Consider the following 144,179-nt stretch of genomic DNA (forward strand, 5'->3'; position numbering starts at 1 on the left):
TGTTCATAGAACTTTGTGAAAACAACAAAGGAAATTAATATAGTGGTGTTGAGAAGGGAGACACTCTAGGACAGAAGAAAATATGTTTAACTGGAGGACTTCCCAGTCCTGGGACTCTTAAACCTAATGCAAGAAGAAGGTATTACTGTAGCAGAGTGAGAATACAATTACCAACCAAGAGGCAGAGGGGACGTGCCCTGGGCTCTGACTGAGGAGTTGAGTTAGGTCAGGTATGAGAAAAAGTTTCACAGGACCTTGATGCTGATGACTTTAGTGCAGACAACAAGAAAAAGTTCTTTGGTTGCTTAATGTTTCTAACGCTTAGTCTAGGTGTTATTATCTTTGAGAGTTAAAAAAAAAAAAAGATAAAATATCTTACCAAAGTCCACAAGTATCTAGCCTAGTACATGAATGAAATAATATTTATAATATAATATAAGATATAAAAGGTATTAAATAGTATCATAACTAAAGTGGAAGTTTTATTTTGCACAGTGTAAGCAGCCTAAGTTATCTTATAAATATACATACATTGTGCAATGGAGAACCTTCTGTTGACTGAAATTATAAATATTTGCAGTCTGTTTCCCAAAGTTTCAATATGAATTAAGTAGTTTTCAGTTCTTTATCTTGGAAAAAATGTTTATCAAACAAGAATTCTATTTCCAGAGTCATTCCCTTTAGATGAGGAAAGAAAAAAGTAACTTTCTCCTCATAAAGACAGAACTATAGAGAGTTGCCATCCCAGAGAGATCTTTGCTAACATCTCTATTTTGGCTTCCACATCCTCCAATAAAGTTACAGATCCTACATATAGGCTAGGGCCTACAGTACTGTATACATGTGTTCATGTCTGCATAAGTTAGGGGCAATTCTTTCCTTAAAGTAAAAGTGCTTGATAGTCTTTTGTGACTAGACTTAGATTTAAGAAGCTTGGTAAGCTAGTAAAATGATATAAAGAAGACACCACAATTTCTTCAATTGAGTTATTTATTATGTAGCCCCAGATACCATATAGATATATATATATATATATATATATATATATATTTATCAGAGAGAAATAGAATGATACTGAGATGTAGACTAGAGCACTGCTCTGCTCTGGTTTATGGTAAACCTAATACTTGCAATTTCTGGCACAAAAATCTTTTGCTCAACCACTATGTTCTCTCCCCCTGTGCTCATTTCCCGTTCTTTCATAAGCTTTCTCCAGTTTCCAAGTGCTCTAATAATCATCTTGTCATTGCTTCCCATACTAGTTTTGAGCACAAAAAGTTAGAGGTCCTGCTCCATTAGTTGGAGCAAGAGACACCCTTATAACTCAGACTTCAACTCCTGAGAGTCTTTTTCTAGTCTCAGGAAAATATCTTCGCAAGTTTCATGCCTGACAGCCCAGCAGTGGGATAAATAAGACACAGAGTAGTGATTCCAAGCTTCCAGGAAGGAAAGGCACATTACAGAATCTCCTGGAGGACATCTATTCTCCTGCTTTTTGGTCTCCATCACCACCATAAGCCAGAGCTGAACAGTGATGTGGAAAAAGTAATTGTTTGATATCTACTATTATTATTATTATTATTAGAAATAAGGGGTCTATAAGTAAAGGAAAGTTCAAGAGAACTATAGGTGTTTATAGGAACTGACAATGGGGAAGCAGGTCACAGTTGGTTCCACTGCTCTGAGGCTGGCAATAAGTTGACATGTAGGCAAAGTACCCCAGGTCATACAGTGTGGCTGGTTTTCCATAGAGGGGCCTGTAGTTCTCATTCAGTCAAACTTCTCTGCTGGGAGACTGAATATGTTTCCGAAAGATTCCAGCCAAACAGCACAACTGGATTCAGGAATTTTTCTTTTTTTTTTTTCTTTTTTTTCTTTTTTTATTTATAAAAAAGAAACATTGACAAAACCATAGGATAAGAGGGGTACAATTTCACACAATTGCCACCACCAGACCTCCATATTCTTTTTTTGTTTAATTTATTGTTTATTTAAGAAAGGAGCCATTGGGGGATTCCAGAAGATGCTGGAATGAGAAGCTGCTAGTGGCTTGAGCTCCGACAACATCTACTGGAAATGGTAGAATTTTTTGCCTTTAGAAGGTCAGTCAATAAGGAGTCCTAGCGGTGACACCAAGGAGGTGACTATAACTCAGTTTGGGTTAGAAAATAGAGCAAAAAGAAAGGGAAAAAAATTTTTTTAATTATTATTCCCAAACCCCCCCCCCATAACCAGTCCCTGGGGGCCAGAGATCTGCTCCTAGCAGGCTCCTCTGCTGAACTTCATCCTTTACCAAGATTCCTGTCCCACCAGGGGGTGTCATTCATTCTAATTCTATTCCTTTCTGAAACCCTTGGCCTTTTTTCTTTCTAAGTGGCCAATTCCAGCTACAAATATTCCAAAATATTCCACCAAGCAGAGCCTTACTCTGCTTACAGGGAAAGACTGCCAGAGGTTTTTTTTTTTTTTTTTCCTTTATTTTCTCAACAATCAGCTGCCTTTGCTCAGGGGGCCTAAGGCAATCTGGAGCCATCCAAGCTGAAGACAGGACAGGTTTTTTACTCTGTTCTATTTTATTATCAATACAAGATAAACGTGTATCCCTTTCCCCCTCTCCTTCAGGTTGACCAGAATTAACTCTTAGTGTATTTTCCATTGATAGGGGACTAGGTGTCTTATCCACTGTTAAAGTAACTTGTTTCAACTCTTCCTACCTCCCCTACCCACTCTCTCCTTCACCCCCCACCTAGCTAATTAAATAATATAAAATTAATTAATTAATTAATTAAAACTCTTTCCTTTCACTACTCTTTTATTACTGTTCTTTTTCTTATCTTTTTCTTGTCTCTCTCTCTCTTTTTTTTTTCTTCTTCTCATTTTTGTCATCCTTTCTTCCTTCCCACTTCAGCTTTCTGAATTCACTGATACACATTTGGGAATTATTTTGAGGAAGAAATCTGACTCACAGTGGACTCTCACTGCGTGTATCTCTGCTCTACTTCCCTTTCTCCTCTAGATATCCCTAGAATATAGTATATTAGCATAACTGTCTATTCCTACTATTCTTGTCTATTCCTGAGGTGTTTTTTTTTCTTTTTTTTTTTTGTTTATTTGTTTTACTTTCTTAAGAATCAGCTTCCTCTGCTCAGGAGGCTTAAGGCAATCTGGGGCAGGTTTTAAACCGTGATCCATTTTATGATTAATATTATATAAAGGTGTATCTCGTGGTCCAGGAGGTGGCGTAGTGGCCTAAGGAACTAGACTCTCAAGCATGAGGTCCTGATTCAATCCCCAGCAGCACATGTACCAGAGTGATGGCTGGTTCTTTCTCTTCTCCTATCTTTCTCATGAATAAATAAATGAATAATTTTTTTAAAAAAGTGTATCACTTCCCCCCCCTCCTTTAAGTTGACCAGAATTAACTCTTAGGGTATCTTTCATTGCTAGGGGACTGAGCATCATATCCATTGCAAGAGGAACTTGTTTTACTACTCCTACCTCCTCTACCCACTCTCTCTTTCTCCCTCCTCCTAGCTAATTAAAAAAATAAAATAAAATAAAAAATAAATTAATCATTTAAAAAACTTTCCTTTTACTGCTCTTTTATTACACTCTTTTTCTTATCTTTTTTATTTTCTCTCTATTGTTTCTCTTTTTTTTTATCTTGTCTTCCTTTCTTCCTTCCTTCTTCTTTGGCTTTCTGAATTCACTGATATTCATTTGTGAATTATTTTGGGGAAGAAATCTGAGTCAGAAATCTGACTCTCTATGTGTATATCTCTGTTCTACTTCCCTTTCGCCTCTTGCTACCCCTAGAATATACAGTGGATAGTAGATTTGCATAATTGTCTACTCTTGCTATCCCTTCTTTTCTTTCTCTTTCTTCTTCACTTGGACTTGGTTGCTATTTTTTCAGGGACTGGAGACATTGTCTGGCTAACTGGTAGTGATTAAACTGCTTCAATGCTTGCCTCAGTTGCTATTGTAATTTCTGAGGTTGGTGATTGCATTTGTCATAAAGGTATTTAGAGCAGTGTTGCTTGCACTCAAAACACAACAACTGAGGAACAACAGAACATAAAAATAAGAAATACATAAATTAAAATAATGGGTAAATCAAGAACAAATAAAACTGCTACTTACTACAATGAATGAAGACAAGAACCCAGAAGAAACTATAAATCAACCAGAAGTAACCATAGATAAGAAAAGTATGCAAGAAATAATAAATTTATTAATCACAGAAATGAAAACAACATTGGAGGAAAGGAATGGCAGTATGAGGGAAACAACAGTTGAGACCCACAAGGAAAATACTGATTATCTTGAGGCAATTAGAGAATTGAAAGCTGAAATAGCTGAACTGAGGAAAGAAGCTGAGGGAAGGGAAAGCAGACTAACAGAAGCAGAAAACAGAATTACTCAGACAGAGGATGAGTTAGAGAAAACTAAGAAAGAGGTGAAAGAGCTCAAAAAGTGATTTAGAGACACTGAAAACAACAACAGAGACATATGGGATGATCTCAAAAGAAGTAACATTTGTATAATTGGCCTGCCAGAGGAAGAAAGAGAGGAAGGGGAAGGAAACATTCTAGAGGAAATTAGAGAAGAAAACTTCCCAGACATGATCAACAGAAAGGACTTCAAGATTCAAGAGGCCCAGAGAGTTCCAAACAGAATCAACCCAGACCTGAAGACACCAAGACACATCATAGTCACAATGAGAAGAAGTAAGGATAAAGAAAGGATCCTAAAGGCTGCAAGAGAGAAATAAAAAGTCACATACAAGGGAAAACCCATAAGATTATCTGCAGACATCTCCACTCAAACTCTAAAAGCCAGAATAGAATGGCAAGATATCTATCAAGCCCTGAATGAAAAAGGGTTTCAACCAAGGATAATATATCCTGCTAGACTTTCATTCAAACTAGATAGTGGGATCAAAATCTTCTTAGACAAACAACAGTTAAAGGAGGAAACCATCACCAAACTGGCCCTGAAAGAGGTTCTAAAAGACCTCTTATAAACAAGAACATCCCTTTAATACTTGCCATATGTCAGAGCAAATAAAAATTCATTGAACAATGGCACTACAATACATGAAATCCATAATATCAATAAATGTCAATGGCTTAAACTCACCCATCAAAAGGCACAGAGTGGGGGGATGGATCAGAAAACACATCCCAACCATATGCTGCTTGCAAGAATCTCATCTGACACAACAAGATTAACACAGACTTAAAGTGAAAGGATGGAAAACTATCATACAAGCTAATGGACCACAACAAAAGGCAGAAACATCAATTCTCATCTCAGACACAATAGATTTTAAATTAAATAAAGTAATAAAAGATATGCAAGGACATTACATAATTATTAGAGGATCAATCAGCCAAGAAGATTTAACAATTTTTAACATCTTTGCACCCAATGAGGGACCATATAATACATCAAGCACCTACTGAAAGAATTCCAAATATATACCAATAGTAATACAATAATAGTGGGAGACTGTAATGCCCCACTCTCACACTTAGATCAACAAAACACAGAATCAACAAAGATACAAGAGAATTAAATGAAGATTGACAGACTAGACCTCTTGGACATTTTCAGAGTCCTTCACCCCCAAAAACTGGAATACACATTCTTTTCAAATCCACATAACACAAGGATAGACCACATGTTAGGACATAAAGACAGCATCAATAAATTCAAGAGCATCGAAATCATCCCAAGTATCTTCTCAGACCACAGTGGAGTAAAACTAACATTTAACAACAAATAGAAAAGTATTAAAAATCACAGAATTTGGAAACAAATCAACATACTCCTTAAGACCCACTGGATCAGAGAGTCACTCAAGCAGGAAATTCAAGTGTTCCTGGAAACAAATGAAAATGAAGACACAACCTATCAAAAATTTGGGACACAGCTAAAGCAGTACTGAGAGGGAAACTTATAGCCATACAATCACATATTAAACAACAAGGAAAAGCTCAAATGAATGACCTTACTGCACACCTCAAGGACTTAGAGGAAGAGGAACAAAGTAACCCTAAAGCAACCAGAAGGACAGAAATCACTAAAATTAGACCAGAAATAAGCAACATCGAAAATAAGAGAACCAGACAAAAGATCAATGAAGCCAAATGCTGGTTCTTTGAAAGATTAAACAAAATTGACAAACCCCTAGCCAGATTCACCAAACAAAAAAGAGAGAAGACTCAAATTAGTAAAATTGTAAACGATGGAGGAGATATCACAACTGACACCACAGAAATCCAGAGAATCATGCGAAATTTCTGTGAAGAACTATGAGCCGCCAAGATAAAGAATCTGGAAGAAATGGAACAATTCCTAGAAACATATGCCCTTCCAAAACTGAACCAAGGAGAACTACAAAACCTAAATGCACCAATCACAGACAAAGAAATTGAAACCGTTATTAAGAATCTCCCCAACAACAAAAGTCCAAGACCAGATGGCTTCACAAATGAATTCTACAAAACTTTCAGGAAACATTACCCATACTTCTTAAGCTTTTCCATAAGATTGAAGAACAGGAATACTCCCTTCCACCTTCTATGAAGCCAAAATCACCCTGATACCAAAACCAGATAGGGACACAACAAAAAAGGAAAACTACAGACCAATATCTCTGATAAACATAGATGCCAAAATATTAAACAAGATCTTGGCCAACCGGATACAGCAGCACATCAAAAAGATTGTTCATCACGACCAAATGGGATTCATCCCAGGAATGCAAGGCTGGTTCAACATCCGTAAGTCAATCAATGTCATTCACCACATCAATAAAAGTAAAGCCAAAAACCACATGATTATCTCAGTAGATGCAGAGAAAGCCTTTGACAAAATCCAAAACCCATTCATGCTCAAAACTCCACAAAAAATGGGAGTAAATAGGAAATTCCTCAAGATAATGGAATCCATATATAGCAAACCTACAGCCAGCATCATACTCAATGGACAGAAGCTGAAAGCATTCCCCCTCAGATCAGGGATTAGACAGGGTTGCCCACTGTCACTATTACTCTTCAACATAGTATTGGAAGTTCTTGCCATAGCAATCAGGCAAGAGAAAGAAATCAAAGGAATACAGATTGGAAGGGAAGAAGTCAAGCTCTCACTATTTGCAGATGATATGATACTATACATAGAAAAACCTAAAGAATACAGCAGAAAACTACTGGAAGTTATTAGGCAATATAGCAAGGTGTCAGGCTAGAAAATCAATGTACAAAAATCAGTGGCATTTCTTTATGCAAACACTAAATCTGAAGAAGAAGACATCCAGAAATCACTCCTATTTACTGTTTCAGCAAAATGAATAAAATACATAGGAATAAAGTTGACCAAAGAAGTGAAAGACTTGTATACTGCAAACTATGAGTTGCTACTCAAGGAAATTGAAACTGATACCAAGAAATGGAAAAACATCCCATGCTCATGGATTGGAAGAATAAATATCATCAAAATGAATATGCTCCCCAGAGCCATATACAAATTCAATGTAATACCCATCAAAGTTCTACCAAGCTTCTTTAAGAGAATAGAACAAACACTACATTATTAATCTGGAACCTGAAAACACCTTGAATTGCCAAAACCATCTTGAGGAAAAGAAACAGAAATGGAGGAGTCACACTCCCAGATCTCAAACTATATTATAAAGCAAACATCATCAAAACAGCATGGTACTGGAACAAAAGTAGGCACACAGACCGGTGGAACAGAATTGAAAGCCCAGAAATAAATCCCCACACATATGGACATCTAATCTTTGATAAGGGGGCCCAAAACATTAAATGGAAGAAGGAGGCTCTCTTCAATAAATGGTGCTGGGAAAACTGGGTTGTAACATGCAGAAGACTGAAATTGAACCACTTTACCTCACCAGAAACAAAAATCAACTCCAAATGGATCAAAGACCTGGATATTAGACCAGACACAATCAAATACTTAGAGAAAACATTGGTAAAACACTTTCCCACCTACACTTCAAGGACATCTTTCATGAAATAAACCCAATTGCAAGAAAGACTAAAGCAGAAACAAACCAATGGGACTACATCAAATTGAAAAGCTTCTGCACATCCAAAGAAATAAACAAAGAGACCCCTCACAGAATGGGAGAAGATCTTCACATGCCAAACATCAGACACACATACACCACCAATATATATAAAGAACACAGCAAACGTAGCACCAAAAAAGTAAATGACCCCATCCAAACATGGGCAGAGGATATAAACAGAACATTCACTCCAGAGGAGATCCAAAAGGCTAACAAACATATGAAAAACTGCTCTAGGTCACTGATTGTCAGAGAAATGCAAATTAAGATAACACTAAGATATCACCTCACTCCTGTAAGAATGGCATACATCAAAAAGGACAGCAGCAACAAATGCTGGAGAGGCTGTGGGGACAGAGGAACCCTTTTGCATTGCTGGTGGGAATGTAAATTGGTCCAGCCTCTGTGGAGAGCAGTCTGGAGAACTCTCACAAGGCTAGACATGGACCTTCCATATGACCCAGTAATTCCTTTCCTGGGGTTATACCCCAAGGACTCCATAACAACCAACCAAAAAGAGGTGTGTACTCCTATGTTCATAGCAGCACAATTCATAATAAATAAAACCTGGTAGCAGCCCAGGTGCCCAACACCAGATGAGTAGCTGAGAAAGCTGTGGTATATATACACAATGGAATACTATACAGCTATCAAGAACAATGAACCCACCTTCTCTCACCCATTTTGGACAGAGCTAGAAGGAATTATGTTAAATGAGCTAAGTCAGAAAGATAAAGATGAGTATGGAATGATCCCACTCATCAACAGAAGTTGAGTAAGAAGATCTGAAAGGGAAACTAAAAGCAGGATCTGACTAAATTGAAAGTAGGGTACCAAAGTAAAAACTCAGTGGTGAGGGGTAGACATGCAGCTTCCCGGGCCGGTGGGTGGTGGGGGTGGGTGGGTGGGATGGGACACAGTTTTCTGGTGGTGGGAATGGTGTTTATGTACACTACTAGTAAAGTGTAGAAATCACTAATTAATTAATATGAGAGGGGAAAATTAATTGTATGTCTCGAAGTTTTTAAGACACAGATTGAGTCTTTTTAATATATAGGCTGTGTATTTGATATGCAGACTCTCTCAAAAATCTAGACCAAGTAGATCAGAAGCAACCGGTAGCACAGCTATATACAGGATACTGTGTACTATACAGCAAACCCTAACAAAAGGACTTTTCAGAGTTAACCCAATTACCAAATAATGTGATGATAACATTAACTATCCATTGTCTTTTTGAACCCTAAGACAGCAGGAACCTCACATCTCCACTAGAGAGCCTATATTTCCCCCAATCCTGGAACCTTAGGATAGGGCCCACTTTCCCACATGCCTCTCCCAATCCATATCAAATATTATTGCATCTGCTGATTGCAACCTAATCAACACAATGATTGCCACCTCAACATGCTTCAGCTCAGACTGTGTCCAGAGACTTCACGTGTGGAATGACAACCCTTCAGCTTCATTACTCGGGTGAGACCTTTCCTTTCATAGTATTCTCTAATTCCATCCCAGGTGGATCACTTTCTAACGAAGTCCCAAAACTTAGATATAGACCAGGTTCTGTGAGAGAGAGCATATGTTCACACGTATCCATAAACTAGTGCAAAATATATACCTGAAAGCAGAAGTACACTAGAGTTTGCAGTGAGTACCCCCTAACGCTTCCTCTCCACTCTTCCAAGCTTTGGGTCCATGATTGCTCAACAATTTGTTTGGCTACGTATGTTAACTCTCTTTTCAGTCACCAGGTTCCAGATGCCATCAGGATGCCGGCCAGGCTTCCCTGGACTGAAGATCCCACCAATGTGTCCTGGAGCTCCGCTTCCCCAAAGACCCACCCTACTAGGGAAAGAGAGAGGCAGACTGGGAGTATGGACTGACCAGTCAATGCCCATGTTCAGCGGGGAAACAATTACAGAAGCCAGACCTCCCACCTTCTGCAACCCACAATGACCCTGGGTCCATGATCCCAGAGGGATAGAGAATGGGAAAGCTATCAGGGGAGGGGGTGGGATATGGAGATTGGGTGGTTGGAATTGTGTAGACTTGTACCCCTCCTACCATATGGTTTTGTTAATTTGTCCTTTCTTAAATAAAAAATAAATTTTTTAAAAAAAGAAAGGAGACTCATTGGTCCATACTCCCAGTCTGTCTCTCTCTTTCCCTAGTAGGGTGGATCTCTGGGGAAGCAGAACTCCAGGACACATTGGTGAGGAATTTTTCAAGATGTACCTTTCTCTTCAACAATTAAGAATGCCCTAAGTGTCTTGATAGAAAAGGTCATCAAGAAAAAGCCCAGTAAACAATAGCATGTAAATTTAAGTTCTTCATTCCTAATTGATAAGATAAAAAGGTTAAGTTTCCTAGTATAATGAGGAAGATCCCCTAAAGTGAGTTTAAATGAAAATATCTTTCATGAAATATGTCCTCCACCCAACCTCTTAGATTCTTCTCTTAATTACATGTATGTGGAGATTCTACAGGGATGTGGATTCTGAAGTCAATGGGGTTAAATGGAAAACATTATCTAAAAATCACAGTAGTCATTGGATGGAGATTTATTTATTTTTTTATTAATTTACAAAATTACATGTCAACAGAAATACAATTCTGCACTGTTTCCACCACCAGAGTTGTGAATCCTGATCCCTCCATTGTAGTCCATTGTAGTTCTCCCAAGATGGCAGACATGGGTTAACCATCATCTCTACATCTATCTGTCTACATCTGTACATAATTGCCCCTTTTTAACTCCCCTCTAAGCCACACATAACCCCACTTCATCCAAATATCTTTCCCCTTTTCGTCCTCTTTCTCTGGGACCTGATGGAGCTCAAATTCAGAGCCCTCTTATCCTCTTACTCCTATCACTTCTCCCCCACTGGTTGTATGGATCAGAGTTGTTTCTGGGGTGCAAAAGGTAGGATTTCTGGCTTCTGTAATTGCTTCTCTGCTAGGCATGAGCATTGGCAGATCAATCCATACCTCCAACCTGTCTCTATCTTTCCCTAGTGGGGTAGAGCTCTGGAGAGGTGAGGCTCCAGGACATATAGGTAAAAATCATCTGCCAAAAGAAGTCAGGATGGAATTATGGTAGTGTCTGTAAATTGGTGTCTGGAAGGTGACAGGACATAAAGTCAGATAAAAATGGTTAATGAGCAGGAACCAAAAAGTAGGAATGAAGCAGATGAGATTAGGGATTTTAGGGTGGAAGAAAGTTCAGAAGTCCATTTACTCATGTTTCTAGGGGCCTATGGCTATGATAGTGTTTGCTTGAGTTTGACAGCATGAAGTTGGATAAAAATACTGTCTGAGAAAACAGTGTCAGAGGAAAAAAAAAAAAAAGGTCTAAAGAGTTGTATTAAAGCAGAGAGTGGTTCCCATTTGAGTCCCTATTGGTCTGAGCTAGCAGTCCATGGTCACAGCTGGGAACAGTGCAGACTGCACTCATTTCAGGACCAGTCTTCCTCAAGCCTCCTTTTGGAGAGTTGGGGCAATCCCTAAGGTAGCTGCTCTATGGTGAGAGAAAGGTCCTGAGAGGGCCCACAAGAGGGCTTGTGATGATGTTCCTGATGGAAGTGACCAGTGGTAGTGCACAGAATGATCCATTAGAAGTCTAGGCCCTGGATAGAGATTTTTACTGTCAAGAAAAACAACTTACAAGAAGCGAATCTGATCAGCAAAGTACTGATAGAACAGAGAAGGTACAGGATCCTGGTTTTATGCCAAATAGGATTAAGGTGATTAAAAGTCTATAAGTATTTAGGAGTTTTGTGTGAAAATTGATGCATATTTCTGATTTTAAAATATACAATGGACATACATATTTATATAATCTCAAGTACATAAAGTGATAAAGAACCATTATTAGGGGTATGTCCTTAAGTGGAGTAATAAGGGAGGGAAATTAACTGTCAGTCAAGGTGATTTGTAATCTCCAGTGACTAGTTCTGTTTAATCAGAAACTTGGTGTTCTTATAAGCACAAATAAAATTATAATACTCTGTCTCAACTAGATTTGAAAGACATAACAATATAGCTGATCATATGAAAGGGTCATCTTATTGTTCAAAGAGTGGAAAGTTATTGATACTTAGAAATACTTAAGGAAAAATTAAAGTTGAGTATATCATTTGACACTAGGTTTCCTACAAACTAAAACACCCTGGAAAACATGAAGGCTTAGATAAGAATAGATAGATAGATAGATAGATCCCTTGGATGTCCTAGATGTTCATATTTGTAAAATAATCGTTCTCTTTAATGGTCAATAATCTGATAATCAACATGATTGGAATAACAGATTCTAGTCTTTCTAGATGACCACAAAAGGCATCTGGAAATTTCCAGGAAAGTTTACATGTGTCACAAGTCAAACTGGTTGTGCCAGGTGCCACCCCAACCAGACTTCTGGCTCTAGTGTGTGTAACTCCTCCCTTCTGCAGATCACGTCTTGTTATTTTATAAGAATAATTAATTACAAGAATCTTTACTTACCAAAACTGTTTTACCTATTTACATTACAAAACAATGGTTAAGTTTACAAACTTTGAGATCAAAATTTGAATCCTGTGTCAAGCACATGTTTGTTGTTTAAGTTGAACTCAGTCTCTTCATTGGACTGGAGCTGGTATATTGCACCAAAGCAAAAGACTCTGAGGTGAGGGAGAGGGTTCAGATCCTGGAACATGATGGCAAAAGAGGACCTGGTGGTGAATTGTTATGTGAAGAACTGAGAAATATTATGCATGTAAAAACTACTGTATTTTAATGTTGACTATAAACCATTAATCACCTAATAAAGAAGTTAAAGAATTAATAAAATAAAATTTTAAAAAGGGTTATACTTAGCAAGACTATAGAGAGGGTTCAATCTAGTAAAACATGGCTGGAGCAAACAGTGAACTTTCTGAATGGCAGCTCTAAATTATCAATCTTTACAAAGGAGACTTACAAAAAGGCATAGAAATCTTCATTATGACATAGGTTCATTCCTTGTACCAACACTCAGGAATACTAAAAGCAGAAATATTAAATTATACTAGAAAAGTCAATATTATAGCCCCTCTAGCTCTCTCTCTCCCTACCTCTTTCTTTTTTTCTTAACTACACACTTTTTTTTCTTTCTTTCTTTCTTTTTTAATGATGGGAGAGGGGATTGAACCTGAGACTTCAGAGCCTCAGCCATGAGAGCCTATTTGCATAACCATTATGCTATCTCCCCTGCCTTTTTTCCCCTTCTTTTCTTCTTTCTTTCTTTCCTTCCTTTCTTCTTTCCTTCCTCCCTTTCTCTTTCTCTTTCTTTTCTTTTTTTTTTTTTTACCAGAGAACTGCTAAACCCCAACTTCTGGTGGTGCTGAGATTGAGCCAGGGGCCTTCTGTACCTTAGGCATTAAAAGGCTTCTGCATAACATGCTATCTCCCCGGCTAGTTTTGCAATATCCTCACATTTCAATATACATGTTTCCAGGCATCAAGCTGGGACTTTCTACCAAACCCACAGTAACAGGAATTGTCACATTCAATCAATCAAAATAATGCACAAATTAAAAAAACTTCCAAGAAACCAACACAGTCCTATGGTCTGATCCCTCAAGTACTTGACTAATACACACTAACCATGCTCAAATACATATGTAAGCAAGTAAATACACACAGATGCACACTGTAATCTCCAGTTAGGTGTGGAGTTCTTTGCTGCCAGTTAGCTTCATTTTCAGTGGCTAGAGTTTGCACCCCACATCCTGATAAATTTCTTCTGTTAAGTCTTAAATTTTCACATGGAATACAGAGACATGGTGTGGGTTAGTAAACTTTTTTGTCTGCTTTTTTGCTTGTTTTTTCCCTCATTATAACCAAAAAAAGCTCCCTAGGGCTTAGGGATAATGAGTCAGTAATACAGATTTCTTCAGTTGCCAGTAGAACATTTGTTTGGCTGAAGGAGAACAGAATATTCCATCTGCCCCCAAAGAAGACATTTTGGCATACTGATTATTTCAAATTTAAAGATTGCTAAGGGGGCTGGGTGGTGGTATACTCACCTGAGTGCACAAGTTACCATATGCAAGAACTGTGGTTCAAGTCTCTGGTCTTGCAGTGTTGGGTAGTATGTCAACTCCCCCTGGCTTCTGCTTAACCAAGCACCAGTATGCCTGTATAGGGATTGGTTTGATCCCACTCAAAGTGGTCTATTTACATGGTTTGATCCCATTCAAAGCGGTCTATTTACATAAATCACTTTTACATTTACATAAAGCACCACACTCCCTCCAGGGCATTAGTGGTTCAGTGATAGAATTCTTGCCTGCTCCGCCCCGTCTCCTTGTCACACCCTGATTTTCACCAGTCGCTTTTCTCTCCACCCTCTCTACATCACATCCTGTTTACACCCTGTGTAACCTGTTTACTTTGGAAAGTATGTAAGGACAACATTGTTCGTTTTAGTTAGTTGGTAGTTGTGTTAGTTTAGCTTAGCTTGGTATAGATTGCTCTGCATCCTGCATGAATAAAGAGATACTGCGTACAACCCAGCCGTGAGTCCCGGGTCGTCTGTTACCCGCCCGTGAAGCCAGCCAGGTGAAAACAACACTGCAGAGGGGGAGCTTCGTAAATGGTGGAGCAGTGCTGCCAGTGTTTCTCTTTCTCTTTCCCCTTCCCTCTCAATCTCTCTGTCTCTATACTATAAATAAATAAACAACAAACAAAGTATTTTTTAAAATCTACCAGTACTGTGGATTTTTTAGATTACAAAAAGGGTACTTGACCATGAAATTTTCTTGCCAATGCAAGATTCCCTAGGGTCCCTCTTCTGTCTCCCTTAAAACAAGTGATAAATCTCCCTTGTGAAAAGTACCCATGCTCTGTCAGGAGGGTAGAAAGCACCTGTATTATCAGAGGTAGGGTCACTGGGGTTGAAAAAGTTATGTAAATAAATTGTTACTGGGGCCAGGCGGTGGTGCACATGGTTGAGCATACATGTTACAGTGTGCAAGGACCTGGTTTCAAGTGCCTGGTCCCCAACTGCTGGGGGAAATTTACACAAGTGGTGAAACAGGGCTGCAGGAGTCTCTCTGTCTCTCTCCCTCTCTATCTCCCCTTTCCCTCTCGATTTCTGGCTGTCTCTATCCAATAAATAAAGGTAATAAAAAATAAAAATTTTTAAAAATGTAACTTATTCACTTGAAGTCCAATCCCTTCTGTCTTCTCACTCTTCACAAAAGCAGTGTTTCCTCTTATCTTGGTTATAACAGTTTCCTGCTTTGGTTACTTTGAGTTTCGTATTTTAAGAGAATGTCATACATACAAAAGTAAATGTTTTTTTCTCCTGTTCATCTGTGTACATCAGTTTAGTCCTTAGAAAAATCAAAGCACTTAGGACCATATGGAGGCACACTTGGTTAAGAGCATACATTACAGTGCACAAGGACCTGCGTTCAAGCCCCTGGTCCCCATCTGTAGGGGGAAAGCTTCACAAGTGGTGAAGGAGTCCTTCAAGTTTCTCTCTGTCTCTCTTGCTCTCTATCCCCTTTCCTTCTAAATTTCTCTATGTTCTATCAAGTAAATAAATAGTTTTTAAAAAATTAAAGCACCTAGATTGGAAGAGGGATTTTTTCCCCCCAACCCAACAGACATCATTTCAAAATCTAAGCCTTCTATGTTCTGGAGTAAAAAAATAATAAAGGAATTTGAATAGAAATATGCATAGTTTCCTCAATAGTCATGGCTATTTTTCTTTAAAAGTTCCTCTAGGTTTCTCTCCTCTACTCTCCCTGGCCAACTAGGAATAGCAAAAGACCGCAACAAGGGACAGCAACAAGGCAGAATTAAATGACTTCGGGAACCCACCAAATCACCAGTGAGTGCAAATACATGGGGCTCATGGACAGAGAGGAGCCTAGGGAGAGATTAAGTGGCTGGTAATACTCTGACATTTTACCAGTTGAGACACCAACTCCAGTCGGTTTTACCAACAAAAAGACTGCCGAAGGGAGAAGGGGACTCCCCTAAGACTCACCAACAGCAACTGTGAGTCTCCATTGTTACTGTCATCAGAGGCTGGAGCAGCAGTGCTGTGGCCATGTGCTGACACTGGGAAAACAGAGAACTGACCAGGAAACTCAGGAGATGATCTACACCTTGATGGCTTAGCAGTGGCACTGTGTAGTGGAAGCCTTTCCATGTTGTTCCCCTGAGGAGAACACAGTGAATAGTTGCCTCAGAACCTAGACTATAAACAGGACTTGTTTAGAAACTCTCAGGGCCCAGCAGTGCTGGCCGGCTTGGCAAAGAAGCTGAATTGAGCCCAGAGCTTTGGATCCTTGGGTGTGAGAGTCTCTTTGCATAACCACTGTATTATCTCTCCCTCACCCTGCTTTACCTCTTGGTCAGGAGTGATGGATTGAGCTAAAAAGCCTACTTATATTATAAAGCCCTCAGGCTCCCATAGCCTGTAGGGAAGAAAAAGAACAAAAGAGGCTTTTAAAGCCACAGTGCTCCATCTCAGGGATTAAAATAATATTGAAACAACTGTCAATTTACACAACTGTGAACCGTTTAAGTACCTTAATAGACACAAGTCAATCCAGGCAAGAGTGGTCAGTAATTTGAAAAGTACTGAGAGAGGGACCTCACAACATACTATATAGAATGGTTAAACCAACAAGAAGAAATATTGGAAAATAGAATATATGAGGCTGAAGACAGAATTACCAAGATCGAGAATGAATTAGAGACAACTAAAAGATAAGTAAGAGATCTCAAAAAGAGATCAAGAGACACTGAAAACAACAACAGAGACCTATGGGATGACTTTCAAAAATAATATACATATTATTGATTTACCAGAGGAAGAAAGAGAGGGAAGGGAAGAAAGCATTCACAGGACATAATAGCTGAGAACTTCTCTAGTCTAGACAACATCTTAAAGACAAAGACATAAAGGTTCAAGAAGCCCAAAGGGACCCAAACAGAGTTAACCCAGACTTAAAGACACCAAGACACATATTTAAAATGGAAAGGAATAAGGATCAAGAAAGGATCCTGAAGGCTAGAAGAGGAAAACAAAGAGTCACCTACAGAGGAAAACCCATAAGATTAGCAGCAGACTTCTCCACACAAACACTACAGGCCAGAAGACAATGGCAAGATATCTCTCAAGTGCTCAATGAGAAAGGCTTTCAACCAAGACTACTGTATCCTGCTAGACTGTCATTTAGACTAGATGGAGGCATAAAAACCTTCTCAGACAAACAACAGCTGAAAGAATCAACTATCACCAAGCCTGCTCTGAAAGAAGTTCTGAAAGGTCTTCTATAAACAGTCAGACCACCATAAATATGCCATATATCAGAACATGCTAAAAAATCTACAATAATGGCTTTAAAAGATATTCAATGATCAGAAAACACAGCCCAACAATATGCTGTCTATAGAAAACCCATGTAACTCAACAAGACAAACACAGACTCAACATGAAAGGATGGAAAACTATCACAAAAGCCAATGGCCCACAAAAAATGGCAGGACAGCTATTCTCATATCTGACATGATAGACATTAAAATAAATAAATTTTAAAAAAGATAGGATGGACATTACTTAATGCTCACAGGTCAGTCAATCAAGAGGACTTAACAATTATTAACATCTATGCACCCAATGAGAAGCCATCTAAATACATATAACATCACTGAAAGAGCTACAGCAATATATTAACAGCAACACAGTCATAGTAGGGGACTTCAACACCCCACTCTCTCAACTTGACACATCATCCAGGCAGAAAAGCAATAAAGACATGAGGGAGCTAAATGAGGAGACTGATAAACTAGAACTATTGGACATTTTTAGAGTCATTCATCCCAATAAACTGTAATACACATTTTACTCAAGTCCACATGGGTCATTCTCAAGGACAGACCATATGTTAGGCCACAAAGACAGCATCAACAAATTCAACAGCACTGAAATCATCCCAAGCATCTTCTCACACCGCAGTGGAATTAAATTAACACTTAACAGTCCACAAAAGTTTAGTAATAGTCCCAAAATGTGGAAGCTCAACAGTATACTACTTAACAATTACTGGGTCAAACAGGAAATAAAGGAAGAAATCAAAATGTTTCAAGAGTTCAATGACAATGAAGACACAAGCTATCAAAATATTTGGGACACAGCTAAGGTAGTACTGAGAGGGAAGTTCATAGCCATACAAGCACACATTAGGAAACAAGACAAAGCACAAACAAACAGCCTGATTGCACATCTTAAAGACCTAGAAGAAGAACAAAGGAACCCTAAAGCAATCATAGTGACAAAAATAACTAAAGTTAGAGAAGAAATAAACAACACTGAAAATAAGAAAACCATAAAAAAGATCGATGAGAATAAATGTTGGTTCTTTGAAAGAGTGAACAAAATCAACAAATATTTAGCTAGATGCAGAAAACAAAAAAGGGAGAAGACCCAAATAAATCGGATCATAAATGAAAGAGGAGATATCACAACAGACACTGTAGAAATTCAACATATTGTGGTCGAGGAGGTGGCACAGTGATAAGGCTTTGGACTCTCAAGCATGAGGTCCTGAGTTCAATCCCCAGCAACACATGTGCCAGAGTGATGTCTGGTTCTTTCTCTCTCCTCCAACCTTCTCATGAATAAATTGTGGTGATGCTATATGCCCTGACACAGTGCTGACATCAGCTTTGGCAACAGAAAGCTGACAGAGTATGCAGTGATCTGCACAGGCGCATGGTGGTCTGTAGATGAATCCAGACTGTGCTGGTGTGCAAAGCATTTTGGATAGGCTGAATAGACTTAAAAGGACAGCAGCCAGAACTCTCGCCCCTCTTTGGCTGCAGCTTCTTCTCCTGGTCAGATGCCTCTCAGCGGAGGTGCTCCAGGCATCCATCCGCCATGTCTCCTCCTGAGAACTGAACACATGTGACTCTGCTAGCCAGTAAACTTTTAGACCCCTCTCCAGCCATAAGCAACCTTTACCAGAGATTATAATTGTTTATATTATGGGACTAAACTTTGATAATCATATTCAGACTTTATAGACCTAGCATAAGTTTACTCCATGATGATAATTGCTTATTTTGCCTTTTACCTGTTTCACCCCAATAAACTGTGTACTGATTATACCAGTACCCAGCTCCCACAGTGAATCCCTTCACACACCTCAGCAGCAGCCCCAACCACCAAACCTCTTTTTAAGTTAATTTACAATAATAAATAAATAAAATCTTTTTTTAAAAAAAGAAATAAACATATAATGTGTGGCTTCTATGAACAACTATATGCCACCAAGCTAGAGAACCTGGAAGAAATGGATGATTCCCTAGATACTTACAAACTTCCAAAATTAAGTAAAGAGGAACTAGATAACATGAACAGGCCCATCACAGCTAATGAACTTGAAACAGTTATCAAAAACCTTCTGAAAAATAAAAGTCCTGGACCAGATGGTTTTACAAATGAATTCTACAAAACCTTCAAATAAGAACTAATTCCTCTACTTTTAAAAGTCTTCCAGAAGATTGAAGACACAGAAATACTCCCTTCCAGCTTCTATAAAGCCAACATTACTCTGATACCAAAAGCAGACAGGGACACAACCAAAAAAAGAAAACTACAGACCAATATCTCTGATGAACATAGACGCTAAAATATTGAACAAAATTCTAGCCAACTGGATACAGCAGTATATTAAAAAGACTGTTCATCATGACCAAGTTAGATTTATCCCAGGCATGCAAGGTTAATTTAATATACATAAATCAATCAATGTGATCCACCACATCAATAAAAGCAAGACCAAAGACCACACGGTCATATCAGTAGATGAAGAGAAAGCCTTTGACAAAATACAACATCCCTAAAATGATCAAAACACTACAAAAAATGGGAATAGATGGAAAATTCCTGAGGATAGTGGAGTCTATATATAGAAAAACTTCAGCCAACATCATACTCAATGGTGAAAAACTGGAAGCATTTCCCCTCAAGTCAGGTACTAGACAAGGCTGTCCACTATTACCATTACTACTCAACATAGTGTTGGAAGTTCTTGCCATACCAATCAGACAGGAGCAAGGAATTAAAGGGATACAGATTGAAGAGAAGAAGTCAAACTCTCCTTACTTGCAGATGACATGATAGTATACATAGAAAAACCCAAGGAATCCAGCAAGAAGCTTTTGGAAATCATCAGGCAATACAGTAAGGTGTCAGGCTACAAAATTAACATACAAAATTCAATGGCATTCCTCTATGCAATCACTAAGTTAGAAGAAGTTGAAATCCAGAAATCAATTTCTTTTACTATAGCAACAAAAACAATAAAATATCTAGGAATAAGTCTAACCAAACAAGTGAAATACTTGTATACTGAAAATTATGAGTCACTACTCAAGGAAATTGAAAAAGACACAAAGAAGTGGAAAGATATTCCATGTTCATGGGTTGGAAGAATTAACATAATCAAAATGAATATACTGCCCAGAGCCATATACAAATTTAATGCTATCCCCATCAAGATTCCCACTACATTTTTAGGAGAATAGAACAAATGCTACAAATGTTTATCTGGAACCAGAAAAGACCTAGAAATGCCAAAACAATCTTGGGAAGAAAGAACAACTGGATGCATCGCACTTCCAGATCTCAAATTGTATTATAGGGCCATTGTCATCAAAACTGCTCTGTACTCGAACAGGAATAGACACAATGACCAGTGGAATAGAATTGAGATCCCTGAAGTAAGCCCTCACACCTATGGACATCTAATCTTTGACAGAGGTACACAGACTATTAAATGGGGAAATCAGAGTCTCTTAAAAAAAAATGGTATTGGATATAATGGGTTGAACATGCAGAAGAATGAAACTGAACCACTATATTTCACCAAATACAAAAGTAAATTCTAAGTGCATCAAAGACTTGAATGCTAAAAAAAAAAAAAAAAAAAAAAAAGGGACTCCCTACTCAGCGGTCATTACCTTATTTCACTCTTGCTAATAAGACAAGTAAAGTGTAGCTGGAGAATTGCCTGACCACTGAATTTAGCAAGAAGGGGACTTTGTAAGATACTATTTCGCTTTACTAATGTCATCTCTCTCTTTGTCATGTGAACTTCAAGCCTATCAACTCCTTATTACCCTCACATTTATATTCAACAAGTAATTTAGAATGTCATTTTGCTGCATCTTATCTTTTTTAAAAAAAATAATATCAGGGTCAGGTGGTGATTCACCTGGTTTAATACACACACACTACAGTACACAGGGATGCAGGTTCAAGCCCCTGGTTCCTACCTGCAGAGGGAAAGCTTCACAACTGGTGACAAAGTGCCACAGGTGTATCTGTCTCTCTCCCTATCATCCCCTTCCCTCTCAGTTTCTGGCTGTCTCTATCCAATAAATAAGGATAATAAAAAATCTTTTAAAAATTATTATATCCAGGGTCAAGTACATCTGTTTGTACTCATTCCAATGCACAAGGAACAGGATTCAAGCTCCCAGCCCCCACCTGCAGGGGAAAGCTTCACTAGCCTTATAGCAGTACTGCAAGTGTTTCTTTTTCTCTCTCTCTCACTCCCTCTCCCCCTCAATTTCTCTCTGTCCTACATAATAAGTAAATAAATAAACTTACATATTAAAATCATATTCAGTGTTCACAATACTATAACTTAATTTAGGACTTGAATTCAGGATAACAGAGTAAAGTCCCAAACTGTTTCTTATGTTTCTAGTCACCTCACAAGTAACCCATGCTGAGCAACCATCTTACAGCAAAGTATTTTCACTAGGAATTCCCCAGGCTCTGTGGCCCACATGAGAAAGATGCTAAGAGACTTGTTTTACTTATTTCCTCACTCCAAACAATAAACACATTTTCATGATACAGAACATACATCTCATGTGCTTGTGAATTGCAAATATTTACTTAAACTCCACAGAATCTGAAGAGCCAGTCATAAAGTGTCAATTTCTCTCTATTTTCTCTCCCCATCCCCCTGATTTATTTGTCTTATCTCTTAAGACTGAAAACTATGATGGTTGTCACTGAGACATAGAGGACACTGAATTTTGGAGGTGGGTATACTGTGGAACTCTACCCTTGTAGTAGTCTTTAATCCTGTAAATCATTATCAAATCACTGATACAAATTCGGGGGGGGGAGTTCATTGGCATAAACTGCAAGTATCTATATCTTACACTTGTGGGAATGGTTTTCTAATTATGGATCTAATTCTCATGTGTCTAAGGGAACCTTCCAAGCTTGGGTAAAATAAAAATTTCAATCTTAGTAACAGGGAAACTCATCTTCTTGGAAAAGGATATGATTCTTTAGAGGTGCCCTCAAGGTACAATTTTTATTAGTTATTTCTGAAAAAATATTGGAAAACTAGTTTTCAGCAATCAGTCTGAGTTTCTGGGAAAGAAGTGATAATTCTACGTTTCTCCCCTCAAATACATGCAAGAATCAATAATTGAAAATACAGTGATTTGCAAAGTTACAAAATAATAGAGTTACAATTCTACACTATTCCCAACACCAGAGTTCTGTGTTCCCATTTCCTCCACTGAAAACTGCAATGAATCTCCCAAGGTCACAGATATTTCTATAACTATCTGCTATCTATCAATCTATATATTTTCCCATATTTCCTATGGTCCTGCCTTCTCTTCCATTTCAAGTCATACCTACACCTATTACTCATGACAAGTGTCTTTCTATTTATTTTCTCTTCTCTCTCTAGGTCCTGATAGACAGCACACAATTTTATAACATTTTACAATACAATTGTAATACTGCTTATAGTCAGTATAGAGATTATTGATCTTGCTAGTACTAAACCAATCATGAATTACATGTTGAATATTTTAAGTTGACATTCTTGATTTTCCTACTAAAAAAAGTTTATTGGGGCCAGGCAGTGGTGCACCTGGTTGAGTGCACGCATTGCAGTGTGAAAGGTTGCAGGTTCAAGTCCCCAGTCCTTACCTGCAGGGGAAAGTTTCACAAGCAGTGGAGCAGGGCTGCAGGTTTCTCTTCCTCTCTCTCTCTCTCTCCCTCCTTCACCCTTTCTCTCTGTCTCCCACTCCTCTCTCAATTCCTCTCTGTCTCTATCCAATAATAAATTAATAAAAGCATTAAAAAAGTAAAAATAAAAATAAAAGTAGTTTGTCTATTTCATAACAGAGAAGAGGCAGAGAAGTACTAGAGACATAACCCAGGACCCTAAGTATACATATCAGATACTCTTTCCAGTGATCATCTCCCCTGAGTTAATTCATTCACTCTTGACCTAAGTATAAATGTAGGAGAATGAAAAATATGCCAAATATTGATCAACTGGGGCAAGAGACTGATAATTTTCATTTAAATAAAAGGTTATACATCTACTGGAATAGTTAAAATGAAAACCAAAACAAACAAAAAACCTTACACTACAAAAAACTGGACTGGATAAGACCATGAACAACTGTAACTTTCATTAACTGCTGGTTGGAATGTAGTTTATTATTTTAAAAATAGTTTGGTATTAATATTCTACCTTATGAAGTTAAATATATATATATATATACATAACATATATATATACATATATATGATATAACAAGTAGAAAGACCTATAAAAACAGCCACTATAAAGTACTTTCAAATAGTTTCTATTTAGACCTAGATATTTTCCTCACTCCCTGTTTCACTTCCCTCAATCACTCTAAGGCTAACAATGTCAGATAAAGTAAGGACTACAAAAGCTGGATAAGGGCAAGAGATCTGCATACTTAAACGATGGTTCTTTTGGTCACTAATAGGTCACCCCATCATTTGGGGCCCTAGTCCAAGAATCCTGGGATTCCCACATAGACATGATGGTCCTAGATCTCTAACAGATCCCTCTCTCCACCATCAGTGGTCATCTCCATCAGGAACCGCACAGTGGACCCTTTTGTGGGCCTCTACATGACCTTGCTCTCAAAATGGAACAACAATGGTAGGGACTGCCCCACTCTCAGAAGGGAGACTGGGTCAACATACTCTGCCACGCAAGGAAGACGAGTTCTGAAATGAGTACAGCCTAAAATGATCCTAGCTATCACCATGGATGTGAATTCAGACCTACAGGTATACAGAGTTCACAAAAGCTCCTGTGCTGAATATGGATGGGGCCCAGATCAGATCACTGAGGCTTATAGTTGATAGTATTTATGGACTTTCCCCATATTTGGGAGCTACTCTCTTCCCTGATCCAGCTTTCCAGTCTTATTTCCAACTGACTCCATCTCCTCAGACAATACCTTTAGCCTACCTGCATGTTAGCTGTTGGGCTCATACAAAAATTAGTAAAGTCATGAACCCATTGGAATATACCTAAAATAGACTTCCTAGCTTTTTCCAAAATGGACCCCCCAAATCTCATCTGCTATATTCTTTCCTTTAGGTTAATGACTAGTCAAAAATTTGTTCTATTTTATATTTAATTCTTTTCAGCCACCAAGTTGCAGTTGCTACCATGATACCAACCTGTCTTCCCTGGGAAGATGACCTCACTAATGTGTCCTGAAACCCCACCTCTCCAGAGTCCTGAATCACCAGGGAAAGATGGAAACAGACTCGGGGCAGGAATCAACCTGCTAATGCCCATGTACAGCAGAGAAACAATTACAGAAGCCAGAACTCCCACCTTCTGCACTCCAAAATGATCCTGGGTCCATATTCTCAGATGGATGAAGAATAGGAAAGCTTCCAATAGAAGATGGAATGCAGAACTCTGGTGGTGGGAACTGTATGAAATTGTACCCTCTTATTCTTTTTTTAAGGTTAAATCAAAAGAGTGATTTATTCTTTTTTTGGGGGGTATAAAAATGGCAGGTTTATTAGGTACACAAAAAACACATAGGAAATACAGCAAGAGAGTCTTGTCAATCACTATTAAATCAAATATATATATATATTTTGAAAAGAAAAGATAGAAAGTAGATATAATGGTAGGAAAGAAGGGGAAAGGAAGGAAGGAAGAAAGAAAGGAAAGAGCAAGGAAGGATGGTAGGAAGAAGAAAAGCAAATAGAGGGAAATTATGAAAAGAAATAGTTGAAGAAAAAGAGAACTAATTATTTAATCTGAATATTTAAAAATATTTTTTATTTATTATTGCATAGAGACAGAGAGAAATTGAGAGGGGTGGGGGAGATATGGAGAGAGACAGAGAAACACCTGCAGCCCTGCATCACCACTTGTGAAGCTTTCCCCCTGTAGATGGGGACCAGGGGTTTGAGCCTAGGACCTTGTGTACTATAATGTGTACATTTAACCAGGTGTGCCACTTCCTGGCCCCAGTCTGTATATTTTTTTAGATTCTCATATACACAAATTGTGGAGTCTATAGTCCATCTTAGAGCCCCAACTTATTAAACACTTAATTTTGATTGTTGGGGTTGCGTCACAGGAGAGAGAAGCAGTAGGAAGCTTTTGTTTTTGGACTCTGTGAACCAGATTTTTTTAGGTCCCGCCATGTTGCATTATGAGTCGCAGAGGGCGTCTTACTTCTGGCAAAAGTGGCAGGGGGAGGGGCAGCAGAAGCAGCAGCATTGTGGTCCACATGGCCTAACTTGCGGTACTCACACCCAAATCTGGGACGCTCCTGTGTAAATAAAAAATTGTATTGCCACGCCGCCATGAGTTCCTGGTCTCTCTCTCTTTCTCATCCACGTCCCAACCCACAGAAGGGCTGGCATGCATAGCACGAGGTGGCCATTTTGCTAGCTCCATGTGGCATAAACCCGCTGTGCTCACACCCGACTCTGGGACCCCCACATCAATAAAGAATTGTATTACCATACCTCCACAAGTCTCTAGATCCTCTCTCCCGCCCACAATGCTAGCCCAGCATGCCCCAGTCTGAATATTTTTTTAAATTCTCATATACAAAAATTTTGGAGTCTAAAGTCTATATTAGAGGCCCAATTTATTATACACTTAATTTTAATGTCTTTTACATATAGTCTGGAACAAAGTTAACATTTATAACTTGAATTTGGTAGAGGGTCACATTGCTGGCTGATAAATTAAAATATAAAGCAAAAGAACAAAACACACAGTATCATTATTAATTGATCAATAGTCTGAAATAAATTAAGATTTGTTAACCTTTATATGGTATGGGAAAGAAAGAAAGAAGAAAGAAGGAAGAAAGAAAGAAGGAAAATAAATTTGTGGCTTTTTCTATTCAAATTACTTTAACTAGGAGTCAAAACTGATCATTCAACCTTCAATTTGTTTTTACAGAAAATCAAAGTAAACAGTGTGCTCTGATATTCAGACACTCTAATAAATTCTTTTATGTCTAGATACTAATGTAGCAACTAATTAGAAATGCATGAAAAGATATATCCTAAAATGTCAATCACACTACTTGTCTGGTTAAAAAAAAAAAAGCTAGAAACAAAGAAGCAATCTATGCATTCCTATAAAGAAAATGAACAACTACACAATGAATCATTTATAGGATTATGAGTCCAACTTTTAAAAATTATGTTTAAGAAAAGTGTTAATGAAAATCTATTAAAATCTAATGTCAGCCAAAATAAGACAGAATTCAAAGTTGCACAGCCAGAACATTTTAGCTATGTAAATTTCTAAAATAAGACCTGGAATGGTAATATTTCTTCTCAGTTGCTTGACTTCACTTATCATTAGAATAAAGCAAACCAAAACCACAATGAGAGCCCAACTCACATCTATGAAAATAACCTGGATCAATAAAACAGGAAATGACACATGCTGGCAAGTATGCAGAGTAACAGGAACTCTGTTACAGTGTTGGGATACATTGGATCAACCTTCCCGTGGTGCATCTCGTGAGTACCCATTCATTGGGGAAACTGACAATCCTTCCTAGCCGACTGAATCCACATGGATCCCAGTCACTTTCAAAGCCAGCAACAAGCAGCTCCTGCCAGCTTTCAAGCTGTTGGTCCTGCTCTTCGAGTCCTCCAACTTAATGTTGAGGGGCTGTCCTTTGCCAAACGCATTCTTCTCTGTTACAGTGTTGGTAGGAATGCAAACTGACACAACTCCTATAAAAATTAGTGTAAACTGGGCCCAGTGGTAGCACATCGGGTTAAGCACAAATGGTGAAAAACACAAAGACCAAAAGAAGGATCCTGGTTCAAGTCCCCACCTCCCCACCTGCAAGAGGGATCCCCTTAAGTGCAGTAAAGCAGGTGTGCAGGTGTCCATCTTTCTCTCCCCACTCTGTCTTCCCTTCCACTCTTGATTTCTCTCTGTCCTATCCAACAACAACGAGGACAACAATAACAAGGGCAACAAAATGGGGGAAATGCCCTCCAGAAGCAGTGGATTCGTGTGGGACTATGTGAAAGCTTGGTAGAGCTTAGGAAAGCTCCCCCCATCCTTGGATTGAGGTCTGGAAAGACACCCCACTTGTTAGCCTCTCTCCTTATAGAGATGAGCCAAGAGGGAAAAGTCTCCCAGACTCAATTTCTCCTTGTTAGTCTATCATACACCCCTAACACCAGACAGAGAAACCCCCAAATCTTATTTCCTTGCACTCTTTGTTGTCCTTAATTTAAATCAAGTCTTGTTTTTCTTTCTCTATCTCACCTTACTGGTTTAACCCCTATGCTTCTCTCAAATGCCTTTGGATAATTAAAATGCCTGCATCCGGAAACTAATTGTTTTTACCTTTATATATCACATCAATTCTTGTCATACCAGCCACCTACCATAGGGGCAAGCTGACCTTTAAGAAACCTGTAATTTATGATGTATTTGAAAAATGTTCTTTGTTTAACTCTCTATATACACCCAAACCCACCTTCAAATAAATGAGTGTTTGTACCAAAATATTCCCTGATGCCTCTTTTCTGAATCTCTGGGCCCCTTAGAGCCAGAGAGGGAGGGTTGGTGACTTATCTCCTGGCTGGATCCACTCCATGGGAGTGCCAGCAGATTCGTAGTGCAGGCATGGAACCCCAACAATAACCATGGATGTGAAAAAAAAAAGTATAGAGAGTCCTCAGACAAGTAAAAATGGGAATATTAAGATCCAACAGTACCATTCCTACACATATATTCAAAGGGCATGATTAATTCAAAGGGACATATACACCCCTACAGTCACAGTTACATTATTTAAAATGTAACTTCCACAAGAAGTGGAAGCAGCCTAACTTCCCAGGCTCAGATAATTGGATAAAGAAGTTATTCAGTGGACATATATCCAATGGAATACTACCCTTCTACTTAAAAAAAAAGGATGATGTGGCATACTTTGGAACCAAATAGATAGAAATGGAATAATTATGCTTAGTAAAGTAAGTTAAGTTAGGAGGATAAAAGACAACTACTGAAATACATAATACATGAAATTGAAAAAAAAAAAAAAAGAGGTAGCCAAATGCTAAGACTTTGTGAGAACTATGATGATTATGGGTGAGCTTTGGTCGTGGATGTGGTATGAAGCTATGCCCCTGTATTCTTATAATCTTTGTAAACTATTATTACATCATGAATAAAAATATTAAATAAAAAATGAAGAGAAATAATTAAAAATTCTAATAGAAGTCTATAAGTTTTAACATGTTTATTCTTTCTGTGTTCCTTTACACTTCCCTGTACACATGAGGATTTCTATATGAGAAAGTTCAGATAAAAACACTTAGGGCCTGGCAATTACATACCTGTTGTACACACACATTACCATATACAAGGACCAGGATTCAAGGTCCCAGTCCACACCTGCAGGAGGGAAAGAGTGGTGAGGCAGTGTTGCAGGTCTCTCTCTATCTCATCTATCGCCCTTCCTTTCAATTTCTTTCTGTCTCCATCCAAAAAAAAAAAGGCAACCAGGAGTGGTGAATTTGTAGTGCAGGTACCATGCCCCAGTTATACCCCTAGTAGCAATTAAAAACAAACAAAAATACTTCTAAAAATTAATGAAGGTAGACCAGTAATCAGCTGACTTAGAAACACAACCCTAGTTTGAGCCCAGTCTCCACTGCACAAGAGGAAGCTTTTGTGCTGTTATCTCCCTCTCTATTAATGTAGTTAACAAAAGAAGATAGACACCAAAGGTCACAGACTGTACAATTCCACTTTTATTACCTATTTATTGTGATTACTTTTTAGATAGAGACAGGCAAATGCTAGAAGAAGAAGATAGAGACAGAGAGAGGATAAAAGACACCATAGCATCAAAGCTTCTTCCAACGAAGTGGGAGCTGGACTTAAATCTGCGTGGCACACATGGCAAAGAAGAGAACAATCCAAGTGTGCTATTTTTCCAGCCCCAATTCTACTTTTATAAAATATACACATACAGGAAAAATCCACCTCTGTGTTAAAAGTCAGAACAAAGTTTCCTCCTAGTCCAGAAGGTAAAGAGATTAGAGTAGCATAAAAGGAATATAGGGCTGCTGGTAATAATTTCTGAGTACTGGTGGCTTAAATAACATCACTTCATAAAATAATGCCTAACAACTATTATCTCAATAGTGAATCTAATTTACCTACTACACTAAGCAACCTAGTTGTTTGGTTTTTTTTTTTTAAGTCAGACATAAATACTAACTAGTCCTGCAGATAACTCACAGATAATACTAAAGACCTCCTAAGCAAGAAAGTTTAAAGAGAATATTCATACGTAGAGAAGAGTAATGCTGTGAGTGTGACTTAGCTATGTCTTTCTAGTGATGACAAAATGATTGCTTTTTCCTTCTTGCAAAAAAAAAAAAAAAGGTAAGTATATCTTCTATAATTCTCCTTGTGAGTGGGTGAAATGCTACAGGAGGATGAATAAAGGAAAAAAGAGAGGATGGTGAGACTCATAAAGTTAAGGGTTCTTGAAAAAGGATCCCATAAAACAAGATGTATCAGCACTTTTATGGAGAGGTAGGCAATGAAAGCTATAGTATAGAAAGCAACTACAGTGTTACAAAATAAAAATTATTTTTAACTGATGGACATTTTAAACAGAAAAAGTTGTTATAATGAGTTATTTTTAAAAAGAAAGGTGGAAAGTAGGAACTTCTTTGTTTTTACCATCAAGAAAGTTTCATTATCCTCCTGAAAAGTCCCTAAGATATAAACCTTTGCTTCCTCAATCTTGAAACAGTGACTCACCTACTTATTATAACTCACAACTTTCATCTTCCCAGGACCGACTCAGACACCTTTGATATGGCAACCCAGGTTATTTGACAACTTTTAAATATCCGCTTTCTTTCAGGCTCAGAGCCATGAGTATTTTTTCTGTGATAACAGGAAGCATAAAGAGGGGAAATGACCCAAGGTCCAAAGTCAAAGAGTCCAGCCTTCAGGACAAGCCAGTCAAGTCACCTACCCTGAGCTTTAGGCAAGTCTGTTGTTTCATTTGTACCGCCTACCATTTCTAGGCCACACTTGTGTCACCTGCAGTTGACTTTAAAACCTCATGGTCCTACCAAAGAGGCACACACAGAAGATTAGGAACCTGATGCTTAATAGGTAACTGTCAGTATTAAGTGTAGTGGTGATATGTTGATTGAAGATTTGACCAGTGAAGACAAAGCTTCCCCAAAAGTTCAAAACAGTCCTTCACAAGATGCTCAGAAAAGGCAACCCTAAGATGTGCCATTTTGGCGTATAGATTATTTGAAACTGAGATAAACTCCCTCAACTATGCAGGTTCATATTAAACCTCCTTAATAATGTTGAATAATGAAAATTAGGAGTGTGTGTGTGCATGTGTGTGTGTAGGGGAGGATTTATTACCAGAAATAACCTTTATTTTCCTCCTACTCTTTATCTCTTTCTCTCAATAATTTCCTGTAACCACTCAGAGTAGACTTTTTTTTTCACCAAATTTATGTAAAAAGACTCTTTTATATTAATTTTATATATATCAATTTTTCTCTTTTCTTTTAAATGGAATACTTTGGACTAAAACAAAACCTACACTGAATAGTTTCATTAAAAACTACAACTGTAGCTTTAAAAACTCCCTACCTACTCTTATCTGCTGACACATAAACACACACATACCACAGAGTTGGAAAAAAAAATCTTTTGAAGTGATAATGAAGTAATGATTAGAATGTAACACCTTCTAAAAAGGAAACTCTTAGAGTTACTTAAACTTTTTAATTAAAAACTTCTCCAATTTCTTTTTTAACAGGGAAAAAAAAGCTCACTTTTTACAAACCACAGATGATTAGTTCTGCAATTTTATTTATTTTCTTAAAAGTAAGTACAGTGAAAAAGAAAGTGATTTTAAGGAACTGGTTCACGTGACTGTAGAGGCAGGGAAGTGTAAGGTCTGCAGTGCAGGTTAGCATGCTGCAGACCCAGGCAGAAGTCTATGTTCCAATTCAAGGTTGTTCAGTGGCAGATTTCCTCCTTGGAGGGGATGGCAGTTATTGTTCTTTTAAGCCTTTCAAGTGAGTGAGTAAGTCCTCACTGATGGGACCCTACTGCCTGCTTGCGTTCACCTGCCAGACTTCATCCTCACAGTGAGTTTCCCTGAGTCCTGTTGCCCCTTCCTGCATGTTTAGCATTCCAAATCTAAATCAGGGTTCAGAGTCATCTCAGCGGTTATTAGTTTTAAAATTATTATTGATTTTTCATTCATTCTTCTTGTTTTAACACTGTTTTACAATCATAAAATTATGGAGGTGTAATTTCAAACCCAACCTGGTATGTGTATGTCATCATATCCTCCACCAAAGAGATCTACCCCTCCCCACCCCCACTTCTATTTCTCTTTCTTCCACTCCTACCCATCCTCCCACTTCTCTCCCTCCCCTCATCACCCCCCACCCCACCACCACAACCAGTGCAGTTTTCATGAGGTTAAAGAGAAAGTTTGGCTAACTTTTTTTTTTTTTTTAGATTTCTGGTCTTAATAAATGAGAGGATGTGCTCAGCAATGCTTGCTTAAAGGTTGCTAAACATTCATGACAATTAGCAAGTACTCAGTATTCAGTGACAACACTTCAATTGTTTATTCAGTGCATTTTGAAGTGATGTGGCAATCCAGCACCTGCATGCAGTCTAAGCTCAAGCTTCATTAAATAACTAAAGTTAATGTCAGAAATGTCAAAATGGAGTGGGCTTGTATATGAAGAGTAATGAGACTGTGTGTCAGAAGAAAGAGGATGATGACCAGAAACATGAAATTACTAGCCACAATTTCTCAAGCATTTTTTCTTTGCTTAGTGAGGGGATCATGATTATCACCCATATTTTTTAGATGGGGAAAGGAGGCATACAAGTTATCATGATTTGCTCATGGGCACAGAGCTGGTAAGTGACAGGGCTGGGATTTGACCCCAGGAATTCTGGCTTTCCTATACAATTTTTCTAAAAGATTACTTAATAATGAGAAAGAGAGAGAGAGAAAAGAAGAAGAAGAAGAAGAAGAACAACAACAACAACAACAACTAAGGCATCACTTTGTCACATGTTCTAATGGGTTAGAATGCAAGTCTCATGCTTAAGAGTACAAGAGGTTACTGTTCAATTTCTTGAGTCACATTACATGCATTGTAGTCTCTATCAACAGGACTAGACATATACACTATTAGAAAAAGAATCCTCTGGGGGCCAGGTAGTAGTACAGTGGATTAGGCACACATGGGACAAGTGGAATGACCAGAGTAAGGATACCAGTTTGAGCCCCAGCTCCCCACCATTAGGGGGTTACTTCACAAGTGGTGAAGCAGGTCACCAGATGTCTATATTTCTCTCCACCTCTCTGTCTTTATCTCCTCTCTCAATTTCTCTCTGTCCTATCCAGCAACAACAATAGCAATAATAACAATAAAAACAACAACAAAGGCAAGAAAAATAGGAAAAATGGCATCCAGGAGCAGTGGATTCCTAGTGCAAGCACTGAGCCCGAGATAACCCTGGAGATTATAACCCTCTCTCTTTGGGACTTTTCTGGGAACACATTAAGTCATTTTGCTTCTTTGAACACCATGTGTTCTCTGGAATTGCACCACAAATCTTTCTCTTTTGACATAGTTCTTCAAACATACATGCTAGTATCTCCAGTGAAGTCATGACAATACTTTCCCCCTCTTTATACATAACAACTAGTGCTGAGGACTTCTGGAGGCAGAGTAGCAGCAGTCGAATCTCTCTCCTCTCCCTGGTCAACTAAACATAACATAACAAAGAAAATCACCTAAGAACACAACAAGACAAGACTCATATTACTTTGGGAACCCACTAAGTCACAGGTGGCAAATACACGTGGCTTGTGGACAGAGAGGGGACTAAAGAGAGATTTCTAGGGTTGAAAGCTCATATCTACTCAAGACCAGCTGATAACAGTCCAGCAGTTTGCCAGTTGAGGCACCACCTTTGGTCTGAGTTTTATATATAAAAAAAAATAAACTGCAGACTGGAGGAGAGGACCCCCTAAGGCTCACCAAATGCAACTGTGAGTCTCCATTGCTACTGTCCCTTGGATGCTGGAGCAGCAGCAGGGAGGCCCCATGGTGATGTAGGGGGCAGAGGGAGAACTGATCTGGCAACTCAGGAGATGATACACACTACTAGTCATCTGGAAGTGGGGCTGTATAGTGGCTGCCTTTCCATATTGTTCTCCTAATGAATTCAGAGACACATTGAATAATTGCTTCAGAACCCACAGAGTACAAACAGAATTTTTTTTTTTGTAGAAACTGACAGGACCAAGGACTGCTGCCCATCTTGGCTCTGGATGCTGTCAGAGAAGCCAAATTAGGCCTGGGACTTTGGATACTTGGGGCATGGGAATCTCTTTGCGTAATGACTATGCTATCTCTCCCCTATTCTGTTTTATCTCTAGGTTAGGAATGAGTAATTAAGCTAAGAAAATCTACTTACAGTTAAAAAGCCCACAGGCTCTCATAGCCTACAGGGAAGATAAAGAACAAAAGAGGATTTAACAACCACCATGCTTCACCTCAAAGATTGAGACACTGAAACAACTTTTAATTTCCATAACTATGAACTCTTTAAGTACCTTACTTATACATAAGTCAACCCAGGCATGTGTGATTAGTGAGAGATTAGTACTGAGAGAGGGACCTCATAACACATCATATACAATTTAAACCAAGAAGAAACATTGGGGAAATAAACCAGGACAAAAGCCCAGATAAAATCCTTGCAAAGGTAGAAGCATATAAGAATGAGGAAAAGATCTAAACACTAATTGAGGCATTAGTCAATTAGTGACTAACAGGTATAAGGGAAGAGTTCAAAAGAAATATCATCAGAAATGGGAAAACAACAAATGAAACTCTGAAAGAAAACACTAATGATCTCAAGGTAGAGAGCTGAAAGCTGAAATAGCTGAGCTAAGAGCACAATTAACTGAACAAGGTAATACAATATTGGAACAGGGTAACAAAATAGCTGAACTACATAAAACAACAGAGAAGAGAGGGAATAGAATAAATGAGGCAGAAAACAGAACTAGTAAGATTGAGGATGAATTAGAGAAAACTAAAAAAGAAGTAAGAGATCTCAAAAATAAGATATATGAAAACAACAACAGAGACATATGAATGACTTCAGAGGAAGTAATATGCATATTATTGGCTTGCCAGAATGTCAGGCTAGTGACACAAGAGAGTGAGATGACCCAGGAACCAAGCTTGTGGCAGTGTGGAAATTCAAATCTTTATTCATCCAAGTACCCTAGAGTTGGGCAGTAGCACACCTGTTTAAGCCACATGGCACCAACCACAATGGTCAGCACCTACATGCCAGTCCACGTGCACACTCCAGCCCAGAAACCAGAATAGGCAAATTGGAAGTGGAAGTGGCTTGACAATACCATACATGGTTAGGAAAGGGGCAGAAAAGGAAAAAGGGGGCTGGGAAAGGTAGGGACTTCCTTAGCAACTGTTGATAGGGGTTTAACTGGTAGGATTAATAATACCCTACAGTCTGGAGGGTAGGAAAAGAATATGTTAAATGAGTAGAATGGGTGGGGGAATAGGGAGGAGGTCTTAAGTCATTTGTTAGACAAAGCAGGAGATTGATATGTAGACAATAAAAGTGCAGGCCATAGTATCAAGGAATGAAGGGTGGAGCAGGGGGTGCTGGCTTAATGTTTTAAGAAATGCCAGGCTCCTGGAGGCAGAAAAATGCAGGGTTTCTGGAGACAGAGAGGGACTGACAGAGAGGAAAAAACTGAGTCTGTGCCTCTTCCAAGCTTTACCTCACAAGAGGGAGTCTTATAGGAAGATTCATTTCCTCAGTTCCCCATTTTTCAATGGAAAAAGCCTCACCATGCTCAACCTGTTTCTCACAGTATACCCAGCACCAGAAGAAGAAAGAGAAGGAGGGTAAGAAAGCATTCTACAGGACATAACAGCCACTGTGCTCCATTACAGGGATTAAATAATATCAAAACAACTGTCAATTTCCACAAATGTGAACACTTTAAGAACCTAACTTAGAAACAAATCAATCCACGCAAGATTGATCAGTAATTTGAAAAGTACTGAGAGAAGGACCTCATAACAAAAAATGGTTAAAACAACAAGCAGAAATATTGGTGAAATGAACCAGGACAAGAGTCCAGCTAAAAGCCCCTCAAAAGGTGAAGCACAAAAATAATGTCAACATCCAAACACTAGTTAAGGAAATAATTACAGGAGTGAGTAAAGAGTTTGAAAGAATTATCATCAGAAATGCAGAATCAACAAATGAGACCCTGGAAAAAAACACTAATTTTCTCAAGGTTATTAGAGAGCTGAAAGCTGAAATAGCTGAGCTAAGAACACAAGTAGCTGAACAAGCTAAAACAGTATCAGAATACGGTAACAAAATAGATGAGCTCCAGAAAACAGTAGAGGGGAGAGACAATAGAATAAATGAGGCTGAAGACAGAATTACCAAGATCGAGGATAAATTAGACAACCAAAAAAGAAGTAAGGAAGTAAGAGATCTCAAAAAGAGATCAAGAGACACTGAAAACAACAACAGAGACCTACCTATGGGATGACTATATATATATAATTGATTTACCAGAGGAAGAAAGAGAAGGAGGGGAAGAAAGCATTCTTCAGGACATAATAGCTGAGAACATCTCTAATTTAGACAACATCAAAGACATAAAGATTCAAGAAGCCCAGAGGGTCCCAAACAGAATTAACCCGGACTTAAAGACACCAAGACACATATTTAAAATGGAAAGGAATAAGGATCAAGAAAGGATCCTGAAGGCTAGAAGAGGAAAACAAAGAGTCACCTACAGAGGAAAACCCATAAGATTAGCAGCAGACTTCTCCACACAAACACTACAGGCCAGAAGACAATGGCAAGCTATCTATTGCGTGCTCAATGAGAAAGGCTTTCAACCAAGACTACTGTATTCTGCTAGACTGTCATTCAGACTACATGTAGGCATCAAAACCTTCTCAGACAAGCAATAGTTGAAAGAATCAACTATCACCAAGCCTTCCGTGAAAGAAGTTCTGGAGGGTCTCCTATAAACAGTCAGACCACCATAAATATGCCATATATCAGAACATGCTAAAAAATCTACAATAATGGCTTTAAAAGATATTCAGTGTTTGATATCCATAAATGTCAATGGCCTGAATTCACCTATTAACAGGAACAGAGTAAGGATCAGAAAACACAGCCCAACAATATGCTGTCTACAAGAAACTCAACTAACTCAACAAGACAAACACAGACTCAACATGAAAGGATGGAAAACTATCATAAAAGCTATTGGTCCACAAAAAATGGCAGGACAGCTATTCTCATATCTGACATGATAGACATTAAAATAAATAAATTTTAAAAAAGATAGGATGGACATTACTTAATGCTCACAGGTCAGTCAATCAAGAGGACTTAACAATTATTAACATCTATGCACCCAATGAGAAGCCATCTAAATACATATAACATCACTGAAAGAGCTACAGCAATATATTAACAGCAACACAGTCATAGTAGGGGACTTCAACACCCCACTCTCTCAACTTGACACATCATCCAGGCAGAAAAGCAATAAAGACATGAGGGAGCTAAATGAGGAGACTGATAAACTAGAACTATTGGACATTTTTAGAGTCATTCATCCCAATAAACTGTAATACACATTTTACTCAAGTCCACATGGGTCATTCTCAAGGACAGACCATATGTTAGGCCACAAAGACAGCATCAACAAATTCAACAGCACTGAAATCATCCCAAGCATCTTCTCACACCGCAGTGGAATTAAACTAACACTTAACAGTCCACAAAAGTTTAGTAATAGTCCCAAAATGTGGAAGCTCAACAGTATACTACTTAACAATTACTGGGTCAAACAGGAAATAAAGGAAGAAATCAAAATGTTTCAAGAGTTCAATGACAATGAAGACACAAGCTATCAAAATATTTGGGACACAGCTAAGGCAGTACTGAGAGGGAAGTTCATAGCCATACAAGCACACATTAGGAAACAAGACAAAGCACAAATAAACAGCCTGATTTCACATCTTAAAGACCTAGAAGAAGAACAACAAAGGAACATAGTGACAACAAAGAAGAACAACAAAGCAATCATAGTGACAAAAATACCTAAAGTTAGGGCACAAATAAATAACATTGAAAATAAGAAAACCATACAAAAGATAAATGAAAGTAAATGTTGGTTCTTCGAAAGAGTGAAGAAAATCCTGTAGCCAGGCTGGAATTCATGTATTGCACTAAAGTAAAAGACTCTGGGGCAGAAGGGGGTGGGGGCTGAGAATACAGGTTCAAAAAGGATGACAGAGGACCTAGTGGGGGTTGTATTGTTATATGGAAAACTGGGAAACGTTATGCATGTACAAACTATTGTATTCACTGTCGAATGTAAAACATTAATTTCACAATAAAGAAATTTAAAAAAAACATAGAACTAGTTCTGACTCTATTATATCTTTATTTTAGTTTTAAAAAAAAAACTCTTTATAGATGTAGTAGTTGCCAGGATGTAAATGGTTAAGGGAGTCAAAGGGTACAAACTTCCTGCTATAAACCAGTATCATTAGGACATACTGTGCAGCTTGAAGCCTACTGTTAACGGTGTAACTGCATATTTAAATGTTACTGAGAGTGGATATTAAGAAATTTCTTCACAATAAAAACATGTATGTACAGTGATAGACATAAATGATAGTTGCTGTGATGATCATTTTAAAATGTACACATATAGGGAATCAGGCCGTAGTGCAGTGGGTCACGCACATATTGCACAAAGTACAAGCATCAGCTTAAGGATCCCGGCTCAAGCCACTGGCTCCCCACCTGCAGCCAGTCGCTTCACAGGCAGCGAAGCAGGTCTACAAGTGTCTATCTTTCTCTCCCCCTCTCTGTATTCCCCTCTTCTCTCTGTTTCTCTCTGTCCTATCCAACAACGACTACATCAATAACAACAACAACAATAACTACAACAATAAAAAACAGCAAAAAGGTAAAATAAATAAATAAATGTAATAAATAAATAAATGTACACATACAATGAATGAATCATGCTGTGCATCTGCAAGTACTGAAAGTTTTATATCAAAAAGCCCTCATTAAAAAAAAAGGGGGGGGCCAGGTGGTGGTGCACCTGGTTGAGCGCACATGTTACAATGCACAAGGACCCAGGTTCGATCCCCTGGTCCCCACCTGCAGGGGGAAAGCTTCACAAGTGGTGAAGCAGGGCTGCAGGTGTCTCTGTCTCTCTCCCTCTCTATCACTCCATTCTCTCTCGATTTCTACCTGTCTTTATCCAATAAATAAATAAAGATAATTAAAAAAAAATTTTTTTTAAAAAAAAGGTTACTTTTCCCCCTCACTGCTACCCCTACTGAATCCTGCAAGGAATGATGAAGGGACAGAATGTGGTAGAGTGCAGAGTCAATGGTCTATACATGTAAGGGCTAGAAAAGGCAGAAACCCAGGAAAATGCAGATTGGCGTGACTTACAGATTTGTTGCTTGGCCATCATTAACATCTAGATGGAACTTACGAAACAAGAACAGGAAAAACAATAAAAAAATCACCATACTCCCAGTAAAATAAAATAAAAAGTTTCCTGGTTACTCTTTACTCCAATAGGTAGAGTTGCCCTGCCACTACCTGCTGTGTTGTCAGGAGAGCTAGTGCATCTAGCTAGTGCTAGAGACATCTACAGCACTGCTTTGCTACTTGCAAGGCTTCACCCTGCAAGTGGGAAACAGGACTTTAACCTGGATCTTTGCACATGGCAGCAAGTGCACTTTACCCAGAGCATGGTCACCCAGACCCTTTAGATACTACCCTTTAAATTAAATAAAGCCTTCTATATTAGCTTGCCACCAAGCTATCATAATCAATTCTGTAAAAGGGATGGTGACATCATGACTTGAAAGGCACCCAAAAGATTCCTTTCTCAAAAGAAAACTGTCTCACATTCTACATTTTTGACAAGATCCTCAATGTCACTATGACAGATTCATTGCTTTTTTTAAAGAATTCATTCATTCATTCAAGAGATAGGAGGAGAGAACGAATCAGGCATCAGTCTGGTACATGTGCTGCCGGGGATCAAAGATTCATTGCTTTTTTAATGAAGAATTGTTAAAATGCTAAAAGATTAAGTTATGCTAACCCTAAAATGGTTATCAGATGCTATATATAAATTTATTTGGGTAAAGATAGTTAGATGTTGACTATGAGCTTCTTCCTACAAATTATAGTCATGAACCATTTACCTAAATGCTATTAGAGGTCAAGGGAATGAAAAATGGAGTCTTAAATTGAATACTTCTGAACCAGGTCAGTTCTAGAGACCTCAAAGTGGGAGGAGAGAAGTTTTAGCATTTGAAACATAGTCTGATGGTACTGGGTCTTCCTTTGAGGCTAGAAAGTACTCAAAGAGGAAGAAGTTCTGCAAGAGGAAGTGTGAGGCACCAAGGACAAATTAAACACTCCCTTACATTGTTGTTATTTTCAGAAAGTTTATTCAGCCTGGTGTTTTTTGTTTGATGTTGAGAATTGCTTTCTAAAAGATAATGGTAACTGTTCTTTATAAGACTGACCATACTAATTTAAAATTATGTTAGGTGGGTTTGCTTTTTTTTTTTTTTAAGTTTGTAAGTGACTCAAATTCTTCAGCAAAATCAGAATGATGGTATAATATGCCATTCAGATGGTCTCGACAATAAAATTGTCCTCCGGATAAATTCTTGGACAATTTCTGGGAAGGGAGAAGGCAAACAGAATACAGTCTGGGATGCGGATTAGGGATTATGAGGGACCTATAATTATCTGGGTCCAGTTTACATGCCAACAAAAGATAATATTCTTTTGATGGTTTCAATAACAACCTGACACTAAATGAGGAAAACTTCTGCTAATTTTATATGAATCTTAATAACTTAAATCAGTAGGACTTCATTTTTTTCCTCTTCCAACAAGAGTTCATAATTAGGAAGTTGCTGAACCAATATTCAGCTGCTCATCATTAACAAAGACCCTGCAAGCTTTCTTTTTTCTCCACTTCAATTTTTAGTTGTTGGTGTTGCCTCATGGCTGCAAGATGGTTCCTGGAGACCCAGACATCATTGTATCTACATATAAGGCAGGAATACTGGCAAAAAATCAAGGCACTCTTATTGCATCTGTGTCACACACACACACACACACACACACACTTTTGCTTATGTTTCACTAACCAGAACTATGTGGTCTATGTGAGTACTTACGACGACACTTAAATATCATGAGCTCTGGTGAAGCAAGAAATGGAAATATAGCAAGGTTGAGAAAGCACATAAATATGTTACCACAGATAAAGCATCTGTCTTAAGACAACACTGGAAGATAAACTAGCTATCAGAACACATTGACCTAATAAAGTCAGTTATCAGCACAAGAGCTTTCCTTGAAAGAGGAATGTGTGCAAGATAAGAACTGATCATACTTTGGTACTAGTATTATATATTCATGACATAAGTGACCCAGTTATGATACTTCCCATTCTCAGCAGGGGATATATTTCAAAATCCCCAGGATATCCTTGAATCATTCCAAACTCTAGATGCACCAACCTTTGTTCATTCATACATGCTTTTGATAAAGTTTAACTTAAAAACCTCAGACCTACAAGGATGCAGAGGTTACATAGGCTCCTGTGCTGAATATGGGCCTCAGATCAAATTGATAGGGTTTACAGTTAACAATATTTATATATTTTCCCCATATTTGGGAGCCACTCTCTTCCCTGATACAGCTTTCTAGTCCTTTTCCCAACTATGATACCATCCCCCCAGACAATACCTTGGGTCCACCTGCACGTTAGCTGTCAGACTCAGGCAAAAACTAGGTAAATCAGACAAAAACTAGGGCCCTTTGGAATATACCTAAAACAGACCTACTAGCTTTTTCCAAAATGGAGACCCCAAATCTTCATCTGCAATACTCTTGCCTTAGGTTCATGATTAGTCAGCAATTTGTTCTACTTTATATCTTAACTCCTTTTCAGCCACCAGGTTTCAGATGTTACCATGATGTCAACTGGACTTCCCTAGGCAGATGACCCCACCAATATGTCTTGGAACCCCACTTCCCCAGAGCCCTGCCCGACTAGGGAAAGAGAGAGACAGGCTGGGAGTATAGATCAACCTGTCAATGCCCATGTTCAATGGGGAAGCAATTATACTAGCCAGACCTTCCACCTTATGCACCCCATAATGACCCTGAGCCCATAATCCCAGAGGGTTAAAGAATAGGAAAGCTATCAGGGGAGGGGATGGGATACGGAATTCTGGTGGTGGGAATTTACCCCTCTTATCCATTTTATAAATAAAAATTTAAAAAATAGATACAATAAATGAGCAACAACAGTGACAAGCAACAACAAAAAAATATTATAACAATATTATATAAAGTTACATATGAACCTTGTCAAAATAAGTCATTGATGTATCACTGAAACCAAACTGCAGATAAGGAACTACTTAATCACCTATAATTTTAATTACACCTGTTATGATCCTTGTGTCTATCCACAAATTTTATTTGTTCATTAACATATGTATTCAGCACATATTAATAGATTAATAGGTACTGAGACAGATGCAAGGAATATAGCAGTAAAGAAAGTAAGGAACTTATTATCTAGTAGTAAACAAAATTCATACGACAATAATCCTTCTGTTCTTTTTTTTTTTTTCCGTGTTATTGTTAGGACTCAGTGGTGGCACTATGAATCTACTGTGACCCTTTTTTCCACTTTACTGAATAGGACAGAGAAAAGTTGAAAGAGAAGGGTGAGACAGAGAGGGAGAGAGAAAGGTAGAGACCTACACACAAGCTTCACCACTGTTAAGTGGACCCACTGCAGGTAGGGAGCGGGGGCTCGAACCTAGGTCCTTGCATTTACTACTTTGTGTGCTTAATCAGGTACACTACTGCCTGGCCCCTTAATCCTATTATTCTCTTTGGTAAGGATTACTAAAATTTCAGCACATCTATATCTTTATCTCTCTCTCTCATCTCTCTCCCCTCCTTTCTACACATATATATTAGTGATTTGATATTGATTTACAAAGTTATAAGATAGTAAGGGTATAATTCAGTTTCCACCACCAAAATTCTGTGTCCCCATCCCATTTCCTCCTTTGTAAGCTTCAGTAATTCTTCCAAGGTCACAGATATAGGTTGAATATATATGTCTCCATCCTATTGTTTTCTTTTTCAAGTTTTTTAAAATTATCTTTATTTATTGGATAGAGACAGCCAGAAATCAAGAGGGACGGGGGTGATATAAAGGAAGAAAAACAGACATCTGCAGCCCTGCTTCACTGGTTGTGAAACTTTCCCCTGCAGATGGGGACTGGAGGCTCAAACCTTGTCCTTGTGCATTGTAACATGTACACTCAACCAGTTGTGCCACTGTCCTGGCCCCATCCTATTGCTCTCTACAGTCTGCCTGCATTTCATTTTTTAGTCACACCTACACATATTACTACTTTCAAGTATCCTGTTTTCCTCTTCTCTCTTAGATAAGAGAAACAAACAAATATATATGTGGTGACGCAATATACTGGCAACCATGAATGGAAGTCCTGACACAGTGCTGATGTCAGCCTTGACAGTGGTCTGTGCAGGTGCATGGTAGACTGTGGGCGGATCCAGTCTGTGCTGGTGTACAAAGAAAAGTACCGCTAGTCGGAACTCGCATTCTTTGGCTGCTGCTTCTTCTACTGGTCAGAAGCATCTCAACGGAGATGCTCCAGGCATCCATCCGCCATGGCTACTTCTCCTGGGAACTGAACACATGTGACTCTGCTAGCTGGTAAACTTTTAGACCCCTCTACAGCCATGAGCAACATTTACCAGAGCTGATAATTGTTTATCTTATGGGACTAAACTTTTGATAACTATATTCAGACTTTATAGACCTAGCGTACTCTTAACCCTTGATAAGTGCTTATTTTGTCTTTTACCTGTTTCACCCTAATAAACCTTGTTTATTAGGATGAAACCTTGTTTAAACCAGTTCCCAGCTCTACTGTGAATCCTTTTTATGCAACGCAGCGCAGACCCCAACCAAAACCCCTTTTTAAGTTAAATAACTATATATATATATTTTTTTTCTTCTTCTTAACAGAGTGCTACTCAGCTCTGGCTTATGGTGGTATAGGCGATTAAACCTGGGACTTTGGAGCTTCAAGCATCATAGTTTCTTTGCATAACCATTATACTGTCTACCTCCACTCCCACACACATATTTGTATTCTAGGACACTGTTAAAGCAATTAGCTAATATAATAACTATATTTCATTCCAAAGAAAGCACACACTAACTTTAAAAAAAAAAAGGATTCAAAATATGGAATAGTACTGTTTATTATTTCAGGTTTCTTCTTTGCTGGCAAAATCTCCAGATGATCAGTACTTGTCAGCTCTCTCTGCCTATCTGAAAACATCAACATGTAAGCATGACATATTCTTTATCTCTCTCTCTCTCTCTCTCTGTCCCTGTGTACTCCAGAAGGTATGCTTTCACTTTTCCTGAATAAAGCTTTTTTAAAAAAGTGCTTGATAAAGCACAGTTAATTAGGAGTGTGGAGGCCTAGGTAGAGTGTGAGATAGTCGGGGAGTATTGGCCTACTCACAGATTTTTCAGTGTGTCTCCTTTAAAAGGAAATAGGCAGATATTTCAGCTCTAGAGAAAAGGGGAAGGAAATGCACAGTCATAGTGCCAGGAACCCACAGTGTACAATTTGTGCTGCATACACAGTCTCTGTTCTCATTAAGTTAGAGTTCTAATTTCTGCATTTATTTGGTCCATTACCTTCCTCTGCACTCTGTTGAATGTGTCCTGCAAAATGGAGCTTTGCTCCTGTGCAGCACTTAATTTTGCACTTCATTTTGGGACTAGCTACCCCCTTACACACTAATACTTCTTTGTCTATTTGTAGATAGAAGGGAGGCACAGAGGCAGAGAGAAAGAGCAAAAGAGACCATAGCATCCTTCAGTGCAATTGGGACTAGGCTCAAACCTGTGTCGTTCAGATTATCCAAGTGAGCTATTTTGCCAGGCCCATACAAGGGCTTTCAGATGTGTGGGGTGTGTGTGTGTAATCTAATTATTTATTTGCTTTCTTGGTTTTCAAAACTTACCAGAAGATACAGTGGAAACCAATATATACTTGGATGTCCCCCAGCAACAAAAATTAGATTTTTTAACCATAACTCCTCCTCCTTTCCTTTCTCCTTCTCTTCCTCCCCCTCCCCCATCTTTTCAATGCAGCACTGATATTACCAAGCCTATGGTCTTAAGGACATTCACTGAAGTACAATAAAATTTCAACAAAGTCAGAAAAAGTATGAGAGAAATCTCATATATAACAGTCATCAGAGAGATAAAGAATAGAACAGCTGAATTAACTAAATAAATACAGTAGAGGGCCCATCACCAGAAAGGCAGATGGCAAAGGCCAAAGTGGAGAGCTGAGTAGAGGTTACCATTAAAGAAAAAAAAATCTGCAAAAAGAAAGATTTTTTAAAAAAAAATATTTATTATCTTTATTTACTTATTGGATACAGACAGCCAGAAATTGAGAGGAAGAGGGAGATAGGTAGGAAAGAGAGACAGAGAGACAATTGAAACACTGCTTCACCACTCCTGAAGCTTTCCTCCTGCAGGTGGTGGTGATTTGGGGCTTGAACTTGGGTCCTTGAGCATTGTAATGACATGAAAAATCAATAGGCTCCTGGTAGACACCCATTTCTACATGCCAGCATCTGAGTGGCTAGCTCAGATGGTAGACAACCTGCTTTCACCTTTATTGTCAGCACCTTGATGGACATTGTTTCTAATCAATCAACTAGTCCCACGCCCAGTTTGAAACTGATAAAAACTTTGTGCTGTGGGACAAGCATGTGCAGGTCTGGAGAATCGGCCTGTAACCTGTTAAAGTAAAATAAAGTATCTCCCTGCCCTACACAAGGTCTCGAACTCAGACTCATCCTTTGGATCTGCTGCAGCCTGGCGCTGAAACACCTTGGAGCTGTAACACTGGGAGTTGTAACACTCCTGGCTGTTCTGTTGGTATGCTTCTAAAAACTCCTTCTGTTTCATTAGTTTAATCCCCCCTGCTTAACACTATTCTATTTACATAACTACTTCATTCTATTTACATAACCTCTGTTAACAAGCACCACCTTCCCTCCAGGGCATTGGTTGGTTCAGTGGTAGAATTCTTGCCTGCTCCGCCCCCTCTCCTTGTCATACCCTGATTTTCACCAGTCACTTTTCTCTCCACCCTCTCTGCATCGCATCCTGTTCCCACCCTACTGGGCTAGTATATTTATAAGGACAAGATTGTTTGTAGTTTTTAGTTTAGTTTAGTTTAGCTTGGTATAGATTGTGCTGCGTCCTGCATGAATAAAGAGATACTGCCTACAACCCAGCCATGAGTCCCAGGTTGTCTGTTACCCGCCCGTGAAGCCAGCCCGTCGAAAACAACACTGTTCCTTGGATATTTCTGTAACAGTAACATATGCGCTCCATCAGGTGTGCCAACACCTGACCCCTAAAAGATTTTTTTTTAATGAAGACAATATAAGACAACTTGGAAGAACACCAAGAAGAAAAATATTCACATCTAACTGAAAAAAAGCTAGAAGAGAAGTTAGAAAGGTATGGAATTCTTACTTAAAGAAATAATAGCAGAGATGTCCAAACTGAAGAAGGTTGAAGAAGGTGCTAGATGTTCAGATCCAGGAAGCTCTGGGAGTCACAAATAAAATAAAACCAAACTAAAATATACCAGAACATGTAGTTAAAATGGCAAAGATCAAAGGTATGAGAGAATTGCAAAAGCAATGAAAAAAAAAAAGTCACTGATAAGGGACCCTCCCATAAGACTATCAATTGATTTTGCAATTGAAGCTCTAAAATTGAGAAAATGGCAGCATGGTAATTATTCAAGGTTTTTAAGGCAAAGATCTCTACCCACAATTACTCTGTCCATCTAATTTGTCATTCAGTTTTGAAGGAACCTATGAAGAGCTTTCCAGGCAACATCAATTAAAGAAATTCACTACCACTAACCATCCCTATAAGAAGTAGTAAAAGAACTTACATAAAATCAAACTATTAAATGGTCTCATGAATATTAAGTAAATAAAGAAACAGAACAAAGGAAAGCAAGCAAAGTCAAATGAAGGCAAACTTTTACATTTGGTTTTTCTTTGCATTATTAAAAAAAGTCTGGGGGAAAAAGATACAGTAGGTCTGGTGGACTTTGGTAGAGAGATACTGGTACTTTGGAGGTTAGTGTGGTGTGGTAACATTATGAACCATGAAATTGTATTTCTGAATTATTACTTACAATCTTATAAGTCAAAATTACCTGAAAAATAAAATAATTATCTTTAAAAAGGATAAAATATTTCTGATAAAAATCCTAATTCTAGGGCTGGTGAGATAACTCACCTGGGAAGGTGCCTGCTTTGTGGGTTCTAGCCCAGTCCCTACCACACTGGGGGGAGCTTCTGTGCTATGGTGTCTTTCCTTCTCTGTCCTGTTACTCTCTCTCTGAAAAAAAGTCAGCACCAACTAGTAAAACCCTGGTAAGCACAAAAACAAAACGAAATAAAACAAAGCCCTCATTCTAGGTTATTCCCAAAATGTTCAATCTTTTTTTCTAGTCAGAGTCACAGGGCTTATTTAAATATGCAAGCCCTCAATGGATCTTAACTTGAAATAATCCACATGCCAAACTGATCCACCAGGTTGAGTACAGACCTCAATCCCTTGCACAAGGACCCAGGTTCAAATCTTTGGTTCCCTCCTGCTGGGGAGCCATTTAAGAAGTGGTGGAGCAGATCTGCAGGTGTTTTTCTCTCTCCCTAGCTCCCCTTACCCTCCCAATGTCTCTGTTTTACTAAATCAAATATTACAAACAAAAAATACTAGAAAAATATTTTTAAAAAATAAAAAGGGAAAATCGGGAGGCAATACTTCAAATTAAAACAAAAATTAAAAGTGGATGCTTGAAGTTGATGAAGTCTTTATGTATATCTGAGCACAAATCTGGTGTGTTCCAGAAAGGACAGAGGTCACCGTGGTTTGAGTGAAATCGGAGGGATGCAGCATAACAGAAGTGGTAAGAGAAGAAAAATGGAAAGAGCTTGTGATGAAAGGCTTCCAACCTTTGGGTCCATGATTGCTCAACAATTTGTTTGGCTTTGTATGTTAACTCTCTTTTCAGCCACCAGGTTCCAGATGCCATCAGGACGCCAGCCAGGCTTCCCTGGACTGAAGACCCCATCAATATGTCCTGGAGCTCCGCTTCCCCAAAGACCCACCCTACTAGGGAAAGAGAGAGGCAGACTGGGAGTATGGACCGACCAGTCAACGTCCATGTTCAGCGGGGAAGCAATTACAGAAGCCAGACCTTCTACCTTCTGCAACCCACAATGACCCTGGGTCCATGCTCCCAGAGGGATAGAGAATGGGAAAGCTATCAGGGGAGGGGGTGGGAAATGGAGATTGGGTGGTGGGAGTTGTGTGGAGTTGTGTCCCTCCTACCTCATGGTTTTGTTAATTTATCCTTTCTTAAATAAAAAAATAAATTAAAAAAAAATCACTATTACTACTCAATGCCAAGCGGCCATGATCGCTTTCATGGCCAACTGCCGTTCTTCTTACACAAGCTAATTGGATGTGGACTATGGGGATTCGCAAGCTATTTCACTACCACAGCTTCTGGTTCTTAAAAATACAAGTGCAGGAATTGAGAGGAGTCATTCGAGGCTTCTTTACATTTTAAATTCTCAGATTCTCACGTCTTCAAACAGTGGCTGGGTTGTAGTCTAGTGCCAAGTTCGGTAAATTGAGAACACTGCAAAAGCCAAACCAAAACAAACAAACAAAAAATAAAAACAGGAAGAATCACAGAAGGGAATAACAAGCACTGAGAACATGACCTTTGAACCCAAGTCATAATCAGAGTGCCCTGCCCGAGAGGCGAGCTTGCAGCCAGCACATCCACTGGGAACAAGCCCCGCATCTGCCTTTGGCCCGGCCTGGAACCCGGGACCACGCCCGACCTCGCAGCACCTGCGGCCTCTCCAAGGCCACGCCCCTGGCGCCCGCGCGTCGCTTCCGGGTCCTCCCAGGGGCTCCCCGCCCCGGCCCCCAGCTCCCCAGCAGGCCCCACCTCTCCGCTCTGGCTCCTCCCCCGCGTCCACGCGGGGTATTTACGGTCCACGCCCGGCCATCGCGACGCAGATCCCGGGCGGCGGAAGTGACGCTCCCGGCGAAAGCCCCAGGGCCGCGCGAGCGAGCTCCTGAGGTCGCTCCAAGTGCGCAGCAACATGGCCCTGCTCCTGTTTCTCGCCCTCACTTTGGGAGCTGGGAGCCAGGCTGAAGTGAGTGTTCCGGACCCGGAGCTGTCCTCAGGTACCGCGGCCAGTGGCGGGGACTTGGCCGGGAGGGGAAGGAGCGGAGCGAGGGAGTGCCTGGCTCTGGCCGGGAAGCCTCGCCTAGTAGCGGTGTCGCGCCGGCTCTGCCCGGGGGATCCCCGCACCCTGGACCGCGGCCCTTGCGGGACGGCGACGCAGGGGCTCCGTGATTCGCTCTGTTGAGATCCCACTCTTCTCTTCTCGCCCTGTTTCCCCCCTCCGTTGTTGCCAAAACAACAAAACATCCCTCTCAATTCTTCAGTTCTTTTAGTGAGTTGCCGGGTCGCTTTTGCACACTGTAGCCACCAAATGCGAGAAGCTGTCCACTCGATCACTGAGACAGGAGTAGCTGGGACACTGCTGTCTCAAGTGTCTCTGAATCTGCATGTGTGGGCTCTCGGTAGCCTGTTTGTCCAGCAGTAGGTTTCTTCATTTCTTCCTGCCAACTTTTTATTTCAGTCTTCTGTTGAGACTTCCCAGGAAGCAAAGGCAGAGAATGTGCTTTTCTAAACAAATTCTAATAATCACATTTTTCAAAAGCAATGATGACCAGGAGTGCCAGAGCGGCTGTGAAACCAGCAAACCTTTCCTGCCCAAGGGATAAACCTCAGTGATCAGAAACCCTGTCAGACTTGAATATTTTCTCAGGGACCACAGGTTTAATAGCTGTCTTGGAGGATCAGACAGCCCAACCTCCTTAATGCTAGAACAGCTCTGGATCTGACCTCCTTGAGTTCTGTTAGATATGCTCAGTTCATAATTAGCTCTCATCTGGCTTGCACAAGTACTTTGTCATCCCTTAGGATGGACCGAACAGGTGCAGGGAATACAGAATCAGGAGTTCTGCAATCCTGCTTCCAAAGATCATCATTCCTAGTGTATTGCACCAATGTAACAGATTTGGGGGCGGGGTGTTCAGGACTTGGAACATTATCGTGGTGAAGCTGGGGGCGGGGGTTAGATTGTTATGTGGAAAGCTGAAAAATGTTATTTACAGATGTACAAATTATTGTATTTTACTGTCAATTATAAACCATTAATCCCCCATAAAGAAAAATTATATATGTGTATTTGTATATTACATAAATAAACAGCATATATTTTAAAACAGAATAAAACAATTTTGTTAAAAGAAAAAAATAACACACATAGAGACAATAAATAAAATTAATGATAAAAATTATGATAACAAAATTAAACCATTTGGAGGTAAAAAAAAATCATCTTTCTACAGTTCAGAGTTTTTAGGTGATGGCCACTGTAATAAGTTCTCAGCGCTATCTTGTTCACAGTAGTTTTATAAAGTAGACCCTGTTGGTCTCTCCTAAAAATTTAGATACTGTGATGTCTGCTCAATTTGTAGAAAGGGAACAGGCGAGTTGGGTTCAGTAGTTGTAGTTCTCAACTGCTCAGCAAACTGCCCCTATCTAGGGCAAGTTGGTTATAGTAAGGGCATTTGCAACACAGCTGTGTTGCAAGCTTGAATTTAACACACATTTGCTAGAAGGCAAATTAATGGGTGCCTGTCTCTGACCAAGTCAGAAAAGGCTTCATAGAGACAATGACTCCACAATTGGAAGTGGGGAGTTGTGTGTATAGAGGAAGAGGTGTGAGGCAGCAGGTTAGATTAGTAGAATCCTAATAAGTGCATTATTGCATTCTAGAATATGTGTGTGAGAGTACAAGGGCTGATAGACTAGGAGAGATAGGAGTCAGTTAATGAAGTACTTTTTCTTGTGTAAGAGCAAAGGAGAGAAATAATAGCTTTGGCTAATGTAAGCAAAAAGAAGAATTTGTGGCTCCCCTGAGCCAATAATCCGAAAAAGGACTTAAACATAAAAGTAGAAATATTTCCTGAACTTTAAGACGCTGAATAAGGAGCTCAAATATAAAAGATTGTTCAGAGATGATTGCTATGGGTAAAATTCTTACTATGGCTATTGGCAGCTTTCCATACTTGGCAGGAATCAGATGTGGATAGCTTTTGGATTTTGATGACTTGGAATTTCTTCCATTGTAGCAAAATCTCAAGGGAAGACTCTGTCTAATGCATCTTGGACCAGGTGTCAGTTCCCATGGGAAGAACTGTGTTGCAGAGTGTGGCAGTAGGGAATTTCCAGGAGAAATAATATTCTTGAAAGAAGTACAGAGGCTGAGCCAACAAAGTAATAAAGTCACTAGACTTTGTTCAAGTCAGTGGGCAGTTACTGGGTTATATTGAGAAATTACTTTAGGCAGATGCCTAATGATGCCATTAGTTTTACCAAATAGTCTGGGATTAAATTCCAAGGAGAAAGATCAGTTAGGGAACTAGATTTAAATCTATTTAATAGAAGGTAAGAGTTTAATCTATTTAGTAGAAGGTAAGGAGAAGAGAAAAGGACAGTTTGAAGAATAGTTAGATAGAGATCATCAGTAGAACTCTAACTTGGGGTTGAGAGGAAGAAAAGAATGACTCATGTTCCTGGATTGGGTAGAGGTAAACCAATGTCAGATATTTCCTTCTAAACACGGGGCCCTATGAGCTTGAGTCTCCCTGTGAGTGTACAGTTTGCAAACTTTTGAAGTTAGCAGGCCTTTGAATAGAATTCTCTAAGGGCTCACCTTCCCACCCCCCAGCAACCCCAGCATGAAAAGAAAAACTTGAGTGTTTTGTAAACATAAGTATTAGCGAGCTTTTTTTTTTAAATTATTATTTTGGTGCATTCTCAGCACATTTTGTCTAAAATTTCCAATGCCTGTCTCTAGCTTGTGTTGTATTCTCTATGTTTCTGAAGTTCAAAATGCAAAATCTCCACAAAGGGTAAAAGGAAAATCCCCACAAACAGCCCATTTCTGGCTCGAGTTCAGCTTCTCTTTCTCACCAGTCCTGGCATTTAATACACAATATGTTACTCTTATTTTCTGCTGGGTCTTATTATTTTTGTTCATCTTATGTGAGAGGGCTTGGTAGAAACAGGTAGGCAAGATATTGCAGGTACTCTCCAGAAGATCAGAGTAGTTGGGAATGTATGTGTTATAGTTACAGACTTTTGTTAATATTAAGTAAATTAGTTATATTATGATACTATTATTAGTGATTTAGCATTGGTCTACAGATCTGTTAGGTTTCAGGAATATTTTCATCCCCATACTTGGTTTATGCAGGTAACTACATCCTCCACCAAAGTTCTGTTCCTCCAACCTACCCCTTCCCTCCAAACATCTTAGTTCTCATATTTTACAAGAAAGTCTAGCTTTCTTTTTTTAAATTTTTTTATATTTATTTATTTATTTACCCTTTTGTTGCCCTTGTTGTTTTTCATTGTTGTAGTTATTACTGTTGTTGTTATTGATGTCGTCGTTGTTAGGACAGAGAGAAATGGAGAGAGGAGGGGAAGACAGAGGGGGAGAGAAAGGTAGGCACCTGCAAACCTGCTGCACCACTTGTGAAGCGACTCCCCTGCAGGTGGGGAGCTAGGGGCTCAAACTAGATCCTTAAGCCAATCCTTGCGCTTCCCGCCACCTGTGCTTAACCCACTGCGCTACAGCTGGACTCCCTAGTTTTCTTTTTTTTCTTTTTCCCTTTTTCTTTCTGCAAGTTCCTTTATATTAGCCATTTGGATTTTTCACTATTTCTCTTAGATTAATTCTTTTTAAAAAGTATTTACTTACTTTAATGAGACAGGTACAGAGTAAGAGAGACACGAGAGTACCATTCACCTCTACTTTTATGGTAATGCTGGAGATTGAACCTGGGACCTCAGAGCCTCAGGCATGAAAGTTTCTTTGCATAACCATTATGTATAAACCCAATCCTCTCCTGGATTATTTATTAACTAATTTTAGAGGCTTAAAATACTTAAGACAATGCATTTTCATTATATTTACTGAGAAAAAAATTTGTTTTCAATCTATTCAGACTTATGATTCATATGGGCTTTTTTAAAGTGGTGCTAAACATTGGAGCATGAACCATATCACTGTCTTGAGTCAATTTTTTTCATCCTTTATTTTGGAGAGATGGGAAAAAAATAGAGAAGAGACACCACAGCACTGTTCCACCATCTTTGGAACTCCAAAATGATGCTAAAACTCGAACCTAGGCCCTCCTATGGTAAAGCATTTAGCTTGGGAGCTGGGTGGTAGAGCAGCTGGTTAAGCGCACGTGTCGCAAAGCACAAGGACAGGCTTAAGGATCCAGGTTCCAGCCCTTGGCTCCCCACCTGCAAGGGGAGTCACTTCACAAGTGGTGAAGCAGGTCTGCAAGTGTCTTTCTGTCCCCCTCTGTCTTCCCCTCCTCTCTCCATTTCTCTCTGTCCTATCCAACAACGACATCAGTAATAACTACAGCAATAAAAAAGGGCAACAGAAGGAATAAATAAATAAAAATTTTAAAAGCAGCATTTTGTTCTACAAGCTGAGGTTCCTTATGAACTTTGAAAGTTCGTATTTTTATTTTGTCTAAGAAAATCTGGAGAATCAAAGAGAAAAATAACTTGAACTATATTTTAAAATTTGGTAGCATACAATAATGCAGTTGTTGAATAAACTGTAATTCCTTTTTGATTATAGAATCAAAATGAAAGTTGAACCAAAATTCAATTAGTTCCTGGTAGAAAGAAATAGTTTACTTCTAATTTTCTTACTGAGGGAGTGTTGTTTATTTCATATTACTTCACAGCATAGCAATCAGAAGTGGCACACACAGTAAAGTTCACAGTAGATATCCTGTGCAAGGACCTGGGTTCAAATAAATAAATAATATATATATTTTCCCCTCCTCAAATAAATAATATTTTCAAAATTTTATTTCAACACTTTGTTCAGATTTTTGTAAACTTCATATAATTACGATAACACAGTAAACCAGGCAGATGCTTATATAGTCATCAAAATCAGTCATCTCTAGTTTCTATTTATATTATGAAGAGGTTATTTTTTATTTTATCCCTTATTAAAACTATCACAAAATGGCTAGTGAGCCCCTCCCCCCCCCACTTCTCTCACTCTCTCTCTTTTTTGGTTATCCTCAGGGTTTCACTACTCCAGGCTATCTTTTTCAGACAGAGAGGGAGAGAGGGAAAGACACCACAGCACTGAAGCATCCCTCATTTTGGTGGGAGCCATGATAGAACATGGCCTATGCATGTCAGAGCAGGTGCAGGCATCCTGCCAAGAGAACTAGCTTGCTAGCCTATGAAGCTTTTCTTAATAAAAACAATGCAATTTTATATACTGCCAGGTCTTTAGATAATGTTTTCAAACAGTTGCTTTCTCACTGGTAAACATATATGTAACAGTTACCTCCCTCACAGCATGATTGTGATGTTTAACTGAGATAATGCATAAAGCAGTTGAGTACATTGCTTGTCCCATAGTAGATGTTTATGTATTTTAGTGATTATTACTTGATAATGTTCACCATTATTTTAAATATTAAGTTGTTTTACTTATTACTTAAAAAACTGGGGGCTGGGTGGTGGAGCACCTGGTTAAGCACATATAGTACTATGCACAAGGACCAGTGCAAGGATCCAGGTTCAAGCCCCTCTTCTCCCCACCTGATAAGCCGGGGATGCTTATCAAGTGGTGAAGCATGTTCTGAAAATGCTTATCTTTTTCTCTCCTTCCCTACCTCCTCTCCCCTCTCAATTGTTCTCTGTCCTATTGTCCAAAATGGTAGTAGGGAAAAAAAAAAAAGAAAAGAAATGGCTGCCAGGAGCAGTGGATTTGTATCACAGGCACCAACTCCCAGCAATAACCCTGGAGAAAAAATAAATTAGTAAATAGAAATCAAAAAAGTAAATAAAAAGCTGTATTGGCTTAAGACAACTTAACCCAAATCAGTTTGAGAAATTTAAGGCAGTCTCAGCTAATAGCTCATTCGCCTACATTTTCCCTATTTCTAATAGACTGAAAAGATCTCGAGTTTTGTTTTGTCTTCAATTTCTTTTTTTTTAATATTTTATTTATTTTATTTTTGAGAGAAATTCAGAGACAGAGATACACAGAGAGAAACACCAGAGCACTGCTCAACTCTGGCTTATGGTGGTGCGGGGGACTAAACCTGGGACTTAGGAGTCTCAGGCATTAGAGTCTGTTTGCATAACCATTATGCTATATCCCCCACCCTGTTTTTAATTTCTGAGCTACATTTCAAGTTAAGACTGATTAGTCCAAAGGGAAGAGAATTATTCTTAAGAAATGGTGTGGATTAAGTGAGTTTAGTTCGATTAACATTTGTTTTCATGTCAAGTAAACCCAACTAGCTGAATAAATTAGAGCAAGAATAAAATCCTTACACCACAGGTTTCATGCCTGACTTTCTGAGGCTTCAGGGTCAGCTCCCCCCCCACACACACACACACTGTAAGCCAAAACTGAGTTAAATAAATATATAAAGCCCCTCATTTCAGGTGAGAAAAGTCAGCTTTATTGGAAAAAATACTGCCTTGATGATAGTATGAATACCAGATAGAAGGATTCTAGCTAATTATAAATTCAGTGTAAACTGCTATTTGACATGTCCTCTCCCAAGAGGGGAGGAAGAAAAGTGTTTCACTTATACCTGTTTGCATTGCATCTGAGGTGATGAAGAGAGAGAAACTGAATGAGAGTAAAGAGGGGCCAGACAGTGGTGCACATGTTTAAGAACACATTACAGTGCTCATTCAAGCACTGGTGCCCACCTGCAGGGGGGAAGCTTCACAAGTGGTAGAGCAAGGTTGCAGGTGGCTCTCTGTCTCTTTCCCTCATTATCTCCTCCCTTCTCAATTTCTCTTGTCTTTATTCAATAATAAATAAAATTATTTAAAAGAGAGAGAGAGAGAGAATGATGAAACCAGAAATCCTGAATATAGCCAGGAAAAAGAGAAACCTGTAGGGATTTTAGGAATATTGACCCAGATAAGAAAGGATTATATAGAAGACAAGATAGAATTGAAATATTTTATGTTTTCACATGTAAAATTTTCATTTTCTGAAAGTGCAAGAATATATTAGGAAGTAGAAAGTAGACTTTTTCCATTAAGTTCCTAAGGTGATGATATATGATTCCTTTAAAAGCCTAGGAGTGTTGAAATGTTTTATTAAAAGCTTTTAGGGAGTTGGGCGGTAGTGCAGCTGGTTAAGTGCAGGTGGCGCAAAGCGCAAAGACCAGCGTAAGGATCCCAGTTCAAGCCCCTGGCTCCCCACCTGCAGGGGAGTCGCTTCACAAGCAGTGAATCAGGTCTGCAGGTGTCTTTCTTTCCCCCCTCTGTCTTCTTGTCCTCTCTTGATTTCTCTCTGTCCTATCCAACAACGATGACAACAATAATAACTACAACAATAAAACAACAAGAGCAACGAAAGGGAATAAATACATAAATATTAAAAAAAGCTTTTATGAGTACTTAACATTTCATTTCATGTGCAAAAATTCTCAAATTTGTCTCATTATTTATTCATCTTATTGGGTGGGGAAATATCATAATAGTTATGTAATAAACTTTCATACTTGTGGCTGTGAGGTCCCAGGTTCAATTCCCAACTCCACCATAAGCCAGTGCTGAGTTGTGTTCTGCTTTAAATATATATATATATATATATATATATATGTATATATATATTAATCTTATTTATCTTATTAACTTATATTATTATTTATTCACTTGTTTTTGTGTAGCCAGGGTCTACCACATGCAGGAGTTTGCCACTACTAGGCTAACTTTTTTAATCAGATAAAAAGACAGAGAGAAAGATACAGGTAGGCAGAAACACCATAGCATTAGAGCTTTTTCCCATTGTTGTGTTGGAGCTCAAACCTGTGTTGTAGAAATAACAAAGCACATACCCTATCTAGTGAACTTTATTTATGGTACCCAGTTCACGTTGAATCTTGAGGCTGCTGCTACTTGCTAAGAGAAAAATATAGAAAATATTAAGAAAAACTTAACATTTTATCAGTACTGAAAAATCACTCAAGAGGTAAATTTATGCTCTGAAAAAATGCAGAAATACTGATTTGATATTTGCCACATGTATTATCTATATTTCTCATTCAATTTATGATTATAGTGCAGAAAGAATTTTTTTTTGAAAACACTTAGTGTCCTGCATTGTTAATGTAATAGTGCTAAGTCTTTTTTCTCTCCCCTGAGATTTCTCATTAAGGATCTGGATGACTAAATTTGGAGTACTGATTTTTTTTTTAATTTTTATTTATAAAAAAGGAAACACTGACAGAAACCATAGGATAAGAGGGGTACAACTCCACTCAATTCCCACCACCAGTACTTACACTTGAGCTGTAGTGGCAGATGACTTACAATCCCTCAAAACAGTTGCATCATTGACACCTTTATCCTCAGTTCATTAGCTTCAATTTGTTCTTCCCCTAAATGTTGGTAAGTAGGTTGTTGAATGGCATCTGTGGAGTACATGTACTCACCCTTATACGCTATTATGTAAAATTAATAAATAACATCAGCAAAAGGCATAGATAGTTTTAGTGGTTGTGGAATGGAACACAGATGGCAACTGGTCACCATCCAAGCAGAGGAAATCTATAGATGTTCTTACAGTTTGTCCGCTTGCTTATTACTTCCTCCCCCAGTACTTATTAGAGCCTGTTCTGCCCACTTTTTTTTGATCTTTTGTGAATCCCTGTTACTGCACCTAGTGACACCATTTCATCACTTAATGATCTTCATTTTCTTTCCTGCCCTCTCACTCTATTTTTCATACTTTTGTCTCTACTAGTTTATCACAATAACAAAAACCCAGTTGGCTGTAACAAGACCAGTAGTTTTTGTCTGTACTGTAATTTACTGATTCTTCTCTCCTGTGTTTGGTTTTGTTAGCTCTTTAGCTGCTATTCCTATAGAAGTAGTTCTGAGGAACATGTTAAATAACCAGTGTTTACTCTGAGTAGTATGCACCAAGTAACCCTGAACCCATTTCTAAAAAAATAGCCTTAGTTGACATGGTTAGACTAGGACCAGGACTTAAATCACAGCTTTCAAGTGAATCAAGAATGTGATGGAAGGGAGGGGTTTCAGTGGATTTGAGTAAACAAATTGCTGCAAGATTGAGAGAGAAACTTTGAAATATTTAATACCTTAAATACTTATATATCTTCAACATGTATCTTGATATTTTCAAAATCTGAGTGACTTTGGTAGATAATTTTTATTTCATGAGATACTCTGATAGGAACTTTTATTATTTTTACTTCTGTTTCTTATTGATATAAGGTATATCTATTTTTCAGATAAATCTCTTAAGAATAGGAGTTTCGGGGAGTCGGGCTGTAGCGCAGCGGGTTAAGCACAGGTGGCGCAAAGCACAAGGACCGGGCATAAGGATCCCGGTTCGAACCCCGGCTCCCCACCTGCAGGGGAGTCGCTTCACAGGTGGTGAAGCAGGTCTGCAGGTGTCTATCTTTCTCTCCTCCTGTCTCTCTTCCCCTCCTCTCTCCATTTCTCTCTGTCCTATCCAACATCGACGACATCAACAATAATAACTACAAAATAAAACAAGGGCAACAAAAGGGAATAAATAAATAAAATAAATAAAAAATAAATTTAAAAAAAGAATAGGAGTTTCCTGTAAGAATTATTTTCATCTGAATATATAGCAATTTAAACTTCAGGTTATAATTCTGAAACTTAGTGAGAAAATTACTCATATCTATCCATTATGTGATTTTGGCAAAGACGACAATGACAGATGTCTCATAACCACATGGTTTCTCTTCTGGTAACTTTAAAACCACAGGTTACATCCTTTGATATAAATGTTTAAAAGCTTCTCTAGTCTTGTAGTAATTTCTGTGTGCCGTAATCCCCTAAAACCTCTTCCTCCTACAACCAGTCAGCTTTGATTGCTTTTGAAGCTATTTAAGTTCTGGTCCACATTTTTGTCAAGCTTTTACTTAAATATGTTTGACTTTGATTTACATTTAAAACTAACCTAATGCTTCATGAGTTGCCTGGCTAGCATGGGGGTGCCTCTTTCCAGGTGTGTACTCTCTGGGTTGGAGAGAACGCAACCAGAGCCAGCCTGGGCTGCTACTCACTCAGCGACATGAGGGAGATGACTCAGGAACCAAGCTCGTAGCGCGAAGCAGTGCAAAATCTTTATTGATCAGAGAGCCAAGGCTTTTAAAGGGCAAACCTGGAAGTGGCAAATTGGAATCGGAAATGACTAGAAAAGGGGCAGAGAAAAGCAACAGGGCTGGAAAGGTAGGAACTTCCTTAGCAGTTGTTGCGAGGGTTTTAACTGGTGGGTTAATAATGCCCTACAGGCAGGGAGGGTCTTGAGGGTAGAAAGAAGATGGATCAAAGGAATGGAATGGGTGGGAATCTTTCAGGCAAAACAATGATTATGTAGATAGGCCATAGTATCAGTAATGCAGAGTGCTTTGTGAACCCTGCCGAGCTTAACCACATCCTCACAATTTCCTGACAGTGAATCAGCTGTGGTTTTATATGATTCATTAACATATATTACATGTATGTATTTTACCACCTTAAATACTTACAATCATAAAAATATCTATCTGGATATTTGCTTTTTTATTGATTTAATATTTAATTTAATAATTAATACCCAACAAGATCGTAGGGTAAGAGGAGTACAATTCCATACAATTCCCACCACCAGAATTCTTTTTTTTGCCTCCAGGGTTATCTGGGGCTCAGTGCCTGCACCACAAATCCACTGCTCCTGCAGGCCATTTTTTCCCATTTTGTTGCCCTTGTTGTTGCGCTTGTTGTAGTTGTTATTGTTGTTATAGCTGTTGTTGTTGTTGTTGGATAGGACAAAGAGAAATCGAGAGAGGAAGGGAAGACAGAGGAGGGAGAGAAAGATACCTGCAGACCTGCTTCAATGCTTGCAAAGCGACCCCTGCAGGTGGGGAGCTGGGGGCTCAAAGGGGATCCTTACTTGGGGCCTTGCACTTTGCACCATGTGCACTTAACCCACTGCGCTACTGCCCAGCCCCCAAAAAACCACCACCAGAATTCTGTATCCCATCCCTTTCATTGGAAGCTTCCCTATTTTTTGTTACTTTGGGTTTATGGACCCAGGATCTTTATGGGGTTCAGATGGTGGGAGGTCTGGCTTCTGTAATTGCTTCTCCTAACATGGGCATTGGACGATCTACCCATACTCTCATTCTGTTTCTGTCTTTCCCTAGTAGGGTAAGACTGGAGGGGTGGGGTTCCAGGACACATTGGTGAGGTCATCTACCCAGGGAAGTCAGGTTGGTGTCATGGTAGCAACTGCAACTTGGTGGCTGAAAAGTATTAAGATGTAAAGCTGAACAAATTGTTTAATAACCAGGAATCTAAAGATAAGGATATTGCAGATGAGATTTGGGGTCATCATTTTGGAAAAAAGCTAAGAAGTCTATTTTAGGTATATTCCAAGGGGCCCATGACTTTACCAGTTTTTTCCTAAGCCTTGCAGTTAACATGCAGGTGGGCTAAAGGTATTGTCTGGGGAGACTGTGTCAGAGTTGATAAAAGGACTAGAAAACTGGATCAGAGAGGAGAGTAGCTCCCAAATATGGGAAAAATATATATAAGTACCGTTGTCGACCCCATTGATCTGATCTGGGGTCTATGTCTATTCATATTCAGCATAGGAGCCTTGTAATTTCTGTATCCCTATAGGTCTGACCTCACATCCCATGGTCATAGCTAGGAACATTCTAGGTCATTTCAGGACCCCTCTTCCTTGAGTGGCAGAGTATGTTGACCCAGCCTGTGTGGAGAGCTGTCCTGTGCACTGGATGATATTTCACAGCCTCTTCAGCTTATCATTTAGATACCAGTAACACCTACCACTACCCCTCAGTTGTGAGAACCAAAAACATCTTCACACAGGCAAAATGTCCCCTGTGGGACAAAAATCATGTCCTATTGAGAACCACTGCAATGAGAGGAATATAAGAAAGGGACAAGTGAGGATAGCAGGAGAATTTAATGATCCACAGTCAATTATTTAATAACTCCTGATTTACATTCTGCTTTGAAAAGATAAAATGTGTTAGTAATTGTAGATTTAAAGCAATGAACCAGAAGGGATGCAAATATTAGAATATTTATTTTGGGAGAAGATATAATAGGAGTTTCCCTCAACAACAAGTAAATAGCTGTATATTTAATTCTATACTTGAAAGATAAGGAAATTTTAAATAATTACATAGTGGTATAATGAGAAAAAAAGCCATATTTATTGATATCCAACCTAGGGAATGTTTTTGTATTAGAGAAGAATTCTAGACAGAAATCTAATTTATTATCATTATCTATGGAATTTTTTACAAAACTTGGTTTTCTTAGAAAAAAAATCATTAGGGAAAATAATGATTTACAAGACACTTGTCACAAATGTACAAGACATATGTCACATAGGTTTCTTACCTATTCGTTATAGGTGTCTACATACCACACTCACCACTAACAGATGATTTTCTTAACTTCCAATTTCCTCTCAACACCCTCCTGCCCCCTCCTTTTAGAATCTCTGGATCTGTTGGCGATAAACCATAACTAGTGTAAGATAGTGATGAGTTATGTTTGGAAACCTGACCAGACAATAGTGCCACTCATTTATTCATTCATCCTTTTATTCATTTAATTGTAAAAGTAGTAAAAGTAAATCATAATTAATGGACTTTTTTCTGATAGGTTGGGTTGAATGATCTTAAATTTGGGGTCATATCACTAATTCTATATATACCACCATGGATATACAAAGGAAGGAAGAGAGGAGAAAATGGAGGAAGGGAGAGAAAAAGGATGTCAGAAGGAGTAATATGTATGTGTGTTCAATTTTTCAAGGACTGCTGCATAACAGCTTTTTACATTGGTCAGGGCAAAAATGACCATTGCTATAAACTACATTATATTTTGTGCAGTGTGTTTTTATAAGACACTAAAGTGATTTCTGTTTATTCCCTCATGACTTTTCCTATTTTGCAAATGTTTTCTAAAACGGTTTTTCAAGCAAAAAAAAAGAAATACATTTTGTAAAAAAAAAAAAAAAAACTTGCATATCCCCAAAAGAAAAATATTGATGAAACTGTGTTAATGACTCTTTTAGTCTATTATTAAGCATCTATCCCTATGTTATACAAAAAATAGTGTGTAATGGCACTGGATATAGGATTGAGAGTCAGAACTGTACTTTAGAGTGATATCAGCTATCCTGGGTTAACCAGTTCTTCCCTAACCACTGACTATAAGTTATAATAGAGCTAAGTTATTATTCTTATTCTGTCTCATACTTTTTTTTCCCCTTTTGGCCAGCAGGAGCTCAGTGCCTGCACAACAAATCCACTGCTCCCAGGGCTAAGTTTTTGTTTGTTTGTTTGTTTTTTACCTTTTATTTTTCTGTTTTCTCTTTTTTCACTGAGACAGATAGAAATCGAGAAGAAAGGTAGAGATAGATGAGGAAGGGGGTGGGGGGGGAAACACCTGTAGCACAGCTTCACTGTTTATGAAGCTCATCCCCAAACCCCTGAAAGTGGAGACCAGGATTTGCGCCCAGGTCCTTGTGCTTGGTAATGTGTATGCTCTACCAGGTGTGCCACTGCCTGGCCTTAGTGCTAGATAATTCAGTGTGATTAAATAAACTGAGTTACTATGACTACAATGGGCAGTGCATTTGTATGTGAAGACTAGGGCTGGCAAAATAACGCACTTGGATAGTGTGCTGCTTTGCCATGTGTGCAACCCAGATTTGAGCTCAACTCCCACCACGTTGAAGGAAGCCTAAGTGCTATAGTTTCTCTCTCCTTTTCGGTCTATCTTTCTTTACCTCTCTGTCTCTATTTAAAAACAAACAACAATAAAACTAGCACAGGCTTCTAAAACCTGGAATATATTGCCTTATATTTGTTTTCTCCTTATAGTATATTGTTTCAGTAGATGCAATAAACCAGAATTCTATGTATTTTTCAATAATTTTTTGGGGGGGAAATTTCTAAATTTTGTTACCCTAGTGAGTTCTATGTATTTGTGTCTGTCTCTCTCAGACATAGAGGCAGAGAATAAGAGATCACAGCTTTGCATTTTTCTTTTTTGTCCTTGTTTCTTAAGTTCCACTTCTGATTGAAGTCATCTGATATTTATCCTCTTTTTAGCTTATCTTACTTAACATAATAACTTCCAGTTCTATTCAAGATGAAGCAAAGGAGATGACCTCATGAATTTTAGCAGCTGAATAGTGTTATATTGTGTGGTATAACACAACTTTTCTTAGCTATTCATCTATCATTGAGCATCTGGGGGAAACAGGAGTTGGGAGGGGGCAAGTAGGGCTTTGAGGTCTTGATTACAGTGACAGAGAAGGTCCTAAGTTGGGGATGAGAGTGTTCTGTAGACTTACCAGTGGGAAGTGAGAAATTGTACCCAAGTGTCAAGAATTGTACTTGTAAACCATTAACATTTTCTTCAGTAAAATGGAGGAAAAAGGAAAGGAAAAGGGAAAAAGAGACCATAGAAGCAAAACTTCCTTTAGTGCAGTGAGGGCCAGGCTCAAACCTGAGTTTGAGTGATGCATATGGCAAAGCAACACACTGTTCAAGTGAGCAACTTTAACTGGCCCAATTGCACTTTTCTTCAAAGGTATTATACTTACTGGATATATAGAACTTCTTATCATGAGATTTTCTGTGTTAACATTAGTTTTGTATTACTACTCATTTCACTTCTTGGATCTCTCACAGTGCCAGAACCAATGAATCTTACATTTGAGGCCTTTAACCTGAATACTGTTCTACATTGGAAATATCCAGTCATGTCTCCAACCCCAGTTTTTACTGTAGAGGTAAAAACCTACCGGTAAGTGTTAGTCTTATAACTCTTTATGTTGTTTTTTATCTATGTTAAGTCCTTGCATCATCCATAATTATTTCCTTTCATCATCCTCCCTTACCTAAAACTGTTGGTAGGCTTCCGAAAGCAGTATGAATCCAAATAAATTCTCTTTAGAATATTCTAAAGAGGAACGGAAATACAAAGCAGAATTTGACCAAGTTTGGAATATTGCACCAAAAGTAAAAAACACTGGGGTGGGGTGGGGAAGGTAGGGTAGATTTTCAGCATCACTATAGGGGGATGGGTTGGGGTATGGACACAGATCTTTTCTGATGGAAATGGTGTTACTAGACCCTTCTATTAACTTATAGTCTTATGAATCACTATTTAATCAATATAAGAGGGGAAAAAGTGAATGTCTTGAACTTTTTGATACATAGACCCCAGTTCTGAGTATGTATTCCTTCAATCTAAAAACTTAAGGTTTCAAATTGGTAACCTGATTGAATTTTAACAGTGAGAAAAAATTTTTTTAAAAAAGAATATTTTCTTGTCTCTTAGTTCATTCTGTTAGTGTTGAAATAAAGAAATATTACTAACTTCTGACATTTTAAAATCATGGCAAATAAAGCTTACAATTCTGTTGTAAAGGCAGTGATACCAGGGGCCGGGTGGTGGCACAGATTACAGTACACAAGGACTCGGGTTCAAGCTCCTGTTCCCCACCTGTAGCTTTACAAGTGGTGAAGCAGGGCTGCAGGAGTCTCTCTCCATATATTCCCTTCCTCTCAGTTTCTGATTGTCTCTATCCAGTAAATAAATAATTATAATAATTTTTTTTAAAAAAGAAGCAACGATATCATCTTACTTCCTGTGGTATATATATTGAGTAGAAATTTAAAAATTCAAAATATTTTTACAAGTGTCAAGGTCTTCTTTCAGATATATTGGATTCTATAGTTAAGTAGTGATTATCTTTGTCAATACTATCTATAGCAGACTTAAAAATTACATGCAGAACATTGTTTGTATAGATGTTATATATGTATATTTTCAATTTTTTAAATTATCTTTATTTACTTATTGGATAGAGACAGCCAGAAATTGAGAGGGAAGGGATGATAGAAAGGGAGAAGGGGGAGACACGTACGTGTAGTCCAGCTTCACCACTTGTGAAGCTTTCTCCCTGCAAGCAGGGACCAGGGACTTGAACCTGGGTCCTTGCACACTGTAATGTGTGTGCTCAACCAGGCGTGCCACTACCTGACCCTTAGATGTTATATTTTGCATTAAGTCTCTTCATCATAAAGGAATCTGTGGTACTCCTATCAAAGAGTAAGGACTTCTGTCTTTCTGTTTTCTCCATCATACTTTCATTCATCTTCTATCAGTTTCATGCTGTGAATGAAATAGAAAAAGAAAGAGATGGTTTCAGTGTGTATGTCAACAATAAATTAGCCTTATGTTTGTTTATCCCTTTTCATTTTAGCAAAGGGAAATGGATTCAGGCTTGCAGTACCTCTCATCATTATTGTGATATTTCTTCCCAAATTGATGACCCAACAGTTTCTCTCTGGGCCAGAGTTAGGGCCAGACTTGGGCAAAAAGAATCAAAATATGTAAAGTCAAAAGAATTTATTTTGTGCAGAGAAGGTAAGTAGAATATATAAATAACTTTATTTTAAATTTGAAAGTACTTATACATCTTCTGTATAGATTTGTGTTATCAGTAGCTGCTAACAATTCCCACAATTCCCAGAAAACATGGAAAGATACAGGGAGTCTAGTAAAGACTTGAGTCAAGGTTTTCATGCATGTAACATGTCTGCTCTACTGGGTCTTCCACTGCACAGCCCTGTCATGTCATTCATTCCTTTTTAAGTTACATTCACTAAGACCTTTGGCAGCTGTTACTCTGCCCTCAGCCCTCTCTCTTTCCATTAAATATTTATTTATTAATGAGAGAGAACCTGAGCATGAATTTAGCAAATAGAATACAGAAAAGTGACTCGTGGCCTCTTGCTTGAAGCTCCAAGGCTTCACCCATTTTGCAGCCTCTTGAGCCATGGTAGCTGTTCTCATTCTTCCATTCTACCTTAAGTTGTTATGACCTGTAGGAATTTAATACCAACTTTAACACATTAAAACTAGTGTGCCATATATATATATATTTTTTCAATGAGAAAAAAATATATATATATTCAATACCAGTGATTTTTCAAGTTTGCTCTTGTAGTATTCCATTCACATATTGTACCTGCTCTTTGTTCTCACTCACCTCCCAGAGTCTTCACAGCCCATTCCAATTTACTAGCATCCTACTTTGCATTTCTCATACCCTCACTTCTGGGGAAAAGAACCTTTTAGTCACTTGATGCCTCCTTTATTAGCAGTCTCTGCTTCTAGCTTCACTTCCTTCCTCATTCAGTTGTTATCTTAGTAGCTTAGCTACTCCTTTGATTCTGTTCCTGCTTTTCAGATTGTGACTATTGGACTACTTGCACAGACCTATAGCTGTGTGTCTTTTTTTTTACTCCTCAGAAGCCATACCTGTACCATACGCAAAAAGAAAAAAAAAAGTATTGGGTTGTTGGGAAAGTCACTACACATTTTTGCATAGAAAATCATGTCATGACTTTCCCAATAACCCAGTATGTTAGGCCCTATGGCTATTTGATAGATTGGTGAGTAAAAGCAGATCTGCCTGCCATCCACTAGCTGTTTAGTAAGTATGTGGAGAATCGCTAAATGGCTCACCAACAGAGCTTCAAACATCAAAGACACATAACAAATAAATGTTCACTGGTTGAATATTTTGTTCTGATTCTGACTATGAAAGTTGAATGTATTTAACAAACTTTTATACAACCTTCATATTACACATTTATCGGTGTTGGAAATGCAAAGAGTTTTGGTGTGTTCAAAAGTAAAAAGAGAGCTAGTTACCTTTTATATAACTTTTTTTTTTTTTTTTAGAAATCAAGTGTCCAAATTGATAGAATTGAAGGTAAAGAAAATTAAGTTTCTACTATGTTGTCATTTTTTTTTAATTGTCTTTATTTATTGGATAGAGACAGCCAGAAACTGAGAGGGAAGGGTGTCATAGCGAGGGAGAGGGAGGGAGACAGACTTCATCTCACGCAAAGCTTTCTTCCTGCAGGTGGGGATGGGGCCTCCAACCCAAGTCCTTGAACATTGTAACATGCACTCAATCAGGTGCGCCACCACCTGGCCGTGTTGTTGTTTAAACCAAGCTTCATGAATAAGTTTTTCTTTAAGACTGACAATAACTTTAAAGTGTTAAAAAAAAGTTTGGAAGAGACAACTTTTGCATGATAAGACTTTTTAAATTATTATTAAAGACATAGAATACATTCTAGATCTTTGTAGGACTATTTAAATGCTGTTCCACAACAAAATGCAGGGTTTTAAAAATTGAATTTGGTAATTTTATTTTTACGTTAAAACTTTAAAGTCAGTTCTAATTCTACGTTTTTATTGTTACTCCTAGGGAAAATTGGACCACCTACAGTGGATATCAGGAGAGAGAAAGACACAGTCATTACTCATATATTTGATCCCTTAATGATGGTAAATGAAGAAGAGTCAGAAGTCATCTATGATGAAGAAAAATATTGTTATACATTTTTTTATAAGTTGTATGTGGAAACAAATGAGAATGAAGTATGTGTTTCTGTTTCATCTTTTCTTTTTTAATTAGAGAGAGAGAGAGAGACCTTGTCCCACCCCACCCCCATCATCAGTCTGGCACAGGTGTTACTAGGGATCAAATTCTTGACCTTATGCTTACAAGTCTAGAGTTCCAGGTATGACTTAGTCTCTTTCTCCCTCTCCCTCTCCGTCTCCCTCTCCCTCTCCCTCTCCCTCTCCCTCTCCCTCTCCCTCTCCCTCTCCTTCTCCAGCGTACTTTTGCAAAGAGAGAGAGAGAAAGAAAACGGTACCAAAAGGTCCTCTAGTATGGCACAGGCTGGGTGTGAACCTAGGTTGCAGCATGGCAGAAATTCATCTTCAAAATGGAAATTTTTGTGTCACTAACATAAGTTGATTTTATTTTAACTAAAGTAAAATGTTTATGACTACCTGATCAAAACTCAAAGATCATAGGTTCTGGTAAGAGAAAAGAAATATCTGGGTGTGTCCAGCAGCTGCTGGCGCATGGGCTAGCGTGGGTGAGCTGGGAGCATGTGGAGGTCAGTGTTGGGGCAGCGGGAGCTCGTGGGGGTCTCAGCCACTATGATGCTTAGCGACCGGGACAAGGCAGCACCTGCGGGGGAACCCCTGGGAGGAGTGCTTCGAGGTAGTGGTGCAGGCAGGCTGTGAGCAGGACAGATCATCAGAAAAGCCCTTTCTGAGGAAAAATGTGTTTCAACAAAAACATCAGCTGCAAATCTTGTGACAGAAACATCACCTTGTGGAAGATTTGATTATTTCTGAGCTGCAGAACAAATTTCCTTCACACAGGTTCATAGCAGAAGAGACTGCCGCCGCCGGGGCCAAATGTGTGCTTACTCCCAGCCCCATCTGTGGCACCTGCAGTTTTGTGCACAGATTTCCGACTGTGGCCGTAAGCACTGGGTTTGATGTGAACCAGGAGCTTGAATTTGGAGTGACTTACCATTACACTGAGGAGCGGTTGTACACAGGCCAGCAGGGCCAGGGGTCCTTCTGCAATGGCCAGCGGCTCTAGGTCTCCGGAGAGACAGATCTCTCCAAGGCCTTGGTTCTAACAGAAATCCATCCCAAATGTGACCCTACTACTCTGAAATTATTCCTGAGCAACATGGAGAGGTTACTCCACACCAAAGCTCCTGGGGTCCAAGTGATTGGCAGCTCCACTCTGGCTTTCTGCCATCTGGCTTCAGGGGCTACAGATGCCACCGCCACAGTCAGCATCAGAGAAGCAGGAGGCATTGTGATAGACACTTCTGGTGGAACCTTGGACCTCATGTCCTACAGAGTGGTTGCTGCAGGGACTCAGGAAGTGGCCATGCTCATAGCTCAGGCCCTACAGACCATTAACTATGGGTGGAATAATGTGAAGTGACTGGAAGCACCAAACTGAGGAGAATAGATAGCCAAGGACTGGGCCTCAGCGGGCACCCTGAAGCTGCCGTGGCCCCAGACAGAAAGTGCCACGAGCAACCTGCATGTCATCTGTCTCAGAAGTTCCTCTTCACCCCAAAGGGAGGCATTATGCTAATGCACATCACTTTCTGGTCCAATGCACATCTTTCTCTGGGATTTGGTGTCTAGCTGGTTTCTCTCTGTAATCTCCCACAGCCTTTGTCTGGTTAGTAGAAGTTGTTCTCTCGGGGCCAAAACCCATCTCAGATGACGTATGTGTTGACAATGTCATCTCGATTCCTCCCATCTCTTCCCCCTACCCTGGATGCAAATCTCAGGTATTAAGACTTTAGAACTGCTGGCAAAGTGGACTTGTTCTCAGGCCCTCCCCCACGGTACTCAGTTGAATAAATCAAAATAATGACAAAAATATATATCTGAATGCTCTTAAAAGAAAGTGGTGTAGAAATCACTCAACAGGTGAACGTACTTCAGGTTTTTTTTTAATTGTTTTCCTTTTGCCTTTTTTAGCAGCACATCCCTAGTCTTAAGTTTTTCCTCCATTTTATTAGGGACTTAATGTTTTTAAAGTACAGTTGTCTACACATGGGCATAATTTCCCAGCTCCATTTGATGAGTGTCTACAAAACATTCTTACCCCCAGTTTAGGATCCCAGACTTTGCCCCGTGTTTTTCCTTTTCCGTTCCTATCTCCCAAGTTATGCCTACAAGTGAGGTCATCTCATATTCATCCCTCACGTCTTTACTCATCCCACCTAACACTGTTCCTTCGGGTTCTACTCAAAGTGAGGCTAATTGAGAATTTAGAGTTCCTTGTCTATTATCAAGGAAATTCCAGGCCTTGGTGTCACCACTACAAATCCACTGCTCCTAACAGCCATTTATTCCCCTCTTTCTTTCTTCCTTTCTTTCTTTCCTTTCTCTCTTTTTCACTTTCTCTCTTCTTTCTTTCTTTCTTTAGAGAGGACAGATAGAGAGAGAAGGGGGGCTGGGTGGTAGCACACCCAGTTGTGTGCCCACATTACCATGCACAAGGACCCAAGTTTGAGTCTCCACTCCCCACTTGTAGGAGGGAAGCTTCAGGAATGGTGAAGCAGGTCTGCAGATATCTCTCAATCTCCCCCTCTCCTCTCAATTTCATTCTGTCCTATCCAGTAAAATAGAAAGGAAAAAAATAGCCACTGGGAGCAGTGGATTCCTAGTATAACGTCTGAGCCCCAGCAATAACCCTAGTGGTAATATATATATTCATATACATATATGGATATATGTGTATGGAATTGAGAAAGAAGGGGAAGAGAGAGAAACACCTTCATACTGCTTCACCACTTGTGACGGTTCCTCTCCCCCGCCCCCTGCTAGTGGGGAGCAGGGGCTCAAAGCCAAGTCCTTGCACTTGAAAATATACGTGCTCCCTGGGATATGCCACCACCCAGCCTCCTCTTTAACCCATTTTGATGTGATTTTGGTGTATAGTTTTAAACAGTGTCCTAATTTCACTTTTCTACGTGTTGATCTTCAGTTTTCCCAGCATCATTTGAGGGAAAACTCTATCCCCCCTCCCTGCTTTAAGTGATTTTTGGTCCCTTTCTCATTTATTAAGTAGCTGTACATGTGTGGGCTCCTATCTGGGATCTTGATTCTGTTCCATCAATCCAAATGTCCATTTTTGTTGCAGTACCACAGTGTTTAAGTCACTGTTGCTTTCTAATATAAACTGAAGTTGGGGAAAAGAACCAGGAACACAAACAACAACAGAAGAAAACAAAGACAGGAAAGGGGAGGGCAAGGTAGACAGAGATACCAATGCTGGTGAACCAATACCAACTTCAAAAAGACTGTCATTAAGTATTGTAAGTCAGGCACAATATTCATCGTAGCCCAGTGATAATCTATAAGGAGATTGAACAGTTTGTCCAGAAATTTGTGTAGAACCACTAAAGAGCCATGAATTGCCAAAGTACCCCTGAAAAAAAAGGAAATAATTGGAGATATTATGCTTCCCAACTTCAGTTTGTACTACTTTAGGATTTTAACCTTTACACAGGTTTCCCTCCTCTTTAATGATAAGATATTCTTATTTGACATGTTTGATAGAGTATCAACACACACACTCGAAAACTTTCAGTGTAAATTAATGGCAATGATATTATACTATTGGGTTTGAAAAGTCATGTTGTAATTTTCTTTTTTTTATTATTTTTTATTAATGTTTTATAGTTGACAGTAAATACAATAGTTTGCACATGCATAAATAACATCATTGTGTAATTTCCTATGCAAAGCAGCAACATGACTTTTCCAAAAACCCAACATCATAGGGTTATACTACTGCTGTAATGTAACTACGTCTAATAACATCTTACAGACATTTGATTAGAGCTGTTCCTTTCCACTTGTTTTCCACATTGCTGCCATTCCTTTATTTACTTATTAGCACTAGGGTTATCCCTGGGGCTTGGTGCCTGTGTGATGACTCCACTGTTCCCACTGGCCAGCCTGTTACTTTTGCAAATTTATATATTTATTATTTTTTTGAGAGAAATCAAAAGAGAAGGAGGTAACAGAGGGAGAGAAAGACAGAGAGCACTGCTTTACTGTTCATGAAGCTTTCCCCCACAGGTGGGGACCAGGTATTTGAACTCTGGTCCTTGCATGATGTAACATGTGCACTCAACTGGGTGTGTCCACCACCATGTCCCTTTTTATTTATTTATTTTTGATACAATTAGATAGAAATAAGGAGAGCTATTATGAATTGTGCTGCTATGAACATAGGTGTACATGTATCTTTTTGGTTGGGTGTTATAGAGACCTTGGGGTATATCCCCAGGAGAGGAATTACTGGGTCATATGGAAGGTCCAGTTACAAAATAATAACCAAATTCTTTCATGACATGGCCTATAGAGCCTTCATTAGTATTATATATTTTTTTCTCTTTTTTATTTGATATGATAAAGAAATTTGGGCGAGGAGGGGGAGGAAAAGAGAGAAAGGCAGGCACCTCCAGCACTGCTTCATGAGCCATTGTTTCATGAAGTATCCCCCTCTACCAGTTAGGACTAGGGAACACTTACAATTTGACTTCTTGTAGCCTTCCCAGTAATATGTCTGCCTTTTCTTTCCAGCTTTTCTTCTCACTCATGTGTTGGTGAAGTGTTTTGTTGTTCTTACTTCCCAGCAGATACTATATACTTTTTTTTCCAAGAGTACCCTTGCCTATCTTTTATTACTCCAGCATAATTCTACCCTTTCTTCAGTATTCAACTGGTATATCATCTTCTCTTTGAATTATTTTCTGTATTGATATACTTTTTTTTTCTCTTCTCTGCTCTCCTCATTTCATGTAGCAAGCAGTCTTTTTGGTGTACTCATTACTCTCTTTTATTTTGTGTCTTCTATACTCTGTCATATGTTATTTGAGGTCTGGTAACACTGTCCTACTGCAGAATCTTTGGTTTCTAGTTCCGAAGCATCTACAAACTTCAGCTGTTTAAATAAATGACAAGTTATCAGAGATTGCTTCATAGCTTTTTAGGTATTACTTCCAAGAGATCCTATAATCTCTGCATAATACCTTTATTATTCTTCCTTAAAAAGAAGTGCTTTTATTTCACAACAACTAAGCTTCTTATACTGTATAAATAGAACATGAATATTTGTTGGTTTAACAACTAGCAGTAAGCATTCTGTAAAAAAAAAAAAAATGTTCACTATTTGGTATGAATGTTATTTTCAGACATGTTCAGCATTCATCACAGATATGTTTTCTACAAGTGTTTTATTAGAATAAACATGTAATTTTTAAAATATAGATTGAAAGGATCCATGCATGATTGTTCTCTTTTTCTCTATAGACTGAAACAATTGATGTGGTGGATTGTAATGATACTCAGTGCTTTATCAGTTTTCCTGTATCTTCCTTGAATTCCAAGTACTGTGTTTCTGCAAAGGGAAAGTCAGATAGATGGGACGTGTCAACTGAAGAGTCTGAAAAACTTTGTATTCTCATCTCCCACAATGATGATGAAAGTACAGAAGGTGAGTTCTTTTTTTTTTCCCCCTTAAATCTGTGGAGTAATAGCTAAAACATGCCACTATGAAATGAGGCATTTTATATTTCCCATATATTTCTGGCCTTTTAAAAATCTAGTGGTCCAGGGAGCCGGGCAGTAGTGCAGCGGGTTAAGCGTACATGGCGCAAAGTTCAAGGACTGACATAAGTATCCCGGTTCGAGCCCCTGGCTCCCCACCTGTGGGGGAGTCACTTCACAGGAGATGAATCATGTCTGCAGGTCCCCCTCTCTGTCTTCCCCTCCTCTCTCAATTTCTCTATCCTATCCAACAATGAACAACATCAACAATAATGACAACAACAAGGCTACAACAACAAGGGCAACAAAAGGGGGGGAAAAATCGCCTCTAGGAGCAGTGGATTCATGGTGCAGGCACTTAGCCCTAGCAATAACCCTAGAGACAAAAAAAAAAAAAACAATCTAGTGGTCCAAAGGGCTTTGAACTCCAATTCCATCAGTGCTCAGAAGAGGAAAAAAATAAAAAGAGGAAAGATACTCAGACATGGTAGGTGTTGACTTAGAAAGGAAGAGAAGGCAGGACCATAGGAAACAAAAAAAAAAAGGGCAAATATATGTAAATATAGACAGTTATAGAAGTGATAGTCAGCCCATATCTGTCATCTTGGGAAAACTAATGCAATTTCCAGTCAAGGGAATGGGGACAGAACTCTGGTGGTGGGAAAGGTGTGGAATTATACTCCTGTTATCTTATAATTTTATAAATCAATATTAAATCACTATTAAAACTAATATTATAAATATTTTTGGGTTTTCGGTGCTTGGCCAGCTCATATTTTACAGTTTTAAATAATGGACATTCCTGTTATTCAGATTTCAAATTTAATTTAAAAATTAAATTTTAATTTAAAAACAGACTGGGACTATGGATCAAGCAGCCAAAGTCCATGTCCATTGCAGAAGCAGTTACAGAAGCGAGACCATCCACCTTCTGTACCCCATAAAGAATTTTGGTCCATACCAGTGAGAGAGAAATGATAGGGAGAAGATGACCAGAAGGCTCTGAATTCCAACTGCATCAGGACCAAGAGAGGGAAAAGGGAGGGACGTTTGGATTTAGTAATAGGTGTTCATGTGGCTTGAAAAGGAAGAGAAGATAGCACCATAGAGAAAAATGGGCAAATATATACACAGACATAGAAATAATAGTTAACCCATATGTGCAACCTTAGGAGAACTGCTGTAGCTTACAATAGAGAGGATGGGTATCCAAAACTCTGGTGGTGGGAATGGTGCAGAGTTGTACCCCTGTTGCCTTGTAATTTTGTAAATCAATATTAAATCATTAATAAAATTTTAAAAAGCAGTAACTCTGATGTCAAAAAAAAAAATTTGAAGGTAACAAACTGTAATTCTGCCATCCAAAACAAATGCTGAACATGGGTATGGCAGGTTGATCCATACTCCCAGCCTATCTCTTTCCCTAGTAAGTCAGGGCTCTGGGGAAGCAGGGCTCCAGGACACATTGGCCCAGGGAGGTCCGGTTGGCATCACAGTAGCATCTGGAACCTGTTGGCTGAAAAAAAGAGTTAACATATAAAGCCAAACAAATTGTTGACTACTCATAAACCTAAAGGCTAGAATAGTGCGGATGAAGATTTGTAGTCTCCATTTTGAAGGTAGTTAGTAGGTCTATTTTAGTTATATTCCAAAGAACCCATGACTATACTATTTTTTTTTCCTGAGCCTGACCTCTGATATGCAGGTGGAGCCAAGTTATGTCTGGGGAGATGGTGTCATGGCTGGAAAAAGGGCTAGAAAGCTGGATCACGGAAGAGAGTAGCTCCCAAATATGGGAAAGGTGTATCAATATTGTTGACTGTAGACCCCATTGATTTGATCTGGGGCCCATATTCAGTTTAGAAGCCTGTGTAACCTCTGCATCCCTGTAGGTCTGAGCTCACATTCTGTCATCATGAATAGGAACATTCCAAGCTGCCCTAATTTCAGGACCCATGTTCCTCAGGTGGTAGAGTTATGTTGCCCAGCCTCCCTTTGGAGGATGGAATGTTCTCTACCATTTTTGATCCACATTCAGGTCAAGGTCCTATGGGGACCCACAAAGGGGTCTGTTGTGTTGTTCCTGATGGAGATGCCCAGTGACAATGGAGAGAGGCATCTATTCGAGGGCTAGGCCCATCATGTCTGTGTGGGAATCTCAGGACGCCCTGACTAGGGCCCCAGATAAACTTTTTAAGAAAGCCTCAATTGTAAACTGGGCTGGTATGTGGCCACATGGTGGCACCACTGTGACAGATAAGCAGCATCCCCTACCTGCTTGTCCTGCACTTCTAAATACAGTGCTGGTTTTAGCTGTTTGTTTTGTCTCTTACTATTAACAATAATTTATTTCTTTCACATTCTGTAATGAGTGTGATGAAAGCATTCACTTGGTAGTAACTTCCAAAATTACTTTTCCAGAGAAATGACTTTTCAGTAGAAAAGCAAGGTGACAAAATGCTGTGAAAAGCTGAACACCACCACTGTATGTTGAGTACTGTCAATTTGTAAGTGAAGATATAAAATATATACATTGGCGTCATGTGAAGATAAAAGGCAGCTTTAGAGAAGAATACACAAAATTCTTTGTGTTTTTTAACTAAGAAAAAATGGCAGCTCAGGGAAAAAAGTTATATTGGAACTATAAAAATTGTTTTGAAAAGACTTGTAACTACATTATGTCACAGAAGTTTAGATGAAGAAAGTTCAGAATTGTGGAACTGGGAAGAATCGTACTTTTGTCAGGAACAGGTACCTATGTTTTTACTCATCTTTTGTGACATATATTCTATAAATTGACCTTCTTGGTGAGTGCATGAATCTGTTAAAGGATAATAAAAGACTTAGTAACTATTTAATGAATTTAGTTGCAGCCTATCAGTTCTAATTTGTGCTTTTTCTCTCTTTTAAATTCAGTTTGGATTTCAGTTTTAGCTACTTCCATGTTCATTCTAGGAATTTTTATAGTTGCAATTTGTATCAGGAAGAAGATAAATCCATTTAAGAAAGAAAGCATCATATTACCCAAGTCATTGGTAATGTATTTAAACATTTCAATTACATACACTAAAATATTTATTTGAACATTTTTGACAGTTCAAAACCAACTGTTATTTATTATACACCAAGTACAGCTGTTTTTAATGCCTGGGTCAAAAGCATAGTCTGATAGGACTATTAAGGAATGTGAAGTCTAGTAAGAGAAAAATACTCAGTAGGTGTATAATATGATAGGTTTAAAGGTCAGGGTTTATTCCCTTGCCAGTGAAAATTCAGTTCCTCTTTGATGGAAAGAGTTGTGATTTTTCCAGAAACAGTGTTGCCTGAGCAGTTTGTGAGGACTATTTGTGTTAACAAACTGTGTGTACTAGTGTTAAGAAACCATGGCATTTGAAGATCTGTATGTACTTCATTATGATTGTAGTGTATAAGCATAGGTCACCAAAGGTGAGACTAAGCTAGAAGTTTGACATTTATTTTTTTCAAATTAAAAAAAAATGTATTATATTTATTTATTTTCCCTTTTGTTGCCTTTGTTGTTTTTATTGTTGCTGTTGCTATTGATGTTGTCATTGTTGGATAGGAAAGAGAGAAATGGAGAGAGGAGGGGAAGAGAAAGAGAGACACCTGCAGACCTGCTTCACTGCCTGTGAAGCAACTCCCCCGCAGGTGGGGAGCCAGGGGCTCGAACCGGGATCCTTATGCCGGCCTTTGTGCTTTGCGCCATGTGTGCTTAACCGCTGCGCTACCGCCTGACTCCCGCAAATTTTTTTATATTTATTTTCCTTTTTGTTGCCCTTGTTTTTTTATTGTTGTTGTAGGTATTATTGTTGTCATTGATGTCATCGTTGTTAGATAGAACAGAGTGAAATGGAGAGAAATGGGGAAGACAGAGGGGGAGGGAAAGACACCTGCAGACCTCTTACACTCCCTGTGAAGCGACTTCCTGGCAGGTGGGGAGCCCGGGCCTTGAACAGGGATCTTTATGCAGGTCTTTGCACTTTGTGCCATGTGCAGTTAACCCGCTGTGCTACTGCCCGAATCCCAACATTTTCTTTTTTCTTTATATTTTTTTTTATTTTCCTTTTTGTTGCCCTTGTTGTTTTTTATTATTACTGTAGTTATTGTTGTTGTTATTGATGATGTCATTGTTGGATAGGACAGAAAGAAATGGAGAGAGTAGGGGAAGACAGAGGGGGAGAGAAAGACAGACACCTGCAGACCTGCTTCACCGCCTGTGAAGTGATGCCCCTGCAGGTGGGGAGCCGGGGGCTTGAACCGGAATCCTTATCCACTGCGCTACCTCCCAACTCCCAACATTTTAATTTCTAACATGTAAAAAGCCCTTGTGTGATGAAAGAACATTTAAAGGTAACACAGTGGTACTGATTTGAATCAAATATGATAGATATTATGTGTGATATACAAAGGGTACTTGTAAATTTGCTATAAAAGTATTTATTATTATTATTATTATGTTGCCACCAGGGTTACTGCTGGGACTTGGTGCCAGCAGTATGAATCCACCATTCCTGGCAGCCATTTTCTCTTTTCTTTCCCCTCTAATTTTTATTAGGTAAGATAGAGAGAAATTGAAAAAGGAGGGGGAGATAGAAAAGGGGAGAGAAAGACACCTACAGACGTGTTTCACCACTTGTGAAATACACCTCCTCCAATCCTGCTGCCTTTCCCCACAGGTGGGGAACAGGGGCTCAAACCTGGGTCCTTGCTCTCAGTAATAAGTGCACTTGGGAGTTAAGCAGTAGCGCACGAAGTTAAGCGCAGGTGGCGCACAGCACAAGGATCCCGGTTCGAGCCCCTGGCTCCCCATCTGCAGGGGAGTCCCTTCACAAGCGGTGAAGCAGGTCTGCAGTTGTCTAACTTTCTCTCCCCCTCTCTGTCTTCCCCTCCTCTCTCCATTTCTCTCTGTCACATCCAACAACGACATCATCAACAACAATAATAACTACAACAATAAAACAACAAGGGCAACAAAAGGGAATAAATAAATAAAATATTTTTTAAAAAGTAATAAGTGCACTTAACTGGGTGCACCACCACCTGACCCCTAATAATGCTACCTTTTAAGTAAAGTGGATAAGAACTATCAACAGTTGATTATCAATTTATATATGAATTATATTATTTATCCTTGTAATTAAGTAAAAAGCCACCTTGCAATATGCTTTTTATACTCCTTAGAGAAAAATAAATCTTACTATTTAGTAGTACTAGTGATAAAAACTGGTGTATATGCTAATAAAAAGTAAAATGAGGTGATAAGCTTGTTGTAGGTATGCAGTGTAGTGGTACCATGAATATGTCACATCCTTTGACTTAGTAAATCTACTCTTAAGAATTTACTTTTAACAAATTTTTTGGGAGTCGGGCAGTAGTGCAATGGGTTAAGCACAGATGACACAAAGCTCAAGGATTGCCATAAGGACCGGTTCGAGCCCCTGTCTCCTCACCTGCAGGGGAGTTGTTTCACAAGCAGTGAAGCAGGTCTGCAGGTGAGGTGTCTGTCTTTCTCTTCTCCTCTCTGTCTTCCCCTCCTCCATTTCTATCTGTCCTATCCAACAACAACATCAGTAACAACAACAGTAATAACAACAATAAAACAAGGGCAACAAAAGGGAATAAATATTTTTTTTAAAAATTTCATAAATAAAATGATAGTTACATTCATATCACTGTGTTCTGTAGATAGTAAAATTAGGAAAATTTAACATATGCCGTTAGAGAATTTACTTAATAGTCTAAAGAAATAAGAGCTGATTAAATTTTTAATTATGAAAGTAAATGATAAAAGTACCAGATAAAATAATTTGATTACTTCTATTACAAAAATAACTTGCATTCACGTAAAGGATAATTAAAAAAAGCAACATGTATTAGTTAAATGGTATGTGATTTTCAAAAACTAATTGTTTAATATCTTATACTACTATATTTTCATTCAAAAGGAAAAAAAAAACCAGAAGCTACCAGATTCTATACTTTTATCTAAATATACTATTTTGTGGTATACTTGGTTGTACATTACCTTTTTTTTTTTTCTGGCTGTTACTTAAGTTTAATAATTTTTAATTTTTAATCGATTCTTTTTCCCTTAGCTGTCTGTGATAAAAAGTCCTCCTGCAGAGCCAAAACCTTACTCAAAATATATATCACCAATCACTTACCAACCAATCCTCCTAGAAAACAAGAAGGTGACCTCAGAACAATTGTCTCCAGCGACAATTTTAGATATGCATGCTGAAAGCAATCCAGAAAAAGTAGAACACAGAGAAGAACTTCCCAGTGAAACAGAAGTACTGAATACTCAAACAGACACCTCCAATATGACCGCTAATAGCTCTCTGACTATGAGGAGAGAAAATTCTTTGCATTCAAGTAGTAACCTGTCTGAATCTTGCAGTGTTGCTTTAAAGGCTTATCATTCCAGGAATGGTTCTGATAGTGGCCTTGTGGAATCAGAAAGCTTATTATCTGATTCGGAATTTACTCCAACTAATATAACTGAAATGAAGACAGAACAAGAGTCTATAGTGCTGACAAACACTACCACATCCTTTGGTTATGACAAGCCACATGTATTAGTAGATCTACTTGTGGATGATAATGGTAAAGAGTCCTTAATTGGTTACAGACTTACAACAGATTCCAAAGAGTTTTCATAGGGTCAGCTGTGGTGCATCAGTTTTGAAGCATCTCTTTTTCCGAACAGAACTTTGACTTCTATTTCATGAAAGGATAATGATGTCTAAAATTGTATCTTTGTTGATGATAACCAAGTAGAGTATCTTGGTTTAGACTGACATGGGGAATGGTTCGCCCTGAGGACCATCAAAATAGCCCTTGGCAGGAAAAAGGTTCCCCACCCAGGTTTGAGATTAAAAGTATAATGAACTTGTTTGGCACTGTCACTTTTGATATAACTGCAAAGACTCTTTAGAAAAAACAACTTCTGTTGAATATAAGCCTCTCCATCTTCATGCATCAGCATTAAAGAAGACTAGTCTCTAATATGTCTGCTTCTTCTGATAGTAGTTGGTATCCTGGAGTTTTTCTAACCACTTCAAACAGTAGAATGGACTATTTTTCCCCCTTCAGGTGCTTTAATTTGGTTTTTGTTTATGGATGATGATGTAGAAAAGAAATCCTGAAAACATCAAAATTGTATTTCAAAGTAATAAAATTTAAAAAATGTATGTAAATGTAAACATGTACAAATATTTTATGCAATGTTTTTAGATTTTTTAATAAAGCATTTTATTTTAAAGTTCATTTTTGTATTTATTCAAGCACTTAGGCAACTAAGTAGAATGTTTCTTATGTTTTTCTTGCCATGCATCAAGGATACAGAATTTCAAATTATTCATTCTAATTTTTAAAACAATCTATTCTTTGAAATGGTCCCTTTCTATCTGTGGTTCAGCAGTTAGCACCCTGAGCTTAAAACTCTGATCCTAGGTTTTGTGGGAAAAGAAGCAGATTAGACTGTAATATATGTCAGTTGAGAAGACTCTTGCATAAAGATGATTGAAGTCACTGGGAGTGTATGAGAGAGGCCTCACAAGTTTATGCTGTGAAGAGAGAATTCCCAGTGAGAGGCAGACCAAAAGTTAATATCTATGTTACACAGGAATTCTTAGGAATCACTAAGAGGATAAGAAGTTTAAAACTCAAATTATTGAACCAAAATGTTTAAAAATGCAGTTTTATGAGTAAATTAGCAAACCAGAATAAAAGTTGTTTCTATTTACCAAAGGTGAAAATTAAAATGAGGACTTGGGGACTATAGATAGTTCACCTGTTGAGCCCTACCAAGGAACAAGGCCCTGGTGTTGAATACCAGCATGACCTGGTGCCATAGGCAGCAGGAGGGAACTCCATATGTGGGACTTAAATTCTGTAAAGAACTTTTCCTGCACCTCACTCATACTGTTATTGATGAATGATGCTACCTGTTTTGCCTTGACTATTCTGTGTCTTTCATTGACCTCAAAGACTACTGAATCAGTCATCATGTCTATGTGTTACTATGTACCTATACGTTGTTTCAACTGAAAGATTTTGAAGGCATACCAGAATTCAACTAGTTGTCACCCTCTCCATTGCAATCACTTCGGTTTCCACTGTTTTTTGTTTGTTTGTTTGTTTGTTTGAGTTGTGGCCACAGCCTCCTTTCTATTCTCAACTACTTCTGCCCAAAACCCTGCAGTGTCTTGCTCTCTCAGACTGAATGGTGGTGTTTTTGTTTGTTTGTTTGTTTTTAACTGCCTAAAAGAGCTATCTATAATCTGGTTCCATTGCTTCTATACGCATTTCCTATAACTCCCTTTTAAACTGTGGTGCTCTAGCTGAATGTCTTTTTTGCCATATCTCATCACACCAAGAATATACACACCTTGGAACTTTGCACTAGCTTGAATACTCTGCTGAGACGTCTCATTTCTTTTTCTTTACTTATATATTTTCAGTGAGTTCCTTCATGACCACCTAAATGTCCCCACCCCCCTTTATCTACTTAATTCTTCCAAACCCTTATCACTTGATAAGTTATGTTCATTCTCAAAACCAGCTCTCCCACTAGACTATCAGTTCCCTGAGGTATTGGAAGTTGTGCATTTGCTGCATCAGTTAGGTAGATGCTGGGAACTGATTAGCACTTGCAGCATATCTACTGAAGCAGTGCAATGCATTGGATCGACCTTCCCGTGGTGCATCCCATGAGTACCCATTCATTGGGGAAACTGATGATCCTTCCTAGCCGACTGAATCCACATGGATCCCAGTCACTTTCAAAGCCAGCAACAAGCAGCTCCTGACAGCTTTCAAGCTCGAAACTTTACATCAGGCTCAACCTGATGCTGTTGACTGGCTATGGAAGAAGGGCAAACGCTAGAAGAAGTGCAATGCAGTGTGATTTAAGTAGCTGATAGGAATTTGTAAGACTTAAAAAACAGGAAGATTCTTTTCCTCTTATGGTCTGAGGTAAGAGTTCTGAGAAGAGATAGCTAAATTTCTATTATCTGTGTTCAGTTGGACAAATAGGCAATACAGCCTTTGCAACATTGTGTTGCACCACTACCAACTCTTGGGCTACACAATTTGACCTGATGATTAATAACTTACTTCTTGAAGATCAGAGAAATTTCCTTAAGAAATGATGAGTTTTTGTTTTTTTTTTTTTTTTTTTTTTTTGGTGGGTGGGTGGGTAGGAAGTAGGTCAAATGGGGCTGACATGCCTGGCATATTTCTAAACATAATTATCCTCTGAAAATTAATCTATTTAGACTTTTAGTCTTTTTTGGTTCAGTTTCTACAGATTACATTTTCTTTGGAAGACTTCCATTTTGTTAATGGAACCATGATTTGTCAATAAAAGCAGCCTGAAACTGTCATCCTCTATGTACATGTATGAGCCAAAAGTCAGAACATTAGTGGGTCTCATTCTTTGAAGAGAACACACTCAAAGCCTCTTGACTAAGAGCAGAACAAACAACTAAGTCAAGATACTCATCAACTTTCAATCAAAATAACATGACCCTTGGTAGAACAGACTAGTGGGATAAGTAGGAAACCTTGCTTTGTTGCCTCAAATCAGAGGGGAAAAAAATATCATTCCTCATCTTTTTCTTCTAACTTAAAGGGTAGTAGGTATATTCCATAAAAACCTTCTATTCCTTTTTTTTTTTGGCAGGGGTGCGAAGTGGGTAGGAGATGGTGACTCATCAGGTAGATTACACAAATCATCATGAACAAGGACCTGGGTTGAAGATCTGGTCTCCACCTGCAGAGAGGAAACTTCACAAGCAGTAGAGCAGTGTTGCAATTATCTCTCCCTCTCTCTCTCCCCCCCCTTTTAAAAAAATTTACATTTATTTATTATTGGATAGAGACTGAGAAATTGAGAGTGGAGGGGGAAATACAGAGGGAAAGAGACAGAAACACTTGTAGTCCTGCTTCACCACTTATGAAACTCTCTACAGGTGGTGAGACTAGGGGTTTGAACCTGGGACCTTGTGCACTGCAGTGTGTGAGCTTAACTAGGTGCCCCACCACCTGGCCCCTTTTACCCTTCTTATCTCTTTCTCTTGCCATCTATCAAATAGAAAAATAAATGGCAAAAAGGAAAAAAAAGAAGAAGAAAAAGAAATGGCAACCAGGAACAGTGGGAATGTGTAGGCACTGAGCCCCAGAAGTATTCCTGGTGGCAAAATGATGATGGTGATGATAACCAGCTTCTTTGAACCTCTTCCCCTCAACTCATTTGTCCAGAAAGGAAGGACTTCCCCAAAGGGTCTCAACAACTAAATGTTAGCAATTTCTTTTGCGATCTTGTTTATAATTACATCAAATGATCAGGATCTTCTCTAAGATGTAAATGAAACTGTCTGGTATTATGTTGTTATCACTGGAGCTTCAGTGCTCTAGGCTAACTTTTTTTGGATATAAAGAGAAATAGAGATTGAGAGACATAAAGACACCTCGTAGAAGGTATTCACTAACAATTCATCTGTGACTATTTCATAGCAGTGAAATAATTATCAAAATTCAAAATTAAATTTGAGCATTTCATCAATAACAAGTAATCAGGTTGGGTTTGTTGCCTATATTTGAATAGTATAGTCTTTTTTTTTTCTGCATTCAAGTCCATGAATTACTTTGAAATGCATTATCAGTTATTTCCAAAATGTGGCAATGCTTGAAAAATCAGGAATACTTAGCAGTTATCTACAGTTCAGCAGATAAAATGTACATCTATATTCACAAGCAATTGGTATGATAGGCATATGGTTCTCTGTAGGTTTGAGGAGTAGAGTAGGGTCAGAGTATTATATATGATAGCATTTTAAAAAGGCATCTTGTTTACCAAATTAAACAGGGAAAAGACCTTTAGTAGAAACAGTCCTTTTGATCCCTTTTGAATAAATTTTTACCAAAGTAATCAAGAAGCTTTTTTTAACACTAGACATCTTAACATTTTATCTGTAATATATCAGCTTGAATATTTAAATAATAATAATCAAAATTTTATATCACATTTAAAAATAATAATGAAAAATGGTGTGGGCTGAAGTGGCTCAGAAGCAGAATGTCTCTCTTATATGTGTGAGATCTGGCTTGAATCCCCAGTACTAAAAGAGAAAAGCAAAAATGAAATCAGTGCACCTCCATAGGTAGCAGAGTGAAGCTTTGATCTCTCTTATTTTCTCTCATTAAAAAAGTGAACAGTTGTGCTCGCTTCGGCAGCACATATAATAAAAAAGTGAACAGTGATTCCTTAATTAGATGAAGGACTTGACTTGTTAGAAGCCACAAGAAGAGAATCAATGCTTTCTTGCATTTCTGAAATGCAATGTAACTCAGAATCTTACATGTCTTCAAGAGAATTCAGTTATTTGGGTACTGTATGCATTTTTCTTTGCCTCTTATTTTCTCTACAAAGTGAATAATGATAAATAATTAGATTAATTCCTTCAAGTTCCATCTATGATGAGGCAAAGAAGATGATGGAAATATGAGAAATTGTACCCCTATGCTAATCATCTTGTAAGTCATTATTCCCTTAACACAACAAATAAATCTCCATATTCAGAATTATGAAAGCACAGAGATGCTAGAAAACCTTGTGTGACCTTTGCAGACTGTCAGGAAATTGTGAGGAGCCTCACAAAGTACTCTGCATTCCTGATATTATGGCCTATTTACATAATCATTGTTTTGCCTGAAAGATCCCCACCCATTCCATTCCTTTGATCTATCTTCTTTCTACCCTCAAGACCATCCCTCCCTGCAGGATATTATTAATCCCACCAGTTAAAACCCTCGCAACAGTTGCTAAGGAAGTTCCTACCTTTCCAGCCTTTCTCCACCCCTTTCCTAGCCATTTTCATTTCCAACTTGCCACTTCCAGGTCAGCCCTTTAAAAGCTTTGGCTTTCTGATCAATAAAGATATTGCATTACCTCACCATGAGCTTGGTTCCTGAGTCTTCTCCCTCACGTCACTGAGTAGCAGCCCAGGCTGGCTCCAGTAGAATTCTTTCCAACCCAGAGAGTACGCACCCAGGAAGAGGCACCCCCACGCTAGCCCAGCAGTAGACCCTTCACTTTTGTTATGGCAGTACATGTACTCCCTTTGGGAAGGCAAGGACAGTGTCCATCATTTGGCCACTGCATTTTTGCTATTGAGGACAAAGCCTGACATATGTTGGAATGGCAGATACTTGTTCAATACTACTGAGTACATACATGAGTTAACAAAAACTGCTCAGAAATTATCACTAATCCTTACTACAGAGACTATTCTACCAAAAACTTACAAGACAGTATACATTGGGGAAAAAGAATGTATTTCTTCTTTTAACCTGAAAAGTCTCATATAAAATCTTGTGACTTTCTTCTATTTTAGTGTATTATTTTAATACTTCTAGAAAAAAATCAGTATAAAATAATTGATAAGAGGGGGCCAGGCAGTAGTGCAGTCAGTTAAGCACACATGGTGTGAAGCTCACAGACTGGCATAAGGATCATGGCTCCAGCCCCCAGCTCCCCACCTGCAGAGGGGTCGCTTCACAAGCGGTGAAGCAGGTCTTCAAGTGTCTTTCTCTTTCCCTCTCTGTCTTCCCCTCCTCTCTCCATTTCTCTCTGTCCTATCCAACTACAACAATAACAATAATAACAACAAAGGCAACACGAATGGGAAAACAAACAAAAAAATAAAATAATTGATAAGAAATAATGCATTAACCATGGGCAAAAAACATGACCTAGTTTGATTAGATGTCAAAGAGAATATGAAATCCATCTATTATAGCTTTAAATGATTGTTCTTTCCATTGAACTATCTGATAAGTTACTCAGTTTTGGGGCTCAAGACTGTTACCAGATTTCTGGAAATTAAGAATAGGAATTGAAAAGAGCCAGTAGTTAAGAGGGGTCCTGGGTCCTGGTGGAGTAAGAATGAATCTGGCAGGGAGCCCTGGTTGCAGAAGTTGTGAGATATACCAGGGAGGCTAGCTTCGAAGAAGGGAGGAAAAGAAAGCATCAATCCCAATCTGCTTAAATTACTGCCAGGGTCCCTGCTGGTCATAACTGCCAAGTTTGTAACATCACCTGTCAGCTAAGTCCCTGTTGCCTCAGATTGCTTAATTTGCTTACCTGGGAGCGCCTTACATAATCCCTTTCCCTATCCAGCCCATCTCAGTGTTTTGCCTGGTCCCAGCAAGGTAAAACAAAGCGTCAGCCCCAGCAAAAATAAAAACAAAACAAAAAAAACAAAAAAAAAAAAAAAAAAAAAGGAAGAAGGAGAAGAAGAAAGGAAGGAAGGAAGAAAGAAAGAAAGGAAGAAAAATAGTCTCCCACATCAAACAAATTTTTTTTTCTGTGTGGTTCTGATACCTAATTTTCCTAAAATGACAATGTCAACAGAATAAGGAACCACATTTAAAAGCCCAGTGTAGAGATTTTAGTTCCTCGTCTGTCCTCATGTTGAGGGGGACACAGGTTGCCTAACCAGTTTTACTCGCAATCATGATGCCTACACATTGCTTTCTAGCCTTCCTCCTCAGTTTCTACCTGCCTGGTGTTGAAGGTAAGTGTTTAATTTCTTTTTATTAATGAAAAATCTTTGCCATGAGACTTCCCTAGGAGCTCCTAGAGACAGTACTGGTGCTCTTCTTGTCTTGTCAAAAATATCAACATTCTTTTGGCACTAAACAATCAAAACATGCATAAGGACAGTTTATAGCGCCACATGAGCTTATGAGCAGCTACCCAAAAAAGAGACATTTTAGTGGGTGCTTTATACAAGATAGATGTGCATCTCTCTGTCCCCTTAACATTTCGTTTTCCTTCAAGATGCATGATAGCACAATGGCTGTGAGCACAACCAGACTTAGTGTGGATTGCAGCTGTGGCATTTACTCGGTGGGAAATTTTGGAAAGTTGACTTAACCCACAGTGTCTCAATTTCCTCATTTTCTGAATGGAAACTGTGAGTACACATATTGAGTTAGTACATGCCAGTTACTGTGAGTAGTGCCTGGCACAATAGAAAGACATAAACATCATGTGAAAATTTTCATTTAGTATTCACAGAACATTTATCAAGAGAACAGAGCAGACTGGCCTGGGAGATAGAGGATCAGAACTGCAGGTATGGGGTCCCCAATTCAATCCCCAGCATTGCATGTGGTAGGAGTATACCATGTTTTCTCTCTCCCTTTCTCTTTCCTGTCTCTTCTCTCCTCTCTCCTCTTTCTCTTACAAATAAATAAAGTTATCTTACAAATAAATAAATAAAGTTTAGAGAAAGCATAGAACACCGTATCATCCCTACATAAATTGAGGCAAGCACTTCAGAGCCCCTATCTAATACAGTGGACGACTCTCACTGGAGATGGCTTAATTAATAGCCCCAAGACAGTACAACTGTTCACTGACTGATGAAATAAAACATCCCAAGGCTCCGTATCTCAGAATGTGTGACTGTCTTTGGCTTCAGCGAGAGCAAACATTCAATTGGTAAGATACGACAAAAATGATGTGACATCAAAGTTATCTTAATTATGCAGATTGGTAGTCCTATAACATCCAGCAACATATGTTCCTTCTTTAAGCCCCAGTGTCTCAATCCATAAAATTTGGTAACAGTACATGACATAGGTTTGAGTTCTGCCCCGTGGTGCTGAAGGAAGCTCTTGTGCTGTGGTGTCTTTTTCTCTGTCTCTTTAAACACTGTCTCTTTTCATCTGAAAAAAAAAAAAAGGGATCAGCCTGAGTGAAGCCCTAGTGATGACAAAAAGGAAACAAAATAATAAAAGTACTTATTTTATTCAGCAGTTATAAGAATAGGTTGTAAAGATTTGGGTATAGGGTCTAAAATATGTTTAATGTTCATCTGTGATCAATCTTTAGTGAATTCCAGAAAGGGTAAGGTGGCAAGAGAGAGGAGAGGTATCTTTAGCCTCTGTCAGCTCTTGGTTTCCACTTAAGACTGGTGAGAATCAGACTCTACCATCTGACACTCTAAACTCTGTGTTCTTTTTAGACATTACTTGTTTATTAATGAGAGGGAGAGAGAGAGAGAACAAAGAGTATTTCTACCATATGCAAGTTACTTTTCCTCTCTAGCACATAACTTGTAATTTTAAAGATGAAGACCCCCATAGTACTCTATTTGTCCAACAAACTGACAGATTAAATAAGTTAGAAAAGATTTTTTTAAAATCTCTTTAAGGTCCAGTACAGAATGACTTATGTTCCCTTTGTTAGTGGTAGCTGGTGGTAAAATAATAATAATAATAATCAGTGAGAAAATCATAGGCAGTTAAGATGAAGGTCATTGAATCATTTGCCTCTCTTCTCTATCTCTTGGCACCTGAGTGATTCCACTACTCATGGTGGGAATTTTGTCCCCTTTCAATTTTATTTCAAATACGGAGGGTCACAAAGGGAGAGAGAAAAGGAGGACCCCACCACAGCACCACTCCACCATTCATGAAACTTCCATTGAGCCAGGCATGGTGCTCCCATGTAATTCTGGGGGCTCAAACTCAGGTCCTCATGCATGACTAAGTGTGTGCTCTATAGTGTGAGCTATCTGCCAGTCTCTGAATTATGTTTTTAGGGTGGGAAATCAGTTCTTGGGAAGCTCTTTGGGAAATTGTGTGTTTTATCTCCAGAAAACCTCTAGAATTTTAATGTATTAGGTATTATCAGGTAATAATTTGGGTGAACAAAATCAGTGGTGGAATAGATTCTTTCCAAATATACACTATCATCTGATACACTGAAGGAAGTCTGAAAGATAAACATGAAGAATAATTCTAGTAGTATTAATAGTGGTAGATAAAACTAAGTATCTGAGGAAACAGGTTGATTCATTAGAATGCAGATATTATATCTTTAGAACTGAGATCCTGGGCAGTCAATTATCAATAATAATTCAGCAGAGATTTTAAAGTGGTGAAGAAAGTGAAACGTGGAAATCCAGGTGAGAGTACTCCAAAAAACTGACCAGAACAGAGTCCCTTAGGACTCTTAAGACCACACCCAGAATGGTGGAACTGGAAAAAGGTGATCACTCTGGATCAGGGAATCCTGGGCCGTTGTTCTGTCCAACTTCCCAACCCCTATCAAAACTTTGGCCCTGTTGGGGAGACAAAGGTTTTATTTTTGTTCATCTTGGGTTTCCAGTTGGAATGTCAACAAAATGGCAGCTTAGTAATAAATAGTTTGTTAATTCATATAGTGCATATCATGAGAGAGAAAGCCAAATGAAGAGTAACTCAGAGTTGAAGTTTGGAATTTCAGGGATTTTTTATTATTATTTTTTTATTTATAAAAAGGAAACACTGACAAAACCATAGGGTAAGAGGGGTACAACTCCATACAATTCCCACCACCAGAACTCTATCCCATCCCCTCCCTTGATAGCTTTCCTATTCTTTAACCCTGTGGAAGTATGGACCCAAGGTCATTGTGGGATGCAGAAGGTGGAAGGTCTGGCTTCTGTAATTGCTTCCCTACTAAATATGGGCATTGACAGGCTCTGGGGAATTGGAGCTCAAGGACACATTGGTGGGGTTGTCTGTCCAGAGAGTCTGGTTGGCATCATGCAACATCTGGAACCTGGTGGCTGAAAAGAGAGTTAACATATAAAGCCAAACAAGTTGCTGACTAATCATGAACCTAAAGGCTGGAGTAGTGCAGATGAAGAGTTGGGGGGGGGGGAGTCTCCGTTCTGTAGATTGCTAGTAGGCATATTTTAGTTATATTTCAAAGGGCCTGTGGCTATACTAGCTTTTTTTTTTTTTTTTCTGTTTTCCCTGAGCCTGAAATCTGATATGCAGGTGGATCCTAGTTATTGTCTGGGGAGATGCTGTCATGGCTGGAAAAAGGACCAGAAAGCTGGATCAGGGAAGACAGTAGCTCCCAAATATAGGAAAGGTGTATAAATATTGTTGACTATAAACCTCATCAATTTTATCTGATCTGGGGCCCATAATTAGCTTAGGAGCCTATGTGACCTCTGCATCACCTATTTCCTATTATACTTCCCTCATTCACTCCCAAGCTATCCTTATCAAAGCAAGGAATTTCAGTTTTATAGCACCTTCATTAGAACACAGTACACTTGTAGGTGTATTATAGAAGCACAGTATTTTCTCACCACTATTTCCTATCTCTACTTGAGGAGAGGGTGGCAATTTATCATTTCTGTTTTTATAATCTGGGACACTTTTTTTAGCTTTAGATAAAAGTCACTATACTAAAGATTTTAAATGCTTTTTTTCATGACAGATGAGTGGGTAAGGTAGTTGTGGTGTATATACACAGAGGAACATTACTTGGCTATAAGAAAGGATGAGATCTTGTCTTTTCCTACAACATGGGTGGGACTGGAGAGGATCATGCTAACAGAAATGAGACAAAGGAAGGAAAACAAATGCCAGATGATACCACTTTTAAATGTGATTTAAGAAGTAAGACAGAAAACTGCAGGACCCCGGATGCCCAGAGATGGAAGTCGCGAATATCGGAACCGCAGGTGTGTGAGATCCCGGTGTGTGGGGGAGCCCCGCCTCGTTTCAGTGAAGCTGCAGGCCGAGGGGTCCAGGAGGTAGCACAGTGCGTAGAGCATTGGACTCGAACATGAAGTCCCTAGTTCAATCCCCCCCCCCCCCGCCCCGGCAGCGCATGTACCAGAGTGTCTGGTTCTTTCTCTTCTATGTTTCTAAACTAAATAAATATGCTAATCGATCCAGAAAAGAAAGAGAGAAAGAAGACAAAAGGATTAACAGAATGAAACATTCATAAAACCAAAATCGGTTTCAGCAGATGTGGGGAATTAGGGTTAGAGGGAATTGGAAGGAGGTTGGGAGGCCTAGTACTTTAAGGTCGGTCAAGGGAGATGGTATGTTGGTGGTACACTGACATATATTGAGAGATTTTATTTAGTGGTGCCTCTATGATAACAACAGTCTTACAAAAACAGTAATCCCTCAATAAAGACAAATTAATTAGGAAATACAATCAAGTAAAAAAAAAAAAAGCTGATGTCTGGGCTCCACTTCTGCCTTCTGCACTCATAGCAACTATTTCAGGGAATTCTGCTATACTTTCGCAAAGAAAACTAATGTTAATGACAGCGGTGTTTCTATCCATTTTTAATGCTTTTTCATGCCTTCTCATTTTAGAAACTCGACCAGATCCCGAGTCTCTTAAGCCCCAGAGAGTACACTTTCAGTCCCGAAACTTTCACAACATTTTGCACTGGCAACCTGGGCATGCTTGCTCCAGCAACAGCAGCATCTACTCTGTGCAGTACAAAATGTAAGTAATCTGTGCTTCCTCTAGCAAAGAGAGATATTCACTGGGATAACACATCCTACAGTGCAAACATGGTGTTAGAATCTGAGCATTTTTCAGTTTCAGAGGGCTTGAGAAGCTGAGGTATGAACAGGGTCTCTTATGTCCCCTAAAAACTGCCTGATGACACAAAAATGCATAAAGATGGCATTCTCTAAGGGGGATAGTGTATCCCTCGAAGACCCAACCTCTGGTGCATGGAAGACTCAGAAAGCTTATTTGTCAAATGAATGTTAGAAGTGATTTGTTTGCTATCTCTACTCATTAATGAATACATAAATGTTTTAAAAAGAAAAAAGAAATTGAAGGACACAAGGAGATGAATGTGTAAAATAGATCTGTTTTCCTTTAAAGATCATTTAGAACTTTTTTAGAATATGGAAACCACTTTGAAACTGTTGCAAAAAAAATATTTGAAAGTAATGACTCCAGTAAGACTCAACACAAATTGGTGTATGCTACTGCAAGTTTTTCTTCTCCTATGATCTTTGGCTTGTTCCTGGTGGATTGTTGCCAAAATTCAGATATAATCAACATTTTTCCTGGACTGAGGCCTGGAAACAGAAGCTCCTGTTTTTGCAAATGGCAGGTTTTCCCATTTATACATTTTCTGGTGAAGAATATTGGTGGTGAGGAGAGGTGAGGAGCTGAAGGCTCTCATGTAGTTTGAAATTCTGGCTAAACATGGGAGCAGAAGATAAATACAGTTCTTTAGTTCTTTTTGCATGGTCTTCTCATCAGAAAATCAGAAATTAGGACTGAGGAGATAGTATAATAATTATGCACATGACTTTCATGTTTGAGTCTCTGAGGTTCAGTCCCAAGGACCACCATAAACCAGAGCTGAGCAGTAGTCTGGTAAGAGAAAGAAAGAAAAAAAAAAAGGAAGGAAAGAAGGAAGAAAGGAAGGAAGGAAGGAAGGAAGGAAGGAAGGAAGGATGGAAGGAAGGAAGGAAGGATGGAAGGAAGGAAGGAAGGATGGAAGGAAGGAAGGAAGGAAGGTATAACTATGGACTAAAAGAGAATTTTTTGTTGCCTAAGTCCATTCAAATCTTTCTAGTATGGCTTACAACCAAGGTCAGATTTCCCCATTAATTAATTTCCACTGCCTTCAAGAAGTCTTTTTCAGAAAATTCTGTCCTTAATTATTGTGACTTTTCTACATTGTGCCACAACTGTAAAGTTTACAAATTTTACAATAAATCTATCTCTATTCCAAAAACAGATTTTTGCCTCACTGAAAGTAAAGATACTTTCATCACATAAGAAGTGAGGATTGGAGTTCTTTTTACTCTTCTTCCTCGCTCTATGTCAAGGTCCAAACTAGGTCTATTTGTACTCCATCATAAAATGCAGATTCAGTTATTTTACCATGAGTTTAGTGAAGATTAAATTTCAGACCCTATAAATGAATTTCTTACTTATTTATATCTCTTTTTTTAAGAGAAGATGATTAATAGGTACTTTTAGGTAATTTTAAACTTAGATAAAACTCAGAATATGTGGGTCCTTTCCTCTCTGCGTGCTATTTTCAACAGTACAACACAAATTTATATATTTTAGATCTTTCACTTTGATTCTATCTACTGCATAATATTTTTTCAACTTGGGAAAAGATAAAAACTGATGTATCACATTAAAAGAGAAGCTATAATGCTAGGGAGACAGTATAATGGTTCTGCAAAAGACTCTCATGCCTGAGACTCTGATATCCCAGCTTCAATCTCCTGTACCACCATAAGCCAGAGTAGAACAGTGCTCTGGTCTTTCTATGTCTTTCCCTGTCTCTGTATCCCTCTCATTAAAATAAAACAAATGAAATTATTTTTTGCTGCAGTGAATATATTGTGAATTTTTTTATTTTAAATATTTCTACTGGGAGGGATTAATGGTTTACTGTAAATGCACTTGATACATGTGCAAAATTTCTGAATTTTCCGCAAAACATTCTTACCCTCCAGCTTAGGTCTTCTTCTACCATCATGCACCAGGACCTGAAAACTTCCACTCCCTGCCCCAAAGTCCTTTACTTAAAAAAAATTTTTAAGAAAGAAGCTAGGGAACCAGACAGTGAGTCACCTGGTTGAGTACAATTTACCATGCACAAGGACTCAGATTCAAACCACCAGAAGCTTCAGGAACTGTGAAGCAGGGCTGCAGGTATCTTTTTCTCTCTCCTTCTCTATCTCCCTCTCCCATTTCAATTTCTCCCTGTCCACTGGGAGCAATGAATTTGCTATGCAGGCACAGAGTCCCAGTGATAACCCTGGTTTCATAAATGAATAAATAAGTTAATGAATGAATCAAAAAATAGAAGCCACACATTACAACTGAATTCAGCTGCAAACACACTACCTCACCAATAAATAAAAATTAAAAAAAAAATCAAATAGTGTTCAATACATTTGTAGGGCCTGATATAAAGAACTGCACTCATACAGTTTGCATCGCTGACACTAGTAAAATTTTTCATGCTAAAATATATATATATTTGAATTCCTTCAACAAATATTTTGGAAGCCTTTCTTCCCATCTTATAATAGCTACTCTATTTCCACTATTATCTTACTGTATTTTCTCAAACTTTTGACTGTTAAGGAAATAAAACATTAGTATTCCCTTTTGCTGTCACATCATACCACTACCGTAGTCTAAAGTATCTGTTTCTCTGTCTCCATAGCATTTTCAGGGCAAGGGGAGGTTAGGGGAGTGGGAGTGGAGAGCTAGCTTTGGGACCTTGTACATGTGAAATTCCATTACTCCCAGGTCACTTTTTAATCCATATGTATATGAATTAAAAATAAATATGAGGGAGGGAGAGAGAGAAAACAGAGACAGAGTCTGATCAGAGAGAGGAAGACACCACATTACTTGAGCTTCCCACCCCATTCCATACTCCACCTAGTTGTACTGTTTGTGTTTTTGCTTTAATAGGTTCCACCCCTTCCCCCAGGCTCTAATTACAAAATTCCTCGTATTGCCTTCACTACAACCACTGCTCAAATTTCAGTAAAGAGATTAACAGTATGTATTGGGTAAGCATTACCTGAAATGTAAAATAGCAGCTTCTCAGAATCACCACAGTTCTCAATAGCTAGTGAGTGAGAAGTGAAGAAACCACAGAGGGCTGAAACCTCAGAAGTATTAAGGATGTGGAGAACTAGTACTCAAAAATGGAAATAGGAAAAAAAAATTCACGAACCACTAAAAATCAAATGTTCATATGCTAGCAACATGGAGGGCTTTAATTTTTCTTTTAACAAGGTAGCACCTTGATTAACAAGAAAAAAAAATTAAAGAGTAGTAATAAACTTTCCGAGTGGTACTGAAGGACTAATAATAGTCACTCCAAAAAGTAACAGATTGAAAAAACTGATGATGTCTTCAATGAAAGAAATAAAAACTCCTATCTCTTATCTTTTTCCTTTCTATAGGTATGGTCAACAACAGTGGAAAAATAAAGAGAACTGTCAGAGCATTCAAAAATTCTTCTGTGACCTTACAAATGAAACATCAGATATATATGAACCTTATTATGGGAGGGTGAGGATGACCTCAGCTGGGATCCATTCAGGCTGGAGCATGACTAAGCGGTTCACTCCACTGTGGGAAAGTGAGTTCCATGGAATTTCTTTGCATTTGTTTTTTATTTTTCTCATAGAGTTTGGCTAACTACCAGGTTCTTTGCTTTGCTGAAGTCTACATGATCATCTCATTCAACCCAATTCTCAGGACAACTCCATGGCTTTTTATAGCTTTTTTTTTAGCTTTTCCTAACATCATTTACAGCTCTAGAAATCAAGACACAGGATTTTGTAGTTGCTGTTGCCTCTCAGTCAATATAATGCAGAATCAATATTCTATCTTACTGCCAAAATATCAAAAGAATACTACTCCCTGGGCAGGGGTAAATAGCATAATGGTTATGCAAACAGATTGTCAAGTCTGAGGCTTTGAAGTCCCAGGTTTAATCCCCTGCACCACCATAAACTTGAACTGATCAGTGCTCTGGTAAAAAAAAAAAAAAAAAAAAGAATACTACTCCCTAAAAAAAATACTATGACTTTTTTTTACTGGTATTATTGAGGCTGCACCACTCCTGGCCAAAAGTTTTTCAGACAGACAGAAAAAGAGATAGAGTGACAAAGAGAAAGGCACTACAGCATTGAAGCTTCCTTCAGACTGATGGTGATGAGGTTTAAACCTAGGTCAAGCACATGAAAAAGCAAGCTTACTCTAGATGAGCTATCTTGCGGGCACCAAAAAATTATTCTTAGCAGAAAAATGAGTTGGATTGTACTTATTAAACATGAGAGTTAAATTCCTGAAAGTATTAATTATTTTTGTTGTTGTTGAAGAAACCAAAGTTCTAGCTACCTTCCCCAACAGGAGAACAAATTTTTTTTGTTTTTTTTCTATTCATTTTCCAAGATATATATTTTTGTGACTGGAGAAGTAATTCAAGTGGTAGATCATCAGGGTTTAATCTCTAATACAGCATGTACTTGAGAGGTGCTTTGACTTCTCTCTCTCATATAATCAATAAAATAAATCAAGAAAAAATGCATATTTCTCTCCTAATTTTGTCACCATCCTCCCAAATATACTATCAAATATAAATTATAAAATTAACATCTATAAGCAGAACTTTTATAAAACAGTAGACAAAGGGGAAAGAGAAAAAAATAAATGTTTAATATACATGTACTAGTATATAAGACAAGAAGAATATATAGCTATTTGATGTAGTCCTTATAATTGCAATTAGTCATAAAGTTATACTTCAAATTTACTGTTCACTATCATTACTAGTTACTATAACTCTCTTTTCAGCCGTCACCTCAAACTTCATCCTGAGGAGTTTGAGTTCTTTTGGTCTTTTCTGTATTAACATAACATAATTGTACATATGTTGCTCATAGGATTTGAGTAGGTAATAATTTATATACCACCTGAATTCTCAATTATTCACTTTATTACCCTATAAAGCCAAGAATTTCTGAGTAATGAGATATATCATAAGGCCAAATATTTTTGGTGCATGATACTTCGCTTTACTTTTTCCACATTAACTCAGTCCCTCTGTCATAAACAGCGTATCACAGTATACTATGCTCATGAATAAGGCCTTCACTACATCCATGGTGTGAGATAATCAGGATTACTCCTGACAGAAACATTCAAGCAGAGAAGACAAATCTATAAGCAGGAAAATATCAGTCCATTGTCTCTTGCCCCTCCCTTTCTCAGAAGGCAAAAAAAAAAAAAAACCTGCAATGATGTAGTTTATTTTTGCCACTTCCTTTTTAAAATATTTTAATGTACTTGTTACTGGATAGAGACAGAGAGAAATTGAAATGGGAAGGGGGAGATAGGGAGAGAGAGACACCTGTAGCCCTGCTTCACCACTTGTAAAGCTTTTTCTCTGCAGGTGGGTAACAGGAGCTTGAACCTGGGTCCTTGCACAATTTAATGTGAGCACTTAACCAGGTGTGCTACCACTTGGCCCCCATGTTGTACTTTTAAAAATGAACTAAGGGTGGTCTGGGGAGTGGTGCAGTAAATAAAATGTTGTACTCTCTAGAATGACCTAGCAGCACATATACAAGAGTGATGTCTGGTTCTTTCTCTCTCTCTCCTCCTAGCTTTCTCAATAATAAATAAGTTCATTAAAAAAGAGAGAAAATGAATTGTTCAAAAAATTAAAAAAAGAACTAAGGGGCTTAGCATCTGTAATTGGGAAGTTGGGTGTTCAGTAACACCAGTTCAGCCTTGACAAGAGTATTCCATGTTGTTGGATCTAACCCTTTCACACAACAGTTTTGTCCATAAGTCTACTGAACAAGTATAGGGTATTGATTTATACCACCTCTACTTAAGATATTTTAAAAACAGCTTTATCAAGATATAATTCATGCCCACAATTACCCACAAAGTGTGTACAATTTTAAGTATTTGGTAAACACACAGATATGTGCAAAGTAACCCAGTCAATTTTACAGCATTCTCATAACTTCAAAAAGAGACTTTTTTTTTTTTTTATAAAATGGAAACATTGACAAGACCATAGGGTAAGAAGGGTCTCAGGACTGGGAGAAACATGGACTTCATAGAGAAACCCTGCTGTCTCAGGGTTTAAGAAGGCAAGAGATAGTTATTACTATAACCAAATTATTTGGCAATTGGGTTAACTTTGAAAGTCCTGTTGCTATTATTTGCTGTCATACAAGACCTCACCATAATTCATTACCTTTTATGCTATTTATATATAGCTATGTCTTATAAAGAAATGCTACTAGTTGCTTCTTTTCTCCCTGGTCTAAGACTTTTAGAGACAATATTTCAAAGAACAAGTCAACAAGTCATTATTAGAAATGTATCAGGATTTGGGGGGGGGGTAGTGCAACAGGTAAAGTTCACATGGCACAAAGCACAAGGACAGGCATAAGGATCCTTGCTCGAGCCCCTGGCTCCCCACCTGCAGGGGAGTCGCTTCACAAGCAGTGAAGCAGGTCTGCAGGTGTCGATCTTTCTCTCCCGATCTCTGTCTTCCCCTCCTCTCTCCATTTCTCTCTGTCCTATGCAACAACAATGACATCAACAACAATAATAACTACAACAACAATGGAAATAACAAGGGCAATTAAAATGAAATAAATAAATAAATACTAAAAAATGTATTAACCATTTGAGCCCACAGTTAAAATTCAATCTGATTTCCAGTTTGAAGTCTTAAGTGCTTACATTGAAGGAACATGTACTCAGCCTATGCATCAAAAAGTTTGAGACATTCAATCTATTTTTCCCCTCTCATATTAATTAGTTATTTATTATAAGATTGTAAGTTAATAGGAGTGTATATTAACATCATTCTCACCACCAAAAGTCGATATCCCTCTCCCCTCCCCTGCCCTTAGTGAAGCTGAACATCTACCTTCACCCTCCACCCAGAGATTTTTACTTTGGTCCCCTACTCCAAACTCAGATTCTGCTTTGAGCTTCCCTTTCTGCTCTTCTTTGTCAACTTCTCTTTATGAGTGGGATCATCCTGTACTCATCTTTGTCTTTCTGATTTAGCTCACTTAACGTAATTCCTTCTAGCTCCATTCAAGATGGGTCAGAGAAAGTGGGTTCATTGTTCTTAATAGCTGTGTAGTATTCCATTGTGTACATATGCCATAGCTTTCTCAGCCACTCATCTGTTGTTGGGCACCTGGGTAGTTTCCAAGTTTTAGCCATTACAAAATGTCCTGTTATTAACATAGGTGTACACATATCTTTTTGGCTGGGTATTACAGCGTTCTTAGGATATATTCCTAGGAGAGAAATTACTGGGTCATACGGGAGGTCCATTGTGAGAGTTCTCTCCACAGAGGTTGGACCAATTTGCATTCCCACCAGCAGTGTAGAAGGGTTCCTTTGTCCCCACAACCTCTCCAGCATTTCTTGCTGCTGTCCTTTTTGATGTATGCCATTCTCCCAGGGGTGAGGTGGTATCTCAATGTTGTCAAAAAGAAACTTTATATGTATTTAGCTATCACCTTTTGGCACCTCATTTCTCCAGCCTCTTAAGCTAGTCAGCCACTAATCTACCTTGTGTATTGCTAGAGTTCCTTAGTTTTGATATTTTATATCAATGGAACCAGATAATGTGATTTTCTGTTGTTAGCTTCTTTCATTTACCACAATGTTTTCATGGTTCACCCATGTTGTAACATGTATTAGTACTTCATTATCTTTTTAAAAAAAATATTGATATTATCTTTATTGAATAGAGACAGTCAGATATTGACAACGAAGAGGGTGGTAGAGAGGGAGACAGACAGAGAGACATCTGCAACATTGCTTCACCACTCACAAAGCTTTCCCCCTACGTGTGGGGGCTGGGGGTTAGGACCCTGGTTCTTGCACATTGTAACATTTGCACTTATCCAGGTGTGCCACCACTGAGTCCCAATACTTCATTGTTTCTGCAGTTAAAAAATATTGTAATACATGTATGCACTGAATTTGTACATTCATCTGTTGATGAACACTTTCATGTTTTTTTACATTAGAACTATTATGACTAGTAATCCTACAAATATCCACGTACAAGTTTTTGTGTAAAGAGATGCTTTTTTTTTCATCTCTTCAGTATATACCCAAAAATGAAATTGATGGGGTCACATGGTAAATCTGTGTTCACTCTTTTGAAAAACTTCTGAACCATTTCCCAAATTTTACATTTCTCTCATAAATGTGTGAGACTTCTAACTTCATTCTTACCAACATTTGTCAGATTTTGTTATACTGTAGGTGACATAGTGGGTACAAAGTGGTATCTCATGTGGTTTTGATTTTTCATTTCCAGAACTACTGATGTTAATAAGTATTATTTCATGTGCTTATTAACATTTATATACTGCACTTGAAAACCTGTTTATTCAAATCCTTATTGTAAAACTATTTATTATGTGTTTTTTTCATGATTTAGTTGTAAGAATTCTTTATATATATGGATGCCAATTTCTTATCAGATATATAATTTCCTTTTTCTTTTCCTCTTTTCTTCTCCTCTTCTTTTCCCCTTTGTTTCTCTCTTCTCTTCTTTCTCCTCCCACCCCTCATTCTTTACTGCCACCAGGGTTATGGTTGGGACAAGGTGCCTACACAACAAATCCACCACTCCTGGTGGCCATCTTTCTTTCCCTTGCTTCTTTTGTTCCTCCACTCCTTGATTCCTCCTCCTTTCCTTCCTTCCTCTATTTCCTTCCTCCCTCCCTTCTCTCTCTTTCTTTTTATTAATTGATAGCACAGAGAGAAGTTGAGAGGTAAAGTGAGGGATAGAGAGGAAGAGAGAGATACCTGCAGTATTTTCTTCACCACTTGTGAATTTATGTACTGATGTTGACCAGGGGTTAGAACATGGTAGTGTCCTTGTACATGGTAATGTGTGCAATCAATCAGATGTGCCACCACCAGGTCCCTTCAAATATGTTCTACCATCCTGTGGATTGTCTTTTCACTTTCTTGTTGGTATAAGCTGAAGTCCTCATTTAAAAAAAACTTTCATTAATTTCAATCTACTTTTTCCGCTCAATGTTAATGACTTTGATGGCATATTTAAGAATCCTTTGACAAATTCAGGACTATGGAGGTTTATGCTTTTGTTCTTCCAAGAGCTTTATAGTATTAGTTCTCACATGTAGATCTTTGATCCATTTTGAGTTTATTTTTGTATATAGCATGAGGTGAGGTCTAAACTTAATTCCTTTGTGCATGGCTACCCCAGCTCACTTGTTTAAAAGACAATTCTTTTTCCAAAATTAAAAAACACCTCCAAGATAGCTTAGGAAGGAAAAATAAGGAGCCTATTCTTGAAAATAAGTGAAATTGGAGATACTCTTATTATGCAATAGTGAGGGGCCCTTCCCACCTAGCTGTATCCTCCCGCTGTAGTTTTCCCACTCCTGCCACAATCCTGAAGCTTTCTGAAGAACAGGTTTTAGAGAGCACACCCTAAGGTGTTTGAACAACATGTTCTTAGGCTCTGTATGCAGATTAGTGAGTCAACAGGAAGCACTGACTAACCTGAGGCTTGTTTCTGAGCATTGCTATGCTATTTAGAGTTAAGACAGTCTGGTTCTTGGTGTCTAACTCAACATAATAATCAATACATTAAATAAAACAAAAACTTCTAAAATTATAAGAAGCATGTGAAGGTAGAGAAAATTTCAGCATTGCTTAGCTCCAGAATTTCTTTGTTAAAAATAGATATGGAGTTTTGGATTGGGCCTGATTTCCTAGTAAAGTGGACTCCATTAAATAATTACTTTGTCTCTTTAGTCACTTATCTTTCAGGCACAGGACTAGGTCCTTGGTGGGGAGTGGACTAATGAGCACAGCAGACAGAAAGAAGCCTTTTCCTGCATAGTTTTCTGTTTAATGTTGGAGCCATGCATTAGTAAATAATGAAACAAATTAAAGTCATGCATTTCATGGTGGGATGTGCGATGCTAGGAGAGCCTAATCAAGGAGAGATCTGATCAGAGATGTAAGAAAAAATGCCTCCAGGGGAATGAATGATATTTGACCTGGTATCTAAAGGTGATTAGAAATCATAGAAGTTGTCTAGACAGAGAGTAGAGCAGAGCATACTAGACAAAGAGAACAAATAGCACTGGGAAAAGTTCTTGGCAAAAGGAAGCATTAAATATGATAAAATACCCAAATGATTTTAAGTCTTCTTTGAAAAATAATTCCTTATAAAATTATATAATAAATGGATTTTTTTTTGGCACATGTAAACTCTCTAGACTGAACTAAGAAGAAACAGAAAATCTGAATAGACCAATAACATGTCAGGAAGTTGAATCAGTAATCAAAAATCTTCCTAAAATAAAGAAACGGAATTTTATTTTGTAAAGCTTTTAAAATTATTTATTTACTTACTTGGTGAAAATAGAGAGAAATCAAAAGGGAAGGGTTAATAGAGAGGACAAGAGACACCTGCAGTACTGCTTCACTACTTGTGAACCCACCCTGCAGGTGGGGACTAAGGGCTTGTGCCGGGCTAGCATGAGGGTACGCAGGAAAGGTACGCAGAAGAGAGACCAGGAACTCATGGTGGAGCAGGAACACAATGTGTCTTTATTGATCAGAGACAACGCTTTTATATATTTTGAACTGGAAGTGGCAAGTCAGAAAAGGAAATGGCTAGGAAAGGGGGTGGAGAAAAGGAAAGAGCGGGAAGGTAGAAAGCTTCCATAGCAACTGTTGTGAAGGTTTTAACTGGTGGGATTAATTAATACCCTACAGGCAGGGTGGGTCTCAGGCAAAACAATGATTATGTAAATAGACCATAGTGTCAGCAATGGAGGATGGAGCAGAGGGGGGGGGGACTTGCTTAAGGCCCAACAGGCTTGTACCCAGGTCCTTGCACATTGTAACATGTACGCTCAACTAGGTGGCCAACTACCTAGTTAACACAGCAATTTCAAAAGCTTCTGTACAGAGACGGAAACTAGAAACTACTGTCATAATTAAAGGATATATATATTCATGTCACTATTGGTAAAAATGTAAACTGGTCAGTTCTTATCAAAAACAGTGTGGAAAATTTTCAAACAATTGCAAATAGATCTGATTGCCATTAGATCCAGCAATTCTTCTACTGCTGATTTATCTAATATAGCTAATCAGATATCCAAAAAGAATATGCACACTTTTGTTCCTGATGAATATTTGAAAACAACCCAAGTACTCGACAACTATTGAGTAGACAAGGAAGTTGTACTATGGAACAGTATAGTATATTATTCAACTTTAATAAAAGATGATATCTTGCTTTTGCTGCAACCTGAGTAGAACTGGAAGGAATGGTACTTTGTTGGTGAGCAGAGGTAAGCTGATATGTTTTGGGAAGGTATGAAACTATACAGGTAGGACAACAGACTTGTAAAGCATTATTTATTTATTTAAAATATAGAACTCTGATGGTTAATGCAGTGTGGCAGTAAACCCCTAAATCTTATGATCTTGAAAGTCACTCTTATGTGACTTAAGTCTAAAAGGCTACTATGTTAAATTAAAAATATTATGTAGGGTGGGGGAGATAACATAGTGGTTATACATAGAGACTCTCATGCCTGAGGCTTCAAAGTTCCAGGTTCAATCCCAGGTACCACTATAAGCCAAAACTGAGCAGTGCTCTGGTGAAAAAGAAGAGGAAGAAAAAGAAAAAATATATTGTGTAGAAGACTCAGAATTAGAAATGAAAATGATATAGAACAAATGCCACGCTGGTAATATACAATACATATTATGATAATTAAAATATAAGTAAAATAATACTTACATACTCTAAGATCTCCTCCAAATAATTTTTTTTATTTACAAAAAGGAAACACTGACAAAACCATAGGATAAGAGGGGTACAACTCCACACAATTCCCACCAACATCACCATAATTTGTGTCCTTTGACATTATTTGTATATAGCTGTGCCACTGGTTGTTTCTGTTCTCCCTGGTCTAAGCTTTTAAGAGAGTCAATATTTCAAAGACTCATATGGTCATGGTCTGTGCATTAAAAACTTTGAGACATTCAATCAATTTTTCCCCTCTCATATTAATTAGTGATTTATACGACTACAAATTAATATGAGTGTACATAAACACCATTCCCACCACCAAAAGACTGTGTCCCAATCCCCCCAACCCCCACTTCATGAAGCTGAACATCCACCCTCACCCTCAACCCAGGGTTTTTACTTTTGGTGCCCTACTCCAAATTCAGTGAAATCCTGCTTTGACTTTCCCTCTCTGTTCTTTCTCAACTTCTGTTTATGAATGGGATCATCCCATACTCATCTTTATCTTTCTGACTTAGCTCATTTAACATAATTCCTTCTAGCTCCATCCAAGATGGATCAGAGAAAGTGGGTTCATTGTTCTTAATAGCTGCATAGTATTCCATTGTGTGTATATACCACAACTTTCTCAGCCACTCATCTGTTGTTGGGCACCTGGGTTGCTTCCAGGTTTTAGCTATTATGAATTGTGCTGTTATGAATATAGGCATACACATATCTTTTTGGTTGGGTGTTATGGAGTCCTTGGGGTATATCCCTAGGAGAGGAATTACTGGGTCATATGGAAGGTATGGACTTCTCTCCATAGAGGTTGGACCAATTTACATTCCCACCAGCAGTGCAGAAGGGTTCCTCTGTCCCCACAGCCTCTCCAGCATTTGTTGCTTCTGTCCTTTTTGATGTATGCCATTCTCACAGGGATGAGGTGTTATCTCAATGTTGTCTTTATTTGTATTTCTCTGACAGTCAGTGACCTGGAGCAATTTTTCATGTGTTTGTTAACCTTTTGGATCTCTTCTATAGTGAATGTTCTGTCATATCCTCTGCCCATTTTTGGATGAGATCATTTGCTTTTTTTTTTCCAAATAAGTTTTTATATTGGGTTTTCTAAAGCAATCACCACTAGCTATGTAAATAATTGATAAATGTACTCTTAATACTGAAACAAAATGTATCAATCTTTGCAAGTAAAAAATCATCTTCAGTGGTTAAGGAGGTGGTTCAGTGAGTAGAATATAGTACCCTAGTGTCTAAGGACTTGGTATCAGCATGGCATCAGCCAGAGTAGTATCTCCCAGTAGCTCCCCTTCCCCATTCTATTTCCCTATCTTTTTTCTGGTGAAATAAATCACTAAAAAAAAAATCTTTGAAGCTGGGTGGTAGATCACCTGAAAGAGCCCACCCACATGGTACCATGTACAAAGACCAAGTTCAAGCCTTCAGTCCCCATGTGCAAGGGGGAAGTTTCCCAAGTGATGGGTAAGTATTGCAGGTATCTCTCTTCTTAGCCTCTCCTTTATCTTTCTCTCCTTCTCACCATCTATTAAACAAGTGGCTGCTGGGAGCACTGTAGTCATGCAGAAACCAAGCCTCAACAATAACCCTGGTTGCAAAAAAATGAAAAAATATATTAATCTTCAAAGAAATATATATTTATGTGGTGATGTGGTATAGTGCCAAAGATTAACAAACTTGTAGTATCACATATGTGTTCTACCTCTTAGCACAAACCCTAGTCCTCTCACCACCCCATACACATACTTTTTTTCTGAGATTTCTCTACTCTGCTTACATGTTCAGACAGAAAGAAATGGAGGAGATGAGAGAGAGAGAAAGAGAGAGACAGAGAGAGAGAAAGGAAGAGAGAGAGAAAAAGAGAGAGAGAGAGACAGAGAGACAGAGGAGCCATAGCTCTGAACTTCCTCCTATACACTGGGGACTAGATTTGAACCTGGGTTGTGTGTATGATAAAGCAAGCACATTAGGCAAGTAAACTATTTTGCTACCCCCCCCCCCAGCCCTTTTCTGGGAGAGGGAGGAGGCGGGGAGAACTTGGACAAAAGTACTGCTCCACAATCAATGAAGTTCTCTTTGTTTTCAGCGATGCTCAGAATTGAACCCAGGACCTCCCTTACCTAAGGCAGGCATATCACTGAGCCATCATCTTGGTCCCTCAAATGTATATTTTTGGCATCATAATTTTGGGTTTATAATTTTTTTGCCATATACTTGAATTTAAAGTGATTTATTGTTTTTTAGAGTTAAAACAGAAATCAGTCTTATGTATTTATTATTTTTTAAATTACCTTATTGAGGGGTTAACAGTTTATAGTACAATTCTTGATACAAAAGTATGTCTTTGTGCAGTATTTTCTTTTTTATTTATTTATTTATTTATTTATTTTTTTACTTATCCATTTTTTTTTTAATTTAAGAAAGGATTAATTAACAAAACCATAGGGTAGGAGGGGTACAACTCCACACAATTCCCACCACCCAATCTCCATATCTCACCCCCTCCCCCGATAGCTTTCCCATTCTCTATCCCTCTGGGAGCATGGACCCAGGGTCATTGTGGGTTGTGCAGTATTTTCTTTAAAAAAAACTTTTTTTCATTTTTATTAAATTATTTATCATTACTATTTTTTAAAACTAGAGCACTGTTCAGTTCTGGCTTATAGTAGTGCTGGGGACTGAACGTAGGACTTTCAAGTCTCAGGCATGAGAGTTTTTTGTATAACTATTATGCTATCATTAAAGTTTATGTTTTCATGTGAAACAATATAATTTTTAATGGATTTTTAGTTTTCCAATCCTGTTTTTTTTCCAGCAAAATTAGATTCTCCAGTCCTGAATGTAACCCGAGTTAATGGATCTTTACTGGTGATTCTCCATGCTCCATATTTTCCATATAGAAATCCAAAAGGAAAAAATAGTCTGATGGAAAATTACTATGAGCTAGTATATAGAGTCTTCATGATTAACAATTCACTAAGAAAGGTAAGTTTAGATGAATAGATAAGTTTGACTCTTTTTTTTTTCTTGCTTGGTTAACTAACATTTTATTTGCATATCATATTCTCCTCTATGCTACTTAATTACCTTTTATTTTTAACCAACTTTTTAAAATTCCTTCTTGCTTCAATCCTCACTGATTAAAAAAAAGTGCTCAGCATCGTCCTCAGGATGTGTGTTCAAGTGCTTGTGTGAGTGCCTTTTCTGTCACTGAACTGCTCTGCATATCTAAAAGTTAGTATTAAAAAAATGAACTGTGATTGACTGCATCAGGTACTCATTTTTATTACTTTCACATGAGTTATTTTATTATATATAGTTTTTAAGTTTTATTTTTTAATTATATTTTATTGTGGGGACAAAGAGAAAGAGGTCAGAGAATTACTCCTTTACCAAGACTGGAGTCCAGGACCTTATTCATATTAGTCATATGCTTTCCCAATGATTCCAATTTCAGTGTTCTAATAGAGTACTTAATTAAATATTCCTTTTTGGTGTTCATATAAAACAGCGATTTAAGAAACAAAACAAGGAAGCGGGCCATGTGGTGGCATGCCTAGTAAAGATGACTAATTACAGAATATAAGGACCAGTGTTCAAGGAGTTCCCACCTGCATACTTCCTCTCCCTCTCCCACCTATCTCTCCCTTTATCTCTCCCCCTCTTCCCTTCTTTCTCCTCCTCCCCTTTAACATTCCCTCTCCTCTTAATTTATCTGTCTCTATGCAAAGGAAATACAATATTTTAAAAAAAGAAGCAAAGCAAGGAGAAATTCAGGATGAAATATTAACAACCTCCTGGTCTGTATCAAAAGATCTGAGAGCCCTGAAGGAAAGTGGGAGGAGCTACAGGGAAACAGGGACTCCAGTATCTATAGTGGTGGTGACTGAGAGGTGTACTAACACCTATTTTGGGGAAATTTGGAATTGTATCCTGATGCAGCAAAAGTCTTAATGACACAGCTTTTCCTCAATAAAATTGAATTTTGGGGTCAGAGATATAGTTCAGTCTATCAGAGCATCAATGTGCTTGCTTAAGGCCTCAAAGTCCTCGTTTCATCCCCAGAACTACCACATGCCAGAATTGAGTGAGGATATCTCTCTCTCTCTCTCTCTCTTTCCCTCTGATCTCTCATAACATAAATAAATAAATAGCTTTAAAATATTTTTTAAAGAAATGAAACTAATTTTGGTTGTAAGGAAAATAAACTCTCTCAAGCTGGGTCAAGTATTAAAAGAGAAAAGTTGATACAAGCAATTCTTTCTCTATTTTTCCTCTTTCTTTCTTACTATTTCTTTCCTTTTTTTTTCTGTCCTTGTCAGGGGCTTCACTATTCCATGCCAATTTTTTTTAATTCTTATTAATAAAAATGAAACACCGACAAAACCATAGGATAAGATACATACAATTCCCACCACCAGAACTCTGTATCCCATTCCCTCCCATGATAGCTTTCCTATTTCCTTTAACCCTCTTGGAGTATGAACCCAGGGTCATTATGGGGTACATAAGGTGGAAGGTCATGCTAGTGTAATTGCTTCCCCGCTAACATGGGCATTGACAGGTTGATCCATACTCCCAGCCTGTCTCTCTCTTGCCCTAGTGGGGCGGGGCTATGGGAAAGTGGGGCTCCAGGACACATTGTTGGGGTCGTCTGTCCAAGGAAGTTGGGTTGGCATCATGGTAGCACCTGGAACCTGGTGGCTGAAAAAAGTGTTAACATATAAAACCAAACAAATTGTTGACTAATCATGAACCTAAAGGTTAGAATATTGCAGATGAAGATTTGGGGTCTCCATTTTGAAGATAGCTAGTAGGCCTATTTTGGTTATATTCCAAAGGGCCCATGACTATACTAGTTCTTCCTGAGCCTGACCTCTGATATGCAGGTGGAGCCAAGTTACTGTCCAGGGAGATGATGTCATGGTTGCAAAAAGGACCTGAAAGATGGATCAGAGAAGAGAGTAGCTCCCAAATATGGGAAAGGTATTGACAGTAGACCCCATCAATTTGATCTGGGGTCTATATTCAGCTTAAGAGCCTATGTGACCTCTACATCCCTGTAGGTCTGAGCTCACATTCTGTGATCAAGAGTAGGAGCATTACAACCTGCTCCAATATCAAGACCCATCTTCCTCAGGTGGTAGATAGAGTATGTTATCCAGCCTCCCTTCAGAGGATGGAACATTCTCTACTGTTGTTGATCCACATTGAGAGTACATTGTGGGGGCCCACAAAGGGGTCCATTGTGTTGTTCCTGATGGAAATGACCAGTGACAATGGAGAGAGGTATCTATTCGAGGTCTCGGCCCATCATGTCTGTGTGGGAGTCTCAGGACTCCCTAACTAGGGCCTCAGATGATGGGGTGTCTTGATAGTGATGAAATAGTCATCATTAAATTATGGCCAGTCTCTTGCCCTTATTCAGATTCTGTAGTCCTTATATTTCAAGTTTTAAAGATAGAGAGAGAGAGAGGGAAGGAAAAAGGGAAAAACACTACAGTACTGACGTATCCTCCAATGCCATGGAGGCTGGGCTCTAGACTAGATTGTGTACATGACAAAGCAGACACCCTCCCAAGTGAGCTATCTTATCATCCTATCAAGTAATTTTACAGACAGGCAGATACAGGAAATGCTACCAGGCACTGTGATGACTAGAAATCAACAAAAAAGTACTCTTGAAGTATCCTGCTTAGGCTTTCTATGACTACATGATATACACCTGTTTCCCCAAGTATATTCCATTTTTTTGCTGTATCATCCGTATTTTTTAAAAAGAGACTTATTGTTGGGTCATACATCAGCAAACCTCAGGGAGAAGTCACATAATGTCTAAACATCTCTGGCTATGTTATTATGAGGCTGTGATCCTGGAATCTGAAGAAAAAGAAAAGTGCTTGGGAAGAAACCCTGCAGACATCATTTAGTATGTGAACTTTATTAATTTAAAAACAAAGCTAAAATCAATGACTTATTAAAAACTTATTTTTCTTACCTCCTTTTTTCCCTCTTGTGTACAGGAAGATAAAGTATATGAAGGAGTTGAGAAAGTTATTGAAATTGAAGCTATAACACCTCACTCTTTCTACTGTGTGGCAGCTGAAATATATCAGCCTATGTTAGACAGAAGAAGTCAGAGAAGTAAAGAAAGATGTGTGCTAATTCCATGAAGTGGAACAGAGTGCGGCACCATATGGGTATCAAATGCTCTCTGAAAGTGGAGTGACTCAAGTCAGAAGGATCTCATTTAAAGTTGTTTTTATATTTCCTATAATGCAATAACCAGTGTTATGCTTTGAGAATATCTTATCTTCTTTCTTTCTTCCTTTCTTTTCTTTATATTTCATTTGTAGACTAACTTTAGTCACCACTCTTTCTGATGAGAAAAAAAAAGAATTGAGAAGATGCAGACACTAAAGTGCCCTATAAAATAAAAAACTACACTTCTCATGTAACATCCCTAACTACAGTCTTAACAACAATCTTCATTCTAAGAAAGATAAGTGAAAATTTAAGGAACAAGAGTAAACATGTAACAAGATGTCATTAAATTAATTACTGGAATAGCATAAAATTACTGCAATAGCATAAAATAGCATGAAGTAATTGTCTTTCATATCTTATTGAGCCAGTTAACTTGATGTGGATATAGCAATTTGTATATGAATGAAATCTTTAAATAAAAAAGTATTTTTATATATTAATATTTTATGTGAGTCTATTTTTCACTTATTTTTTTCTATTATGAAATATTTCAACTTAATGAATCTGTATTTTCTCTTAAGGTCTATCCTATGTAAATCATATTGGAAAAAATCTCATATTCCTGGATTAATTCTCTTAATTAAGATTTCTACCAATAATATTTCTACACTACACAATATCCTTAATCCATACTCCTATGAAAGTTTTCTCTTTTTTTCATATCTTGTTTCTAATTTAGAAGAATATATTCTTATTCTCAAAATTAGGTATAATAGGTGCCAGCAACAAACTACACAAGAAACCTTCATTTCAAGTCTATGCCATACTCAGTAGTTAATCCTAGCAAGGATCTCATGCTGGGGTACCTTCATTATCTCCAAACACTAGGATTATATAGATGACAGTGTGTTACAGGACATGGAGGAGGCAGATAGAGAAGTAAGCTAGAAGTTAGATACATACAATCAGGTTCTAGGTGGTAGCACACCCATTGTCATGTGAACACACACATTGTCATGTGCAAGGACCCTGGTTCAAGCCCTTGGTCCCAACCCACAGAGAAGCTTTACAAGCAGTGAAGCAGTGTGGCAGTGCTGCAGGTGTGTCTTTCTCTCTCCTTCTCTTTCTTCCCTTCCTCTTTCAATTTGTCTGTCTTATAAAAAAAGAATAAATACACAAACCTTTATTTTAAAAAAAAGAAAGAAAGAAAGCATACAATCAGTCAGTGAGAGGCTTATTTGTGAGAGAACCTGGTTCCAGAACAACAGGAATTATGGAGTCAGTGAAAAAGCCCTCAAAGGCCAACTGGCTCTAATCCATTGTTTGAATAAACTGTGGCCAAAGATTCTGTGTAGGCAGAAACAGAAAATTGCCTATTTTGAGTTTAGTCTAAGTATTCATCTTATTTGTGAAGAAAATATTTGCATAATAGCTCACGAAACTTGTCCCAAAATGTGATAAAAATATAATGCTTCTAGTTATATACAATTGCACACAGTAATAGATATAAAATATTCAGAAATGAACAAAGAATAGGAGACTGTAAGAACTAGAAAATGGGTCTCATTGTTTTTCCACAGAGGCAGAAAAAAGCTAAAGTATAAATCTAGATACAAGCTTATTTTTATATATTTTTTAATTATGTATTTTGGCTTACTCTACTATTTTGCTCCCCCCTCCCCTTTCTAGGGATAGGGAATTAAAAGTAATGGGCTGAATAGAAAGTAATGAAGATTGTGTTTAATCAACATTTAAATGTATGGAATTTAATAATATTAAAGCTGACTCAAAAAAAGTTCTGGCTGACTCATGTAAGCTATTAGGTAACATCAAATTTTGCTCTTTTATTTGTTTTGCTTTTATTTTCAAGCAAACCATTAGGCACTATTAGGCAAGAATAAAATACTTTGTAAAGAGTTATAGTCATCATGTTCTTAATTATATTAAGAAAATGTTGTCATATAATTTCAGTATATATTTTGATTGTTTTATATGTTGCAGTATGTTATTTGAGTTTTTAAAAAGAAGATGGAGTCTTAAAGTCTGTTAGATGAAACTCTGGTTAAACTTTTTAGATATACACAAAGTTCCAGGAAGGAACATAGTATTTACGAAAGTGCTATTAATCTTGCTCTGTCATCAAATGGCAATCTCACCCTCACAGTTTCTCAAGTAAGAAATTAGGACTCTTGGGCCTGCAAAATAGCTCACATATATAGTGTGCTGCTTTATCATGTGTACAACTTGGGTTTGAACCCTGCACACAACACATTGAAGGACACTCTGGTGTAGCCTTGGTCTTTTTCTTTCTTTCTTTTCTTTTTAAGTTCTTTCTTGGGGGATTAATGTTTTACATTTGACAGTAAATACAATAGTTTGTACATAACATTTCTCAGTTTCCCACATAACAATACAATCCCCACTAGGTCCTTTTTGGACCTGTACTCTCCCTTTGGTGCAATACACCAACTCTAGTTCAGGTTCTACCTGTGTTTTCTGTTCTGATCTTGTTTTTCATCTTATGTCTGTGAGTGAGATCATCCTATATTCAAGAGACCCCTCACAGAATGGGAGATCTTTACATGCCATACATCAGACAAGAGTTCAATAACCAAAATATATAAAAAGCTTGCCAAACTCAACAACAAGAAAACAAATAACCCCATCCAAAAATGGGGAGAGGACATGGACAGAATATTCACCCCAGAAGAGATCCAAAAGGCCGAGAAACACATGAAAAAATACTCCAAGTCTTCCTTCCTTCCTTCCTCCCTCCCTCCCTCCCTCCCTCCTTTCCTTCCTTCCTTCCTTCCTTCCTTCCTTCCTTCCTTCCTCCCTCCCCCTCCATTCCTTCCTTCCTTCCTTCCTTCCTTCCTTCCTTCCTTCCTTCCTTCTTTCCTTTCTTTCCTTTTTTCTTTATTTCTTCCCATCTATCTATCTAGAAAAAAAAAAAAAAAAAACACCTCACTTGAGTGGAGTAGTGTGCCGAAGCCCAGGTTTGAGACTGGCCCCCACCACACTGAAAAGTTCCAGTACTGTGGTCTTTTTCACGCTCTTGGCCTCAGCCTCCCTGCCTGTCTTAAAACACACACACACACACACACACACACACGCACGCACGCACGTGCACGTGCACACGCACACACATGTGCACGCACACATACACACACACACACACACACACACACACTTTACTCTCTGGATTTTGCTCCAAAATACAACATTTCTCACAACTTCCTTACTCCAAAGCCACACCATTTCTGACCTGTGTCATCAACACTCCACTGATTCCCTCTGCTCTGCTAATGCCTTGCTGTAGATTTATCTTAATAGAATGGCCAGGGCAGTCCTTCAGTCCTTTAATCATGTCACGTTTCTTCTCTGAATCATTCAAAGGCTTCCCATCTACAAAGGTAAAAAGTAAATCCTCGTAGTGCCTTCTAAGGTCTGATTTTTCCCCCTTTATATTTCTTCCCTAATTCTAGCCCCACTCACTTTTGTTCCAACTCATTAACCTTTTTGCTTGGTTTTCAAATACAAAATCTCTGGATGTTTGTACCAACAACTACCTAGAAAATTGTGTCTCTAAATAAGCTGAGACTGACTCCTTTAGGTAGATCAGGTCTCTGCTGGAAAGTTGCTTTATTAGTAATGTTTCTCTTAGCTGGGGAGAATGCACAGTGGTTATACAAAATAGTTTCATGCTTGAAACTCTGAGGCCCTGGCTCAATCCCAGCTGAGCAGTACTCTGATATTTCTATCTATCATCGTTCTTTCTTCCTATGTTTCCTTCTTTCTCTCTGTATTTCTCACATTAAAATAAAATACTTTTTAAACTGCAAACTTAAACTACAATTTTCTCCATAGCACTTACCATCTGACATATGGATCCCTTGCTTGTTTATCTTATTTTTGGCTTATTTTTCCTTTCTCAAGGTTGTACCTTCAGTACCTACAACATAAAATGTACTTAGCAGACACACAATTAATATTCATGGGATAAATTAATAAAGCAAGAGTAGAATCATTACCCAGGAAAAGTAAGTGTGAAAGACGGGAGGAGACTTTTTTTGTAATTCCACACTTCCTGCACAAGAGTATGGAAGATTGAACCATTCTTTATAGAGATGCAGATATAGAGATAAGCCAAGATAGAGTTTTGGATAGTTCTGAAGCTGTGTTTAAATAGTGCTGGAACTTATTACATGGCCGTTCATTTATGTTGCCCAAATTGAACCACCAAAATTGGTCTCAATGGAATAGGGAGATCCAAAGAAAAGGACTTTACTGCAAATCTCCCAAAGATACAGATTTTACTTAATGAGACCTCAGTACCTGTTGGAGAATGGGTCCACTGTCCTGGAAAGTCCAGGCCATTGTTTCCATGAAATCCAAGCGGTTGACCCCCAACTCTCCCTTCAGGTTGAGAGAAGGGCTGGTTCCTCGGGTCTCTAGAATTTATGACAGCTGGACCCCCGGACATGGGCACCTTTCTACATGTGCCACTTCCCCCCACCTTTCCTTCTTTAATTAAAAGCCATGGATTACTGTGTTAATTTTAAAACTCAAACATTGCTCAGCTTTTCCCCACTCTCTCACTGCTCTAAAGTGCCTGCAATTTGCCTCCGGAAAAATGTACATTGTAAAGCTTATGATCAATCAGTCTGTGGGTAAAAATGTAACTATGGATTGTCTTGCTCTGTGTCTGGGTTAATGGATACTCCAAACCTTCCCCCCCCCCACCCCGAGTTAGGGCTTATATCTACCTGCTTTTTCTTCCAATAAACGAATTGTCCCACTGAGGCTTTCCCAGGGCTGATTGCTTGTCTCCCTGCACACTTTGCCTTTGGCACGCTGAGCTACCCCAGGATACCCGGGGGGCCGCTTTTGACCTCTGTCTCCCAATGGCCAGGGAGATGGGTGGACCCAGAGTGAGCTGGCAAGTACCTTTTAGTACTTCTTAAATAATAGCTATACTATCTTTACCCACAGCTCCTGGACCTGAGGCAGAAACCCTTGCATTTCCTCCTTTTCCATATCTCAGTTGTAATTGATGAACACTCTCACAAATGAGCAAGTTTGGCCAGATACGAATATTTGTGATTTTTAAAGTTTTCCCATATCGAACTGTTTCCAGACACACTTTGAAAACAGAAACAAATATTTAAAGTATAAATGTCCTTCCTCCATTCTACCCCTCTTTCATATAATGCCCACAGCTGGTGATCCCAGTGTTGGGCCTATTTAATTATTCCAGAACTCTAGGAAGAAAAAAGATGGGTAAGAGAGATATTAAGGGCAGGTCAGGGTCAGACACAGGCCTTGGGGAAAGGGCTTTTTGTTTATTTCCAATATAGGATATCCTGTGCAGAACAAAAACAGCTATTGTAGGATGGACTGCTGTTGCATCTGGGTCCGTGATATAAAGAAATCCACAAGGAACCAAAGGCGATGTAAAAACAGAGAGCCTTTATTATATTCTAGCTGGCTAGGGCCGAGTTACCGAGGGGCTGACACACCAGCTCTCTGGTAATCGACCCTGTACACAAGTCCTGTTAAGGTTTATATACCTTTCAGATTACACGGCTATGTGACAAGGTTCAGCTACACAATGTGGTTACATGACAGTTTTACATCTATAGCCCACAGGTGCAGGGAAGGGGAGGGGGTCTTTTTTGTCCTTGGAGTTATCTCTTTTTCCTGACTCCAGGTTCCCAGGCTGTTTTCTCAGAGTCTGCCCTTGTATTTATCTGATGCCTTGCAGACTCCCAGGCCTGTCTTGTAATTGCTTACTTAACCCTTGGGTTGCCCAAGTCTAGGTTCATTTGTCTGTTTATATACCATTTTACATTTATTACTTTTTGCTCAGTTCCTACACTGCAATATGTCTCTATGTAAATAAGACATCCTGGAGAGGCCAATTCCTGCTGACGAAAGACACATCACAGGGATCTATAGCAGGAATAACCAGTAGCAGAGAAGTTCAGCCTGTTCCCATTGAGGTCATTTTTATAATAGAAAATCTATACTTATCCAGTTTTCTTTAGAAAATACACAGTTGAATGAATACTATAAGCAGAGGACCAATATCTTCTTAATGTATGACATTTTCACTAGTGTGAGGAGTTGTCTTGATTTGCATTTCTCTGATAACCAGTGACAGAGCATTTCTTCATAAGTTTGTTGGTCATTTGAATATCTTCTTTAGTGAAAAGTCTGTTCATAACTACTCATTTTTAATGAAGCTGTTTATTTTGTTGAGGAATTATGTGAGCTCTTAAGATATTTTAGTTATAAGCCCTATGTTTGATGTATGGTGTGTAAAAAAACTTCTTCCATTCAGTAGGGCTTTTGTTTGTTTTGTTTTTTTAAATATTTGTCTATTTTATTTTTGAGAGAGATGGGGGGAGAGAGAGAGAGAAACACCAGAGCACTGCTCAGCTCTGGCTTATGGTAGTGTAGAGGATTGAACCTGGGACTTTGGAGCCTCAGGCATGAAAGACTGTTTGCATAAACATTATGCTATCTCCCCCACCCATCTTTTTGTTTTTGTGATGGCTCCTTTTGCTGTGTTAGACTTGTTTAATTTATATAAGAGACCAGAATGCTGATATAGTAAAGTAGCAGAGCCTGAATCTAGGCCCTTAGGCATACAAGTCTTATGCTATGACACAATGAAGTATCTATCTCTTGGTCCTAGGGATAGCATTAAGTGACAGAGAAGTTGTTCTGCTTTTTGATGTAGATAAAATATAGGTTTGTTCTTTGCAGTATCTCTGTACCCACTAAGAATAGTCTTTCCTTTTAAAAGGCTTTTGTTTGTTTATTTATTGTTTATAGGGACAGAGAAATTGAGAGGAAAGGGGGAGACATAGAGAGAGAGATTGAAAGAGACACCTAATAGCACTGCTTCAAAAGGGGTGGCTTGTGAAGCATCACCCATACATATGGGGACCAGGGGCTTGAACCTGGGCCCTTGCCACTGTAATGTTTGTGTTCAACTATATACCCCATTGCCCACCCCCACCCTAGACTTTCTTTGAATTCTAGCCAACATCTCACTTCACCCTCTGTTTTTTTTTTAAGTTATGAAAATTTATTTTATTACTATTAAGAGGGCCAGAAGTTCAAGGTCAAAGATCAATTTCTCCAGAGATCTCACCTGTTGGCTTATTAATGATATTTTTTTCATCCCTGAACCTTCACATGATTTTTCTTCTCGATCTTTCTCTCTTAGGCAATAATCATAACTCATGAAGTTCTGCTCTAATGACATAATTCAATGTTTATCTTTTACATGACCCTACCTCCAAATATAATTACATTCTGAGATGCTAGGAATTCTGTGTGTACAGGGGAGCATAGCTCATTCTTTTTCTTTTCTTTTTTTTTTAATAATGATTGACAGCACAGTAGGATAAGAGGGGTACAATTCCACATAGTTCCCACCACCAGAATTTTGCATACAGCCCCCTCCATTGGAAGTTTTCCTATTCTTTATCCCTCTGGGAATATGAACCCAGGATCATTATGGGGTGCAGAAGGTGGAAGGTTTGGTTTCTGTGTTTCTCCTCTAAATACTGGCGTTGGCAGGTAGATCTATACCCCCAGCCTGTTTCTATCTTTTTCTAGTAGGGTAAGGCTCTGGAGAGATGGGGGCCCCAGGACACATTGATGAGGTTGTCTGCCCAGGGATATCAGGTTGGCATCATAGTATCATCTGCAACTTGGTGACTGAAAAGAGTAAAGAGTATTTTGCACTGTTTAAAATTCATCTCAGTTTTTCCATTGTTTAGTATTTAAAATTTTGGGGAAAGAAGGAAATTCTTGGACTTCTTTTCCATTAAATGAGTTGTATTCTTCTCACTTACTTGCAGGAAGGCAAAGGAATTTGTTTTCATGTAGGGTGCAGCTGCTGGCAGGTTAGGTTCAGATGTTAGTTTTAATTGCTTTCCTTTCTGACCATAGTGGGCTCACGTTTCTTTCATGGATTTATACCTACAAATTGATAGGCTCAACTACTTTCTTCTGGAAAAAATAGGTTTATTTATTTTAAGAATGAACTAGAACCATGGAAATATTATATGTCTTAATAGTAATGAGTCCCAACATGTAGAGTTCTTGGCAGACTGTCGTGTCTTGCCTCTGCAGTTCCATTCTCACTGTTGCAAAAACTAGTGATGTCCCAGAATCTGTGCCCTGGGAATCAGATACAACATCACAAACAAGAAAAAAAGAATCTTAGAAACAGAATGTTCTGATGTGGAGTGTCAAACAATTTTTTTTCTGGAAATATTCTTCTGCTAAAATTGTTTTAAGAAAAATATGAAGGGGGTAGTTGGTGGCACACCTCGTTGAGCATATATGCTACTAGTTTCAAGGACCCAGATTATCTTTGTAGTGACTTGGTAGTGACCAGAAAGACTGTGGGATAAGAGGGGTACAATTCCACACAATTACCACCACCAGAGTGCTACATCCCATCCCCTCCATTAGAAGCCTCCTTGTTCCTCTGGGAGTATGAACCAAAGATCTTTACGGGCTGTAGAAGGTAGAAGATCTGGATTCTGTAATTGCTCCTCCACTGGACATGGGCATTGATAGATCAATCCATAACCCCAGCCTATTTCTATCTTTCCTTATTGAGGTAGGGCTCTGGGGAGGGGGGGTGGTTCCAGGATTCATTGCTGAGGTCTTCTGAAGGGCCCAATTTAAGCTCTAGTCCTCACCTGTAGGTTTGGTGCTTCATGAGTGGTGAAGCAGTGTTGAGTAGAACATGGATATGCTTTAAATATTTGTTGACTAGTTGAATATCTCCCCTGAAAAGATAATTGTTGTTTTTTTCAGGGTGTTTCATATGGGAACCCCTGTCTAGTGTTTGAGGAATTCCCCTAGTTAATGAAATAGTAGCAAGCATTCTCTCCAAATTCCCCTTATACTAAGAGATAGAGGAATTTATCTGCATTTCTAGTAATTTCTGGTGAAATCTAGTAGAGATTAATTTCTTAGGCTTGGTTTTCTAAGATCAAAATTGAAGAAAATTGGAAAAATAGCTTTGGAGTGAAGAAAATTATTGAGAATGTAACTTTCTCAAAATCTTGAGCCAGAAGTTGTTTTCGGTCTTAGTAGATGCTTAAGTTACATGCATCTCTAAATTTACTGTTTATACTCCAAGTTGACCTCTTGATTTGATTTTTGATTAATTTGAGATTACTGATGACAATGAAGAAACCCTTTATTTAAAAAATGCATAAATTATGAAAGAAAAAAGTTGAGTACAAGTTCTTTCCTGATCAAACAGGTCCACTTGACCTACTAATTGCTGTTTGTTAGGGTATATTACAAATCCAGATAGATGTCAACTTTTAGAAAATCAAATGACATGTAAATTATTTGGTCTAGAATAAAGCAAATAATTTATCTCTGGAGAGATATGGATGGTTTCCAGTAAAAAAAAATACTAATAATCCTAATAGATATAGTTTCATTGACCTGTTGGACAAAAACCAGATTTACATCTAAATTAACATTCTATTTATCAGAGTGTAAATTAACCTTTTTCTTTCTATAGCTCTTTCAATAATTTTTACCATTCATCTGATTCCCTCATTCATGAGTTTAATCTTCAATGGATGATCACATACAACACATACAACATGTATAATAAAATATAGCTATGGGGGCTCAGGCAGTATCATACAAGGGCCAGTGAAAGGATCCAGATTTGAGCCCCCACTCTCCACCTGCAATAGGGATGCTTCTCTCCCTCTCTATGTCCCCTTTTCCTTTCAATTTCTCTCTATCTTACTATCTTATAGAATAAAATGGGGGGGGAGTAGCCGCCAGGAGTAGTAGATTTACAGTGCAGGCACCAAGCCCCAGCAACATGCCTGGAGGCAAAAATAAAATAAAATAATATATAATGTAAATTATAAATATTTATATAAATATAAATAAATATATAAATGTTCATATATAATGTAACATGTGTGCTCAACCAGATGTATATACACCTATAGCAGATATTTTGCAAAGATATAGAATAACTAGAATATTGCTTTTAGGAATATAAACTGAAACAATTACTTTGATAAAAATGAGTTTGTCAGTATCCACTAAAATCAACATATTTAAATCTATTAGCCTACATATATAGCCAATAGAAACTTTAAACTACATATATAGCCAATATAAATCCATGAGTTTGTCTATCAAAAGCACATAAGAAATTATGTAGCAACTTTCTAATAGTCCCAAACCAGAAGTAACTAATGCTCATGAACAAAAAATATACAGACTGTTATAAATATACAATGTCAATCTATACATCAATTAAAAACCTGAACTAATTATACATATCACAGTATAGATCAGTTGTTTAGACTTAGATTAAAGAAGTCAGATGTGGGGATTATCTACTATGTAAATTCACTTACATGTAGCACAAAAACATGAAAATATTTTCTCTGGGATAGAAATCAGAATTATATTTCCTCAAGAGTATATGAAGTGAAAGAACTCAATAAAGCAGTCCTCAGGGAGCTCGGTGGTAACACACCTGGTTGAGCACACATGTTACAATGAGCAAGGACCCAGATTAGAGCTTTCAATCCCCATCTGCAAGGGGAAAGCTTTGCAAGTGGTGAAGCAGGGATGAAGGTGTCTCTGTATTTCTTGCTTTCTATCACCCCCTTCCCTCTAGATTTCTACCTGTCTCTATCTAATAACTAAATAAAAATAGTTTTAAAAATTTTGAAGTCTTCAGTATGTTGTAAATATTCTGTATTTTAGTCTGACATTTGGAGAATTCATAAAAAGTATTATATCTTTAAAACATTTTTGCATATAACCTATAACAATTTTAAAGGAAAAATAGATTTGAGGTAATTCATAAGCTTCTGGGGGATGAGTAGGATATAAGGAGATATGGTGAGGAAAAAAGACCCAATCTGAAGTCTACACAACCAGGAATAATGACCCAGATTTGTTCACTAAAAACCCCTCATCTTGTGAATGAGTACAGCCACTGCAGTGTGCATTTCTTATAGATGTAACAGGAGACATCAGAGTCTGCCATAGCACTAGAACCACAGCTGTCTCTATGCCATTTTCCTGCCACCCTGATCAGAACAGATTCTGCCAAGACTGCGTTTTCATTCAGTCCAGAGCCTGGTTCAACAGTACCCTATTCAGCAGAACCTTGGTTATATCAGCACTAGCATACGACACTGCCTCTGACAAAAATAATTCTCTTTACAGGGAGAGAAGTAGAGCAAATTCATTCAATTCTCTACATAATATCTTTTGATTGTTACAAAGGCACTTCATCTTCAACATATTTGAAATTGAAATGATTGTCTTTTTCCCCTAACTCAAAAGCTCCTCCCTTCTCTGAATTGCACTGCCACCTGCTGGCTACCCAAACTAGAAACCTCAGTGACAGTTATCCTTGAAACCTGACTTTGATTCATCTTTCATTTCATATATAATACATTTTCAGTTTCTACTAATTTCTTTAATTATTTCTCTGTTTTATTTGAGGGGATTAATGGTTTACTGTAAATACAGTTGATACATGTGTAAAGTCTCTCCATCTTCTGCAAAACACTCTAACCCCCAGACTAGGTACTCCTCCACTGTTGTGCACCAAAACATGAATCCCATTCCCCATAGAGTCCTTTGCCTTGGGACAATACACCAAACCCAGTCCAGGCTTTATTCCACTTTCAGTGTTCTAGTGTATCCACTTTCTTTTCTTATTTCTCAACTTCTGTCCATGAGTGAGAAATCATCCTATATTCATTCTTCTCTTTCTGGCTTATCTCACAACATGATTCCTTCAAACTCTATCTAAGATGAGGGAAAGAAGGTGAATTCCCACCTCTTAATAGATGAGTAGTATTCCATTATGTATATACACAACAACTTTCTTAGCCACTCATCTGTTTTTGGACACCTAAGTTGCTTTTAGGTTTTGGCTATTACAAACTGTGTTTCTGTGAACATAATAATACACAGATATTTTTTGATGAGTGTATTTGATTCCTTAGAATATATCTGTGGGAGAGGAATTGCCAGGTCATAGGATACTCTTCTTGATTTCTGAGGGTTGGACGAATTTACACTATCACCAGCAATTCAGAAGGGTGCCTTTACTCCTGCAACCTCTCCAGTATTTGTTCTTATTATCCTTTCTGATGTATGACTTTAAATTCTTAGGTTTATGAAATATGAGCCTCATTTAAGGTTTTGCTTAAATTCCTGTAAATGTTGGAATGGGCCTGCTCTTTGTTAAAAATGACTGAATATTCAACACACAGAGAGACATCCCCAGGCTGACTCTTTCCCTACCACAAAACTAATTAGAAATAATGGTACTTTCTCGTCCTCTTAGAATTTTTACTAGTGCCCAGAATAAGGCTTTCATGGAGCAGTACCTATAAAATTCATAGTGCTTACTATAGCTACTGCTCTCTCCAGAAATAGAAAGTAGAGGTCGGATGGGTTTTTTTGCCACTCATTCCATTTACTTTAAATAATACAGCAATTGGAAGTGACCCTGTCAAAACTAAAATATGAAATAGGGCATTGGCTTATTGAGAGAGTAGCAGGTGGTGAGGATATAGACATTACAGACTGAGAGAACTCTTGCTCTGGTTGTCATAGAATATTTGGCAAAACTGGTTTATAGTAACTGGGAAATCAGATCACTTCTTCTATTGTTCCACTGGGAATGATGACTAGAATGTTGTAATGTTAATTTGTGTTAGCTTCTGTTAACTATTTGTTAATTGATTTTTATATATTAATTTTTGAAAAGTGAAATAGATAAAATAGGCAAGTTTGCAAGCCAAGGTGAAAGACTCTTGCAAAACGTAGTTGATTCTACACCCCAAAGTACAAGAGATAAAACTCTTTTGCTCAGAACATTCCTTAAAAATCTGTTAACACCCAATATGGAACTGAGGAGTCCTGTGAGCTAGGAACAGTCTCACCAGAGTGTTGGAGCTGAAGGGTTGACATTCCACGCCTGGTGTCTATGGACACAATCTGAAATGAAATGTATCAACCTCTCCAGAGCCCTGCCCCACTAGGGAAAGATAGGGAAAGGCTGGGAGTATGGATTGACCTGCAAACATAGTTTTCAGTGAAGAAACAGTTACAGAAGCCAGACCTTCCACTTTCTGAACCCCATAATAATCCTGGGTCCATACTCCCGGAGGGATAAAGAATAGGAAAGCCCCGCTTCCCCAGAGTCCCGCCCCACTAGGGAAAGAGAAAGACAGACTGGGAGTATGGATCAACCTGTCAATGCCCATGTTCAGTGGAGAAACAATTACAGAAGTCAGACCTTCCACCTTATGTACCCCATAATGACCTGGGTCCATACTCCCAGAGGGATAAAGAATAGGGAAGTTATCAGGGGAGGGGATGTGATACAGAGTTCTGGTGGTGGGAACTGTGTGGAGTTGTACCCCTCTTATCCTATGGTTTTTGTCAGTGTTTTCTTTTTATAAATAAAAATTAAAAACACAAACAAACAAAAAAAGAAAAAGAATAGGAAAGCTTTCAAGAGAGTTGATGAGATACTGAACTCTCTGTGGTGAAAATTGTGTGGAATTGTAACCCTATTATCCTATGGTCTTGTCCATAATTTTTATCTCATAAATAAGTTAACAAAAAATTTTTTTTTAAATTCTGTTAACAGTCCTCAGTTAACCAAAAAGTGCTGCTATTCTACTCCACATAATAATTTTTTTCAGGTAGCCTTGAGTTCCCTGCTATTCAAACAAGGAAAATAGAGGTGTGTCAAATAGACAAGCCAACACAGATGTCACTCAGAAGACCAATGCTCAAAAAAAAATTTAAAAAACAAAGAACTCTGAAGATATTCAATCACTTAAATGGTTGACTGGACGAAACAGATCCAAAGCCAAATAAATTTGAGTTCTTTAGTGAGAAGCAGTGTTTTCCAATAAAACATCATGGGGATTTGACAGTATTAAGGCCATAGGCAGTAGATCAGACAGAGGTATGATGGGGTAGGAAAGCAAGCCCAAGCCTAGATATATCTTCTCCTTTGGGGATGAATCACTGCTCTTTTCAAGTCATAGTGACATACAAAATGTTTATAAGTTGCTTGCTTTGAAGAACACACTGAGAAAAATTCTGTATGTCTGAAAAAGAGGTTGATAGGTCATATGTTCTCAGAGTGGGTCACCTTATCTATTGATTATCAAGATTCTACAATGCATTTATGCTACTAGTGTCAGTTCATTGACTATGACAAATATACCTCACTGATAAAAGCTGTTAGTAATAGGACAGCAAAACTAGGTATTGGGTATATGAAAAGTCCCTGTACTTTCTTTTTTAGTTTTTTGCAAATTTAAAACCACTATAAATAGTCTATTCTTATAAAGTTCAATACATGAAAAATATTAGATAACCTAGATTATCTATTGCACTTCACTGGAAACATTGTAAAAACAGTAATCAGTGGCTGAAGCTTAAGATCACAGGTTCTGAGCACATGAGAGATGCCTGGACTTTATGCTGAGCATACATTCTTTCCCAGCAGTGTGGCAGGGTAAGATGTGTGATCATACCACAACAATATCACTTCATAAGTCACAATTTCAAATGTTTGTTTTGCAGCACAAATTAGAAGTTTCTTTCATACCCCTGCCCCCAGAGTGAGCAGAGACCAACCACCAAAAGCAGAGCTGAAACTTCTCTAAATGTGACGTATGTCTTTTTTTTTTCTAAAGGGAACTAAGGTCTCTTGGTGTCTGGGTTCTCAGGGGATTTCTTAGGTGGGGACTCAATGTTACTTCTCAGGGGATTTCTTAGGTGGGGACTCAATGTTAGTTTACCACAAGGCCAAAGTTTTTCAGAGGCTTCTGTCGTTTAGCAGTTTCCTTGACCAACTTGAGTTCTTCACTACATAGACAAAATCCCTCACTTGGGGAGTAGGGATATTAAGTTGAGGGTTATAATTGATGCCATATCTTTACTAGTCCTCTATAATCTACTCACTAACAAGTAGGAATAATGACTCATATTCTTCCTTAATCTCAGCTTTCAAGGTCCTAAAGTAAAAGAGAATGCCAGCATTCCTTATCTGTGGATTAGAACAGGAAATGGTGAGTGTAAATCAGTGGTCCAAAACTTAAGCCTCTAGGAAACTATAACAGATCCACCCCCAGAGTTCCTACCCAATATAAACACAATAGTTTGCATTTCTTACAAATCTCTAGGTGATGATGATGCTTGTAGAGCCACTCTTTGAGAACCACTGGTTTAATGATATAGAAGTCATCTTTCTACTTTCACTCTTATTACATCCATATATTTCAGACTCTTATTAAATCCACTTGAGAATTTGGGTAAATGTATATATCAGTAGGTTCCACGCAAATTTACTGACTCAAAATTACCAAATGCTCCAAGTGATTTTTGTGATCAGACATGTTCGGAAACTTCATTATATCAAAGCTCAGCACTATCAGCAAATAGTTTATTGGTTTGCAGCAGGACAGGGCAAAAAAGATTATGGGCATTTAAGAACAATAGTTGATTTTCAGGAGAAATGGATCAAGTTGAATAATAAAGTGAGAAAAAAACATCAGAAACACAGTTTTGCCTAAACCCTTTTCCACTGGCTATAAAACACTGCAGGAAAAAAAAAAAAAACAATCTCGTCTCCTTGGTATAACAAATGGACAAGATTGATACTGGGCAAAAGGGTAATATTGGAAGGTTACTGAATACCATATTCTTTGAGTGTTTGTATGCTTTTTTTCTCCAAAATAGACAATGATATATCAATGGGAAAGCTTTTATCTATTAATTATTTTAAAATATATTTTTACTTATTACTAGATAAAAATAGAGAGAAATTGAGAGGGGAGGGAGAGACAGAGAAGGAAATGGGCAAAGAGACACCTGCAGACCTGCTTTACCACTATAAAGATTTCTCCTGCTATTGGGGACCTGGGGTTTGAACCTAGGTCCTTGGGCACAATAATGTATACACTTAACCAGGTGTGCCACCATCTGGCTCCTTCTATTTATTTTTTGTGTCCTCCCTTGCATATACAATTTTAAGTGGACAAGTAAACTTATGAATAATTGGAGCATGTAGTTGTTAGAACCTCTGTTGATCAAGAAGATCATTTGTTCAAGTTTTCCCCAGGATAATTTACTATTATTCCAGTTTCCTGTAATTAGCTCTCTCATTCTCTTTAAAATGTAGTCTAGGTTGGACAATAAATTATGTTACTTTAAAATATATAAAATACTTACAGTTATAATATTCTACATATCATTGGAGCTCTCATAGCTACATATTGTAGCATATGATTTTTTTTTACATATTACATTTTAAAAGGTATTTTTTTTGTAAAATTAGTTGAAGGTTATATTAGCTCTAATGTGAAATTCTAGAGAGAAACTGAAATAGACTAGATAACAAGACCTACATCATAAGTAATAGCCTCTTCTAAATATACTCAGTACATTTTCCTTCCAAAATAAAAATAAAGTAAACCTGATTTTTAAGCTATATTATCTGTGTATTCTAGAAAAAAAATTCTGTCACTTGATTATCCATTCCTTTGAGTCATTTAATTTCAGTGTTAGAAGTTCCCTTTAAAATAAAAATAAATATTCTGAGGCAGAGAGAAGGAAACATGTCTTGTCATATGTGTTACCCAGATTCGAGTCCCAGAACCACATAGGAGTACCACAAACGCGCTGGGGGGGGGGGGGGAAGTTCTGGTGCAGTGGTGTCTCACCTCTTTCTCTGACTCTCTTCTCTCTCACTGACTCTTTCTCTGAATCTCTATCTGAATGAAAGAGAAATACCTGAAAGGTGAAATCATGCATGACAATGCTCTGGCTGCACAAAATGAAGTAAATAAAACAAAAATATTCTAAGCCCCATTGTCAAATAGATTGTGCAGTCAAACAGAGAGTGAGTAGAAAGTCGAGCCTAAGTCTAGTAGGCAATAAAGGATATAGTATTATCTCTATAACCTCCCCCTTGCACTGGCAAAAAGGATTTTTAAAAAAGCACAGTAATTGGGGGTCCGGCGGTAGCACAGCGGGTTAAGCTCATGTGGCGCAAGGCACAAGGACTGGAGTAAGGATCCCTGTTAGAGCCTCTGGCTCCCCACCTGCAGGGGAGTTGCTTCACAAGTGGTGAAGCAGGTCTGTAGGTGTCTATCTTTCTCTGCTCCTCTCTGTCTTCCCCTCCTCTCTCCATTTCTTTCTGTCCTGTCCAACAACAATGACATCAATCACTACAACAATAAACAACAAGGGCAACAAAAGGGAATAAGTAAATAAATATTTAAAAGCATAGTAATTAAAGGAAAGTCCAAATAACAAGGAAACCAGTCCTCTCAGAGGTTTCTTTCTGAAGAACTTGTAAGGCAAGGAGACATCCTAGCATTCGCCTCTTAATTTCATGTATGTACTCCCCAGTAATGCCAGTTGATTTGAGTCAAACAGAAACAAAAGCTAACTCAAATCAAAAGCAAAGTGAGAATCTGATTTAGTCTAAATTGTCCACTTAGATTATGAAGCAGGGAGAAACTTCTTATAGAAAAAGGATCAATTCAATGATGGCATCATAACATGCTCCAAAATACCACTGTGCAATGTAGAAGTCCTACACAGAATGAGATAAAGAACTCAAGATCTTCCTGGAAGCATGTTTCCCTTTATTCTCTGTAAAACAGAATTCAGGATATTGTCGTTTTTACACAATGGTGGACCACCCATACCCTCACCCTCCTGCCCTCCACCCCTCTGCCTTCTTGCCCACAGTATGGTGGGCCTGTTCAATTAAACAAGAGACTCAAGGAGAAGGCCATTAGAATATTGGAAAAAGCGGTAGCTACAGAGCAGATGCTCCTGCCTTATAAATTAGTAGAAGATTATGCACGGCCAGCTGTACCATATAAATGCCTGGTTTTTATATCACACCATGACCTTCTGTGTTTATCATATGGTCCAACATCTGGTCAATTCTGTTCCCAGATCCCATGTATCTATTCAAATCAAGCACTGACTGGGGATTTATTTATGTATATGCTTCAATCTCAATCAGGATAACCCTCTTGAGGTCTTAACTAGCAGTGTGGCAGAGAATTAACCCAGCAAGTCCTTTGTGTCACAATTATTAGCTCCTCATTCACCAGGAGATTTTTTTTTCCCCACAAGGTTTAGTAAATGAGCAGTGGCCAAACTAGGAGAGTATATATATATATAGGCAAATGTAGATATAATCATAGACATAAAGACATAGCTGCAGAATACATATAAAGGTAAAATAATAATAGAGCAGATGTAAATATATGTGTATATGCACATAAGTATGTATATCTATATGTATGTTTGTGTATCTCAAAGTCTTTCTATATCAAGAGAATCATCCAGATATGGATACTCTGAAATAAAGTAAAAGTTGAATTTTGTTTCCTTAAATAACTAAAAAACTGTTTTAAATGAGGTTTCCTCCCATTTTCTAAAGGGAAGCTGAGTCGTCTTACTCTGCCACTCAAGGAAAACTGTTCCTGAAATGAGTGCAGCCAAAAATGTTCCTAGCTGTGACCAGAGACTATGAATACAGGCTGACAGAGACTCAAGTTATACAGGCTGCTGTGCTAAACATGAATAAATATGAACCAGAGGTCAGATTAACATAGTAATTAAGATTAACATAGTTAGGAGTATTTATGTATTTTTTTCAAGTTTGGGAGCTACTCTCTCCTGATCCAGATTTTTAGTCCTATTCTCAGTTCTGACAACGATTTCCAGAACAATATTTTAGTCCACCTGCAGGTTATCTATCAAGCTTTAGCAACAATTACCACACTTGTAGACCCCTAGGAACATACCTAAAATATACTTTCTACCTTCTATCCACCTAAAATTCCTGTTCCCATCTGCTCTATTCCTACCTTGTGGTTCCTATTCATTAATCTTTTTTTCTGCTTTATATCTTACTGCATTTCAACCATCAAGTTGCTGATGCTACTATAACTTCATCCTGAACTCCTTAGGCAGATGACCTTACCAATGTTTCCCCAAACCTCATCTCTCCAGAGCCCTGCACTACTAGGGAAATGTAGAAACAGGCTGGGGATATGCATCAGCCATGTCCAGGTACAGCAGAGAAGCAATTACAGAAGTCAGACTTTCCACCTTCTGCACCCCATTAGGAATTTTGGTCCATACTCCAAGAGAGGTAAACACTGGGGAAAGATGATTAAGGGCCTCTGAACTCCAATTCCACCAGGACCTAGAGAGAAGAGGAAAAAAAGAAAAAAGAAAGAAAGTAAGAAAGAAAGAAAGAAAGAAAGAAAGAAAGAAAGAAAGAAAGAAGGAAAACTCAGAAGTAGTGTGACTTAAAAAGGGAGACAGGATAAAAAAATGGGCAAATATATATAGATGATAGATAGATAGATAGATAGATAGATAGATAATTATAGAAATGATAGTTAATCCATATCTGTGATTGTGGGGAAACTAATGCAGTTTCCAATAGAGGTAATGGGGACACAGAACTCTGGTGGTGGAAAATGGTGGAATTATACCCGTTATCTTATAATTTTGTAAATCAATATTCGATCACTAATAAAAAATTTTAAATGAGATTATTCTGTGCTTAATGAGTTGAACTTGGGGTTATACAAGTTTTCTAAGTTTCTATTTTATAAAGAAAGAGTTTTTCAAAAAGAAAATCAATTGGTTTCTTGTCTTTGAGTATTTTGTATTAGATGTCTTCATAAAAAATAAGTTCACTTATTTTTAATGGCTCTTAAGTCCCTCTTTATGATACTGTTAAAAGGAAATTCTGATATTCCTCTCAAACCACACATCAAAATAAATTCTATGTGGACAAAATAATTCAATTTAAAAAACCCATACCAAAAGTTAACTTAGAAGAAAACAATTTTATTTTTTATTCTTTGGAAGACAAACATTTTTAGAGTAAAAAAATAACAGAAGTCAAGGATTATACTCCATAAAACTTCAATCTCTTTTTAAAGATCAGATTTATCTTAACATCATTATAAGACAGACAAGTGTAGATTTTGGCAACAGATAGTAAACAAAAGTTATCTTCTATGAAGAACTGTCAGATATATGTAATCTCATCATAGCACTGAAAGGAATCCGAGTATTCCAGCCCATAATACATAACTTTGCATAAATATCTTGAGTTAAAAGCAATAAAGCCAATAGATAAAGAGAGTGGTCTCTACCCTTTCATAATCTGTCAATATGCAAGGCATAAATTTCGATTTGTAAAAGTGGTACAAGTTTTCCCCACTCTCCTGCATCAGAATGAGGTAACCACTCCTATCCGTACTTGAGACACAGACAGTACCAAGATAAGTCTGCGGAAACAAATGCACTAAAGTGACCTTTATCTTCCACTAGTTCCCTCATATATTTCCTTGTCTCGAACCCACAATTCACAGTCCCTTAAAACCCAAGCCCTCTTTCCTTTGTTAAAATGTTGAATAAGCTTCCATGTCTAACCACTCCTTTGTGTTTCACTTAAACTCCTGTAAACTCCTGTGCACATATAAATATTAATAAATATCTACTCCTTTCTGCCTGTGAACCTGTTTTTGTTAGTTACCTTTACAGACCTTCCAGACATTGAATGCAAAAGAGTAGAGGAATTTTTTCCCCTCTCCAACAGTTTTTAGCACAAAGAAATTGCTTCATGAATCAGGGAGATAACTCAATGGTAGAGCACATGCTTTGTATATGTGAAGCTCTGGATTCAAGTCTTGACACCATACAAAAAACAGAGACAGATAAAAATAATTAGAACATCACAGATGATGCCTCCCTCATACACACAAAGAAATTATTTTATTAAGTTTAACTATTATTGTCATTTTCACTTAATACTTGAAACTGTGTAGGCATTATCCATTTTATCAAAGAGATAAGCCAAGTTTACTGAAATCAAGCCCAGGATGGTATAATTGAACTGTAATTTAGACCCAGAACTGTCACATCACATGTACTATGTTCTTTCCAATACGTCACGTTCATATACTTCAAACTGCAGCATAGCTCATCATAAAATTTAACAATGTCCCACATTTTAAAAATACTATCATTGTGTAGAGGCTTGTACTTTAGTGCTTTTATGCTCGAGGTTAGATATGGAAAGCAACAAAGTATGACTCTGAAAGTTTTAGAATTAAAGTAATATAAAAAGAGAATGATAATACTAGTAATGATGCCAGCAATGAGAAAATCAAGAGTTACGCAATAGAATATCACACCTTCCCCATGATTTTATTCAACTTTAAAGTCCCAGGGCCAGGTGGTGGCGCACCTGGTTAAATGCTCACATTACAATGCACAAGGACCCAGGTTCGAGCCCTCTGTCCCCACCTACAGAGGGAAAGATTTATGAGTGGTGAAGCAGGGCTGCAGGTGTCTCTGTCTCTCTCTTTCATTTTTATTTTTGTTTTTTTTTTCAATTTTCCCCTTTATTGTGGGGATTAATGGTTTACAACTGACAGTAAAATACAGTAGTTGGTACATGTGTAACATTTCTCAGTTTTCCACATAACACTCTAACCACCCACCTAGGTCCTCTTCAGCCATTATGTTTCAGACCCTGAGCATCCCCCCACCCCAGAATCCTTTACTTCGGTGCAGTGCACCTAATCATGTCCAAGTTCTGCTTTATGTTTTCCCTTCTATTCTTATAGTGGCCTCTTATTAATACTAGCTAAAAAAACACATGATATTGATGGGCCTAGACCTTGAATAAATCCCTCTCTCCATTGTTATCAGTCATTCCTATCAGGAACAACACAACAGACCCCTTTGTGGGCCCCCATAGGACCTTGCTCTCAACTTGGATCAACAATGGTAGAGAATGTTCCATCATGCGAAGGAAGGTTGTACAATATACTCTATGCTACACCTGAGGAAGATGGGTCCTGATATTGAGGCAGCTTGGAATGTTCCTGCTTATGACCACAGAATGTGAACTCAGATCTACAGAGATGCAGAGGTCACATAGTCTCCTAAGCTAAATATGGGCCCCAGATCACATCTAATCGATGGGGTTTACAGTCAACAATATTTATACACCTTTTCCATATTTGGGAGCTACTCTCTTCCCTGATCCAGCTTTCTAATCCTTCTGCCAGTCATGAAATTACCTCCCCAGACAATAATTAGAATCTACCTGCATATCAGATTTCAGGCTCAGGCAAAAAAATCAAGCAAACAAAAAACCAAAAAAAAAACACTAGTATAGCCACCGGCCCTTTGGAATATAACTAAAATATGGCCACTAGCTATTATAAAATGAAGGTCCCTCAACTCTTCATCTGCACTATTCCAACCTTTAGGTCCATGATTGGTCAACAGTTTGTTTGGCTTTGTATGTTAACTCTCTTGTCAACCACCAAGTTCCAGATGCCAACCAGACTTCCCTGGACAGATAACCCCAACAATGTGTCCTGGAGCTCCACTTTCCCAGACCCCTTCCCCACTAGGGAAAGAGAAAGACTGGCTGGGAGTATGGATCAACCTGTCAATGCCCACATTCAGCAGGGGAAGCAGTTACAGAAACCAGACCTCCCACTTTCTGCATCCCACAATAACCTTGAGTCCATATTCCCAGAGGGTTAAAGAATAGGAAAGCTATCAGGGGAGGGGATGGGATACAGAGTTCTGGTGGTGGGAATTGTGTGAAGTTGTACCCCTCTTATCCAATGGTTTAATCAGTTTCCTTTTTATAAATAAAAAATTAAATTAAAAAAATACATGACATAAATATTATCATCAGTTACTACACTAGACTTCTTTTTCACTATAATGAAGTAAAGTATAGCATTGCCTGTCTGTACCATCTTTGGTCTGCAGGTTGGTAGTTCCCTGTAATGGAGTAACGAAGATGAGGGTAAGAAAGCTTATGGAAGTTGAAGTTGTTATAGCAGATGAATGGTCTTTCCCTACCCTCTCAATTTCTCTCTGTCTCTATCCAATAATAAATAAATAAATCATATTAAAAACAGTTAACAAATAAGTCCTCTGTTATCTGTAAACAGAATGCATATAAACTGAAATTCTGGACTATGAAGTGTGTTTTTGAGGGGATTTCTATAAATTGGACCCAGATGTTAACTTCATATACTGCAAGCAGAGGTATTACAAAATGGCTCGTCAAGTGACTTATTAATATCAATCATGCAAGAAATGAAGTACTTTGTTTCTACCACACCATGATGTTACAGGACTTCTCTTTATTGGATCTGGTTACCTATATTTTGCCTCTGGTTACTTTTTGTTGTTAAAATTCGGAGGCTCCAGCTGGCTGGGCTAGCTTCACGGGCGGGTAACAGAGACTACCAGAGACGTAAGGCTGGGCAGGGAAGCTGTATTTCTTTATTCAGGAACAACAATTTATAAACTAAGACAAACTAATCACCAAACAGAACTCTGCTGCCTCTTTTCCCCGTGGCGGCGCCAAGCACTCTCTAACTCTGGAACTCTCTCGGGGTTCCTTGGGTCAGGGACAAGCGGGCCCACGAAACTAGCAGGACTGAACCAATTTTCTTGGCAGGGGGAGAGCTAGAACAACCCAATGTAAAGCATACAACAATTCCCCCTTTTCTTTTTAACTAAATGACCACAGTATCAGGGGTGTGAGGTGAACAGAAACCTCTATCATACAGGCATTTTTAAAAAAGAAACTGGCACAAACATGGAGAAACATGTAAGCAAGTAACAAGAACCAGTGTGCTGCCAAGGGAAAGCCTGAGGGGGCCATTTTTTGCCTCTGTGGGCAAAACTTTATCAGCTTAAAAAAACATTTCTTGCCTCTGGGGGGTGTACTTGCCTCGACAGGCATTTGTATGGGGGCGGGGAATGGCCTCAAGTCCCAAAGGCAGCTGGCTGAAATTTACTTACTATGAAACAAAACTTGTTATTAGCATAACCACAGCACAATCTAAAATTTCTAATAGAGAAGGAATTTGAGACTTTTACATATCAACAACGTCTTTTTAACCTTTTGTTACACCCATTCAAGATGGAGACACACCCTAGGTGTGCGCAGGAAAGGAAACCTCAGGCATGAGAATAATTAGCATAGCCGTTGTGCGGATCTACCATTTCTAATAGAGAAGGTACTCGAGAGTTTTACATATCAACAAGTCTATTTAACCTTTTGTTTTACCCATTCAAGATGGAGACACACCCTAGGTGTGCGCAGGTCTTTAGACCAACTTAGTTAAAATATATTGATTGTTAACTAATTTTTACCTCAGAGTTTAAATGTAAGTTAATTTTAGAATTTAGCCTTAAAGTTACTGTTTACCAAACTTTAAACATACACATAAACATGGTCAACTTTTGCATATTTCAGGTGTATGTCAGCATAGTAGTCTGTATATTAAAGTTACTAAGAGAAGGGGAGACTGCAACATATTGTCAGGAGTCATGCCTTATTTTCTATATTTTTCTGTCAAGTGCGTCATGACTTTTATGACAACCCAATATGTCATGCTTGGTTTAGACATGAGTAATTTAAGGCTCTAAAGGGTTTTAGAAGATATTTAAGAATCAGAGGAGAACAACCATCAGCTAAATTCAAAGTGAGAATAATAAAAAGCATATTAGGTGAGTGAAATAAGATAGCTCCTTTCTCGCCATGATTTTTAAAAAATATTTATTTCCTTTTGCTGCCCTTGCTGTTTTATTGTTGTAGTTATTATTGCTGTTATTGATGTTGTTGTTGGGTAGGACAGAGAGATATGGAGAAAGGAGGGGAAGACAGAGAGGGAGAGAGAAAGATAGACACCTGCAGACCTGCTTCATCGCTTGTGAAGTGACTTCCTTGCAGATGGGGAGCGGAGGCTTGAATTGGGATCCTTATGGAGGTCCTTGCGCTTGGCACCACATGCACTTAACCCCCTGTGCTACCTACTGCCTAACTCCTTCTCACCATGATTTTATCTTATTTTAACTTTAAGTACTGTGGAGGTAAATGTATCTGTAAATATTACAGATCTGAAATAGCACATTTTGAATTTGAAGTATGATATTCAATGCCAAACTACCAATGGAATATCAGCTGTTTTCCTTAAGTGCTTCAAAGTAAGTACCCCATCATGGTGTACCAATTTCTCTTATTTATTTATTTATTTTTAATTTTATTTATTTTGGATAGGGACAGAGAAATTGAGAGGGAAATGGAAAGGGAGAGAGAAAGAGTGACACCTATAGCACCATTTCAATGCTCATGAAGTCTTCCCGCTACAGGTTGGGACCAGGGCCTTGAACTGGGATCCTTGTGCATTGTACATATGTACTTAACCAGGTGTGTCACTGGCCAATCCCAAAGCTTTAGACTTTAATCCTGCTAGTTGTTAAAGTTGAGTTCTCCCTCACCACCAGTTTCTTTACCTTAGAAATCCACCCAAATCCCTTTTCTAATATAATAAATATCTTAAATACAGAACAATTGACTAAGCTTAAGCTGTTTTATCATCAACATGTATAATATAAATGATAGTGTCTTCTCAAATTTTTCAGGAGAAATTTTCATCAGACATTTATAAGAATCTCACTCTCTCTGATCTCTTTCCTACTGAGACAGGAGGTGAAGGGAGGATTAGAGGTAAAGAAGAGAGAAGTTTCACCTTTTCAGGGGCAAAATACTGCTAAACAAAGCATTATACATTTATTATAAGGAAGAAAGAAGAAAGAGAGAGAGGGAGACAGAGAAGGAGGGAGAAGAGTGTATGTGTGTGCATATATGATATTGGTGGAATGAGATATGAAAGTTCTCCTGTCAAGAAAATTATCCTGATGGATGCGATATCAATCAATAAGAATTTTGAAGAGACAATAGTGTGGAGAATTTGAAATTTGTTTTTACTTTAATAGTGTATTTTTAATCACTGATTTTAAGTCACCAAATGCCAAAAATAGATGGCCTTTATCTTTAAAAACTGAGTGAATTATTATTTTACTATCTTCCAAAGAGAAAATTCTTTTCTGAAAACAGTCATATGGTGTTTTATGTTGTTTATCTTAACATTGAGGGGTGTGTGTGTGTGTATGTGTGTGTGTGTGTGTCACACACAATTTCTGTTATTCTTCTACCAGGAGACAGAGAGATACCTGCAGCACTATTCCACCACTCATGATGGGGTTGTAGGGCCTTGAACACAAATCCTCCCATATGGTAAAATTTGTGCTCTATTGGATAAACCACCCAACCCACTTTCCCACCCACCCCCCATCCTTGGTCCCTACTGGTGGTTTAGAGGTATTTCCATTCGGTCACTTGATGTCTAACAGAGGAGGGGAAATGAGAGAGGAAGTCACTGACCCCATGGGAAACAACAAAGTGCAGTTCCTCCAGCTGAAAGAAACCAAAGCTAGCAAGTACCCAGAAAATTCATCTGGACAACTCATAGCTATGTGCACTCACAACCATTCTCAGTCCTCGTGGTGTACCTATGGCTGTTGTCAGTCGTATGCAGTCTGACTGAAACTCGGCTTTCATGCCTAGATTAAGAGCAATTTATACTGTAGTAGTAAGAAAATTAGTCTTTTATTGAATTATCCAAGTATTCTTTCACAACTATTGTTACATTGTGAAATAAAACTCAGGAGGAACTCAACCATTCACCAACAAGAATCCTTTTACCAATAATTTTTCATATTTACTAGAAAGTTGGAACTGAAGCTCCTACTTAGCAATGTTTTTGAAGGTTACAAACAAAAGCAAAGCTTTTTTTTTTCTTCTCTATATCCGTCTAGTTTAAAGTACATGTGGATTTATTCAAAGAGTATATATTAATTTCCAGAACTCTGGGAAGAACTATATTTAGAATCTAATGTCAGTCAGCAAAGACCACCCACCACCATCACAAATAATATCTAAGTGGCTCTAAGCCTTGAGATGCCTGTACCAATGAGAGCATCTGGTTGGCTTTCCTTTTGCTAAGATCCCACACTCCAGCAGCTAGTAAAATTTTCAAGTTTTTATTAAAAGGAAACAATCAACCTGACCAGTCCATTATTTATTTATTTATATTATTAGTGATTTAATAATTATTGCAAGATTGTGGGATAAAAAGGATAGAATTCCATACAATTCCCACCACCAGAGTTCATGCTCCTTCTCCTCCATTGGAAGTTTCCCTATTCTCTGTCCCTCTGGAAGTATGGATCAAAAATCTTTGTGGAATGCAAAAGGTGGAAGGTCTGGCTTCTATAATTGCTTCTCTGATGGACATGGGCATTGGCAGGTTGATTCATACCCCCAGCCTGTTTCTATCTTTCCCTAGTGGGGCAGGAATCTGGAGAGGTGGGATTCCAGGACACATTGGTGAAGTCGTCTGCCCAGGGAAGTCAGGTTGGCATCATGGTAGCATCTTCAACTTGGTGGGTGAAAAGCATAAAGATATAAAACAGACAAAATTGTTTAATAATCAAGAACCTAAAGATAAGCGTATAGCAGAGGAAACTTGGGGTCTTCATGTTGGAAGAAGCTAGGCAATTTATTTTACATGTGTGCAACTATGCAGTTGTACCACTTGGTACTTCCATTAGTGGGTTCTTTAAATGGTGTTGGCTTATTCTGATGGAGTCTGGGCAGGTTCCAGCACATTTAGCTTCCTAGCCTCACCTCTCATGACTCCCTTTGACTTCCACTGGAGCAGGGCAAGTCATGTTTCCCATTCATCTTTGAATTCTCACAAAATAACAAAGGTTACTGGCCATTCAGAATGATGAATGGTTTAGAGGCTTATATAGGCACTTTACCTACTTTGTTTTGATTAATTATTATAATAACTGTATTGTCCCCATTTTAACGATGAGACATTTCTGATCTTCACTGAAAAATGATAAGCAATTGTTCACAACAAGATCCAAGATTCTGAAATGTAATCCCAAATTCAAAGTAATATTAATTTATACTTGCTATAATTCTTATGATAGAAGTGTCTGAATGTATGTTGTTTTATGAATAGTAATGATATTAAGCAAAACATAGGTTTAGTAAAATATATTTTTCGTACATATCCATACATAAATCTTTATGAGACTTAGTGCCTTTCCATTTTATAAGCTGCAAGCAGTTTTTCTTTACCCTTACCTATAAATTTATCTATTTTTTTAAATGAGAGTAATAACATACTTCTAGTATAGAATAAGGAATTTATGGATTAAACATATAAAGGAGGCTATTTTTTTGTTTCACTATAAAACCAAAGCACTCTATTGACCCCTTGTGGCCATATTTCTAACTGCTATCCTCACCATAAAACCAATGCTCCTAATGCCTTAACAGTATATTTGAGGAAGGTATCCCAGTCCCCCACACCCCCTCAATCACACCAGTAGTATGGACCCTGTGCTTATGTGTCACATTGGGAAAATGTTGTCCTTGAATATGGAATCAATGATCCAATTTATACTTAATGTTGCTATGCTCAAAAGTCAAGTTTATGTCTTAATATATCCAAGCCTTCTGTATCTTGTGTATTTATATTCATCAAACAACTATATTTGGGGGCATCTGATAGGCATTTTACCTACCTGCTGAATTTAATCATGGAAATGACTACATTATCAACATTTTCTTGATGAAAATGTATATTTCAAATCTTTCCAAACTCATAATCTGCATATGTAAATAAGAGAAGCCAATAATAATGGCCTAAACTGACCAATTCCCTACTGTATTCCAGGGAAGAGATATCTCAAAGAGCCTTACAGTTTCTAATATTTGAGTTCTTATCCCAACTTTCTCTACCCACTTTTTAAATTTGTGATTAATAGTAGGTAACAAGATTGTAGGGTTACAGGGTATACTTTCAGTTCATACTGCATTCATCGGCTAAGTGCTGTGCAACCCCGTCCCCAACATTGACCGCCATTGTTCTTATACAGTCTTAGAGAAAATCTCTTTGCTTCTGTTTTTTGTTTGTTTTGTTTTGTTTGCAAGTTATTGTATTTCAGTTCTCTGGAGTCCACATCTGAGTGAAACTACCAGTATTTGTCTTTCGTCTCAAAGACATTTTAATATCACCTTTTTTGATTGCAGTATAGTATTTCATGAAGTATATATCCCAGAACTTCTTTATCCAGTCATCTGCCAATGGTCCCGTAGGCTTCTTTCACTCTTTGACTATTGTGTGTAATGCAGCTGTGAACATAGAGTTGCATCTATGCCTTTGATTTAGTGTTTGCAAGTCCTTTGGACAACTAAGAGTGGTGTGGTTAGATCATAAGGTGATACCATCTTTATTTGTTTAAGGACTCTCCATACAGTCTTCTAAAGGAGCTGCACAAGTTCTCATTCCCACAATCAAGGTAGCAGTGTAGCTTTTTCTCTACAACCTCTCCAGCACTTGTCCTTTCCTGATTTGTTGATGTAGGTCATTCTTACAGGTGTGAGGTGGTATCCCACTGTAGTTTTGATTTGTATTTCTCTGATAATAAATACAGTAGATCACTCCTACATATGTCTAAAGGCCCTCTGTGTCTCTTCTTTAGAAAACTGTATAGTCAGTTCTATCTACTCTTGATAGGGTTATTTATATTTTTGCTATTATTGTTGTTGAGTTTTATAAGTTCTTTATGTAACATAAAATAATGAAAACCTTTCTCCCAACCTGTGTTTCACATATTTAACAATGTTAGCTCTAGTGGTTTATATGCTCATCAAAGTATAAACTTTCAGACTCTGGAGAGCTAAAGCAAATAGTAATACTAGGCCCAGACAATAACTTACATGGAAGGATTCCTGCTTTGTCATGAATAGATCAAAGGTCTGAGTCCAGCCTCTACTGCACTCTAAGCTTTATTTTTGTGGTCATTATTCTTTCTGTCGGGATCTATCTGAAAAAAAAATTGGCCTGGGGTAGTACTAAAGTACTACTTTCTTTCAGTATCTTACATTGTAAGTTTTAATTTTCAGTCATTACTTTTCATAGTCATTATGAAAATAAACTCACTATTTTTGGGTAGTTCTTTACAAACAAATTCTTCACAAATATTTCCAATAGTAATGTTATGAAGCAAAACACATGCTGCCCTGGAGATAGTGTAGTATGTATGAGTACCTAAGTCCAGCCTATGATACTCAAAACACTATATTTTACAAAGTAGAAAAATAAATCAACTGTCTAGCACAAATTTATGTTTTTTTCTATAGTAGTAGAGTTTAATATCTCAGATTCTGGTCAACAGTTAGTTTTGTTATAACAAAGAGGACCATAAGAACTCTTCTAAATAGAATTAAAACTTTCATATGAGTTGTTTTTCTTTCTTTAATTTTTTTTTTATTTTGCTTCCATGGTTATTGCTGGGGCTGGGTGCCTGCACTACAAATCCACTGTTTCTAGAGGCTATTTTTTCCCTTTTGTTACCCTTGTTGTTGTATCACTATTGTTGTTATTGATGTCATCGTTGTTGGATAGGGCAAAGAGAAATGGAGAGAGGAATGGAAGACAGAGACGGGGAGAGAAAAATAAACACCTGCAGACCTGCTTCACTGCTTTTGAAGCAACCCCCTTACAGGTGGGGATCTGGGGCCTCGAACCCGAATCCTTGAGCCAATCCTTAACCCTCAATGCTACTGCCCTACCCCCTCATATGAGGTTTTTTTGTTTTTGTTTTTGCCTCCAAGGTTATTGCTAGGGCTTGATGCCTGCACCATGAATCCTCTGCTCCTTGAGGCCCATTTTTTCCTTTTATTTTGTTGCCCTTGTTGTTGTTTTATTGTTATTCTTGTTATAGCTGTTGCTGTTGTTGGATAGGACAGAGAGAAATGGAGAGTGGCGGGGAAGACAGAGGTGGGGAGATAAAGACACATGCAGACCTACTTCACCACTTGTGAAGCGACCCCCTTGCAGGTGGGGAAACAGGATTTCAAACCGGGATCATTACGCCAGTCCTTGAGCTTTGCTCCATGCCTGCTTAACCCACTGCACTACCACTCGGCCCCCATCTCACGCGAGTTTTTATGACAAACTTGTTTTACATTTTTTTAACCAGTGATTCACCACTTTTGACTAAAGAGATGAAAGACACAGGGAAACATAATTCATTTATTTCATCTAGCAGAATGTCAGTCTGAATCTTATTGTACATATTTCAAGATTATATTTTTGCAAGATAATAATACCTTACATTTGTGTGGCTTGTCACCATTAGCAAAGTACTTACCCATCTATTATCTTGTCTTATCCTCCCACCAGCTGGCAAGGTGGGTGACATTAAGCTTTCTCTATGGAAAAGGAGAACCAAGTATATAAGGTTGAATTGTCTGAAATGAGGATGGTGAAAGGGAATAACTAAAATGGACAGCTCATTCTTTTTACTTCAATTTCAAAGTTATCTCTAGGTAGGGCCTAGATAAGATTTGCCTGAATGGGTTCTATCCTAAGGGTTAGAATTTCTATATGAATACATTGGAACTAACATTGATAAAACCATTATTATGTGTTGACAGTACTCTAAATGTTTTACTTTTGAATATTTACAAGTATTAGCACACGTAATTATCTCAACAACCCAGTAATGAAGTTAATGTTCTTATTCCCCTTATATCGAGGATAGATACCTATGTATGACTTTGACTTTGGGTTCTATGAAAATTTATGAATATACTGCCAAAAGTTATTTTCTATGAAATTGCAAAACTCAATTCTCTTTCATTACTAGAATTTACATTCCTTTCAGTTATAAACAACTGCAAACATCAAATGACATACACTTTATGGTTTATTGATAATTACTTCAAAACTAACTTTCTGGGGAGAAATATAACAATTTATAGATATTGCTGATTTCTGTGGTCTATTTTCATCATGGTTAATTTCAAGCTACCAAGATGTCAACATCTTTAATCTTGGATTTGGGGAGATAAAACATATAATTGGTTCTTATAAACTGATTCTGACATCTTATCTGATCTAACTTCATGTATAACCCGTTATTAAGAGGTATGTTTGTTTATTTACTTATTTATGAGAAAGGAAGAGAGAACCAGATCATCAATCTAGAATATGTGGTGCTGGGAATTGAACTCTCTACCTCACACTTCAATACTTTATCCACCTCCAAGGTTGCATGTATTCCATTTTTAAACTGCCTTCTTACTGAGTAATCCCAAAATACTTTATTTTTAAGAATATTAAGGACTGGGTGGTGGCATACCTGGTTAAGCACACATGTTACAATGTGCAAAGACCTGTGTTCAAGCCCCCAGGCCCCACAGGCAGGGGAAAAGTTTTGTGAGTGGTGAAGCAGTGTTGCAGGTGTCTCTCTGTCTTTCTCCCTCTCTACCATTTCCTTTCCTCTCGATTTCTGGCAGTCTCTATCCAATAAATAAATAAAAATAATTAAAAAATTATTCTTTTAGAAAAAAATTTAAACGTATTTATTATTGGATAGAGACAGAGATAAATTGAGAGGAAGGGGGAGATAGAGAGGAAAAGAGACAAAAAGACATCTGCAGACCTGCTTCACCACTCACAAAGTTTTCCCCCTGCAGGTCGGAACCAGGGGTTTGAACCTGGGCCCTTGTGTACTATAGTACGTGTACTTAACCAGGTGCACCACCACCTGGCCTCATAAAAAAAATTAAAGAGAGAGTATTATGAAAGAATTTGGGTATGTTTTAAAATTAGTGTCACATTTTCATAATGTTTTCCAGAGCAAATCATGCTGGTAATCTCTGAACACAAAGGTCCATATATATACTGCTATTTGTGGAGAGCTTCAGTGATATGGTTGAAATGCTTTTGTCTTCCCAAAAGTCATATGTTGAAAAAAATCTGGTACCCAAGGTAATAGTATTAGGCCGTGGGGATTTGAGAACATGACTAGACAATAAAGGCTGAAACCTTATGAATAGAATTCTTGTCCTTATAAAGTAAGACATAAGTGTATTTTTTTTTTGTCATGTAATGACATATCTGTGTGTGCAAGGAGAGCCCTAACTGGACTCTGGCACTCTACTGTAAGATTTTAAACCTTTCAGACTATGAGGGAAAAAGGTTAATTATTTATAAGCCACCCAGTGAGTTGAATTTTGTCATAACAGTCCAAATGAATTAATTGGGCTTTGAAAAACCACATACTTACTCTGTCTCACAATCTTCTTTATTATCACAACACACTAAGTTATAAACATTATTTTTTATTTCTTGGGCTATTCAGAGCAGCTGGATTTGGACCATAGGTCAAGCATTTCACTAAGCATCGGGATGGCAGGTGGAAGAAAGAAGTGAGAATGATCATATGGTCAGATCATTACTGTGTATGTTATACTGGCAGGTCGTGGTTTTCTACATTGCAAGTTTATAATGTTACATTAATTAGTACCTCTGAGAGCCTTCCTAAAGTAGAATGTTTCAATAACCATGGGAACAAATTAGCATTATCCTGAGTGGCTCTGAAACACTGCAATTATAATCCCACTTTAATTAAAATCTCAGAGCATAAAATTCCAACTCTTTTAATGCCTGACCTCCCCAACAGTGGAAGAGAACTGAGACAGGTCCAGGCCTTTATTAGAAAATCCTTTCTCTTCTTTTTAAAAAAATTTTTTTTAATTTATTTTGGGTACAGATAGAGAGAAATTGAGAGGGAAAGAGGAGATATGGAGAGAGGTGAGAGAGACACCAGCAGCACTGTTTAAGCACTCCTGAAGCTTCCCCTCGTAGATGGAGGCCAGGGGCTTGAACCCAGGTCCTTACACATTGTAATGTGCGTGCTCAACTGGGTGTGCCACTACTAGGCTTCCCCTCATTCTCCTCTAAGCTTACCCTCAAGGCAATATCCAAGTCTCCTGGCAATGGACAGAGAGTTCAACCTCAGTTTAACTTAAAATAGCAGGTCTGATAGTGGTTCACCCAATAGAGTACATGTTACCTGTGGCAAGGTTCCTATCTTTAGATGGAAGTTAATAGTATTTGAAAAACTTGTATGCACCTAAACAGAATTATTTTTCTAAGAAAAAGAGGATAGGAACATAAAATATTTTTACACTGTAATTTGGGATTATATAATAGGTCTTGGATTAAATGAAGACATTAGAAATATAACTATTTCCTTACTATTTTTCATTAATAACTTAAAAAAGTAAAAGAAATGCTGATGAAACAGCTCACTTGGATAGTGTATTTTGCCATATGTGCCACCCTGCTTCAATCCTGGCCCTCATCACATTAAAGGAAGTACTGGTGCTGTGGTCTCTCCATCTCTCTCTCTCTCTGTCTTTATGTAAAAAAAATAGCATATAAAAAATTAAAGGAAACAGATGAAATATAGATAAGAAAGTGATGAAAGATGGGTGATATGTTTGTTTGGTGTCTTTTTTGTTTTAGACATTAGGGTTATTACTGGGTTTTGGTGCCTACGTAACAAATCCACTGCTTCTGGTGACCATCTTCCCCATCTTTCTTTTCATTAGATAACACAGAAAGAAAGCGAGATGGTATGGGAAGCTAGAGAAAGAGGGAGAACAAGAGACACCTATAGCACCGCTTTACTACTGGTGAACCTTATCCCTGATGATGTGGGCCAGGGCTTAAACCTGCAACTTTGCATATGGTAATGTGTACAC

General features: G+C 38.2%; 2 protein-coding genes, 2 long non-coding RNA genes and 1 pseudogene across 4 annotated transcripts; 4 read left to right on the forward strand and 1 right to left on the reverse strand.

The window, feature by feature from the left end:
* The first annotated feature begins 43,313 nt into the window (after positions 1-43,313).
* On the forward strand, positions 43,314-48,127 carry LOC132538313 (uncharacterized). Its single transcript, XR_009549707.1, has 4 exons — positions 43,314-43,441; positions 44,006-44,081; positions 47,707-47,765; positions 47,871-48,127. It is a non-coding gene; the product is annotated as an uncharacterized LOC132538313 (long non-coding RNA).
* A 578-nt stretch (positions 48,128-48,705) lies between these two features.
* On the forward strand, positions 48,706-80,346 carry IFNGR1 (interferon gamma receptor 1). The gene is made up of 7 exons (XM_016186839.2): positions 48,706-49,063; positions 63,767-63,881; positions 65,347-65,510; positions 67,369-67,541; positions 72,822-73,005; positions 75,975-76,093; positions 79,175-80,346. The coding sequence occupies exons 1-7, from the start codon at positions 48,979-48,981 to the stop codon at positions 79,739-79,741; spliced, it is 1,407 nt and encodes a 468-aa protein (XP_016042325.2). The 5' UTR covers positions 48,706-48,978; the 3' UTR covers positions 79,742-80,346.
* On the forward strand, positions 67,549-72,815 carry LOC132538137 (inositol monophosphatase 2-like; annotated as a pseudogene).
* Positions 80,347-86,105: 5,759 nt separating the features above from the next.
* Positions 86,106-109,984, forward strand: IL22RA2 (interleukin 22 receptor subunit alpha 2). Its single transcript, XM_007520047.2, has 5 exons — positions 86,106-86,662; positions 91,272-91,407; positions 94,878-95,056; positions 106,128-106,297; positions 109,336-109,984. Exons 1-5 carry the CDS (start codon positions 86,602-86,604, stop codon positions 109,483-109,485), a joined length of 696 nt encoding a protein of 231 aa, XP_007520109.1. The 5' UTR covers positions 86,106-86,601; the 3' UTR covers positions 109,486-109,984.
* A 26,596-nt stretch (positions 109,985-136,580) lies between these two features.
* LOC132538314 (uncharacterized) lies at positions 136,581-140,835 on the reverse strand. The gene is made up of 3 exons (XR_009549708.1): positions 140,774-140,835; positions 139,338-139,444; positions 136,581-136,977 (listed from the first exon to the last, which is right to left on the reverse strand). It is a non-coding gene; the product is annotated as an uncharacterized LOC132538314 (long non-coding RNA).
* Positions 140,836-144,179: the final 3,344 nt, after the last annotated feature.

Source organism: Erinaceus europaeus, chromosome 4 (assembly GCF_950295315.1).
Source record: "Erinaceus europaeus chromosome 4, mEriEur2.1, whole genome shotgun sequence".
NCBI lineage: Eukaryota > Metazoa > Chordata > Mammalia > Eulipotyphla > Erinaceidae > Erinaceus > Erinaceus europaeus.

Bases quoted from the DNA above. Each gene is read 5' to 3' on its own strand.
- IFNGR1 (XM_016186839.2), top strand. From the start codon at position 48,979: ATGGCCCTGCTCCTGTTTCTCGCCCTCACTTTGGGAGCTGGGAGCCAG. The intron at 65,511-67,368 runs GTAAGTAGAATA...TGTTACTCCTAG, and splicing joins ATTTATTTTGTGCAGAGAAG to GGAAAATTGGACCACCTACA. The intron at 76,094-79,174 runs GTAATGTATTTA...TTTTTCCCTTAG, and splicing joins TCATATTACCCAAGTCATTG to CTGTCTGTGATAAAAAGTCC.
- IL22RA2 (XM_007520047.2), top strand. From the start codon at position 86,602: ATGATGCCTACACATTGCTTTCTAGCCTTCCTCCTCAGTTTCTACCTG. The intron at 86,663-91,271 runs GTAAGTGTTTAA...TTCTCATTTTAG, and splicing joins CTACCTGCCTGGTGTTGAAG to AAACTCGACCAGATCCCGAG. The intron at 91,408-94,877 runs GTAAGTAATCTG...TCCTTTCTATAG, and splicing joins TACTCTGTGCAGTACAAAAT to GTATGGTCAACAACAGTGGA.